General features: G+C 42.3%; 4 protein-coding genes and 1 pseudogene across 6 annotated transcripts in view; 2 read left to right on the top strand and 3 right to left on the bottom strand.

Annotated features, from left to right (window-relative positions):
- Positions 1-12,752: 12,752 nt before the first annotated feature.
- Positions 12,753-18,092, bottom strand: LOC116836518 (palmitoleoyl-protein carboxylesterase notum2-like; annotated as a pseudogene).
- Positions 18,093-39,437: 21,345 nt separating this feature from the next.
- Positions 39,438-51,619, bottom strand: COQ7 (coenzyme Q7, hydroxylase). The gene is made up of 6 exons (XM_032800167.2): positions 51,517-51,619; positions 50,305-50,504; positions 48,724-48,838; positions 48,501-48,640; positions 45,316-45,384; positions 39,438-44,377 (listed from the first exon to the last, which is right to left on the bottom strand). The coding sequence occupies exons 1-6, from the start codon at positions 51,584-51,586 to the stop codon at positions 44,300-44,302; spliced, it is 672 nt and encodes a 223-aa protein (XP_032656058.1). The 5' UTR covers positions 51,587-51,619; the 3' UTR covers positions 39,438-44,299.
- Positions 51,620-51,783: 164 nt separating this feature from the next.
- Positions 51,784-67,836, top strand: LOC116836517 (uncharacterized). 3 transcript variants are annotated; one of them, XM_075069256.1, is made up of 8 exons: positions 51,784-51,867; positions 53,160-53,250; positions 58,693-58,872; positions 59,251-59,300; positions 60,167-60,284; positions 63,116-63,270; positions 65,309-65,385; positions 66,426-67,836. In XM_075069256.1, the coding sequence occupies exons 1-8, from the start codon at positions 51,785-51,787 to the stop codon at positions 67,334-67,336; spliced, it is 1,665 nt and encodes a 554-aa protein (XP_074925357.1). In that variant the 5' UTR covers position 51,784; the 3' UTR covers positions 67,337-67,836. The 3 variants fall into 3 exon arrangements, with proteins under 3 accessions (XP_074925357.1, XP_074925356.1, XP_074925358.1); XM_075069255.1 differs by having other exon boundaries at positions 65,285-65,385; XM_075069257.1 differs by lacking the exon at positions 51,784-51,867 and adding an exon at positions 52,730-52,899 and having other exon boundaries at positions 65,285-65,385.
- A 5,863-nt stretch (positions 67,837-73,699) lies between these two features.
- On the bottom strand, positions 73,700-88,274 carry TMC7 (transmembrane channel like 7). Its single transcript, XM_032800185.2, has 12 exons — positions 87,956-88,274; positions 87,636-87,781; positions 86,587-86,734; positions 84,431-84,604; positions 83,348-83,505; positions 82,312-82,426; positions 81,566-81,663; positions 81,053-81,236; positions 80,024-80,154; positions 78,818-78,973; positions 77,313-77,391; positions 73,700-75,109 (listed from the first exon to the last, which is right to left on the bottom strand). Exons 1-12 carry the CDS (start codon positions 88,091-88,093, stop codon positions 75,050-75,052), a joined length of 1,587 nt encoding a protein of 528 aa, XP_032656076.1. The 5' UTR covers positions 88,094-88,274; the 3' UTR covers positions 73,700-75,049.
- A 33,986-nt stretch (positions 88,275-122,260) lies between these two features.
- Positions 122,261-127,996, top strand: part of TMC5 (transmembrane channel like 5) — a 35,376-nt gene continuing 29,640 nt past the window's right edge. Inside the window, exons 1-4 of the mRNA XM_075069072.1 lie at positions 122,261-122,503; positions 123,302-123,492; positions 124,255-124,362; positions 126,564-126,680. Of these exons, the coding sequence (XP_074925173.1) occupies positions 122,430-122,503; positions 123,302-123,492; positions 124,255-124,362; positions 126,564-126,680 (490 nt within the window). The 5' untranslated portion in view covers positions 122,261-122,429. The remainder of the gene's footprint in view (positions 122,504-123,301; positions 123,493-124,254; positions 124,363-126,563; positions 126,681-127,996) is intronic.

The raw sequence follows: 127,996 nt of genomic DNA, 5'->3' as shown, positions 1-127,996 counted from the left end.
TTAAAAATCTTGTTTCCTGATTGGTCCTCTGGTCAGGTGTTTGGTTCCCTTTGTTAACCCTTTACAGGTAAAAGAAACATTAACCCTTAGCTATCTGTTTATGACAGCTTGAAGTGGGGATTCAAGTGAACTTCTCTAGCCCTTAAAGTTTTAGGTCTGTGAAGATCAGAAGGTGCAGTTTCAAGACCGTAGTAAAACTCTGTCACATATTGACTGATAAACTCAGGAACTGAGTTGGTCTGGATTTTTCACTATGCAGAACAACAATGCTTTTTTGTGCACAGAGTAGTTTCTCTGTTGCTGACTGTTTCTCCTGACTATAGGACTATATATTCTCTAACTTTGGGGAGGGGGGAAGGGGGTTTAGACATTTGACCCTTTCTATATAGGGATTTGAAAACTTGTTAGCATCATTTTAGCAGATAGCGTTTAAATATGGTTCTTGCTAGAAATGTGCTAACTCATTGACAGCTATCAGTTTAGCCAGGAACATCGTCCCCTGGCATATTCCAAGCTGCCTTCTGTTTGTTTACTGAATGTTCAGACTGCTTGCTGAAGTATAAAAAGCTTCTATTTATGGCTCTGCTTTGTGGTTTAATTCCAGAGGGCGAAACTCTTATTGTATTGTTGTGATTTAGCTGCAGTTGAGTGTTGATCTGAGGTCTTTGGCTGCACCGGCAGAGAGGAAAGATGTAGATGTTTAAAAGATGTAGGTGACCAGACATTGAAAATTCAGTAAACAATCAGGAAGTCTCAGGTTAAGAAGTCAGTGGGGAAGGGACTCAAAACACACAAGTACCAAAGAAAAGAAAAACATCAAGAACACCTCCAATGTACTTCTATTTAGTGAAAAAATCATATTTCACAAGGAGAGGCTTATGTTTCCTGACTGGGATACTGTAGCCTGAAACTATGCTTTTTTTAAAGCCTAGGAACACACCCACAAACAATTTTTATAGTATTATAACAAAAAAAATCCCAGTAATGTTACAGTGCAGTATAGTCAAGAGCATGTGGCCTGGCAGTTACGGTACCTTTGATGTCACAGTCCTGATGTCAAAATACGAGCAGTTCTACCACTATTGGCAGGTCTTGAAACCAAACTGGAAATGAAAAAGCATCTATGGGATTTTTCCCCTTCTTGTTTCACTTTTCCTACATTTCTCTACAAAGCAGCATATACAAAACAAACATCTAGGAGAGCAGAGGGATATTCATGTGTAGTGTTTGATAAGAACCTGTTTCACACTGTTTCACATGTTAAATCTTGTGATCACCCTCAAAAATATAAAACACAAGTCCAGAAAACTTGTGAAGCAGTCTACCCACCTCAGCACCTTTCAGATCTTTTTTTTTATCCCATTATTTGTATAATGATATTCCTTTCTCAGTGAGAGTTGTATGCATGCAGCTGACCAGATGACAAGGCAAAAGGCTACCTACAAATATACTGCATGAAACCAAATTCTGCTTTCTCTGAGACACTTTAAGAATAAAAATGCAACATGCAGAGGAGCAAACAAACATGTACGCCTCCTAACTCGAGACTCTGTGCCAAGTTTTTTGCCTGATAAGGCCCTGCTTTTTGGGAAACCCTTCCTGGTCAGCACCTCTTACCAGCACACACCCAGGGCCTAGCAGCCTGCAATGACATCTTGACATGTGGTCCAATAACATCTTAGTTGTCAAAACTCTCCCTCTTCATCCTCCAGCCTCTGACTTCCCTCCCCTGGAGATAACATTTTGGACAGTACTGTAACATTCATGAATTATTAACACTAATTGCATGGTAAATTGACACAGCTCTTTACAAACACATAGTAATAATAATCCATGCTGCTTATTGCCTTGACCCCCTCCCTTCAAACCGCTCCCATTGCACCATGCCCCACAGATAGCAAAACTAATACAGCCCTAGGAAAACAAATGTACCATTGTTTGCATAGTTCCCTTGTCTGAGACTGAGCCTTTTTGGTGCTGTTTTGGATGATCCCACTTGACTGCCAGGCTATTGAGTAACTGGCCAGCTACAGGCCCAGACTTCAGAAGCCTTTGCTCTTTCAAGAGGTAATAAAACAGTTGTACAAAACTTGCACCCTCACATGCAGCACATTTCATCTGGCTTCAGGTTTTGCTAGAGGCCTGAAACCTGGGCAAAGGCTCACCAAGAGGTTTGCAAACAGCGTTTCAAAGCAGCCTGGGCTGACTTTGCATGAGAGGCTGGTCCACAAACCTTTTGCACTAATGGGAACTTTTTGAAAGCCCAAAAGTGGAGAAAATTGCAGCAGCCCAGGCTAGAACTGAACAAGGTCCTGGTTGTCACTGCAGTATCTAGATCAGGGGTAGGCAACCTGCGGCATGTGAGCTGATTTTCAGTGGCACTCACACTGCCTGGGTCCTGGCCACCAGTTCAGGGGGCTCTGCATTTTAATTTAATTTTAAATGAAGCTTCTTAAACATTTTAAAAACTTTATTTACTATACATACAATAATAGTTTAGTTATATATTATCAGGGGCGGCTCCAGGCACCAACGCGCCAAGCGCGTGCCTGGGGCAGCAAGCCACAGGGGGCGCTCTGCCGGTCCCTGCAAGGGTGGCAGGCAGGTTGCCTTTGGCGGCATGCCTGCGGAAGATCCACTGGTCCCGTGGCTTCAGGGGACCTCCCACAGGCTTGCCACCGAATCTGCGGGACCAGGGACCTCCCGCAGGCAAGCTGCCAAAGGCAACCTGCCTGCCGTGTTTGGGGCGGCAAAATACCTAGAGCTGCCCCTGTATACTATAGACTTATAGAAAGAGACCTTCTAAAAATGTTAAAATGTATTACTGGCACACGAAGCCTTGAATTAGAGTGAATAAATGAAGACTTGGCACACCACTTCTGAAAGGTTGACAACTCCTGATCTAGATTGAGGGGAATGGCTGCTGCCTACAAACCAGCCATAAATAAAAGGAATTATGGACCACCCCCAATGGCAGAGAATCCAGGAACAGCAATGAATCCAATAGGGCCCCAAAGCAATGGACCATTTTGGCAAAACACACTCATGCATCCTCAAGAGATGGTATAGACGCTGCCCCAGTGCATTCCTCTACATGCTTCCCTTTACCAAGGACCTCCTGGTCTGTCTCATGCAGCCTGTTCATTCTCACCCAGATCCATCACAGTTAGATGCTGGAAAGGAACTGAGGTGTAGAATCGGGCTCTGATGTATCAGCATACTATAGCCCTAAACATCTCACAGTTCCCTCTAGTGGCATTTTGTGCACATTGAATTGGTGCGAGTGACCAAACAGAGCTCTGGCTATGCCAGATAAGTAAGAGACTTCTGGGAGAATGAGCCACTGCTCAGCACTACCATCTGTGACCTCACCCAGGACCAGAGTAATCTAAGGACCACTCCATCTGCTCCTGCAGGCAACTTAACAATGCCTGATGGTAGATAGTATCAAAATTAGAGTGGCCATAGTGTTTTAAGTAAAAATCTCCATCCTTTTATTTCAGACTGCCACTTTGCCTATCTATTTGAATGGCATCATTTCATGATGTCATTCTGCAGTTATGCCTTGGGGGTTTGTTTTTAATTCATTACTTTATACAGCATGATATCATACATTACCTGAACTACCATTTATCCAAGGATCCTACTTACGTTCTATGCTAGTGGAGAAGAAAATAATCCCTTCACCTCACTTTCAGTACTCAAACTCACGTTGGGGTCTGTTTTACATATACTGTTCTAAAACACAATTACAGTGATGTAACCCGCACCCACTCAGTGAGGTATTCTGTCTCTAGTGGTGACACTGGCATTACCTGCAGCTCCTTGGACCTAGTCCCTCCATAGCCTGTGAGATTCTACTGAGACATACTCACACAACACAAACACTATTCACGACAATGTGAACAAACAGAGCCTGCTATTGGTTCAGATTTGAAGCCTTTCTGTTTTACTAGCTCAATCCATCTCCATCACTGCATCAGATAAGAAGACTTGGTTTACAAGAACAGCAGGTTTGCAGGAGACCATCTCCACACAGCACTCTGTGGCCAGGGTTGAAGAAGGTCAGTGTGTTGACTGGACAGTATCACTTACAGGGGTTTGGGAGTAGAGAAGTTACTTCCATTTTTCTTTTAACCCATTCTCCTGTTTAATAAAGGGTATAGTCTGGGATGAAAGTAACTCACAGGACTTAGCAGTATGGCTGGAGTCCTGGGGAGCTCCCAGCTGCAGAGGTGGCTGGTAGCCCCTGGAGTGAACTAAAGGGCCCAAGGCTCCAGCCACCGTGGTGCTCTGGGCCCTTTAAATGCTGGCCCCAGCCCACCCGCAGCTTGATGGGCGGGATTTAAAGAGTTCCTCCAGGCTTCCTGCAGGAGTGAGAAGTGAGGAGGAGCCCTTTAAATCCTGGCCCCAGCCCGACCGCAGGAGCTGCAGGCCGGGGCCGGGGCCAGGATTTAAAGCGCTCCTCTAAGTTTCCCGCTGCCCAGCCCGGCCACCACGGCCCAAGCCCTTTAAATCCCCACCACAGAAGCCAATGCGGTCCAGCACAACATACTGGCTCTTGCCAATACGCCAGACCGGACCGGATCGGCTTACTTTCACCTCTGGGTATTTCTTACCACCCGCCATAGTCTGTTTGTTCCCTAGCTATCTCTGTGATGCTCCAGATTTCACTGGCCTTATAATGCTTATTCGCAAAGACTCATGCTTGCCCATAACTGGACGTGGATTTATTCTATAAATCATGAGTAACCCACTCCAGTATTTCCTTGGTTTAAAAGCACAGGCTTGATGAGCAATTCATACTCTGATCCCTTGTTCAAAAGTATTCTTACAAACTCCAACACCATGCACAGATGAACAGTGCAAACAACAGCTGGCTCACCTCAAAGCCAGCACTTACTGTTTCACTTTAAATAAACCTTCTAGGAAACTTTACCTGGAAACTCCTCCTCCTACAGAGCTGAATGTGGGATATTAAATAGTTACCTATTGTTGTGCAGGAAGCCCTGCCCACCTGTTTCCAGCTGTCCTAAGCAATGAACTGTATAAAGGAAACAGAAACAGACAATATCTACATTAATAAAAATTGGAAACCATCTTCAAAACCCTGGGCTCTGTGAAATACGATAAGTGTGGCCCTTTTAAAGCTTTAGATGCTGATATCTGGAACAAAGTTAAATGCTGCAGCAGGAGAAGGAAAAAAGCCCTGGGGAGCAAATACACAGCTGTCACAGAGAAAGGCGATTAACAGTAATTGCAAATGGAGGTATTTACTTCAGGGATCATGGAAACTTTTTATGAGAAATATGGAAATGCAATAGTTGATTCAGATCATGGTTATTACTAATACTCAATTTGCAGGCACAGACACTTGTGTCTAACTGAAGATTGGTTGACCATCTGTAATAGGAAATAAAGACATAATATGTAACATTTCGACAAGTCAAAGGAAAAATAGGAAATTTAAAGTTAAAACTAAAACCTTGTCTAAACTAGAACAGGTAAACTGGTTTAACTAGATCAATTTAAAATTAATCTAGTTCAATACAAATGTAGATGCAGTTAAACCAGTTTAACCATTGCTTAAACCAATTGATCTTAGTCCAGCAATTTGCTGATGAAAATTGAAGCAATTTAAATGAAGGTTAAACCAGTTTAAATGCATCTACTTTAGGAGTTTGCATTGTTTAACTAGACTGAGTTTAGTCTCAACTTCCTGCTTTTCCTGGCTTGTTGCCCAACTTCAGCATTACTAGAACATTTAAAAAAAAATAGGAAATCTATGAAAAGCATAAGAATATAAGAATGGCCATACTGGGTCAGACCAAAGGTCCATTCAGCCTGGTCTACTGACAGTGAGTGAACCTAATAGGTAATGATCAAGTGATCTCTCTCCTGCCATCTATCTCCACCGTCTGACAAACAGAGGCTACCGACACCATTCCCAAGCTGATCTGTCAGACAAATAGAATCCGAGTCTCCTCTCACATTGGCCTTACATCAACTCCACTGGCCTCAAGGGAGCTGCACCTGATTTTCATGGGTACAAGTAACAGTCTCAAAGGTTGCCCAGTCTTTTGCGGGGAAGTGATGCTCTTTGGCTGAACACATACATTCACCAGTGACCCTTGTGTACTGACTGACATATCCCCAACTCTCTTGATAGCAACACACATTCCTCCTATACAGATATGCAAATGATTCTCTTCACCTGTCTTGAAGTAATTCAAGTATATCTAAGGCCTAGTCTATGCTAGAAAGCAGGGACATGCACAAGCAGGGGCAAGGGCCCCCCAATAATCGGCAGGGCAAGGAGTGTGCAAAAGTGGTCAAATTTAAATTCCTGCACACACCTTTGATCAGGGCCAGCTTTAGGAAGTGTGGGGTCCAATTCAGTTTCAGTGGGGCCCTGGCAAGGATGACTTAAAAAAAAAAACACGTAAAAAAACACGTGGGGCTTGTATTCACCTGGTGGTGCTCTAAGTCTTTGGTGGCACTTCGGCGGTGGGTGCTTCACTTGCTCCAAGTCTTCAGCAGCATTGAAGGACCCGCTGCCAAAGTGTTGCTGAAGACCCAGAGTAAGTGAAGGACCTGCCACTGAAGTGCCATCGAAGACCCAGAGAGAGTGAAGGACCCGCCGCTGAAGTGCCACTGAAGACCCAAAGCACCACCAGGTGAGTAAAAATTAAAAAGGCGCCTCTAGCTAGGGAAGGGATTCTCACTGGGCACAGTGCCTTCTTAGGTGCAGGGTCCGATTCGTGGGAATTGGTTGAATAGGCCTAAAGCTGGCCCTGCCCTTGATAGAAAGGGTTTGCCGGGATAGTTATACCAGTATAGTTATATTGGCAAAATCTTCTAGTGTAGATGCTTAAACTGACTCCCTGGACAAAATAATCTATACTAACAAAACAGTGCTTTTACCAGTATAACTGCATATGTACCAGGGCTTTTGCTGATATGGAAATGTCAAACAAATCACACGCCAATGGACATTACTGTGCCAGGAACAGTTTTAAGTGAAGCGCTGGTTAAAGGATGAGAGCCGGTGTCTTTGAATGCCATGTGTAGCTGAGAGCACCAGCGGAAGTTTAATGTAGGTGAGGGAAAGGAAGAAGAAGGAAAAAAGCAAGATACTGAAAGATGCTACAGCTGATGAATTAAAGAGTCTAGTTCAGGCCTGTGAGTTGAAATTCAAGGTTACTCCCATCCACACAGGAATATGATTCTCAGCTGAGTAATCCCGCATTGCTCCTATATGCATAGAAACCACTACTCTACTTCTGTGCCGAAATCACAAGTTATTCTTGTGCAAGAGGACCCAGGGATGACAAACACTCATATCCTTTGGGCTAGTTTGTGCTCACAGGACCATGCAGCTGTGCATTAGCCTCCCTTCTGAGAAACGGGGGAACAAGAGTGAAAAGCAGCCCTGAAATGGCTGGGAGGTTTTACTGGAAACTGTTGCCTCGGGCAGCATGAATCCACAGAACACCCATACCCACTCCAAGCCTGTGCGTCTAGGATGCATTTATTTTTCATCACAGCTATTTCTGGCAACACCAACTTCCTTTCAGTAACAATGCTGCTAATGACAGATATATTTTTCTCTCATTGATGTGGTATCAGGGCCCAATCCTATGAGGTACTGTGTGACCTTCACTCAGTCCCTGTGGAGTCTGGAGTCTGAGGCATTACAATCACATGTCAAAGACATTCATCAATGTGTCACAGTCATGAAATCAGTGGGAATGGAGGGCATGTGGTCCCTCACAGGATTGGCCCCTCTGATGTCACAGCTCTCTCATTGTCAGGCGGGATTAGTGGCCTGCCAGAATGGAAAAGAGAGGTTTGAATCTGGGGGCAGGGTTCTGATGACAGTGCTATTATTTGATATTGCAAGTGGTCAAGAATTTGTGATTTCACACAGATTAGAAAATGAATCAATGGCAGAGTTTGGAGTAAAAGCCAAGATTCCTACTTCCCAATCCCTCTGCTCTAACCACCAGATATACTCCTTCCCCTGCCTGAACTGATCCCAGGCTAGTCTTCAGGGAGGATTGGTCTCAGGAGAGTCCCAGTCATCAGGGACTGGCTGCACACACCCACACCCACACCTCTTCTTCTTCTTCTTCCCAAGTATCCACAAGTACAATATTTACTCTAGGGCAGAGGGTCATCATTGTCACCAGCACATGTAAAAATTCAATGCAGGGGCATATTTGTGAATTTATCTCACTCTTTTTGCAAGTCAAACAGCTCTTCAAGGATCATTGTCACCTTAACCACGACAAAAACTGTCTTCCACTTTGAAAAACAAATTCAAGGCGACTAGACAAAAGCCCTGACTCATACCACACAAACTTTGAGATGTGAGTTTTCACTGGTTTCACCAAGACTACAACCTTCTGTTAACGTCTGTCTTAGCTGTAGACATGCATCTGACGAAGTGGATATTCACCCATGAAAGCTCATGCTCTAAAATGTCTGTTAGTGTATAAGGTGCCACAGAATTCTTTGCTGCTTTTACAGATCCAGACTAACATGGCTACGCCTCTGATACTTGTCATCTTGGCTGTAGCAGCGATGGCAGAGCAGCAGTGGGTAACAGCGATAACTGCCTCTCATCTGCCTTGGAGGACACTCTGGTACAGAATTAGAAGCAACTAGGAGAGTGTTGCTCATTAGAATAACCGTCTCTTTTAACTTTGCTTTATATCATTAGACTGGCCATTAGATTTGAGCTGGAGCTTTGTAATAGGCTGCAGCAGCAGACTGAAAGGATGAGACTTCATCAAAATAAAGCACACAAAGTCAGACAGAACACACACTGCGGGAAACAAGCTGTTAGTTTGTAATGCATCATAAGATGACCCCAGTTCTGCTATCATTACTAAAAATTATCATCATAATTCTGGGCCAGATCACTCCCACCCCATGGGAAAATACCAGGGAGGGAGCCTGGGGGAGGGGAGAGGGAGAAATGTCAGGAAATCATGCTCCTCGGGTGTTCTTCAAATTCTTTCATTATGCCCTCAGATCTCAAGGATGCCATGAAATCTATATACCCCATAGGGCCTGCATGAAGGCCCTGTGCTTCCACACTGACTCCTGGCTACCTATGTCTCCATGTCTAATGACACACAAGCAGGACTGGCACTAGGGTTTTGAGCGCCCTAGGCGGATGGCAATTTCGCCGCCCCGCATGCTGGTCCCACGGCTCCAGTGGAGCTGCCGCAGTGGTGCCTGCGGAGGGTCTGGTGTGCCTGCGGGCGGTCCACCAGAGCCGCGCGAGCAGCCGACCTTCCGCAGGCATGACTGTGGCAGCTCCATCCGAGCCTGCTGACCAGCGGACTGCCCACAGGCACCACTGCGGCAGCTCCATGGGAGCTGCCTGCCACCCCCTCCAGCAGCACCCTGACCCAGGGGGCTCCTGGGCTGCCGGCTGCCGTGGCGCACCCTGACCTAGGAGACAACCTGGGCAAAACTTTTAATAAAAAGAAAGAAAAAAAAAGTAAAAGCTGTCTCTGTAATCTAAATGGTAAATATTACAGGGTCTTTCAGCTTATAGACAATGGAGAAAAAGCCTCCTCCAGCAGAAATACAATTTTAAAAATACTTTCAGCCAAATACACATTTAACTCTCTACCAGCCAGATACACAGTTGCAAATACAGAAAACAATTAAAAGACTCTAACTGCCTTTCTACTCAATACTCACTATTCTGAATATATAAGAGACTGTAACAGGAAAATTGGCAAGAAACCTGTTTGCACGTCTAGTCCCTTTCAGGATTTAGAGAGAACAAAGCAAAACCCAAAAAACACAAACAAAGGCTTCCCTCCACCGAGATTTGAAAGTATCTTGTTTCCTGATTGGTCCTCTGGTCAGGTGTTGTTTGTTAACCCTTTCCAGGTGAAAGAGACATTAACCCTTAGCTATCTGTTTATGACAAGCCCTCCTTGCTCCTACGGGCTAGAAATGGCTTCATACGTTATTCAATTACAAATAAACTCACGTTAATACTTGCATAGCGGACTCACAGGAGCATTGAGGGGATAGCAACTTTGGTTATTACATAATAGGGAACCAGCCTCAGATGCTGACAAATCCATGTAAAACCCCAGCCCTCGGCATGGCTCATATATCAAGTTCAGAAGGTGCTAGACAGGAGCAGAGGCATGGGGATGATTCTGAACATAGCAGTGGGACTGGGAAAGCCAGGAAAAGACAAAAGATGGAACAGGACAGTTGGAAACACTCGTTCAGCCAGGTCTAAAGCATCTGGACAGCCCCCAGTGGCGAAAGTGTTCTCCAGTGAGCCCTCATCTGTGTCTGTGTGTGTCTGGTGCTTTGGACAGCATGTAATTTGGACTTTTATGTAACCCCCACCCACCTAGTGCAGTGCTCTGTCCCCCTCTAGCGGTAGCTGGGTCACATACACAGGTTGATGAGCCTCTGCAGCCTATGACGGTGACCACAGCTGGCGGTTTATGCTCAAGCAGTAGCCGCTCATGTTTTTCACATCCAAAAGCCCTAGATCTGATTCCTGCTGTCACTGACCCACCAGGGGGAGTGGTGTTCCCTTTACCTTGCCATGCAGATGGAGACCCAACTTTTCCCATATATGTTTTAAAAAACAATGTAAAGTTATGACTTTCTATTGCCCCTTGGTCTAGTGTGGCTGCTTGCGGGGCCAAGGGGGCAAGGTCTGAGTTATGCTCAACTGTCTCAGAGGCAGCCTGCACTCATGAAAATCCCTGGGGAGAAATCAGCTCCATCACTACAGCCCAGCTGTACCCCAGTGCAGGCGGTCTGCGGTGCTTTTAACATACCCCTTTGGAAATCCCTTGAGTGCCCAGCCTATGCTTTATGCCCATTTTTGTTCCCCAGTGGGAACTTCCACCGCTCTTAGAAACTGTGGTTCTTAACTATATAATAACCTGCAGGATCACACAGCCTTCGGCAAAGCCTTCCATCTAAATGAATCTTTACTGATAATCTGGGTACAAATCAACCCTTTGATGGTTTCTCATAACACCAAACATACCACACTAGAGTACACACCATTAATATCGGCTTCAGTATCAAACTTATAACATCTTATATAGACATAAATAAAGGAGCTCTAAAGAGCCATATGAACACTCATTCCAGTGGGGTAGATAGCATTTAGTTTACATAAGAAACTTTCTCCCATCTGTGAAACTTCACATCACAGTAATGGCTCATGAAATCTGACTGTATAAGTGAGGGCCCGATCCTGCAAGATACTGCACATCCTCAGCTCCTAACTGGAGTCAACAGGAGTTGAAGTCACTGCACTCTCTGTAAAGGGCGTTCAGCAGGATCAGGCCATAGGAAAAAAATGTGAAATAATGTAAGTCAAAAGTGTGAACAGTCTACTGGAATGTGACTGAGCACTTACAATATATAACCGGTGAGTTAACAGCTAGGGAGCAATGCCTCACCAAATAAGTCATTCAATGTTAAGAACAAAACTGAACGATTATAAGAGTCTTCCACAAAGGTTTTAACCATGATCCCACAGATACAAAGCATCCAACTTTAAACAAACACTGGGGTGAAACCAGAGCTTAATTTGTTATGCAAGAGGTGCTGGGGCTCAGGTAGGTTTTTTTACTTTCATAACTGATGCAGCAAGTCCAGAGGTGCTAAGCCTAGAGGTGCCAGAGCTCAGCCCTGTCAAGCCCTGGCACAAATTAAGCACTGGGCAAAACATGCAGAGAGCCAGACCTCACCCCAAGAGCTACACATGGGTTAGCCCACTCCCAGGATTTGGTGCATTAATTTAGGTGGAATAAATGGGCCTAGAAAGTCAAAGGCATTAATGTGACCCTGGCACGTACAACACTAAACAATTAAAAGTAGCTGGGAGGTTTGAGTACCAAAATACAACAGCTTCCCCAGCTCAGAAGGGATGGGGCAGATCTGGTGAAAGGCCAGCAGCAGGGATGGGGGTAGGCCATTATTCCCCCATCATCAAAGCCCCACAGGGAATCTGTGAGCGATCTGATGTATCTGTAAAGAAGTGCCATTCTTCTCAGGAACAAGAAAGAACTGGAGGAACAAAACAACAGGAACCCAGAGCACTGACCAGCTAGAAGAGATGATGCTACAGCAATCAACAGCCATTTGCAAAATGACCACTGTGGGGCTGCAGTTGGTTGGCTTGAACAAATGTAAAGGCGTGCTAGGTAGAAAGGTCTTATTAGAGGGAAATCCTGCACTGGGAAAAGTTAGGAGGGATTCAAAAGTTACTGAGGAAGGAGCTTCAGTAAGCCATGACTTTATCATCGTAGCCTGTGGCTGAGGGCCGGCACAACCCATTAGACGACGTAGGCAGTAGCCTAGAGAGCTAACATTTGTGGGCAGTGACTGCGAAGGCTGGACTTCTGCCTTCTCTGTCAGGGGTGTCATTTCGGCGGTGGAATCTTCTGCCACCTCTGTCAGGGGTGGCATTTCGGGGGCATGACCTTCCGCCGCCTCTGTCAGGGGCGGCATTTCAGGGACGGGACCTTCTGCCACCTAGGGCAGCAAAAAAGCTGGCAGTGCTCCTGCTGTGGCTGCATTCATTTTGTTACAAAGCCCCTTTGTGTTATGAGCCCACATACGCTTATTGTAAGGGAGAGTTTCCGGGGCTAGTCCTGGGAGTATGGTGCCAATAAAGCTGTGCAGTCCAGGAACTGGGGTAGAGGGATAGAATGTCTGACCACCCAACCACACAGAGCTAGGGTAGAGATACAAGGCTTCCATGTGGAAAGCCCTGGTGGCCTGGTGTGCATCAGCCCCACTCTGCTTGGCTTTCTCTGGGTCTGTGGGAGGAGTCTCGTGTTCATTCCACAAGGAGGCAAACCTCCTCCCTTGACTGGGCAACATGGGGGAACTGAGTGAAGCAACTCTGCACAGTCTGAACGGCCCGCTCTCCTGGGCTTTTCTACAGGAGGAATCAATCTGACTGAGAGTAATTCATCCTAATGAGTCAAAGCCCTTGAAAGCTTGGTCAATATTTTGTTCACACTCCTCATTTTTATTAATAGTCTCAGCAGCAGTAAATGGAGCTAAAATGAAAATAGGAAATCAGACTTCCATAAATTATCCTACAAAATGAAGACTCCATTCAGCTAATCCCCAGTAATCTGATGGTATTCAGTCAGAGTGTAAAGGGAAGTGAATGAAGATTGTTCAACAATCATCCTTGTTTGGCCCATCCCTCAAAAAATCCCTAAAGTGTGTAGCAGCCTCCAAACCCTACTGCGACTTATGTAAAATGCAGTGGAGTACAAGTGAAGCTGTGAGTTCACCTGATTGAAACTGCAGCAATAGAAGGTAAGATTGACATAAACATCAGTCTTTACAACCATAACATCCCAATATGTGCCTAAACACTACAGAAACCCTTGACTTTTGCCAACATCAGCATTGTTTGACACTAAGCTACAATTAACCCACATGGATGTCAAGCTTATGCATTAGCCACCATTACTGAGCATTCTCAGTTGACTGGGGCCTGATTTGAGCTCCTGAGCTTTCCTGTGGACAACAAGCCGCATCCTGAATAAAGTCTGCATGAAGTTCACTTCTTGGCCTGTGCCATGGTCATGCAGAACTGAGCAGGTGGGGTAGCAATGGGGCCATAGACAGTTATCAATCAGATGGAAGGGACAACTTCTCATGGGGATCTTTGGGGCTTTTTTGCTGTCTTGAAGGCTCTTCTCCCAGCACTGCAAGGCTTTGGCCAAAGAAATGCCCTCCACTTGAAATTCCAGCCAGTAGCAACAATATAAGAAGAGGAGGAAGATGATTACCAACAAGTGATTAAATTGACAAATAACCCATAGAGATGGGGCTAGCTCAAGAGAGAGACGTCTTATTCTGATTTTCCTTCACTGATTATCATTATATAATTCATATTAGTAGGAATATTAACTTGGGGCCTGATCCTGCAACCACAACTGGGCACAGCACTTAATACCTGAGAGTCCCATTTGGAGTAGTTGAACCTTCATGACCATAAGCACTAACCGAGCTATAAGAATTTGCAGGATTGTAATGCATCAGCACTGATTTGTTTCATTTCGTTCAACAGCAGCAGAAATCCACCTAAGCAATGAGATTCCTGCAGACAACCCACAAAGGGGCAGCAGGCTGAGGGGAGCGCTGACGAGGTGTGTAGCCAGACAATATTTGTTAGACAGAGTCACGCTGAGAACTAACAACATGACCTAATACTCGAAAGATGAACTGACCTTTAATCCCCTTTGGTGACATCTAGTAGGGTAAGGAAATGAAGAAAGCATCTTTGCTCACCTTTCTGTAATCAGCATGTGAGACAGACATGCAGGGGCAAACACAGCTCTATGAAAAAGGGAAACACAGACAAGTGACACAACATACCCTCTGCAGGTCCTAATGAAAACATCCTTTGTATATTTATATAGGACTTTAAAGGGACCAACCCAGTGCAACTGACTTCTGTGAACAGGATTGTGACACCCTTGCTCACAGAGGGCCAGGTTCTCATCTAGTGTACACGGTCAGAGTTCTGTGAAACTCAGACTACATAAGAACATAAGAACGGCCATACTGGGTCAGACCAAAAGTCCATCTGGTCCAGAATCCTGTCTTCTGACAGTGGCCAATGCCAGGTGCTTCAGAGGGAATGAACAGAACAAGTAATCATCAAGTGCACCATCCCCTGTTGCTCATTCCTAGCTTCTGGCAAACAGGCTAGGGACACCATCCCTGCCCATCCTGGCTAATAGCCATTGATGGCTGCCTACCTTGCTGTGACTTGGGCAAAGTTCCACTCCAGATATCACTCGAGCAGTAAGGCACAAACCTAGACAGAGGTAGAAAAGGAAAGGCACATAGTTATGGTCATCAGAAAGTCCCTGAATAGACCGGAAAAACTCCTACTCCTTTCCCACCACATCACCTCCTCAGCATTGGGATTGTCTTGGACAGAGGTTCCCAGCATGCAGTTACAAACAACTGTGAGGGAGTCGCTACCACCTTTCCTTTCCCATGCTGTTAATTGAGAAGAGGGTCTTGGCTAGATCTGAGCTAGATGGCAGGAGGGTCCCTGTACAGAAAAGGCTGAGAACCACTGATCCATGGCTTTGCCCCATGAGTGATGTGAGATTAGGTTACATGAAAGTGAGTCACTACATATCCCCACCCTCCATCTGTGGCAGCTGAGTTCCAACCCTCTTTACTTTAGCACCTCACAGTCCTTTCAAGGAGAGCCACACGGTTACCCGGAGAGTACAGGAGGTGTCACTCGGTGTCATTTGTAATTAACAGTCAGAGGAGTAACTGGCCAGAAGCTGCTGTGAAATGTAAGTGGTAGTACAGCATCTGGGAAGGTCCTTACACTGCATTGGCATTCCACCAGTGAGGGCCCTCCTCCATCTGGGCAGACAAAATGCCTGTCCCTAGAGTCACAGACTCACAACACAAAAGAGACATGTTGTACTGGACACAGTTTCAGAAAACCAGACCAAGACCAGCAGCTTTTCCAGATTCGAGAAGCAGGCATAATCCCTGTAAGGATCTCACCGCTTCCCCTCCTGTCTCACCTTCTTCGCAGGCTGTGACTCACTCATGTCACCCTCTCCCTCTAGAATCACAGAAGCGTAGGGCTGGAAGGGACCTCAACAGGCCATCTAGTCATCCCCCTGTGCTGAGGCAGGACCAAGTATTCCTAGGCCATCCCTCTCATTTCACATTAAGTTCAGGCTCCATCACTCTTCTCAAAACTTCTGCCTATTCCTTATGCTTCTCTCCAGCATTTCTCCTATCTGCTCCCTTTGGCTGCGCACTGACCCGAGCCAGGAAAGCACGTAAGCATGTGTGTAATACCATCACTGTACCTCAACAGATCCACTCACAAGCCTAAAGTGAAGCCCCTGTTGAAGTGTTTTGCCATAGTGCCCAGCAGCTGGCAGGATCAAATCCTTTGTCTCTCTCTTCCACGCAGTTTTCGGCCTTCTTTTATGCCACCTTCCTTGTGCTTGGGACATGCCCATGCCTGACCTGCTGAAAACACACTCCTTTTCCTCGTTCAAATCCTACTTAAAAGCTAACTTCTTTCATGCAGGCTTCTTCAGAGGCCTCCCCACAAGGAGGATTCTTTACCTGCTTCCAATGGAAATCTAGTCCTGATGTATCACAATTATAGGAGTTATATTCTGAAATCACGGCCAGGAACATAAAGCCTGATTTTCCTTTCTGCTCAGAATCAGCATAAACCCAGAGTAACTCCACTCACTTCAACAGAGTCATTCCAGACTTGCACCTGTTTAGCTGAGAGCAGAATCCATCCCCTTGTCTTTTCACAGAACCATATGAAAGAAAGGAATAATACAAAAATTGCGGCAAGTACCTTTCTTTGTTTGAGGCCACTCAGATGAGCTCATTAAGCGACGGATATTTTTATATCAGGTATCACATGTTTCTTTATTATAACAGCACCAGCCACCTGAATGGGAGCAAGAAGATTGTCTTAAAACCTTCATATCACATCTGATTGAATTAAAATTTATTTTTGACTGTATCATTCAGTCAATGTCATCTTTGATTCTTGACACTCTTTATTCTCATCTCACACTGGTGCAAATCAGAAGTAACTGCACTGAAATCACTAGAGTTACACTGATTGATGAATGTGCGTGCAGAATCAAGCCCAACTTGTCTTCACAATACCTTGCTTCATTACTGCATTGTCATTTCTTACTGTACCTTCTAAGAATATGATCCACCTCTTGCTCCCTTTGTGCTCCCTTAAGTAATACCTGCAAATGGTGGAGAAGGAGAGTAAACACAAATCAGACTATTTTTTCCCATTATACTGCTTGTGAAAAGCAGGCAAGTTCTGGCATGATCATTACCCAGCTGTTGTCCCATCATTGCAGGTGATCAGGGGGTTCTTCAGAAAGAAAAGTTTCTTGTCATGTCCTCAGGTGCCTTCTGAGCATGCCAAGGAGTGAGAGAGGCACTTCTGAACTGTGATGCCAAGGCATCTTCCATACGAGGAAGAAATCCCACAAAGACATCATCCTCAGCAGCAGTGTGCTCCAGTTCCCCACTTGGGTTACGACCCTTTCGATTCTGAGCAGGAGTCTTCACGTGAGCTTTGGAATTACATTTGCTTTGAGACACCACTTCCCCCAGAAGCAAAATAGCCACCAACGCCCCTGGGATCTTCATAGTGACTGCCTCCTCCTGACTGAACAGACAAAGAATAAACCCATGGTATAATAAAAGAGCAACACGAAAATCTGAAGAAAGCGAGATTTAAGAAAGACTAAGTTGAGAAGAATTAAACTAGCAAGGAATGGACCTAGCCATGTTCACAGGCATAGACACAGGCATGTTTCTATACTATAGAGATGACACCGCAAAGCTGAAATAGCATCATATACCTTAAAGAATGCTGGTCAGTTGCTGATCTTCAACTGAAGGATTATAACAAGTGCAATATCATAGGGAAGGTAAGTCTCTGATGGCCAAAGAAGCAAGAGCGTGGGTTGGAAGCCCAAGAGGAGTTGTTACCAAGCCAGAAATAATACTTGTGCTCAGATCACAGCTCCCCAGTGAACTTTATATTGTCCTCATATGGAAAATATTTCTAACGCCCAGGTTGGGCAGATAACAGGGGCTGAAGAAACAAATCACACCCCATGCTGAATAAGTTTCAAGATTTCCTTGCAAGCACTTTGATCTTGAAAGTTACATACTTAAAATTTCTATAATTGTATCCCCATTTTCCTTGCTGCTTTTTGGAGGGTGGGGGAGGGTATGATCTGATTATGTAAGCTTTGGCAATTCTCCTCTGTGGGATGATTTTTAGTTGTTTCATGCATAAGAAATGCCAGGGGCTACATTTGAACTTGGTAAAAGCTTTCAACTCGCTGTCTCATCAAACAACCTCAGCATCAGCCTTTCAAATTTTTCAGTAAATACTGTATCTTTCCCCTTGTTCATGTTTTTGTCAGATTTATAGAGTATTGGCGTGGAAATCATAAAATATTGTTCTTAAATATACTAGAGCTAGCTGAATTACTCATTATGAATAAATGATCTGATGAAGTTACTCCCCTTTTTTTAAATGAATCAGTCATGAACAAATTCAGATTTCTGCAAATGTATTTGTTATTTGTAACTATTCATCAAATACTTTGGATGAACAACTTTGAACCAATGGGTTACTTGAGTACTGATCACCTTCAGTATTTGCTAGTCATTTGTTAATTGGGCTGTGTGATTGGTCACCTCTGTGACATGGTATTGCTTCAGCTCCCTGATTGGATGATTGAAAGTTTTAAAACAGAATAATGAATTATAAATAACAAATAATGATGGATTATTTTGTATGCATGTAAATAAAGATATTTGTATGAGGAACAGCCAACCGCCAAAAAATTGTATGAAAAAACCTATTAACAAATAATTCATAATAAAGGACAGGAACACGGTCGAACAACCACTCATAATTTGAATGAAGGTTTGCTAACACAGATTCTATTGAATTCAGTAGAGATACACCAGTGTAAAACTGGAGTGAGATCAGAATCAAGCCATTTGGTCACAGAACTCAGAGAAAAAAAGGACATCAGAACATACCCTAACCTCTGTTTCATTTCATTTTGTAAAATACAGTCTGTGTTCCCTGATCAGGTGGAAGGTCATCAAGACAGAAAAGAGTGTTCAGTGTCACAGACCCAACTGTTTATAAAAATCTACATCATAAGCTAAACTTCTAGTCCAGTATAAATATTTCTTCCTCCCTTCCATTTAGTGAATTGGAAAAAGAAAGAAAAACTCTGTGCTCTTACCCTTAGCTGAGATGGAAAAACTTATCCTCCATGAAGCACGCAGGAAATAACCATCACTGACTGGAGAGGAGATGAACATTGTGAAAGAAAACACAGTATATTTGAAACTAGCAGACATATTTTTCGGATAGTTACAGAGTGACTCATTGGTCCCTAAAGGGAATTATGAGTGCAGCTTGCTCCCCTCACGCATCCATGAAATTCAATGCAGGCCATCCACATCCATCAAAGGGACTTGCTGGTCCAGTGCTGAGATGCTTAGATGGAGTGATCACATCATTTATTTCTCTAGGTTGCTTTTTCCTGAGGATCATCTCTCAGTGGGTGATGTGTCAGATGCCATATGGAGATAGATGGGGTGAAATAGTTCATGAAATTTGACTATCTCCAGAGATGAAGGTTTTCATCTGCCTGCTCTGCAGTTCAGGTGAGCGTACAGCCAGCCAATAGACAGGATCATGGCGAACTTCAACTGCATTTTTAACAATAGCTCTTTTGGCTTCAGTGAAGCTACCCTCTTGCTTAAGTGATGTGACCTGGCAATTGGTCACCAAAAAAGCTAATGAGCCAAGAAGAGACTAAAAGGCTTCAGTGTCTGGAAAGGGGCAAATGTGCCTATTTCATCTATATCTCACCACTGAAGTTCAGCCCAGGTTTGTACCAACCGGAGGGACATTTCTACCTGATGGTTGTTTTGTGGCCTCAGAGAAATGAGTTGTGCTGGGGACGGGTCAGTGCAGGTCTTGTGAACATTACAAAATCCTCCACACAGTTGGCTGCCTTACTGACATCCTCAGCAGAGAAACTAAGGATTCAATAGGTGTGATTACTTCACTACTCACAGAAGTGGTCCCCACAAGGGAAATCTGAACACAAGGCCCCCAAAATCCCCTTCATGTAGCATCACTGATGAGCCGAAGCAATCTCCCCACTTACCTTGTTCCATAAAGTTTATCCCTTTACCTTCAAGTATGTCTATAGCCCCTCCTCTCCAAGGAAAGGTGTCTCTCTCATAGGCAACTTCTGTTGAGTTCTGAGGATCAGATTGATGCCTGGACAGAATATCTTACTTGGCTTCATGCCTGGACATCTCAAAACATGGCCCTTCATTCTCCCAATATGCTAATAAGTCAATGGAATAAGCACTCCATCCATGGGTGCAGGTTTCTCTCCTGGCACAGCAGCCACTTTCCTGAGACTCACTGAGGTTCATAAGTGGAAGTAGTAAGTTAAGGGCTGAACCCAACAGCAACAGGACGTGACCTGGGCTCAGGGCCGGCGCTTCCATTTAGGCGACCTAGGCAGTCACCTAGGGCACCAGGATTTGGGAGGGCAGCAGGCTGCTCCGGTGGACCTCCTGCAGGCGTTTCTATGGAGGGTCTGCTGGTCCCGTGACTCCGGTGGAGCATCCGCAGGCACGCCTGCGGGAGGTCCACCAGAGCCGCGGGACCGGCTTGTGGCAGCGAAATGGCTACAGTCACCCCTGCGCCTAGGGTGCCAAAACCCTGGTGCCGCTCCTGCCTGGGCTGCCCTGTAGATTTACAGCAAGGCTGGTTCTCAGAAATGAAAGGGTGCAGGAGATCCACCAACCCAAACCTGCCCAGCTGTATTTGCATTCTATGTACTTATGAAATGTCCTCCACCTACTGCTCCATTGTCCTTGATTTTGCTGGTTTTATAGTTTCTCATACACAGTATTTCCTTCCTGATCATAACACAAGCAGCATCATTGCATTCCGCATACTGAAACTCAGGGCTTTATACACTGCATACACTGCAGCTGCACTTCATTAACATTAAGGAACAAGGGACAAAGGGAGTTGAGAATCCACCCTAGATCTTTTGATTTGGTTTGATGGCTGCCAGCAAGACATTTTACAACTCTGGTGGCAGAATGCGAACCTTGGCCTTCTAACCAATCACCTCAGCCAAAGGCAGTTGTCTTTTCTCTTTTGTAGAACAAATCACCATGGTTCATTTTCTTTGCATCAGCTTAAGTGTCATTTTAAAAACAAAGTAAAACAATCTCAACAGAAAAGCTCAGTGGATGAAAGAGAAAGCTATGGAACATATGCAAGATGTTAGGCACAATGTCGCACACAGATAATGAGGGAGAAAATGATCGATCCTTAATGCTAGTCATGAGTTTTCACGCCGGTTTACGTGTCTTTTTGTGCCCATGCACTGATACCTGCAAAATGTATTGTTGATGAGATGGGCACTCTCAGCATGTGCTGTGTTTTTCATTTGTTTACACAATAGGACCCTGATGCTGATTGGGGCATCTAGACAAATGATAATAATAAAGAATTAAAACATTTATCAAGTGTGCTCATAATTCAGTATCCCCGGAGCCTGTGCATCCCAGGATCTGCTGGCTGCAGAACTCACCTCTCAGCCAGCTGCAGAATTGCTTGCCAAGTTTGTACCCTAACATGCATTTGGCTCACTAACTTTGCGATGAAAGGCAAGTCTAAACGCTACCACTCCAGATAACCAAGCAAAGGCCCTCCCCCTGGGGCACCATGGCAGCTGGCCTATGAAGACTCCATGAGCTTCTCAGGCTCTGCAGCTGTGGTGGAGATGTCTTGCTCTGTCCAGCTGTGCTGGGGATTACATGCCTGCCTATGTTTTCTGCTTTTCTGGCATAGCCACAGACCCCACCAGACACAGGGATTTTGTGAGGAGCCTGATGTCTGTGGGGTAATGACTTTCAGTCGGCTGGGGGAGGCTTTTAAAAAGAGGCGTGGCCTGACTTAGTTGCTTTCATCCTGGGAAACAGCTTTGTCCTTGTCAGCCAAGGAGAAGCAGAGAGCAGCAAGTGATCCCCTTAGGCTATAGATTTACCTGCTCCCAAACCCAGCAGTAAATAGGGGAGAGAGGCCCTGCCTAGGTCCACTGACAAAGGGGTCCCCCGTCAACAACAGCCCCCTTGCAACCAGGCGCTGAGGAAGGGGAAAGGTGCACATTCAAATTTGACCAAACCAGTCCAGTTCCATGTGTATTGGAGCTAACTGCAGTTAGCAGTGGCTCCAGTCACCAGCGCAGCAAGTGCGTGCCTGGGGAAGTAAGCCACAGGGGGCACCCCGCTGGTCCCTGCTAGGGCAGCAGTCAGGGAGCCTTTGGCGGCTTGCCTGCAGGAGGTCCGCCAGTCCTAAGGATTTGGCAGCAAATCGGCGGTGGGTATGCCGAAGCCACGGGACCGGCAGACCTCCCACAGACAAGCTGCCAAATCCGCAGGACCAGGGGACCTCCCACAGTCGCGCCGCCAAAGGCTGCCTGACTGCCGTGCTTGGGGCAGCAAAAAAACTAGAGCCGCCCCTGACGGCAATACCTCCTGTGAGCTTGCTGCAGGCACTCACCTGCACAGCAGGGGATACCATTGAGCCCTTCTGCTGGGCATGGCTCCAAGTGCTGCTGATGTCTTTGGAGATCACTGCCTTGAATCTTATTAAGCTCTTCACCCTAGGCAGGAGAGTTTGGAGAGGAGGTTTTTCAACAGCCACAATGCATTATTCCAGCCACTCTCTGCTCTAATGTGCTGTCAGATATTAACATCTACAACGTCCCAAATACAAATGGATTTCAAAATATCGAAGTGTTTCAAAGATTGTCTCCTTAAATAGAGAACTCACACTAAAATCACAGCATTAGACAGAGAGAGAGATATGGTCACAAAAGGAGCTGAATAAAGGCTGACCAATGAAAAGGTCTCCTCACAATAAAGGTGGTTAGTCTAATTCACTATTTTCCCATGAGACAACCAATAAAAAGGTTAAAAAATGGTAGTTCTTACATAGTCCTTACTCAAACAATCATCAATGGATATAATAAAATAATCAAAATAGCTAGCTCTTCTATAGAGCTTTCTACCCCCTAGATTGTAAAGGAGATCAGTATCATTAGCTCCATTTCACAGATGGAAAAACTGAGGTACGGGGAGAAATGACTTGCCCAAGGTCACCTAGCAATCTGGGGCAGAGCTAGGAATAGATTCCCTGTCTCCCGAATCCCCAGTCTAGTGCTCTCTCTTGCTCTCTCTCTTCTCCCTCCCTCCCCCTCTTCTCCCACTAAGCCTGGAGAAAAAACTCAGCGTGAAATCCATTCCTGCGCAGAGCGCCTGCATCAGTCCTATGAACCACGTAAGCCCTTCAAATGTAAATCAATGTCATGTCATATCCATCAGTATAATATTTGAACAGGTTCTGGGGAGTTTTCCATTAGAAGGGACCCTGTTTGTCTTCCATGCAGACTCTCCTCTATAGATGGTTGTAACCTGACAATGGTGCACTCTGATCCATAGCTCCTCATCCTTTAGCAGGGGCTCAGGGTCACACTGGAGACGATCACATTTGAACAAATCATTTCTTGAAGCACAAGCACACTCAAGCCAAACCCTTTTTCACACTCTGTCATTCCTTTTGTGGGTGGCTTTTCTGCACTTGTCTTTATCTGTGATCTGTTTATTCGGGTCGGTTATCTATGACCTGTCAGCGAGGCATACTTTTTGAGTTAGGAGCTGGCTTTGCATTTGTTAATGCCTGTCATGCATCAGTTTCCTCTTACAGGCAGTTCTTTATTGGCACGCTGTCACATTCAGCATGAGTGACTGATGCTTTGTGGAGCTGACTGGATCTTAATCCCCTTTGCGTTAGAGCGTTTCATACTACTTTCACCTAGTCCCTACCTGGTTTTGCTACTACATAACACAGAATAGGTCGGGTGACCTTTGGTGTAGTGGTCTGTATGCATTTGTTAGGTTCCTGCCAGCATAAAATCTGGCCCCATTCACTTCTAAATAGGTCTGATGAGGTTGAAATATACAATAACATGTCATGCTCATAATAGACTGTTTACTTGTTATTTTCACTTGCTCCTATAGCACAGGGAGGCATGGGGCTGGTTTAATTTAACAACAAAAACATCTGGCTAAAACATCTGTGTGCACCTGTTTCCTTGCTGATGGCAGCAGTACATTTTTGAGCATAGGTTCAGGAGTTAAGTGATGGCGCTAAACCAGCAGGGGATCCAAACTTTGGGCTCAGTTTACCCCTTGATGTGCACACCCCACTCTAATTGACTGTGCTGACTTAACCCACCACTTTAGCAATGTTTTAGGACCTTATTCAGCCAGACTGACCACTGGCAGCTTCTTCAGGAGTGTTGCCTTTAGTGGGAATTTTGCCTGAGTACAGACCAGAGGATTGGGCCTTTAGTTTGTATTGCAGATTTTGTAAACAGACTGTCACAAATTAAAGTAAACATTTCTTCATGTGATAGAGAGAGAAATGAAGCCCTTAATGCTAAGTCATATCGATGGAATACTTAATACTATCACTTAATAGCTAATCAAGTCAGCCAACCCCTCTACATTCAGCCTGGGATTTTCAAAACAGCCTAAGGTCCAGATTGTGACCCAGCTAGCGTGATGCAAGAGAAGTGTAGAGGAACGCTTTCCCCGGCATCATGGGTAGCTCGTAGGAGGGGAAGCAGACCCCACAAAGTTGCTATATCCCCCCTTGCGCAGGTGAGTGAGAGGGGCTAGAACTTAGAGAGGAAAGGCCAGAGCATTGGCTCCGCCCCACTACTGCACCAGCCAGGCCAGCATCCTGGTGTCAATGTGCACCAAGGAACATATGCTGCACACAGCTCAGTTTACTCCCTCCATGGGCAGCACAACAACATGCTCCCCTTGTTCAGGGCTTGTGCCAAAGCTAAGGTTCAGCCCTAAGGGAATGAGGCTCCCACCTGCACGGAATTTCCGTTGGAGTTAGGTGCTTAATTCCCTTAAGCTCCTTTTGGAAATCCCACCTGAAATCATTATTAAATACGATTATGACATGTATTTATTTACTGGTATTGCAGTAGTGTGCAAAAACCCCAAGACAATTTGGGCACCTGTTGTGCTAGGCTCTGTACACCATAGCGAGAGAAAAACATTGCCTAAAGCATAAATTGTATGAGATGCTTCTGTAGGTTTTATAGATCAATCCACTCTTGTGCTGCCACTTAGGCCAGTGATTGGATAGAAAAATAAAATGTTTAATTCCACTCCGATGTCATGTTTGAAGTGCTGCCAGCTACAAACTTCACACGAGAAACTGCTCTTGGGTGCTGTATATTGTGTTCTGTTTAGGCCCTAGAAATCAACTCATTCACCTCATTTCTAGGTTTGAGCTCCTAAAACCTGAATATCGTAGTAGGCTAATCAATCAGTTTTCTTCTGTCTTTGTATTGTCTGCATGCAAAATTCCCATTTATCTTCCTAAAACTACTGATCTGTTCTTCAGCAGATACTTAACATATCTAAGAAATGAACAAACGGCTGTAAATCCATCATTCCATTTCGCAAATGCAGCCAGAACCCCTTGTTCACAAATGTTCATACAATACCTGAAATAAAGTCACATCATTGTTTCAGTGTTTAGCATAATTGAGTGGTTTATCTTTGAACTGTGCAAATTTGGAGCATAAAACAACAACCACACTCACTACCAAATGCATAAAACATTAAAGAAAATGGTTCTATGTTCACTAAAATGAAGACAGGACTAATTATAATTACACTAACCACAGAAAGGTTAAAGTCTCATACATATATTTGGACAATTCAACAATGCAAACTCTTAGTCCCTCTTGAACTTTAGAATCTGTCTAGAACATGCAAGCAAACAACACAGCCATTCTAAGGTTTCATTAATAGTTACACATCTCTGGATTGCCTTTTGTCAAGTTATTTGAATGATTTACTGGTCCCCCAGCGTAGCTGGATGAGCCTTTTGTTCTGTTCCATCTAGTCTGTTAAAAATGCCATGCATTTGGACAAGGTCATTCAGTGCTCAGTCCTTTGTTCACGAAGGAATTCTTCACCCTTGGGGGATTATAAGTGGCTATTTTTAAATCCAAGACACAATTTTATTGACTTAGCTGGACTTTTACTTAGTTCTTGTTTGGTCTGAGTCTTGTTTCTGCATGTGTTTGTTGCTCTGGAGCAACCCAGAGGGTGCTTGCATTAAGAATGCTCAACAAAATGAAGGGAAGGCTTGACATTCAGGTGAGCATTAAAACAGCACTCAGAATTGCTTGAAGCTGCATGGCAGTGAGTAGCGAGCTGTGGCATCTAACAGGAGCATTCGTCTGCCACGTGCTTTGTTCTGCTGAACATATTGCAATGTGAAACTCAAAGGCTCAGACACTTAGCTGCACCAGAGCTCCCGCAGCACAGTCTAAGGAGGAAGGTGAGAAAAGAGCATGAATGAGCAAAGGCAGCTCCCAACCTTTGCTCTTCCCTGAAGCTGAGGCTTGCTGGGTTCATCATGGCTGATCTAAATTACAGCTGGCTGCAACTGCATGTAAGGGGCCTGTTATAAACATACAGCTAAGTGCTCACCTTGATTACTCTCAAGCCTCCCCAGGAAAGGGGGTAAAGGGGCTTGTGGGGATATTTGGGGGAAACAGAAACTCTAAGTGGTCCTTTCCCTGAATCTTTGTTTACCTCACTTGGTGGTGGCAGCATACTGTCCAAGGGCAAGGAAGAATTTGTGCCTTGGGAAAGTTTTTAACCTAAGCTGGTAGAAATAAGCTTAAGGGGTCTTTCATGTGGGTCCCCACATTTGTACCCTAGACTTCAAAGTGGGGAGGGAACCCTAACAGGGCCATTCTACAGCCAAGGCGCGTCAGAGCAGCACAGAGAGTCTGCAGTAAGTCAGGATCTGGCCCCATAAATCAGCCCAAGTTCACCCAAGATTCACTTGGCAGGTTGTTGAACCTTAGTCAGCCTTTCACCAAAACCTGGGCTGAGTTTTGATTCTGTAATGAAATCTGAAACCCGGCCAGTTCTCTGCTTGTGCCCTGGCCAGATCTAGATTGAATGACTCCAGTTGAAATCTCCACTAGGACCTCTATCGGTGTCAGAGTGATTGATGGTGTGACTACACCAGGCCCAATTCTGCCCTGACTAGCATCCCATTCAAACCCATTGGTTCAAACAGGATTGCATGGGGTATAACTCTGGGCACAAAGTGGCCTTTTTATTATGTGCTGGACTGCTGTCCATATAGGCAGTTACCCTGTGGTGAAGTCAAAGGGAACCATGCACTTGGATCAAAGTTTTGTGAAATAGTACTGTCCGCCATAATCTGTCATTGATTGCACATGGCTCTGTGCACAGTGCCATGTAACGTCATAGATTGCCTTTGTTTCTGCATAGATTCACATATAATCCATCATCAACTGCATGTGATCAAGTCATATGTAATCTGTCATTGATTGCCATGGCTCTGTGTACATTCACATGCAATCTGTTGTAGATTGCACATGGAGTCCAGCAGTTCTTACACAATAATCTTTAACACTATACTTTGGTTTAAATAAAAAGTATATTATGCAGCTGTGGTAGAGATATATGGCATTATTTAAGAGGCACACACATCCAAATGATTAGTATAGATCCTTTCATCCATTTATATGTGAAAAAATCAATTGCTGCAATAACACCTGCACTAATAATTCATTCTGTTCAGTAAAAGTCTTTAAAGTGGTTATAGAAAGAATAAAAGAATACAACCCAGTATAATATCATTACAGCTGTACATGTCCGTCAACATAATCATGTTTGTTTCCCTCAGAAGCTACAGAGCACCTTCTACAGTAAAGCAAATGATTCTTGAAGCCAAGGAAAGCAAAGGAATATGAATTCCATACAAAACTGCACTCAACAGCTGCCTGGCAAAGTAAAAAAGAAACAGAACACATCAATGTTCCTTAGGACAACTCAAATCAAACAGCTGGGAAGCAGAGACAGTTCTAAACATTTCTGCAATGCCAATGTCTTTGCATTTTAACCAGAGGTGAGCACAAGCTGCAAAATTTGGATCCAGGTCCAAAATTTTCCAAAAGATTAAAGGGATTTGGATCCAGGGTGTTGTTCAGCTCATCTCTATCTTTAACAGTTATCAAAGGAAAACAAGCCAACATGTGTCAATCACTTCACTGAAGGCCATTAATGGAGATACGTCCAGGCATATTAACTATATTAACACATTTTCAATTCAGATTGTTTGAATGGTAAATTACCGTATACTGCATATAAGTCTGACACTGGTGGATAAGATCTTAAATGTCAGGTAATTCATGAGTCAGAGAGTTTTGTCTGAGTAAACACTGAGCAAGATCTTCAGGATTTGGCATAATAATACATTATTAATAATAATAATAATTGCCAATCATAGCAAATTTCACCAGATTGTTAGTAGGTTTTTGATATAAATAAATGTTCAGTAGAAACTGGGATGAAATGGCCACATTCATGATTTAATCCCTGGTCTCCAGAGGTGAAAATCTAATGCATTAAGCTTTCCTTCCTTGGTGGCTTTAATGCTACCTTTCCCACACACCAAACAACAGCTCATTGATGTGATTTGCCTTTTTAATTTTTCTGGCCTGCAAAGGCAAAATGTTTTCAAAAGTGAAACAAGTTTTAGCAATAAACCAGGAGGACAAATGTTGTAAAGTGGGTGTGACAAATTTAATCCATTATATAAAATGCTTCTACAGTCACATACCAGACTAAATAATGATATTTACTACGAAAGAAAGAAATAGAGCTTATGTCACAATGCCTCTTAAGAATGTAGAAATGGCATCAAATGCATTATTGACAACAAAAGGGAAAATGTACAGAGGAAAAACTGATTAGTAGATTTCCTTGTCACTAACTGAGTGATATGTAAACTGTGACAAGACACTCACAATTCTCATCTCTTTTATTCCAGTGACAAACAGATATTGCAGAGGAAGAATGAGGCATTGATGGAAAGATATACTGATGGGTTGAAAAGACCTATTACTTTTACAAGATTTTCCAAGAGCAATAATGTAAGAGTACACACTTTTATCCTAATATTTCCATAACCCTTCTATTCATGTAAGACATGAGGTTGACCCTGATGGTTGCTTAAGTAGTCAGCAGTTGTTAGATAGCATGCAGATTGAAAACCTTTCACCTGTTCTGTCTGAAATTCTTCCGATTATATAACAATTCACATGGATGCTCAAGGTTACTCATAAAGCCTTGTTGACACGACAAAATCTTGTTGCAAGTTGCAATCTAAAACCTTCAATAAACATTAGAGGGGTAGCTGTGTTAGTCTGGATCTGTAAAAGCAGCAAAGAATCCTGTGGCACCTTATAGACTAACAGATGTTTTGAAGTATGAGCTTTCGTGGGTGAATACCCACTTCGTCTGATGACATGCATCCGGTGAAGTGGGTGTTCACCCACGAAAGCTCATGCTCCAAAACGTTTGTTAGTCTATAAGGTGCCACAGGATTCTTTGCTGCTCTTGCAATAAACATTATGGTTCATGTAGCATCTGCAGGAGAGGAACATGTTCTGAATTCTGATGAATGAGTAGCTTGTGCACTGTGCTTTTTGTACTTATGACAAGTGATAAGCAAATACAACCAGTGTGCCTGTGAACTAATTCAGCAGGGTTTTTTATTGTTCAAGTCTCAGCTCTCCAACAAAAGAGAATTGCTTTCTGATGCATTATCCCTTTATGCTTGTTATCAGATTATCACATTATTTATAAACAAAATTATGTTTGTCACTTAGTTTTGAAAGATAAAATAAGGCCTCCCTATGTGGCAAACATCCCATAGAGTCTGGTTCTCTCATAAACAGAGCAGAAGGAAGCGACATGACAGTAATCGTATTGTAAAAATTACTTTCAGATCCCACAAAAGCCTGCAAGTCACCTTTCAATATCCTGCCAAGGTGAGAGTACAATAGTGGGGGGAAATTAGTGACATGAGTGTGTGTTGGGGGAGATTTATCCTCATTCATTATTAGTCATTCCATTAGTTTATTTGCACACTTTGGCCAGGGCTGTGACTTGGCTATTCAGGATGCATAAGTGAGCAATATTCTCTCATCTCTACTGTGGTCATTGTAGGTCCTTCAGTTCTCCTTTGACTGTATGAGAAAATATGAGTTGTCTCTAAAGCTGTAAGGTTTGAACACTATTATTGTGCAGTCGAGCTATGGTGCACCAAGTGGAGGAGCCACACAGGGAGGGGTCAGGTCTTGCCTCCAGAGTGTCAGAGGCATAGGGCAGGGGTTGGAGAGCAAGCCCACCATGCATTCACCCTTCAGCTGCTTCTGTCCCACAGGGCTGGGCCAGCTCCCCACCTTGGCCTGCTGACACAGGTCACGCAGTGCAGCTGGGGCCCTCCCTCAACCTTGCCCCACCCCCTTCCTAGCCCTGACTCCACCAGATGACCTTCCTGGAGCTGGGCTCTATGGACCAAAAAGAGGTTGGGACATTGCCCGGGTGGCCCCTCTAGCTCCACAGTCAAAGCTAGCGCAGAAGACTAGGGGTCAGCTCACTCCTCCGGAGTTCTTTTCCAGCTACTCCACTAACTTACTGCATGACCTTGGGCGAGGCATTTAGGCCCTGATTCAGCAAAGCACTTAAGCATATGCTTAACTTTAAGCATGCAAGTTGCCCTACTGAAGTCAATGGAACTACTCCCATGCTTATAGTCAAACATGCAAAGAATCCTGTGGCACCTTATAGACTAACAGGCGTTTTGGCGCATGAGCTTTCGGGGGGGGGGGAATACCCACTTCGTCAGATTGCATTCACCATGAAAGCTCATGCTCAAAACGTCTGTTAGTCTATAAGGTTGCCACAGAATTCTTGCTGCTTTTACAGATCCACTAACACGGCTACCCCTCTGATACTTGATATCAAACGTTGTCATAAACATACAGCTAAGGTAGCATAAAATCCCCTTTACCCTGTAAAAGGTTAATTCCTCTTTTAACTGTAAGGTTAGAAGCTCAGATCACTGGGTGCACCTGCAAAAGACCAATAAGGGAAAATAATCTTTCAATCTGTGGGGGAAGGTTTTTTGTCTGTGTTCTCCAGAGTCAACACAGAACAGAGCAGGGAAAATACATCTCCTAAGCGCATATATAAACTAAGCATTTAATATTGCAGAAATAGTAAGTAATAACAAAGAAATGTGTTAGGTTATCTTTTATTTTAGCTTGTGAATTTTCCCTGTGCTAAGAGGGAGGTTTATCCCTGTTTTTGTAACTTTAAAGTTTTGGCTAGAGGGGAAATCCTCTGTGTTTTTGAATCTTTTGTTATTCTGTAAAGTACTTACCACCCTGATTTTACAGAGGGGATTCTTTTACCTTTTCTTTAATAAAAATTCTTCTTCTAAGAACCCAATTGATTTTTCATTGTTCTTAAGATCCAAGGGTTTGAGTCTGTGTTCACCTGTACCAATTGGTGTAGATATTATTCTCAAGCCTTCCCCAGGAAAGGGGGTGCAGGGCTTGGGGGAATAGGACTCCAAGTGGTCCTTTCCCTGATTCTTTGTCAAAATTACTTGGTGGCGGCAGCATACTGTTTAAGCCAAGGTGGAATTTGCGCCTTGGGGACAGTTTTTAACCTAAGCTGGTAAAAATAAGCTTAGGGGGTCTTTCATGCAGGTCCCCACAGCTGTACCCCAGAGTTCAGAGTGGAGAAGGAACCTTGACACATGTGCTTAAATGTTTTGCTAGATCAAGGTCTTATACACAGTTCTTTGTCCCACTTAACCCATCTGTAAAATAAGGCGAATAATTCCCTTTCCTTCATGGGGAAGTTGTGAGACATAATTAATCCTGGTAATACAGCATTTTGAGATCCTCAGAACAAAGGGGCTATAGAAGTTTGATGCATTAGAACCAGACTGTCTCAACAACTCTGGTGAGGCACTAGTTGTAGCTCTAGCATTAAAGCTGAAGTCTGTTTTGCATTTAATGCATTTGAGCATATGATCATAGCAACATGGTAATTATCTATTTCTGTTCTCATTCCCCTACCAAAAAAATGAAACTGGTGCTGTTCAAATCATAAACCCGGCCACAATATTATGAATAATTGCAGCATAGGCCACACATAACATTTAAAAGACCATGAGATCACATGCTTTTTCTTGCCTCTCAAGTTGGAGCTTTGCTTTGATGATGTAAACACATAGAAAAGCACTTTTTAAGTGCTCTAACAGTGCACAGTATCTGAGAAATTATTTCAGTGCCATGGTTTAGTTCCATGGTCAGATTCTTCGCTCCTAGGGACCCAGTTCTGCAAGCCACTTAAGGATATGCCTGACTTTACACATGTAAACACTCATAATGACTTTAAGGTGGCTTCTCACAAGCTCAGAGTTAGGCACATGCTTACATGCCTTGCTGAGCCCTACATGAGCCTTCCATCAGGAGTTATTGTCTCAAGTGTCTCCGCCTGCTCAGGCGCAGTGAGCAGAAAAGCTTAATTCCGTGACTGCTGACTTTAGGGCAGGAGCTCTGCATGGTGTCATCGTCCCCTTGAGCTCACATTTATAAATAAGGGCTGCAGTGTGACATGAGGAGATAGATTCAGTGCCTGGTCTTTGACACCTTCAGTGACACTTCAATAACAGAAGGTGACCTTTGGTAAACATATGTTAGAGTTGTCTACTATGGATAAACAAGAGCCCGGTGCCAAATACCAAGCAATCCGTGACACCTTCAGTGTGAGGGAATTTGCAGTGGTCTCATGAAAGAGAAAATTACCATTGTGTCTTCAGCACTCAGGAATTGGTCTTAGGAAAGCATCTAGCTTTATTTTAATCTCTCCGGAGCTGTGGGCAGTCTTTGAGACTATTCGTTTTTCACCATGGAAGAGAGGAATTGAAATGTCATTAAGACGGGAGACACATGGTAGGAATTCAATGGAGGCTCGATTTTTTAAAATCCAAAGGAGTTTTGGACGGATTTTAAAGTGTGTTCTGTAAACACAATACAGTGATCCACAGAAGCACAACGAACAACATTATGCAAAAATGCAATATTCTTAAAGAGGAACGAATATTACATGAGCATCTTAAAATGTCCATTAGTTTAATATTTATTTAGTATCAGATTCCGATACCCTTATTCACTTTGAATAACACCTTACTCCACAAAGAGTCAATAGAGCGACTTGCAGAGTAAGGCATTACTTAGTACAACTAAGAGGATCTCACTCTGGCACTCGGTCTTTTAAACTCTGATTTTTTTCCCAAAGCACAGTGAGAATAAATGTGTTCGAATTTAACTGATTTAGCAAAGTCTAAATCCACTGGACAACCAAGTTAGTATAAAAGAAGAATGTGCAGCGAGGTCATTGTTGAAGCACCACATGTGAACTAGGTGGACAAACTGTAGAAAGTCCAAAGAGCAACACAAAACTATTAAAGGTCTAGAAAACATGAGGGAAGATTGAAAAAATTGGGTTTGTTTAGTCTGGAGCAGAGAAGACAGAGGACATGACAACAGTTTTCAAATACATAAAAGGTTGTTACAAGGAGGAGGGGAAAAAAAATGTTCTCATTAACAAGGATAGGACAAGAAGCAATGGACAACAGGACAAGAAGCAACAGTGTTTGGAGTTGGCACTTCTATTATTCAATAGCTGCTTGCTTCTTATAATGATTGTATAGAACTACTTGTGCCCTGGCAGTGACACTTATTTACATGTGGTTAATCGCTATCTTCCATAGAAAAACCCACAGGAAGGGCTAAGGTATAAGAGGAGAACTCTAAGTTTCCCTTGCTTTGTTCCCTCTGTTGAGAGATACTTGGGGGCTGTGGATTTTGAAAGCCGCAGGAACCTTGCCTCTGTGCTGCTACAGGAACTATCCTGCAGCCATAGCTCGTGCTCTGCTAGACCCTTCATCTCTGGCAGCACAGCAGAATACCAGCAGGAGCTGCCCTGCCATTGGCTGAAAAAGAAATAGCAATAGCTGGGGAGAGGAAACACAGATTTATCCAGGAGGAGAATAGGCTTGCTGCCCTGGAGAACAGCCCCTTCCCCTCAACTCTATGCCTGGCCAAGTCCCCAGTCCCCGTCGAGGAGAGAGAATGCACATGCACGCACACACCAAAGGAAGGTGAGGATCCAAGCACAGAGTGTCCCCTCCATGTGCAAATCCACCTCAGCTGATCTGGGCTTCAGTGTTTACTCAGCCACAATGCAGGGAATGCAAATAAAATTAATGGACAATCAAAAACAAGGCACACGCACACCCACATAAATCAATCTGCCACCACCTCCTGTAGCTCATGAGCATGGGAACACTCAGCTTAGAAAACCCTGGGAAACATTTGGCATGTAATAGATTAGGGGTGGCACTTCTCACTTCATTTCAATTGAAATTGCTCCCTACCCATAAATTATTAAGGAGTGTCTCATTGTGCACAAGTGGGGAGTTGGGCATAACAGGAGGTGTGCATTGCCTCCTGGTTTTGTTTAGACAGCTTTCCAGGCAAAGACCTTCTCTTAGTACAGTAGGCCTGGAACTGCAAAGGGATACACATCCAAGAAGTCCCATTAGATATGATGGGCAAAATGCAGTAATAGAGCCCTACACAGCAATATGAAGGATCAAGGCCTTAGACCTCGATCCTGCAAAGCCTCACAAACTTGCTTAACTTCTAAGTATCATTAGCTTCCATGGGAATGCTCATGTGCTTAAATATATGCAGCAGTGTTGTAGCTGTGTCAGACCCAGGATATTAGACAATGCCCCTCTCTTATGCGCTTAAAGTTACATATTGAGCACAAGTGTATGCAGGATCAGGGTCTTAATTTGTAAAATGAAGAGATTTAGTACTACAAATATTAAGTGGTAATTAATTTAAATATTAACAACAATCAGTACTTGAATTTTACCCTGCATATTGACTAAGTCAAAATTATGTCATGTAAGCAGGATTATTGGACATGGATACACACATTTCCTTGCTCTGCTTAGATTTTCCATGCTACCCTTGCTACTAAGACAACACGGGTTCTCTGTTGTAAGATAGTTATAGAAGGTGGAATTTTAAAAAACACCTCAGTGACTTAGAAACACAAATTCTATAGACCTCTACTGGGATTTGTGCTCCTAATTTACTTAGGCACTTTTGAAAAATCCCACCTATCAAGGCTCTTCCAACACCCAGTGGCGTCAATCAATGGATTTTGAATTGGGACAATAGTTCTAAATGCAGAACTCAAAAAATAAAAATCTCTGAAGAGCATTAAATTGACTATCTGGTTGCCTGTGAATACAACTGCTGCTGTAAAGTTGTCAGCACTCTCTGACCCTGACTTCATACTATGGTTCTAATGCACTGCAGAGAAACTGAATTAAAGGCTCCCTTTTGCTGTTTGTTAAATGAACATCCCTCACTTGTCTTTTCTTGGAACTGGTCTCTATTTCTGGCTCCTCCATTTTAGGCATTGTTGTTTACATGAACTGAAAATGGTTGAGGAATTCACGTAGGTTGAATGCCACAGCTCTGAACCTAGTGGCAAGAAATGGTTGGCATACATTTAAAGCTCTCAGTGGCTGCCTTGCAAGGAGTTTGCGACACCATAAAGGGGTGTAAGTAGCGAGGCATGGAGAGATCAGCGAGGCATGCCCGGTGCCTCTGATGGGATGGTACAGCTCCACATGACTTGCATAAGCCCACAAAGCAACCTGTAGCAGAATCAGGATTAAAAAAAACTAAGGGCTTTCTAGGTTCCAATCTGCAGCTCACACTACATCTCCTAGACCAACCCATCATACAGGGAAGTGTGTCCATTGTACATGTACTGCCCTCCACAACTCCTCCCACTAGTATTACAGAAGATGCTATGTCCTAACCTCTTTCCATGCCCCCTTGTCCCACCAGGGAGGTGTTATCAGGGAGTAGTGCCTCCACTCAGGAGAACAATGGAGTTGTGATTATGGCTGGCCATAGTGGGAGGGTATAAGGAAGGGAAAAACTCTTTGCACTCACCTTGTGTGTGTGTGTGTGTGTGTGTGTCTCTCTCTCTCACACCACACACACACACACACACATAATCAGGGGCCAACCACAAATGTGGCCCTTAAATCTCCATTGTGTTTACAAACCTTCCTTTGCCAGGACAGTAGGGGGGCCCTATACAGTTATGGAGGAAACCCCCCCTTCATGCACCTATCTCAGAAAAGCCAACCATGGCAACACACTATTTGGTTAATAATCTGCAACAGGAGCACAGTGGACAGAATCTCATCTCCCAGGAAAAGTGTTTACTAGGAGATAAATTTTTCTCCAACTCTTTATGCACACTGACTCCAAGTTCCAATGTATAAATGTCAGATAAACAGGAGACCCCCTACTCGTCCTAACTGGCCAAGTCAAACACTAGTATCATACAAACAGTTCAGTAAATAAGCAACGAACTATATGGGTCAAATTCTCCTTACATTCTGCCCTGACTTACATCTCACAGGAGGCTAATGGGAGTTTTGCCTATAGTCAGTGTAGAATTTGGTGCTGTAGCACATGATTTTCTAAATACTTTGAGAAAATACGAATACATTCACAAACCGTAAGGCCTAGGCTTGTTACTGTTAAAAACAATGGCAAGACTCCTACTGATTGAGTTACTATGGTGATAAGCATGGGATAAATAAATTAGATCTATCTACATAAGACTGACGGAAGAACAAAAGAAAGATCACAAGAAATATAAATTAGAATGAGAGCAAGATATTCCCTAGGTGAAGCCATGTAACTGTTGCCACCAACAGTACAATAGTATTTTAAATTACAGCTAGGGAGTTTTCATCAAAGAGACCTGCTAGACAAGATTTCTTTCAAGATATTTGTTGGGCACATTTTTGGCCAATTTTGTGCTCAACAAGTTCAAAGATCATTAACAGAGTGAGATACTCATTTTCTATGTATCATAAAAAAAAAAAGTTCTGAGTAGTTTTAATTCCTGTTTGTTAAGTGTTACAAGTTTTGAGTGCTCTTTAGTAACACACAAAAATCGCAGCCATTTATGGAGTGTAATAAACTGAAAATAGGAGGCTGGTCTACGGACAAAAAGCAACAGGCATAGCTTTGCTCAGAGAGTGAGTACCTACAGCTCTGGTTGTATGTGAGCAAACACCACCGTATTTTAAATATTGCACATGGTAAATTCTACCTCAGCTGGTATAAACTTCAGCTCCACTGAGGTCAAGGAAACGAAGATAACTTACACCAGCTGAGAATTCGACCCCTTATACATCATTTTTATCTTAAATGATAAAAATCACAGACATCAAGCTAGTATCTCAAATAACCATGTTATCTTCCCAGTCTTGCATATGACAAGACGTCCTACGGGTCCTGTACATAACGTGTTTGGATTTGCTTCTGAGGAGAAACAAGGCCCAGAAGCTGTTTTAAGTTCTTAAAAATCATCCTTCCTGATACACAATACTCGGCTCAGAATTGCCTGTTTGCTTTCCTCAGCTTGGTCTTCCTCCTGCGGCGTGAACAGCAGTGGCTGCAGGGAGGGCATATTTTGACAGCTTTGGAGCAGGACACATCAGAATACTTGTTACCACAACAGCAACACTGGGGTCTGTATTTAGCTCCCTCACCAGCGGTACTGATCAGGCCCCTGGTTTGTGGCGCACCTTTCAAGAGTGGGGGCCAGATATCCACTCCCAATGAGGATGGTGGAAAGCAGCAAAGGCTGGCAGAAACTGAGCTGGGAGCAGCAGCTAAGCTGCATGAACCCATGCATGCTGTGCAGTCAAGGTTTTGTAAACTATGCCCCTTCTCCCCACTGAAGGATGAGAAACCCTTCCCATTTGAGGGGAGAATGATGATCAGGCCCTAAATTATTATAAGAGTGTTGAGTTGCCTTGTCCTTACGGAAACCATTTGTATTTCAAATGCAAGGGTTTGGATCCCATGGCACATTTGCATAGGTCCTTATCATTTTATTACAAGAGCCAAAGAGGTGTATATTCTGTGACCCAAGAGAGAGCTGAAAGCAGCCACATGAAGTGAAACAGTGGCCAGTCAGCCAAGCTACTTCCTAGAAACAATCCCACTCCATTTTTCAGATGTTTGTGAGGCATCACCACTAATCCAATCTGTTTTGCTCTGTTAAACAAAAGATGAGCCTGATCACAGAGTCCATTTGGGCACAAATGGTGTAACAGGACTACACAACACACAATGAGGGCTTAGAAATCTATTTGCCCTCTACCTGCCGTTGAAGGCTGAACAGCTATCAGAAACTGACTAATGCTAATGGCTGAAAAGCATAAACAGAAGAAAACACCACAGCCTCATGACATTTGTACAATTATCACAAAATCCAAGCTGAGGCACAGATCAAATTAAATGTATCTGAGTACCCCTCTACAGTGTTTCCCTTTGCACCATCCCTAACCTTTTGTACAGCCATGTCACAGTCCCCCACATAGGTTTTTAATAACAAAAGTATAAAAATAGGGTATGGTTCCTCTCACTTACACTAGTGAGAATCAGAAGTCATTCCACTGAAATAAATAGCGATGCACAAGGTGTGAAAATCAGTGTGAAAGAGAGCAGAATCAGGCCCATACTGTTAAATATACTGGTGCAAATGCTCCACTCTAAAGACATGGAAATACGAAATCCTGCTATGGTACATAAAGCAGCAGTTATTCACCTAACACATTACATACACTCTGAGCTATGTTTACTATTCAAACTCACTGCTAGAGAAAAGCTTTTACTGTCTGACAACCTAGACAGGGATGTACTTTAATGCACTGTATTAAACTGAATGTAGTATATTGTTTTCAGCCATTCATGACAGTGTATTTGGTGTGAATTCTTCCACTGTTAGTACAGACATGGGCAAAGAGATTGGCTTTACGCTGAGGATTCCTGTCCTTTGATGTTTCCACCCCTCAGTCAACCCAAATGTGTTTAAAAAAAAGAAGTCCTTTGTCTCTGACATGTTTTTGCTGTAAGGGTGCAGTGTGCAATGTCCTCCGTCCTCAGAAGCCACCCACATCTCAAGCACGACCAGAACACCAGGCTGTCTGTATAATTTAGAAGCAAATTCCATGACTGCTTAATAACACAAACAGGTTCAGAGAATCTCTGTACAAACCTGTTTCTTTGAGATTATCGGTCTTAGAAAAGAATACCACCTATGAAAGCACTACACCATGCCTTGTCTAGCTTTAAGTCCTGAAATAATGGCTGGGGGACCAGGAGATTGTCTGACTTGGGGGAGTTATCACTTTTATATTATTAATAAATAATAATAATAAAATAATAATAATACACTTCTTTGTAAATTCCTAACTTTGATTGTATATTTGCCATTGTTTTCCTGCAGCAATTTATAGGCTTTCAGAATAGAGCATTCAACGCGGTGATCATTTTTAAAAAGTTGTATTTGTTTCTTACGTTGATAAGTAAATGCATATGTTGTGTACTAGAAGTTGCTTGTTCTGGAATTCTTGAGATATTGACAGGTACGTTTTTGGTTTTACATTTTAGTAAATAAACTTTGTAATCTTATTTTATAGTGAATGATCTATGACAAGAGTGATGAAGTCATGCTTAAAATATCTTATTTTGAACAAATAATCTTTAAAAGCAAGGACATTTTGATCAATGTAATAACTAACAGGGTGTCTTATAGTACAGTAGAATTTTACTTCTCCGACATTAGCAACCCTTTAGACACATGGATCAAATCTCACTTTCCAACATTTTATTTTAATCAGTTCCTAACCCAAAACTCTAGGTATATCACAATTTTAAAATAATATTTAATACAACCTTTTACAAGTCTATGGAGAAGCTTATTGACAAGTCCCACCCACACCCAACACAACCCATCACATTAACTTGCCTCTTTCCCAAATGGCCAAGAGAAAAGATGGGTTTTGCAACATGTCCAAATGATTAAAATGTCTGGGTTCTATCAACCAGGAGGCCGTGAATTCTGAAGGTGAGGACACTTCACAACAAATGCCCTGCCAGCCGCCTCCTCTCTTTCAAGACAAGAGGGCTCCAATTCAAGGATCTTCACAGATTGCGCTTGCAGCAGTTTCACTTAGGGAGGCAGGCTGTCCCTTAGGGTAATCACATCGCAAACCATGTAAACCTTCACAGGTTAAAGCCAACGCCTCTAACTCCACCTGGAAGCTTACTGACAGTCAACATAAGTACAGTGTCCTGGTGATGTGTTCGCTGCTACCACATCTAGTAGGTGAGTGGCCATATTCTGCATTAGCTTCAGTAACTAGGATAGTTTCATCATGTAGCCCCAGGTACAGCACCTTACAATAGTCTAATCTTGAGGTGATAAATTTGTGGATAAGCCCAGCAAGGTCAGCACTAGATAAAGAAGGTCACACTCATCTCATCAAGAGCAGATAAAAACCACTACATTTGCCTTAAGCACAGCCACAACATGAGACTTCAAACATTTATGACAATTGCTGAGGCTCAGACCAAGATTCCTGTCACTTGTGCTCTAGCCACTTCCCCTCCTGCTTCACCTCTCACATGTCATTAGTAAACTAAAGTGACCCATGAGGATGAAGCCAGAGGGAAAAGTGTTGTAATGCCATTACCAGTAGCTGAGAGCAAAAGACCATTATGAAATCTTCCCAAGCTGGCAATAGTGATCAGTCAGTTGACCAACGTTCTCCCTCAAAGCTGCCTGGCAGCTCATTTTATTCCATCAATCCTTACAGAGTAAACCATCAAAACAGGATTCTTGCCCCAACAAAACAGTTGGGTGGCTATAATCATGCATCTGTGTAAAAATTATCCAGGTTGTGGTGTATGGTGAATCACTGCAAAGAACACTTTACAGAACAATCTTACATCTTAAAAAATAGAAGGTCTTTTTTTTTTAAATAATTAAAATCTCCTAAACACTTCCATCTAAAATCAACATTCCAAGCTAAAATTATAATCTCTAGTCACCAGCTGAACACCAGACCCAATGTACGCCTGCCTGCCTGCCTGCCAGTAGAGCCAACTACCATACGGCAGCCATGAAAAATGCAGCAATCCCAGCAGCCAGTTCCTATTGACTGATGTGATTACCCATCCCTCACAATGAACAGTGGAGCTTTCAGCTGTGAGGATCAAATTGGAGGTTACTCTTGCAATGATCTTTGAAGATTTGACAAGCAATAAAGAACTCTGCACCTATAAAAGTGACATGACTAGAAGTAAAGAACGATACAGCTTGCTGGAGTACTAACTACCCAATAATATTTAACTTCTTAGCAGCAAAACACCTGTTAGAACTCTCTATGACGACAAAAGGCAGATTTAACCACTACCTATTGGGGAATATCACTGTTTCATGGACTTGCTTATAATGATCATCTAACAGCCAAAAAGGCAATTTCTACCGCTGGTTGGGACTCTTCTATCAGAATGATTTTCCAGTGGAAAAGTCACTTTCTGCTAAATAAAAATTTCCACAAACTGCTGGGAAGCCCGGTCTTGCAGGCTCTCCAGAATTAGACTATTAGCCTACAGGGTTGATGTTTTTATGATGAATGATGCCTATTCATTTCACATGTCCTAAAATCCACATATAAGTGTTCTGCTTTGTGACTTCATAGACATATTAAATACTAATCAGGCTGTAAGGGGAAAAGGATTATAGTGGATTAAGCTAAATCAGAAAAAAGCACTCTTATTCCAGGGCCTCACACCAAAATAATGATTCCACAATACCTATTTCAGTAAATTTCCAAGTATAGGTAAGCCTGAGCTAAGAATCTTAAGAAAAACAACTTGATGGTGTGTGCAATATTCCTGCAGAATGTGCATGTCACATACAGGGTACAATATGGAACATGTCAAGAACACCGATCCAACAGGTCCTGCCAATGAGCAAGTGTTTAAAAAAAGTCCTCTCCCTACTGAGCAGATGAGCACAGGAAGTAAAAGGGAGGCAGAATGAGCTGGTGGATAGAGAATAGAACCAGATCTAGATTCCATTGTAGGCAAACATTTACATCAAATCAATGCATCAACCAGGGCAGAGAACACCATTACCTCAATACTAATGTAAGTCGCATCTGTGCTAGTCACAGCTTCCTGGGGTTCAGCCAAGAAGTCCCTTGGAACAGTTTACTTCCTTGTACTCCCACTCCCCATCAACTCAGTGATTGAGATGAGTCAAAGCCAATGTGTCGAGTGGCTCCAGTGGATGAGTGAAGAGACTAAGGACTGTGACCAAATTATACTTCGTTTAAACAATGTAAATGACTTCAGTGATGTCCATTTCAACTCGAAGTCAATGGAGTTCTACATTAGTTAGCTGAGAACAGAATTTATCTCACTGCCTGTCCAATTAGATGATTTTGTTGTTGCTGTTTATATAAAGACCCATTGTGACCAGTGATAGGGAGCATGCAAAAAGTTTCTATTTGAAATATACTTTTTTTGACCACATTTAAAGGGGGTGGGGGGAAGGTGAGAGGGAAATCATCCCCTTGCAAAAACCTTAAATGCCAAGTTTTAGCTAGGAATGAATTTTTACAGATACGTTACAAGCCCCCTGTAAAAGAGGTTTTACGTTGGTAATGCTAACAACACTTCAACAACAGTGGCATGAGCAGTACCTCTGAGATACTCTGTTTCTCACCTTGTGATTCCCGCCTTTGCAAAGAAGTCATGAAAAAATGCTACTTTCCCAACACTTCTGAGCCAGCTTTTCAAACACTTCACCACCACTGTTCGTTTTGTCTGTAAGAAACAAGGCTTGATATGCTACAACTTTTAACCTTGAACAACAAAAGGAGTCTATTTCTAATCTGGCAAACAAGCTAAATGTCTCCATTCAATGGAAAGGATGAAAACTAGATTAGTGAGCAAGAACAATGTTTAGTGGCAGGTAAGGCTGGAACAGGACACAGTCCCTCCACCCAAAACCCAAATTTTTTGTTTCCATGATTTAAGAGGAAAGACTTTTACATTCCTTTCCATCTTCATACAACACTGTTGATAGAAGTGAAAGCCTATCTCCAACAAACAACCAAAATCAATACGTATCCCAGCTTCAAACTTGCATTTTAACACAAATTTAATAGTGACCTCAAATGATTTTATAGCAATAGGTCAGCACACCTAACTGGCATACATTCCGGAAGTGATTTTGCTTAGACACTGCAGAGGTCACTATGAAAATAATGCAAGCGTTTCAGTCTCTGCCATAAGTAGCATTAAATTGGCCTGCCTCGTTATTAAACTATAAAATGTTAAAAAGGACTCTGTGTGTGTGAGAAAAAACTGTGCCAAATTCCCTTTAAAGTTTTCTTTTTGATCACACCTTCCCTAGGAGGCAGTGACAATGGAAGAATGGGCAGGAGCTTCTTTAGGCAGAAGGAACATTGGACACTACCTGGCCAAGATCCTGTTCATCTCCTTTATTGTGTGAGTAGTCCCCTACTAAACAAGCTGTACCAGTCTCATCTGGAAGTGACGCATGAGGAAATTCACATCCCAATCCTACCTGAGGCCATTAACTGTCTCCATCCCAGAGCTCTAGAAAGGAGTTTTGTAAAATCTGTACTTCTGCTGTACAAACTGGAGGGATCACTCCAGTTTAAGATATACCAACTGCATTATTGCACGGTGTGGTCTGTATTTCTGTGTCATCACCAGGCATTGACAGCATGCACTTCTTGTGAAAGACGCAGTCAGAATTTTGTCTGGTTTATTTCAACTGCTCTCACGCAAGGGTGCTTTTAAGAGGTTTGGGGAACCCTCTTCCCCTGTACTGTGAAAGCGGGCATGTCTCTATCCAATCAATGCCATAGAAGACCTAGGAAGACATAGGATAGGAAGAGCTAAAACTCATGAAACACTGTTGCTAATTACAGCTAGTATCTGTCGTCTTCTGCTTTAAATCAAGTATATAAGGTCGACTTTTTCTCTACACATTCAGAACAAAGGGAATTTTTGACTAAACTTCAGAATTAGGCCAAGAAGAATACAAAGTTGAAAGTCATTACAGGGCTCTATTTCATTGATATAACAGACCTTTATTTGAGACATATGAGGGAAATATTCTTACTAGAACTTGATTTACTTTCCCTGAAAATAAAACTCAGAAAATAATCCGTGCTAAATGTATTGTTTTAAATTAAACTGAAGGTTTAGCTCATTTTTAAAAGTCTGTAGAAATACAGAAGACGAATACTAAAATGTATATACTATTACATAAACACACGCTTTGCTGCCCCCTTGTGAATACTTGCAAAACCAACAGATTTTTTTTGGTTAAAAAACAGCCTTTTAATTTCATTTTAGATTTAGTCAGTAAGAACCCAATTCTACCATCCATACTCACATTGTAAGTATATTACTCCACACGTAGCCCCACTAATTTCAATGAAAATACCTGTTGAGCAAGATACTACTTAGCATAAGTAAGACTGGCAGAATATAAAAAGAAGAAAAAAAAAGTCAGTTACTGTAAAAAATATCTATTAGTTTCACATAATTTCACAAGTGTACTGGTTAAATCTTAATTTAATACCACATAATCTTTTATATTACTGAAAAATAGAGTGCTAAATTCGCTCTGATAAAAATATTGCAGCTTTACATCCAATTTGTAAAGCAGTCTTCAAAAGTGAATAAGCTGGTGCCTATAAAAGAGAAAGATGATAATTAGTCATTGGATGAAGTCTTAATTAAAAAAATAGATTTGTGGTAACAAGGTATGCATTTAATTTTTTTAAAAAAATATTAAATATATAAAGATTTGTTTTCATCTACATTAGAGAAACAATATTGCTTTCTCAGAACAGGAAAAATAGCCTCTTTTCTTTTAATTAAAAAGCTTACCTTGCACTTAAATATATTGAATGTGAGAAAAACATGCCCCTTCCCTCCACATAACAGAACTCTTTCAGGTCCTCCACATAGAGGTGGGAAAACAGTAAAGGGACTATACAGAAATCATGAGGCATTACAAGAAAGAAGAATTTGGTTCAGAGTTTCATCCTAAATCAATATGGTAAACTGTGTTTGGTATATCAGGGTGATATCTGGATTCCCAAGCCTGAAAGGGATAGGATTACTCTGACAAAAGGCTCATTTATTAATCTGATCTTTTAAGAAAAATCAAATTAAGCTACGATTTGAAAAAACAAAAGCAGAGCTGAACTAGTTAGCTAGGAACAAAGAACTAGTTTTAACAGGAGCATAATGTGATTTGAGCATTGGCCTGCTAAACCCAGGGTTGAGAGTCAATCCTTGAGGGGGCCATTTGGGGATTGGTCCTGCTTTGAGCAGGGGGTTGGACTAGATGATCTCCTCAGGTCCCTACCAACCCTAACAATCTATGATTCTATAATGGGATGCTACTCAGTTGCTGGAAAAAAAATTCAGCATCATTTCAGATTCTGGTGAAGGCGCCTTCAGTGTTATCTTATACCTGCCTCCCGAGAAAGAATAAAGAATTATTGCACTGTTATTTTCCCATGCATGCGCTACACTTTCATTTGCACAAAGAGAAGACGAGACCATCACAACCAGATGCATAGCAATGATCAACAGCAATGAATAAATGCTCTATGCCTACCAATTCTGCATTGTGGTTAAGCCCTACATCATGATGCTCCAGCTCCTCATCTCGGAACTTCTTTATTATCTTTTTAAAATAAACGGTAGCAGATTAGTAACAGTTTTCAGCTACACATCAATCATCAAGATGACAAAACTGTACATAAACCACATACTTCTGGCCACATCATCACTTGAGGGCCAATATCCGCGGTCAAGACCTGCAGGAAACTGAATGCTTTTGAAAAATCCCTTCCCCACAATTTCTAGTTAGAAGAACTTATAGCTATGGTGTATGAGGAAACAACTTCTGAAATAAAGAAGCTCATGCTATCTTTTTGGAACTATACAGAAAATAGGGCTGTCAATTAATCGCAGTTAACTGATACGATTAACTCAACGTTTTATCACGATTAAAAAAATTAATCGCTATTAATCGCAGTTTTAATCTCACTGTAAACAATAGAATACCAATTGAAATTTATTAAATATTGTTCATGTTTGTCTACATTTTCATATATATATTGTATTCTGTGTTATAACTGAAATCAAAGTGTATATTATTTTTATTATAAATATTTGCACTATAAAAATGATAAACAAAAGAAATATTTTTCAGTTCACCTCATACAAGTACTGTTGTGCAATCTCTGTCGTGAAAGTGCAACTTCCAAATGTAGATTTTTGTTACATAATTGCACTCAGAAAAAAAAACAATGTAAAACTTCAGAGCCTATAAGTCCACTCAGTCCTACTTCTTGTTCAGCCAATCGCTAAGACAAATAAGTTTGTTTACATTTGCAGGAGTTAATGCTGCCCTCTTCTGATTTACCATGTCACCAGAAAGTGAGAACACGCATTTGCATGGCACTTTTGTAGTTGGCATTGCAAAGTATTTACGAGGCATATACGCTAAACATACATATGCCCGTTCATGCTTCGGCCACCATTCCGGAAGACATGCTTCCATGTTGATTATGCTTGTTAAAAAAATAATGCATTAATAAAATTTGTGACTGAATTCCTTGGGGGAGATTTGTATGTCCCCTGCTCTTATTTTACATGCATTCTGACATATATTTCATGTTATAGCAGTCTCAGATGATGACCCAGCACATGTTGTTCATTTTAAGAACACTTTCACTGCAGATTTGACAAAAGGCAAAGAAGGTACCAGTGTGAGATTTCTAAAGATAGCTACAGCACTTGACCTACGGTTTAAGAAGCTGAAGTGCCTTTCAAAATCTGAGAGGGACAAGGTATGGAGCATGCTTTCAGAAGTCTTAAAAGAGCAACACTCAGATGCGGAAACTACAGAACCCAAAACACCAAAAAAGAAAATCAACCTTCTGCTGGTTGCATCTGACTCGGATGATGAAAATGAACATGCGTCAGTCCACACTCCTTTGGATTGTTATCGAGCAGAACCTGCCATCAGTATGGACGAATGTCTCCTGGAATGGTGGTTGGAGCATGAAGGGACATATGAATCTTCAGCGCATCTGGCATGCAAATATCTTACAACGCTGGCTACAACAGTGCCATGGGAATGCCTGTTTTCATTTTCAGGTGACACTGTGAACAAGAAGCAGGCAACATTATCACCTGCAAATGTAAACAAACTTCTTTGTCTATGCAATTGGCTGAATAAGAAGTAGGACTAAGTGGACTTATAGGCTCTAGCCTAAAGTTTGACATTTTTATTTTTGAATGCAGTTATTTTTTGTATATAATTCTACCTTTGTAAGTTCAACTTGCACGATAAAGAGATTGTACTACAGTACTTGTATTAGGTGAATTGAAAAATACTATTTTTTTACAGTGCAAATACTTGTAATAAAAAATAAATATAAAGTGAGCACTGTACACTTTGTATTGTGTTGCAATTGAAATAAAAATATTTGAAAATGTAGAAAACATCCAAAAATATTTAAATAAATTATAGTCTTTTTTAATTGTGCAAGTCCATGAGGCTCCAGTGGATTCAAGTTTCCCCCATATGGAACAACTTTCAGGATCAGAGCCTAGAAGAGAAAGAACTAGGATTCAAGATATGAGCTGAGTATAAAATGCAAAATTTTCTCCTTTGTGAAGTACAGATTGCAGAAATTATTAAACCAAATATCTTCAAGCAAAACGTGAACTAATGGTGTGAGATTTTTCTATCATACATGACAGTTTTCCTCATATAGGGCTCTGCATAGGCTCCTCTTTTTATATTTGTATAAAACAAATAGACAAATAAAATACACTTTTGCCAAAGACATGCTCAGGGTCTCCAGACATCAAAGTTAGAACATTTTACTCTGCTGGACAATTTGAGTTCTTGATACTCCCTCTATCCTGCTCTTGCATTCAGTGTTATTGTTTTGTCTTGTATTTTTACTGGTACACAAACCAGCTTTTTTTAACATAGTACCTTTGTGCTCACAGCTCATCTCTCACCTAGTCTTGCAGATGCTAAACAACTGAGTTTGGGCTAATTCAAATCCCAGTCTTGGGACTATGAGACTGGGAGCTGGACCAGCCCAACCTTCACCACAGGTCAGCCCATGTATAACTGACTAGGCAGTAGTGGTCAATGAGTTATTACAACTGAGTTCTTAGGCCCTGACCTTATAACAAGCTCCTCACAGGTAGACCTCCTATTGAAATCAACAGGGCTATGCACACGCACAGTTGTCTGCCCATTAGCAGCTCAATTCAGGATTGTGGCCCAAAAGTGTTCAATTTTAAAGAATTAGGAACCACTTCCCTAGTCTAAGTGAAGCTGAGAGATCAGCTGCTCTCAAAGTCTGCAAGGTATCTGGAGTTGCAATGATATTGTCATACCCAGTATAACCAAAACATGCCACATGGTACATTATAACAATTTGTTCATTTTCTTTTTCTCTAGTTCCTCCCATTAAATTAAAATGTTTGGGCACCATAGGCTGCCTCTTCTGTCCCCATCAAAAAAAACAGATCGCAAGTACTAGAAATGGGCTCTGTAGCTGTGGTCTCAGATATTTACATTTAATCCAACAGCTAACTGAAACATAACACTTTTCATTTTGAGTGTTTCACTGCCTTTAGTTTTCTGAACTAGCAGTGAGAAAATAATCTGCTGCAAATCCAAATGCCATATTTATGTCATTTGAAAAATACTGTCTCAATATACTCTTCAGAGAATATGTGAAATATCTTTAAACCACATTCACATACCTGCAATAATTCTTTGTATTTTTCTGGATCCTCCTCCATTAGTGTTCTGATCTGGTTGTTATAATGCTCCGATATGCTCTCTTCCACTGCCACAGTGCAAGCCATTGCACCTTCTTTTCCAAGTAAAGCAGTTCCAGCACCTGTAATTATCAAATAAATTAATTCAAACAAAACATTCCAACCTACAGTATTAATAACAACATCAATAAGACCATGCACTCACCTAAAGCAAACCCTGCAACATTCCAAAAAGGCAATAAAACAGTAGGTCGAACTCTAAATGCAACCATTAACTCATTAAACTTTTTCAGATGGTCCTTTTCTTGATCCCACATTTGCTGCAGCAGAAATAAAATTACAGAAAAAACATAATAGAAAATAAGGCATTAACTATAAATGTAGAGAAAAAATTCAATGGATGTTAACTTCACTCATGTGAATTTTAATTTGATTTTTAAAGGTGATCTATGAAATAAATTACATTGGCTTGTGACTGGTTTTGCTCTGGGATACATAAACAGCGCCTGAAAGGTGCGCAGGTAGGGATGGGTTGTGTGTCTTTTCCCCTCTCTTGCTTGCTTTTACATTAGAAATTCAGGTCCTGTCCAACATAGAAAACTCTATGAGGACTGAAAAATTAGGAAAGGATGACAACAGAAGAAGTAAGAATGAAAGTGGATGAATTAAGAGGAAGAGTATTGGTCAGATTTGTTAAAACTTTACTATTAGGTTTTGTTAAAACCTATTTACAGTCAGTAATTATTTAACATTTTGGGAAAAGGGAATATGAACAGTTATTTCACAGTTTTCCCTCATTCCTTTTTTTCATACAAAATGAGTTTTATTTTACAAGAATCTTGGCACCTATAACATAATGATGAAGCCTTTGTCACACCATTGCAACAACTGCATGTCTATGATTCAGTCAGCAGTTGGGCCCTACCAAATTAATCACCATGAAAAACATGTCATGGACTATGAAATCTGGTCTTTTGTGTGCTTTTACCTATATTATAGGGATTTCACAGGGGAGACCAGCGCTTCTCAAACTGGGAGTCCTGACCCAAAAGGGAGTTGAAGAGGGGCTGCAAGTTTATTTTAGGGGAATTGTGGTATCGCCACCCTTATTTCTGCGCTGCCTTCAGAGCTCCGCAGCTGGAGAGCAGCAGCTGTTGCCTGGGTGCCCACCTCTGAAGGCAGCGCCCTACCAGCAGCAGTGCAGAAGTAAGGATGGTAATATCATATCAGAGCTGGGTGGCTGGAGAGTGGTTGTTGCTGACTGAGGGCCTAGCTCTGCAGGCAGCAGCACAGAAGTAAGGGTGGCAATATCATACCATGTCATCCCTACTTCTGTGCTGCTGCTGCTGCTGGCAGCAGCTCTGCCTTCAGAGCTGGGATCCCAGCCAGCAGCTGCCACTCTCCGCCCACACAATAAGTTTGTAACCCTACCACAATTCCTTTTTGGATCATTTACAACTACAATTACAACACCATGAAATTTCACATTTAAATAGATGAAATCATGAAATTTATGATTTTAAAAATCCTATGACCGTGAAATTGACCAAAATGGACCATGAATTTGGTATGGCCCAACTCATCAGCCAATCCGATCACTATGTTATGTGTCATGCTTATACTTTACCATAGGAAGAGCTTTTGTAAGACCAGTTGTTTTAAAGTAAATATTGCAAACAGTAAATTATAGCCTTGTAATTTATTTTACTGTACTTCAGATAAAGAATATGTCTTTGAGTATATAAGAAGCATAAAGATAAGATGAAGTTAGACCACACATACTAACCTGAATGACTGGCCCTACTGTAGTTCTACCTAGCACAGCCATTTGCCCAGCATAAATACGATTTGCCCCATACTCCCCTGCATGATCCACCCTGATTATGCGATCTATGGCTGGCTTGTTGATGTTGTCCAAGGTCATTCCAGTACTACAAAATCTGAAAGAAGTCTGTTTTGACTGCAAACTCCATTTTCTTTCAGAACCTGTCAAACAGAGATACAACTTATGTGAGCTATAATTCTCTACCACTACTGAAAGTGAGGTCAGTCTTAATAAAATATCCATACAAACACTTAACACAGAGTGCACACACCATTTACTCAATGCTGTACCTATTTACTTACCCCTTTGTGATACATGACTCCAGTGTGATGCGGGGGAAGGGATTCTGATTAGGAATGGAAAAGAGGAACACATGACAGGTGACCTTAGGGTGAAAGTGGGATATCAAAGATTAGCATGAAAGGGGCTCTGATGACCCCAGGAGTGGGGATGAAGCAAGGGGTGATGGATGATCCTGGAACGGGACGGGCTGGTGCGAGATGACCCCAGGGTGGGGATAAGAGAGGGTGGAGATAACTGTAAAACTGCAAGGGCACAGAGTATGACAGGAAGGGTGACCTGATAACAATGGCCATACTGGGTCAGACCAAAAGTCCAGCTAGCCCAGTACCCTGTCTTCTGACAGTGGCCAATGCCAGGTGCCCCAGAGGGAATGAATAGAACAGGTAATCATCAAGTGATCCATTCCCTGTCACACATTCCCAGCTTCTGGCAAATAGAGGCTAGGGACACCATCCCTGCCCATCCTGGCTAATAGCCATTGATGGACCTATGCTCCATGACTTTATCTAGTTCTTTTTTCAACCCTGTTATAGTCTTGGCTTTCACAACATCCTCTGGCAAAGAGTTCCACAGGTTGACCATGCCTTGTATGAAGAAATACTTCCTTTTGTCTGTTTTATACCTGCTGCCTATTAATTTCATTCGGTGACCCCAAGAAGAGGATGGAGCAGTGACCCCAGAGGGCAATAACATATTGGAGGAAGGGGAGACCCCAGGGATGGGAGGGGGCATGGGGGGGCATGACCCCAGAAAGTGGCAGAGATGGAATGACCCGGAACGTGACGCAGCAAGGGGGCACCCCACTTTGGCCATGAAAGGGAAAAGTTGTGACCCCAAGGGGGGTGATCACTGCGCGAAGCCCCCCCATACCTGCCCCGTAGCGGAGACACTGGCAGCCCACGCGCAGCCCCCTCACGGCCGGAGTCACAACTGCCTCCATCGCCCTGACCCGAGCCTGAAACCGCCTCACCTCGGCGCGGAGTGATGACGTATTCAGAAGGCTCGCTCAAATTGACGTATAACCATCCCGCCCCTGTGCCGCTCCGATTGGCTCCTCGGGCTCTATGGTCTCCTTCCCATTGGAGACAAGTACTGTCAGTCACAGGAAAGCGTCCCTATGGCTGCCATGGCAACCAGAATGCGGAACTGTGCTGCCTGCTGCGGGGATATGGCGGGGCGGGTCTCCACCAGGGGCCTTACCCGCTCCGTGGCTCATAGACTGTAAGGGGCGGGGAGGGAGAGAGGAACGCGTGCATATGGGGAGCAGGGTGGCGGGTGCGCTGGTGAGTGGGGCTCCAGGGGGATGATGGGGGTGCAGGAGAGCACCTGGATATGGGATGGGGTGGGGATATGTATATAGGGTGGGAGTGGGAATAGAGCTTTGCGGGTTACAACGTGCATGTGTAACAAAGACAGACCCTGGTCATCATGAACTGAAAACCAACTGCTTGTTAGCTAAGGCTGTAGAGCAAACTCATTAATCTCTTTCTCTAAGTGGTCATGGCACCACTAGATAGGACAGAACACCACTGCCAGAAGGTGTGTGGGTTACCCATGGATGTTGCATGAGTACGAGGGGCACGTGGAGGGAGCATGAGCTTAGGGGTGTATGGTGAGTGCATCGGAATAGGGTGGTGCATGGGATAGGGCGATGAGTGGATATGGGGTTGCCCAGGGATAGATGGGGATGGGATTTCAAGCATATGAGTATGATGGTTGCATTATAGGCATCAGGACAACGTGGTTACTCAGGAATGTGAGGATGCTTGGTTACAGTTGGTGCATGGGCGGTATATGGATATGAGGTATCCGAGAGTGTGTATTTGGATGAACAGTGTATAGGTATGGGGTTTGTGCATGAACATAGAGTACATGGGGGATGTATAGATGAATATGTAAGGGAAGTGCACACGGGTGTTGTGCGTGAGTACAAGGGGGACAAATGAGTGGAAATGTGTGGTTAATGCCTGGTAGAAGACAAACAGTGAGAGGGGTGAACAGAGATGGGGGGAGTAAATGGCTATGGATTAGTGTTAGAAATAGTCAAATTGTCTCTCGTATTGTTCAGTACTTCAGCTCAAAGTAAAATGTTACTGGGTTAACATTTTGCTTAGGGAGCAATTTGAAAAGGGGAACAGAGTATAAGAATCAAATACTACTAGTAACACAGCCTCTCTGTATATACTGTATACAGAGGCTCCTGTTCGTGCAAGCCTAACTTTTTTGTCGGGTGCTGAGGAACACCTTAAGGAAGTGAGTGCTTCTGTCTCTAATAAATAGCACAGACTTCTTTTTTGCTAGAAAACTAGATTTTTGTTTTTAAATGGAATAACTCTTGGGGATGGGGGTGGAAAGATGAACTTAAATTAGAGTTGAAATAGTCGGATAACATGAACTAGATTAACAACTCTAAGAAATAGGCAAGAGATTTACAAGATCCCAAACTCGAAAAAGTTTGCCCATCCCACTTTCTATTTTTCTTTTACTGAAACTGGAAAATATGTTTTGTGTAGAAAATATTACATTGACATTCAAAGAAAAGAAGATAGTTTTGATTTATCAGGAGCTAGCAGGAATGAGGCTGAAAGATCCAGTTTCTATATGGTAAGTATTTTCTGAAATGAATACTGTTTTGAAGGGCTAGAGGCTCCAATCCTGCACCACACTGTGCCTTGATGGATCCCTGAGTCCATGCAGACTCCCACTGAAGTCAACATAAGATGGAACATAATATCAGTGGGGCTCTGTGTAGACACAGGGGTCTGCCTGAGTGAATGTCAGTGCAGGATCAGGATCTGCATGAACTAATGAAGCCCGAGAAATGCTGAAAAAATAAGTCTGACCTAGGCCACGTCTACACTACGCGATAATATCGAATTAGCTAAAATCGGTTTCATAAAACTGATATTATAAATTCGATTTCACGCGGCCACACTAGGCACAGTAATTCGGCGTTGTGCGTCCATGGTCCGAGGCTAGCATCGATTTCTGAAGCATTGCATTGTGGGTAGCTATTCCTAGCTATCCCCATAGTTCCACAGTCTCCCCCGCCCTTGGAATTCTGGGTTGAATCATTGTCGCGGGTGGTTCTGGGTAATGTCGTCAGTCATTCCTTCCTCAGGAAAACAACAGCTAACAATCCTTTCGAGGTCGCCCGTTTTCCCTGGATTGCCTGGCAGATGCCATAGCACGGCAACCATGGAGCCCGTTCAGCTTTTTTTTTTCGGCACCGTATGTGTACTGGATTATGCAGACAGAGCGATACTCACAGCGCTACACAGCAGCATTCATTTTGCTTTTGCATGATAGCAGAGATGGTTACCAGTCGTTCTGTACCGTCTACTGCCAGAGTAAACTGGCAATGAGATGATGTTATCTCTCTCCCTCTGTACTGTCTGCTGCTATCATGAGTGCCCCCTGGCTGAGATCGGCTGGGGGCGCAAAAGCAAAACTGGGAATGACTCCCGAGTCAATCCTTCCTTTATGGTTTCTTAAAAATAGAGTCAGTCCTGCTAGAATAGGGGCAAGGGTACTAGAGGACCAGTGTATCAGAGCACAGCTGCTCCGTGTCAGTATTCACAGGGGGTGCCCCTGCAACAACCTACCTGTTGCTTCCCTCCTCCCCCAACCTCCTGGCTACCGTGGCAGTGTCCCCTCCCATTTGTGTCATGAAGTTATAAAGAATGCAGGAATAAGAAACAGAGACTTGTTAGTGAGATAAAATGAGGGGAGCACATGGCTCCGGGGCTATGACAGTCCAGCAGGACATTAAGCGGTGTGGGAGAGGAGGACCGCATGCTGCTGCTATGACAGTCCAGGCAGTACAGAATCTTTTTTCTTTACACAGGAAAGGGAGGGGGCTGATTGAAGCTCAGCCCCAGTTGCTATGATGAAGACGGTTACTAGCCGTTCTGTCCTATCTACTGGGAGTGACCAGGAATCATTCCTGTTTTTACCCAGGCGCCCCCATATTCAGTTAAAAAGCATTGGAGCCTCAGGTTTCATGAGGACAGTTACCAGTCCTACTGCACCATCTGTGCACCAGAGAGGGGAGAGGAGCAAATACTGCTCTTCACTGCTGCAGCATCGCGTCTACCAGCAGCATTCAGTACATATAGGGTGACATTGAAAGAAGTCAAGAAATGATTTCTTACCTTTTCTTTCACGTGGTGGGCGGGGGGAAAGAAACTGAGGAGCTATTCCCTGAACCACGCCAGACACTGTGTTTGAACCTACAGACATTGGAGCTCAGCCATCGAATGCAAATACTTTTCAGAGACTGCTGTGGACTGTGGGATAGCTGGAGTCCTCAGTACCCTCTCCTTCCATGAGCGTCCATTTGAGTCTCTGGCTTCCGTTACGCTTGTCACTCAGCACTGTGTAGCCTGGAGATTTTTTTAAACGCTTTGGCATTTCATGTTCTGTAACCGAGCTTTGATAGAACAGATTTGTCTCCCCATACAGTGATCAGATCCAGTATCTCCCGTACGGTCCATGCTGGAGCTCTTTTTTGAATTGGAACTGCATCGCCACCCGTGCTGATCAAGCTCCACGCTGGGCAAACAGGAAATGTAATTCAAAAGTTCGCGGGGCTTTTCCTGTTTACCTGCCCGCTGCATTCGAGTTCAGTTTGCTGTCCAGAGCGGTCAGTGGTGCACTGTGGGATACCGCCTGGCTGCCAATAATGTCGATTTCCGTCCACACTAACCCTAATCCGATATGTTTGTATCGATTTTAGGGCTACTCCTCTCGTCTGGGAGTACAGAAATCGATATAAAGTGCTCTTTATATCGATATAAAGAGCGTTGTAGTGTGGACGGGTACAGCGTTAAATCGATTTAATGCTGTTTAAATCGATTTAAACGCGTAGTGTAGACCAGGCCCTAGTTACTGTTGCTATGTTTCTTCCTTTAAAAGCTTATTGAAAGCAACTGAAATTGAGGATCTTTAAGGTTACTAGAAGATGTATGCTTTTCTTTTCTCTTTTGGGTTGTGGTAGTTTATGAGGAAAAAAAAATCTACTACATCATCAAATCCTTCTCCCTGCAAGACCAGAATATAGTCCCTTGCTAGAGGATATACTAGATACTGCAATTGGTGGTTGATTATTTAACTTGTACACCTATGAGGGTACTGAATATTTTATTTAGCCTTAGAAATATTCACAATATTACTGTATAAGCTTAGACTATTATTCTTAGAAAAGAGATGATTAAGGGGGGGATATGATATAGTGGTCTATAAAATCATGAATAGTGTGAAGAAAGTGAACAGGGAAGTGTTAATTATCCATCCATATAACACACAAACCAGGAGTCACCTAATGAAATTTAACAGGCAGCAGGGTTAAATCAAACATAAAAGAACTACTTCATCACCCAATGCACAGTCCACCTATTAAATTTGTTACCAGGGAATGCTGTGAAGGCCAAAAGTATAACTGGTTTCATAAAAGAATAGATATGTTCATGGAGAATAGGTCCATCAGTAGCTATTAGCCAAGATGGCCAGGGATGCAACCTTATGCTCTGGGTGTCCTTAAACCTCTGACTGCCAGAAGCTGGGACTGTATGATAGGGGATAGGTTACTCAATAATTGCCCTGTTCTGTTCATTCCCCCTGAAGCGTCTGGCACTGGTCGCTATCGGATGACTGGATACTGGGTTAGATGGACCATTGGTCTGACCAGTATAGCCATTCTTATGTTCTTATAAAACAAATCCATATAAATATTTAATTCCATGTAAAATCAAATTGAGCATAAAAAGTGGAACCTTCTTATGCACCAATTACCTATTCTTACCTGGTCCAGAGAGTCATGTTTTGAAGTCCTTTTAATACTAAAGATTGGGTTACATGCATCTTAATGACTTCAGTGAAGTTGCAAGGAATCTAAATCTAAGCAGAATTTGAGCTGTAGTATGTATGTATTGTATTCTGAGGAGCAAGCGTATGCTGCTTTTGACTGTACCTTGTAGAAGATATCAGAGATCTGGACAGACTAAATTTCCAGGGTCGTAAATTATCTGCAGATACTGTAGTACCTCATCAAAGCTGTATATATACCTGATATTTCAGCTATCAAGGGATCCGATACGAAATCTGGGGCTAACCAAGGTTCTGATTCAGGAAAGCACCCCGAGCATATGCTTGACTTTAAGCTTGTGTTTAAGTCCCATTGGCATCACTGGAACTTAAACATGTACTTAATAGCTTTCCTTAATCAGACCCAAGTACTGATCCCTACCAGAAGTGGTGCATGCCTTCTTTAACTCACCACTCAGATCATCACAATATTTGTCATGTTTTATTTCCACCAGCACAAAAAGAACATTTGTATCAGAAAATTTCTAGCTCTCCTTAGTATCAGTAACTCTGACCCCATCTGTCTGCCCCAAAGTTGGACACTTCATAATATATTTGCCTTTTCAAAAACAAAGAAACGAACACAAAGTAAATAACTTTTGTGAATAAAAGTTAAGACCAAAATAAAACCAAGACCAAATGGAAGGCATGATATTTGCTGTTCAACAGTCTAAAATTCAGAAATCCCAGGTCTTGTCCACACTAACATTTTTCTTAATATTTTCTGTTGCTAGAAATACCATGGAGTGGTAGCAACAGTGATTAGAATAGACAGGGTAAAGGTTGCTACTGGCATTTGAACCATCATGTCTGAGAGACCTCTCCTGAGCTGGGTAAGACAACACAGTAACCAGTTAAAACACCAGTAGCCAGCCCCCCTCCACACCTCCATTACTATCTCTGATGAAGCTGCACTGCTAATGGAACGGTTGGAAATTTTAAGGAATCCACAATTCCAGATTCGCTTTGGAAACTGCATTCCTTATTGAGAAAGTTTTTTTCCCTTGGGTGGCATCTTATGTTGCAGGTTTGCTAGGTTATATAAAACTTTTCTGAGAGTCCTTAAACAAAGAGAACAACTAATCATCATAGTTTGCCAGTTTGTAAATTGATGCTACTTAGAGACCTGGTAAGTTGGAAGAACAGGTTTTTCACTGTTTTTTATTTTAATTAGGACGTGTACTTTGCACACTGAATTACTTGTTAGTTTGTCACACCCTCTCTGCTGCACAATGAGGAAATCTCTAACAAGCCAGAGGAAAAATGTATAAATTTTCCTGTGAAAATGTATAGAAATTCTTTTGTAGGGTGACATTTATTTTCCCACTGCTGCATAGAAATTTACATGCACATTCTGTGTTAATGTGAATTACCTGTATTAATCTCCCATCTGCTATGCAGTAACACAAAGACAGACACAGATCTTGCAAACTCTTACATTCATGGGCATGAATAAGTGCACAATTACTTCCACTGAGGGCAACAGAATGACTTGCCGATATAAAGTTACTGACATGTGAAAGTGTTTGTTTGCAGGACTGGACCCTAGGTAATGCCAGAGGACAGTGATATGATGACTCAAGCACGAGTGCAAATAGGACTTTGGAATTCTATTGCCAGTTCTGCCATTGACTTAGTGTTTTGCCCTTGGGAAAGTCAATGAATGAATGCTTGTATAATATTTTTTAATTCTTAGATGAAAAGCTGCTAAGTAGAATCTATCTAATATTTTATGCATCATATCATCAACATGCTTTCTATACTAAGGTTCAACAAGAGCCTTTATTGTACTGCTGATTTTTTTTTTTTTGAATAGAGCAATCCTTAGTGAGTAGTTTTAGTACGAATTTTTATGGTTTACCTGTCCTGCAAACACAAGTGTACAGTTTGCGTGACGGTTCAGGGGAGCATCCATGTTCAGAAAATAAGAAGCATATGTGTGTAAATATAAGGGACTGAGGTATGTAGGGCTTAAGCATGTACACACTGTTAAGCATGTTATTAAGTAATTTCCTGAATCAGGAGTTTGGTGATTAAGGTATGCATTTTTGTGTGTTACTGTACCATGTAAAATGAATGTCTTTCTTAAATAAGTAATTATCTACATGGATTAAGATTGACTTTCCTTCTGTAAATATCCATATTTTACCCATAATTTTCTACCATTTTTATTTATTACAGCATCCTGGAAGCTTTGCTGAACAAAAATATGATCAGTGTCTCAAGCATAATTTTACAGATTGTAAATTCGAAGCATCTCTTCGAATGTATACAGGAAATTCTGAAGAATGTGAAAGAAAATTACAGAGCAGCCCAGAAAGACAACAGGAAATTAAGATAATCAAAAAGAAAATGGCACAAGTAACACTTAATGTTCTTCTTTATACATATAAAGGATTTTCCTGTTCAAATACAAACATAGAAGTTTAATTTTTGCTTTTAATTTTCCCCTTCTATCAGACTTGTATGTCATTAAAGTACTTTAAGGTTGCATCTAGCTGCTATGAAGATAGGCCTGCTAAAATCACTACAACAAAAAGTAATGTTATGAACAAGCAGAAAAGCAATTTGATAAAGAAAGTTCCTGTTTTAATATTTTAGAAAAAAACCTGAAAATAATTAGGAGAGACATGAGCTATTTTGCTGCTTTACTAAAGTCTCTCTGAAGAAGATAACAATTACAGTCAGAGTTGCATTAAATAAATGCAATAATATGTTTGTTTGTTTTTGTTTTTGAAGGATGTTGTAACTGACAGACCTTTCCCGGTCTTAGTAAGGAGTACAAAAAGGTAATGTATAAATCACTGTAAATTCTACTAGGCATTTGTCTTGGCCAGCCCTCATACATTAGGAGTGCAATATACTGCTACACTGCAGACCCAGGTATGACTCATAAGCCATTGAAGCTTGAGTTATGGGAGTAACTGTAGCTTAAGAAAGTCAGGTTGATGAGTTTCCAGATGGAGTAGAAGTGCCACTGACTTATCTTTGCTGGAAGAGGAATATTGTAGTGGTGGCTGTGGGGAGGTTTGAGAAGTGTGTGTATGAAGGAATGGTGAGCATAGAATAACTGGGTGGGAGAAAATCTGAAAATTGCATGGAAGAGCCTTTAGGCTGGCATTGTTCTATGGAGCATAATTCACTCGTGAACCTAAATCCTGATAAACAGCCACAAGCAGGAAGGGTGCTGGCAATCTCTGTGTAAAAGGACAGGAAGAGGAGACATGGATCATCATGTATAGAAATACAAAACAGACCTCTCTCCATAAAGATCAAATCAAGTGCTGGACTCTCCCTATTCTTTTCCCAACAGAAACATAAATGTAAAAATAATCTCTAAAACCGTAGCACGGTTTATAACTTCAGGTAAAATAATCGTTTCCATGACTGCAATTTAGTTAATAAAACAGAAACTATTGAGAAGCTAGTTTATTTTATACCACAGCTTTAAAATGTCCACATACAAACCTTTGCATAACAGCTCATAGAATAATGTAGTACATTTCACCATATTCACAGCAGTCTGCCTATTTTGAAATCATGGCAATTTATTTACAATCCTGACATTCCCAAACACGTGGTATATTATATGCTATTGATATATATATAATTTTCTTTCAACATGGATTAAAATATATTCTTCATGTTTAATTAGAACAAAGAAGTTGCACAGCTTCCCTTCCAGACTATCTCAATTTCCTCCTTCCCCATACACATCACAAGAAGAAGTCATGAGGCTCATTTCATCAGTTTCAAAGCTAATTGTTGCAGCGGTAAGTAATGCAGGTCATGCTACTTTGATCATTAAAGAGGTAACAGAACATTTTTGACAGTTGCACTTTAACAACAAGTTCCCCATAAATTGCAATGATAAAGGATCAAATTTTGCACTCTGACTGTAAATCCACAGTAATTGCTTTGATTTTAATAGTTATTGTGGATATACAACCATGTTACTGAGAGCAGAATTTAGCCAAAGGCTTTTGCTGCTCCATAAAATCATATCAGACCACCTCCAGTTGAAAATACCCATGACCTTCTGCTCTCTACAGTGAAACAGACTAATTGGACAGGGGCCATCCCGTCAAGGGGAAAAAGGCATGGTCAGCTTGCATCAGAATGAAGAAATCCCCCAAAAACTTTAATATACACAGCTGCTCAGGCAGAGACTCTTTTATAGTAAATAAACCTCACCTTCCCTGATCCTCAGCTTATTTAAAAAACACTATACGATTATATCAATTCTTTTGTCTCTGTACAGTCTTTATTTCAAATAAAGTCAAGGACAACATACTGGGTTCTACATTTATACTACAACAAAAGCAAAACCACTTTTCAAACATAAGATTTGATAAAAGCCTGTTTAAACGAATCTGAGTTTTTCAGTTGACTTAACGGATTCTGGATCAGGCCAATAAGTATGAATTTAAGTATCGAAATAAGTGACCTGATTTTCAGAGGTCCTGACATTTGAAGCCAGCACCTCATCAATCAATTCATTAATTTCATCCCTACGTGAAACTTGTGACCATAACACATCAAACAGACTGACCAATGTAGAACATTTTGTATATATGTAGCAGGTCACTTGCTAGGATTAGTTTATCTCAATCATTTCCCAGCCACTGCGGTGGCCTCAGGCATTGGTGCACCATGGTCCCTCTCTGCCTGTGACACATAGACTTACAGGACTGGAAGGATGATCAATAGGTCAGATAGTCCAGTCCCCTGCACTCCAGGCAGGACTAAGTAATAACTAGACTACTCCAAACAGGTGTTTGTCTAACCTGCTCTTAAAAACCTCCAGTGACGGAGATTCCACAGCCTCCCTAGGTAGTTTGTTCCAGTGCTTAACTACCTTGACATTTAGGAAGTTTTTTGTAATGTCCAACCTAAACCTTCCTTGCTACAATCTAAGCCCATTGCTTCTTGTCCTATCCTCAGAGTTTAAGGAGAACAATTTTTCTCCCTCCTCCTTGTAACAGCCTTTTATGTACTTGAAAACTATTATTATGTTCCCCGTCAGTCTTCTCTTCTGCAAACTGAAAAAAAAAATTTTTTTTTCAGTCTTCCTTCATAGGTCACGTTTTCTAGACCTTTCCATCATTTTTGTTGCTCTCCTCTGGACTTTCTCCAATTTGTCCACATCTTTCCTGAAAAGTGGCTCCCAGAACTGGACACAATACCCCAGTTGAGGCCTTATCAGCATGGAGTAGAGCGGAAGAATTACTTCTTGTGTCTTGCTTACAACACTCCTGCTGATACATCCTAGAATGATGTTCACTTTTTTTTCAACAGTGTTATACTGTTGATTCACATTTAGTTGGTGATCCACTATGACCCCCAGATCCCTTTCCACACTACTCTTTCCTAGGCAGTCATTTCCATTTTGTACGTGTGCAATTGATTGTTCCTTCCTAAGTGAAGTACTTTGCATTTGTCCTTATTGAATTTCATCCTGTTTACTGCAGACCATTTCTCCAGTTTTTCCAGATCATTTTGAATTTTAATCCTACCCTCCAAAGCACTTGCAACCCCTCCCAGCTTGGTATCCTCCGCAGACTTTATAAGTGTACTCTCTATGCCATTATCTAAATCATTGATGAAGATACTGAACAGAATCAGCCCTAGAACTGATCCCTACAGGACCCCATGTGATATGCCCTTCCAGCTTCACTGTGAACCACTGACAACTATCTGGGAACTGTTTTCCAAGCAGTTATGAACCCACCTTATAGTAGCTCCTTCTAAGCTATGTTTCCCTAATTTGTTTACAAGAAGGTAATGTGAGACAGTATCAAAAGCCTTACTAAAGTCAAGATATACAACACCTACCACTTTCCCCCTACCCACAAGGCTTGTTACCCTGTTAAAAAAGGGTATTAGGTTTGTTTGACATGATTTGTTCTTGACAAATCCATGTTGACTGTTATTTATCACCTTTATTATCTTCTAGTTGTTTGCAAATTGACTGATTATTTGCTCTATTAATTCCCTGGGTTGTCTTTATTCTCTGAATAGTCTAGTCTCCTATGGTCTGTATTACACTGGTCTAATTTCAGTTGTTGGGTTTAGTGCGCGGATGGGTGGTGGTGGCCTGTGATATACAGGCAATCAGACTAGATGATACAGTGGTCCCTTCTGGCCTTAAACTCTGTCTCTATGACACTTTGCAGTACTGTGACAGTGTAAAGTGGCCTTAAAATGTGAGTGAGTGTAAATTATCTGCACCCACTTCAAAGGAGAATCAAGCTTGGAATGTTAGTGTGTGGACCTGAGCACATGTCTGGGAGCCAGGATTTCCTCAGTTCTAATCCTGGCAGTGACACAGATTCCTGCTAAGACATTAAGCAAGACATACTCTCTCTCTGCTTCTACAAGTGCCCCCTTGTGAAAGTGAGAATAATGCTGCCCTTTCTCACAAGAATACTGTGAGGATTAAATAGATAACATGCAAGCCTTGAAAGAGTAAAAGTGGTTAAAACTATTATTGCTCATGCTGACTACAAAATTAATGGAGAAATGTTTATGAACTAATAGCTTACCTGTAGCAAACTCAATTTGTAAAGATTTCTGTTAATATAATTACACATCTTCTTCTCAGACTTGTGAAATCTCTTCGGAGGAAATAAAGACAGACTGTGCCTCACCCCAAAAGAGGAAAGAAGCTAAAAATATTCAGAGATTGGACCATTACTACAAGCAGTGTGCACCTCGTCCTGTGATCTCTCCAGATCCCCATGAATATGAAGCTAAGAGGTGTGAAAAAAATTCAGACAGATTTTCAGCAGCACATCTGAATGAAATTATGATAGCCTGTAATTTTATACTCTCTACCTTTTTTATGCTGTTTTAAACATTTACAGCACTTACAAATTTCCAGTCTGATCCTCTAAAATGTCTTTATAGCTTTCTGATTTTTAAAGTTAGCTGAACCTTTTCTGTTAAATTACCCTATTTGTGTTATCAGACTTATTGACATTTGTCCCACCCAAACTTTATCAAAACAATAAGAGGAAATATGTTTGGAGTATTTAATCCACAAGATAGCCTATAAATTATAAAGAGGCCAGCTGTAGAAAGGCAGCATTACTGAGAGAGACTTCTCACAATCATAAGTCTTTCCAAGCATGGTAGATCATGTCAAATGTAATGTGGAGGACTGGTCTCACTGAAAGTTTTAGAGGCCCAGATTTTTTATATGAATTGTATGTAAGAGAGAATCTTTATATAGTCCCCACCATCTCCCATTTGAAACTAGGTAACTTCTACATTAGTGCATCTCATGTTTCAGAGAAGCTTTTATTAACAGAAGTTTCAAACGCTCAGTGTCTGACCCTAGGCAAAAGCAAAACAGATCTTTCCTCTTTCTAAAAGATTGTCTGACATTCTAACTTCAGATCACAAATACCAAAATAATAAATCACGCCCTGAGGCAGTGACCACATGTTGATCAAATCCTTGTGGTAGCACACAGCACAATGGTGCACTTTAATTTACAGCAAGTCATGCAGACAAAACGGAGGAACCTAGGCACCAGAAACAGGGTTTTGATGAACTGTTTGCTGTGAATGCAATTGTGGCTTTAACTGTTGCATTACAAGATTTTAGGTTTTATTGTGCTGGGGGATGTCAACTGAAAAAATTCGGCATGGGATTAGATACCAATAAGTGTTTTAAAAGAGCTTGCTCAAGTTTTGTAGGCCTTATATTTTGCATACCTTGGTATTTTAGTAGTAACTGTCCACCTATTTCCATTTCTTTTAAAAATGGTCATTATTGGTTTGATTTTCCTTTCATTTTGACCAATTGTGAACTAATGTAAATCCATGGATTTCCTTGAAACTAGGCCTGTTTTACACTGGGATAAAGATAGGAGAATCAGGCTGTGTAACATTAAATAATTGATATTAAACAAGTTATACTTAATGTAGGTCCTATCCATACATGGAATAAAGCTGTGCATGCCTGCTGTGATCTCATATGCTATATGAGTGGATATGTTTATACAGTAGTTGGGATGTACAGAGATCACTGAGATTATTAAATTATTCAGTGAATCAGAAGGACATTTACTATCATAGAACAGTTAAACCTAGTTTATCAAAATCCTGATTATCTAGGGAAAAATTAAAAAGGACCTTTCCCATGATGTAAAGAGTCCCTCACTGTCCAAATGCCCATTTACTGAAATACTCTCAGGTCCCCAAATAATTTGGCTAAATCGTATTTGTATGCAACTTGTGGTATGTGGCGTCTAACCCAAGTCCTATATTAGAATTCACTCTCTTTTCTCTTTGGCAGTGGCAGAGAGATGCTCGATTGGGCCTGATCAATTCAGCAATCACTGCTTTTCATTCTATTGTGATTCCTAGTTATATTTAGAAACCAAAGTCAGTCTAGTCTGATTGCATAAAAACAAAATCCTTACAAATAAATGAGCTTTTGATTTAGGAAAACAAGTTTCTAAGCTTGCCCTTCTGAATTAAGGGAGTTATCGTTCCTTTCCAGAGATTGATAAATAATTAACATGCCAAATTGCTTATTTTTGTTATGATGTGTATTATAACTATCATGCAAAGCAGTAAAAGACTTTTCTGTAAGTCATTGATTGAGAGTCAGTATACAATACTGTATGAGGAGACACAATCTGATGCAGAGAATAGGTACATTAGAAAAGACAGAAAAAATAATGAACAAGACTATAAATCTCATTAAGTATGACAAGTCGTCTTGATTTTGTTTTGAAACAGTTATTTTATACTTCTCACAGCATTGATGTATTCTGTTTTAAAAGTACACGGGAAACGAACAAATTAGAAGAATCAAATGCTGACTTTATCCAAGAAAATTCAAGGAATGATTATGGGAAAAGTAAGTTACATTCTTAATATACTTTTCGATCCTTTTCACCGTGTCTTAGAAAACAGCTGTTGCCTGCAATGAAAAATCTCTTAAAGAATAACCAAGTAAGCATGGCTAATTCCTGGATTGTTAGCAGGCTAAATTATTGTAGCAGTTGGTCTTCTTAGAAGGTACTGAAATTGTTTCTAAACACAATTGCAAGTTTGAAAATGATTAAGTTACATTTTCCAGGTATTCTTTTGACACCTTTACTGTTAAAACAATAACACTGGAGGTGCAGAATCCATCTCAGATAAGCAGGAGAGGAAATTAACATTTTTTATTTTGGGGGGTATCTGCACAGAAGCTGGGAGTGTGCTTCCCAATGCAGGTAAACAAGCTAGCTCTGCTTGAGTTAGTGTGCTACAAAGCAGCAATGTGGCCATGGTGGCATGGGCAGAAACTCGGGCTAGTTACTGGAGTACAATCCTGTGCAACTCCCGGGTATGTATTCAGGTAGCTAGCCCCAGCCTTTGCCGCTGTGGCCATACTGCTATTTTTAGGATTTTAGCTCAACCAGAGCCAGTGTGCGTCTGACTACCCACACTGGGAAGTGCCATCCCAGCTGCTGTGTAGATATAACCTTTGTTGCTAAACTTCTAACAGACTCACACACACCTTGGTCTAACATCATATTATCCCAAGTATATATTGCAAGAGATTCTTTTCTTGTTCTGTTCCTTCCTAATATGTGCTCTGCTTCTTTGTACTGCTCCCTTTTCTGATTCATTCTTTTACATCGTATTTTCTTCAAATCTCTTCTGAAAGTTCATTCTCGTCTTGATTTCTCTCTGACAAACACTTTGTCCTTTCTTGTCATGACTTCTAATTATCTACTTTGCAACTTGTCCTTTTCCCTCTTGACTTTTCCATTCACTTTTAGTAGACTATATTTGTTTGATCCATTTTATTGTCGTGTTTTAAAATAATAGTAAAGTGCCAGGGGACGCGGGATTTTTTTGTTAAATATATATTAAAATTAGTCATTAAAAATATGGTGTCTATTTTAGATACGAACAAAGACAAGAAAGAAAAAAACAGTAGAAATGTAAATGGACCAGTCAGAGTTGAGAGATCATCTAATATTTCCAGTAACTCATCTAAACATACGAGTGTACTTTCTAAAACTTCTACAAGAGCAAGTGATTTAAATTCATTGTACTTAAGTATCATATCTCCTTATGCACAACGAACTGACAGAAGTAAAGCTTCTAAAAAAAATGTGCTTAATGAAGGAGTGTCCTCTGCCTTGTGCAGCTCTTCAGTGATGTCTGAATGCCAAGATACAGAGCCAAATACTGGCTGTATATCAGGCGTGACAAGTTTTGCTCATTCTCAGAAAAATAAATGCATCTCTAGGTGGCTCTATAAGTCATCTGAATTCAAAAGGCAAAAGTCAGCCCAGGTGCCTAGTAGAAAGCATTCAGGCTTCAGAGGTAGTAAGTCTAGCAAGCTTTCACAAGGAAGGCCAATGGAGAACTCCAGGAATGTACCACTACATCAAAAAGAAAGAAAAAATAGTGAAGGAAATAGGGAATTAAATGAGAAAATAATTCATAATGTTTCCACAAATGCACAGACCCCAATCATAAATGAAAACACGGAAGAACAAACAGCTTCTGTTGTGGCTCTTAAACATGGCATTTACCACAGCCGAAATAACACAAGTAACAGCCTTCATCAGAGACCTCAAAGTAACCAGCACGAAAAAAAGAAGAAAGATTTGTGTAAATTAGCTACAGGAAAAAATACTGAATCCCATAAGGTCCATTTCCAAGGTCCATTGCAGTTTTCCAGAAATACTGAACAGAAATGTAGCTGTGTAAACTTGAATAGTTGTAACATAACAAGTGACTATGGAATTCAAACCATTGCTTCAGAAAGTAAACCTTTAGGGACTGTGACATCTTCCAGAGAATGAAAATGAAGAACACCTTTCTAGGGTCGCACTTGGAGCACCTTCCTTTTTACATCAAGTTTTCCTGGAAATGGAGCAAGATGCATCACCTACTTCAACTGCATCTGAGCAAAAAGATCTGGACAGCAGTTTAGAAAACAAAAGTATACAACAATTATCTAACCAGCTTTTCATCCTTAATCAATCCACAGGAGACGACAAGGTTCAGGATACTATCAGTAATGTACAGACAAGTGACAGTATTTTAACAGACTCATGTGATTGGCAAATGGCACACATCCCACAGAAGGTTCAGTGTTGTTGCACCTGTGCAGAAGAACAAACTAACTTTAAATCTGAAACATCTGATGAAGAACAAGACAGTTTCTCAGATTCATCTGTGACAGTAACAAGTATTTTAGGTGCATTAGAAAACCAACAGTCAGAAGAGGAGTTCACTGTATCATCTGTATCTGATAGCCTGAGTCTTGGATCATTATATGACGTACATGAACAGATGGTAAGAGCTTGGTGAAATGATGTTATTAATGTAGCAAAACTCTTGAGTGCTTTTTTAAGTAGACAACAGTTTCTGTTTCTGTTTGAAACCCCCTTTAAAGAAAAAGTTGTAAATTGGCTGCTTATATCATATTAGACCAAACGTGACGTGTAAAATTAACAGCCTGGATGTAAAAATAGCCTTTAAACATCTTTGGAAATACTTAAATTAGTGAGGGATTCAGAAAAAGAGTTTCTCACACTACAAACTCTATAGCCTTAATTCACCACCAATACATCCGAGGGTCAGATGACACAGTAGTAAAAACCCCTGAGTCCCAGCCGCATAACAGCTTTCACTGTTGCTGCCACTGGTAGTGAATTCTGGCTACAAGGTTTCCTACTATACACACACCATCATGGAGACGGGGAAAATCTCAAATAGCAACATAATTCAGCCTGAGTGGCAGACTGCTCCAAGGGTTTAGGATTGGCATAACAGAGGTGTCACCATTCAGGACACGAGCTTAATTGGCAAATCATATGTGTCAAAGATTGACCAGCACCTGCCCTAATTAGTGCTCTTAGCATAAAATCCACCCAGAAAAATTGGAGGAAGTGCTCACACAGAGCAGCTTTTTAGACCTCACTCGTGCTCTGAATGGCAGATACTGTTAGCTGAAATTGTATCTCCTATCCAAAGAAACCAGTAACTTTATGTGGTCCCATGCACTTCTGTTGACATAGTTCAGTGAAATAATATTGCATTGGCACCATAGTGCATCTAGAGGACTTATGAACTGATGTATTAAAGTAGAGGGAATATATGAGCTAAAAGGTGTTCAAATAACTCAGTCACTGTTCAACATTAAACGGGTTCAGGGTTTGGTATACAGAGACCTCAGCCTGCTTTGTACCGTGGCATATACACCATTAAAAATCCTTTCAACCTTTTATTAAAGATAATAGCAAAGGAAGAAAAGCAGTTAAAGCATTTGAAATGTAAAATATTAAATAAGGCTTTTGTGTTAACAACATTTCTTGTTCCCTTTCTCTTTAGCTGGAGAACGGTTTAGAAGGAAACCCTCCCTTTTTCACAGTCTCTTAGATGGTATTACAGATGGTAAAAACTGTCCTTTTGCATAAAAGAGAAGTTTTTAGTCGTGATGAGCTGAAGCTGCTTTTGTCAAAATCTGATCCCATTTCATCCCACGTGGGTGTTTGGGATTTAGCTGGAGCCAGTAGAGGTAGCGAAGGTGTCTGAGTCTCACTCTTTGGCCCAGTCTGGTCTGCCATTCCCTCAGTTTGCTTCATCCTCCGTATAGGCATTATCTCGGTCTTGTCTGGGCTGAGTCTCAGGCCCGGTGTACACTAGGGGGTGGGAAAATCGATCTAAGTTACGCAACTTTAGCTATGTGAATTAGATGTATTTAGATCTACTTACTGCAGTGTCTTCACTGTAGCAAGTCAACAGGAGAGCGCTTAGCAGTCAATTTATCACGTCTAGGCTAGACACAATAGATCCACCCCTGCTGTATCGATCACTGCCCGTCAATCCAGCAGGTAATGTAGACAAGTCTTAAGTCTGCTCAGCTCATATCGATGCATCAGTCTCTGTCAGGCAGTGCTATGATGCATTAAATCTATGTCACTGATTTTCATGCAGTTCTACAGATGAAGAAGGGAGAGCAAATATGGATCATGCACTTAAGAGTGTCAGTACCAGTCAAGTACTGAATTTCTGCCATTTTCCACATTACGTTAGTACATAACTTATCAGGTCAGTAGTAAACTGTTAGAATAAAAAATGCTTAAAATCAAACTTAAGATGCCAGAGCCAAAACAGATACCATATACAAATATTATGGTGTTCCCTTCTCTGAGTTAGTAGGTATGTAATGGTATCTGTTGCTTTAAAGCATCACTCATTGCACTAGTTAAGTCATAATATTTCTCACTTTCGTGACAAAAAACATGACTTTGAGTTCTCACAAACAAATCATGTTCTTGATTTACCCAGTCAGCTGCTACCAAACAAGCCTCCATACATCTAATGGCTAGTGTAGTGGATTATGGGATTTTTAAATGTCTTTAAACCATTAAATATTACTACATTAAAAAAACAATTATTGAAAAATAAAGGATATTTGGCCTCTCAACTTCCTATAACTTCTTAATTATCACAGTGGGTAATATACTGGTCTCATTCAAGTCAGTGAAGTTTTGCCTTTGATTTCAACGGGGCCAGCATTTCTCCCTACATGTCATGACCTTTCCTTTTGTAAACTACTTATGATTCTTCTCACTTTTTGCCGTCACACACAACCAACCTCAGTTATGTTTAATTACTCTGTTTTGTTGCAAAACTTCATTAAGGAATTTTGATAGAGCGCCCATGTGCCTGTTGTGACCAGAATCAAGCCCTATGTTAATTTAAGCTGTAATGAATAATTGATTATGCTTTTAAAATTAGATAAAGTGCACCACATACAGCTATGCTGATTTCTACTGAATTAAGTTACATATTGCCAGCTAAATTAGGACAACTGCACATCATGCCAACTCCTTTTGAAAGCTATTGTGATGATGTGCAACTAAAGACCCAGTCATGCAAGATGAGACATGTGAGGAAACCTCTGCACCCATGCAGAGCTTCACTGACTTCACCAGGGCTTTGTGCAGGTTTAATGGTCTGCGTGCTTAGCTCAGCTTACAGGACTGGGGCGTCTAAATAGTATTTACTTTAAAAGTGTAATATTTGTGACACACACACCTGCACAAAGTGTTACATCTGAGGGAATTTTGCACCAAAAAACTGAAAATTCTGTGCATTTTATTTGTCAACAAATAAATGTGGAGGCTCAAGCATGGGAGCAGGGACCACAGGGCACTGGCTGCATCGAGGTGGGAGATCACCCTGCAGACCCCCCACGACACAGACTCGACGGTGGGGCTGCACCCACCCTAACAAAGGCCAGGCCCTGCCCCTCTGCACCAGGCAGGCTCAGCCTGGCAGAAGCCAAGCGTGGAGGGGCTTAGTGTGGGGAGATCCAGGAGCAGGGTGAGAGGGTTGTGTGTGGGGTAACCTGGGTGCAGGCAGCTCATTGGAGGATCTGGATGCACAAAGGCTCATGGGGGGTGTTTCTGGGTGCAGGGGCAATGGGATTCTGCAAGGGTGTCCAGTGGAAGGTGGTTGGCGCTTGATGGGGGGGTCTGTGTGCTGGGGGAGTGGGGCTTGGTGGCGTGGGGATCCAGGTGCAGCTGGTTGCAGGGGCTTTTCAGCAGGGCTTTGGAGCAGAGCAGCTCCAGAGCAGTGGAGCTGCAGATTTTTGCCTGGAGCCGGAGCACAGCTCCAAAGTCCTGCTTGTCAGGATGGTCCAGGTGCAGGAAGGATGGGGCATTCGATGGGCCTACTTAAACAGGAGAGCCCCAGCTGCTGCTGCCACAACCACCACCAGGGGACACCACATGCCAGGCTCCATTCTCCTTCTCTTCCCTCTCCCCTCTCTTCCCCCTCTCCATTGTCCCCGCCTCATCCTCTCCCCCTTCCTCTCCCCACTGTCCCCTGCCTCTCTCCCCTCAATACCACATCTTTCTCCCCCATTGCCTCTTCCTCCCACCTCTGCCATGCACCACCACAGGCTCTCACCCTTGTACACAAAACAGGAAGGCTCCCAACACACACAAGAGGAGCAACCAGCACGAGGACCCAGGAGGTGGCATCCAACTGCAGAGTCAGAAGCCAGAGCTGAACCCTCCTTCAGTCAGGCAGCTCTGCGCTCACAGGAATGAGCAGTGGCAGTGGCATCTGACCCCCTGTGCTACCCCCATCTCACCTCTGTTTGGGGGAGCAAAGCCTCCCCAAACTACGCCTGCCAGAAACCACGTGGGCACATGACCATTCATGCAGATTCTCTTTGCTTCCCTATCATTTTCCGCTGAGAAGCAAAAGAATCTGCAGAGGGACCTGAATTCTGTGCCTGCACAGAATTCCCCCAGGAGTAAGTGTATGCAAAAAATCAAAGTGGCACCATGATTGGGTCTGCTCCTGTGAGTCTTTCATGCACAGAACTCCCATTGATTTCACTGAGAGTTCTACATTCAGAGAGCTGCATGATTAGGCCCACAGAGCCTGAGCTTGCAAAGACTTATATATGTGCTTAACTTTACTACCATGACTACGCGTACTAGCATATTTAACTTTGGGCATTGAATTGTCCCCTGCCTTTAGTGGGACAGCTCACATTGGGAAAGCTAAGCATGTCTTTGCAGGACTGTGGTCACAATTATTCATTTTTACCTTTTGTGAAATACACGTTCTTTCGATGAAATTTCCTGTTTTGAAAGAAAATTACTGTCAATTATATTACTAGTAAGTATTGTGTTGGCCTGTAAATTACTGTAAATTTACTGTCTCTCTGATAATCAGTATATTAAAAAGCCCAATATATTTGTCATTTATATATATTTGTCATTTATAATAAATATATAAAAATATAAATATATAATAAAAATATTTCCTACCAGTCAACTCCAAGGAAAGACTTATTTTTATACCACTGTGGGAAAGGGGTCCAGGAGTCAGATAGGATATTTCCTAGAACCACATGAAGTGGAGATAAAATAGAAAGACACAAATGCTCTTAATTCCCTTCCAAGACAGTTACTTCGTTCTCAACTGAGTATAAATATGATGCTTTTTTTTAAAAAATTTTTAGAACAGATGTTAAAGCTGTTGCTCATTGTCAATTCAGTTAGCTCTAGACAATGAGGCTTCAGCAGTGCAGATGGACTTCCCTGTAGATGCTAATGATGCCTATGGAAGCCAGCCCAATGGAAGTGACACAATAACATCATGTTGCCTTAAATGTGACCCAGATTTTCAAACTTGTTAGCACTAAAAGCCAAGCATTTAGTAAGAGTGTGTATCCTAAGTGAGATTCACTGAACACAAGAGTAATCCAGATCCAATTAGGCCCTGGGCCTGAAGTCTGTGGTAAAACTCACATTGCCTTTATTTGTACAGGATCAATCCTTCTGTTAGTTTCTTCAGAGCTGAAACTGACTTGGAAATGGTGATATTCAATTCTTGTAACATTTTAACATGCTTTGACTCATGCGATTCTTTTCCCCCAAAAGTGCACAAACATTTAAATGTGGTAAAGATTTTATTTTTAGCTTTAGATTTAAAGCAGATTTGACAAGTAAGCTTTGTGCTTAAGTTTTGCAGCCTTATTAGTATAATTCTGAAATGGTGAAAAAGAGCAATTCCTTATGACAAGAAGAGGTAGTATTTAATATAAGCCTAAGCAGTTTAAAGAAGCATTTTGTGAACCCAACTTATTTTCACTGTTACTTTATCATAGAAAAACAGCATTTTAAACAAGTTTTAGTAATTAAGTCTTTTAAAAAATAACTTTAAATACCATGGCGCAGTTGATTATAAAACTAATAATTTACTTTGCATCAGGACAAAACCTACTGTTACATGAATTTTGGGGCGGGGGGGGATTTCATAACTGATCCCATCTGAGACCATCAGTCTTATACTCAGGTGCCTTAACCCCTCCACAGCCTGGCTACATTGCTATTTTTAGCATGCTAGTTTGATCAGAACTATCTTGGATAGGTCTCCCCGGGAGGTAAAATTTACAATGTCTAACTCCAATGCAGACATACCCTCAGATCCTGTGTTGAGTCTGCAGAGCCAGCTATTAGGGAATTTTTTTTTTTTTAATTACTTCACAAAATACATAGCATATTCATTTTCTTCAAAGGAAAGTATATTTTAAAAGCTTAAGAAATAAAGGAACGGGATCTCAGCTGGTGTAAATTGGCCTTGAAATGTTCAATAAAATTACCTGTTTTTAAAAATGTTCATACACTAGATAAGATTCAAAGTTGTTTAATGCATGTTAGTTTTTTAAAAATGAAACATTCCAAGATATACAGTCAAAGATCAGGAACTCTCATATTAAAGATTAACAGTACATCAGAGGCTTGCATAAATACTTATTGCTATTGTGTAATATGTTCCAAATTATCCTCTACAGAGTTCAAGTAACATACGCATACATACATACAATGCACTATAGAAAACTCTAAGCAATGGAAGCACATTCTTCAAATAATGAAATCTGGTAGAGTATTTGGAAATTACTCTTTCATAAAAATATAGTTCTTGTTTAAAAAAAAAAAAGTAGTGCATTTAAGACATACTGGCATATAAGAGTATAAATGTTTCCAAATGTTGTATTGCAAAGTTGCTGCTTATTTGCTTTAAAATATGTATACCTGAGAGTTAAGCCAGAAAGGCACTAAAATATTCAAAACTTGTTCAGAACAAAATTTGAGTAACAGTACATTGAAGGCATAAAATCAGGGCCAAATCCCCAGCTGGTTAAACTGGCTTAGCTCCATTTACTTCAGTTTCACTACACTGATTTACACCAACTGAGGATCTATCCCCAGTGGGTTTTTCCCCAGTGTCTGTTCAAAATTCCTTTCTTTCTATTTTGCTTCTGAAACTCTTACGGCCAAATTTCCAGTGTACCATAGACAAGACGGACCATAATACCTGTTTCAGACAAAAGCTCTAAGTCTACATATTTAAAATACTGAGGAAATCTACTTAAATGAATACAGATTTTATTTGTTCCTTCCCAATGTGCTAATTCAGCATAGCAACCTAGATGCCTCCAACACTTCAGTTTTAAAAGAGAAGTTAGTTGGAAAAGTGTAAAACTAGCAATTCCTATTCTCCCCTGACCCCCTCTACTCCCACAACATAATTTATAAAATGATATTTCAAATAGTTTCTGGGCAAAGACACTTCACAGTCAAAGTTTCAGCTCAGAGCACTTTTTAGAGCAATCTAAACCTCCCTGAAAATAGGCATTTAATGTAAACACTGACAATCTTAAACCCTAGCAGCATAAATAGTCCTACCAGAGAGTTTCTGTGCAGAGTTAATATGGTGCAAACAGGTTAAGGTCACAATCCTGAAAACATGTGCACATTCTTAACTTTAAGCACAAGTAGTCCCATTGAAGCTGTAGGATTACTTGTGTTCTTAAAGTTAAGCGTGCACAAAATTGTTTGAAAGATCAGGATCCTAGTTAGTGATTCAGTTTTCAAGGTCCTACAGATTGTTATGTTTGTTCCTGCTGTATCCAGTGGTTCTGTAAAGTCTCAAAAAGTCAAAACCCATCTCACACATAATTTCCTTTTGGAGGTTTTTCAACTACATCTCTGAGCTTCCGTTATCTTTCTGATTAGGAACTGTTTGTCACGACTCTCCTAAAAAGACAGTTAAAATAAAAAACACAATAAATATATTTGAAAATGACATTCTGTTTCTCCAATCTATCTATACGTATAAGTCACATTCACCACTTCTTCTCTAGGAAAAAAGGTGGCTTACCACTACATGGTATAACCCTAGTAAAGACAAGGCAATTGTAATTTTAATATGAGTGAGCACTGTTTCCTTTTCAAAAGCACATATGTGACTTAGGAGCACAAATCCTATTGACTTTCAATGACACGTGTGCTCCTCAATCACTGAGGGGCTTTTGAAAATTCCACCCCCAATATACATTAACACACATGCCCTTCTCAGATACAATCAAAGTTTAAATACCAAAAGCTGGAGTCCATCCTTAGATACACACGCAGGGGCATGCACTACAAAGTGTGATAGTCATTGACTGAAGCTCTGCTTGCACTCTTCGAGAGAAAACCTTGCTCCAATCAGGATAATGCTAATTTCCAAAGAGTGTGTTACTACAGGTATGTGTGGATGCTATGTTCACGCATGCAAATCCCCAAAGCTCTGGGAAAGGTTTGTATTCTATGTGGAATGTCTGAGCCCTACTCATCAGTAGTTTCTCAGAAGTTAGTTATTTTAAAACTATTCCTAGTGGAACAGGGCCCAATTTCATCCTATTGTAATACAGACACATAATAATAATAACTAATAATATATAGGCATGTGGAGCTGTATTAGTAAACACAGATTTGGAAACTCTGCTCAGAGTCAGATATCACAGTATTTTTTTTGCATACATAGTACTTGCAAAGAGCAGTGATATAAAATAGAATGGAATATGTATATAGGGTAATCAGATTTATTCTCTGCTGGTGGCTAAGAAACAGTCTTAGCAAGAACGTTAATAAAATCCCCAAAGGAAATAGTCTGCCTAAGATGGGGTCAGTCACTTGACACCTCCTGGTTTTTCTGTCTAAATTACAGTTTTCAGAGGTTAAGAATTGAAGATCAGAAGGGGTCATTAGATCATCTAGTCTGATATACTGTATCACATGGGCCATAGAATTTCACCCAGTTACCCCCATATTGCACACAACACCCTGTGTCCGAGTAAAGCATCTCTTCCACAAAGCCATTCAGGCTTGATTTGAAGACATAAAGAGATGTTAAATTTAGAGGGGGAGTTGCCTTATTTCTAATAAAGTCTGTCTAGCTTCAGATTCTAGCAATTGGTTCTTATTACTCCTTTAAACTCTTGCAAGATTAAAGAGCCCTTTAGTACCTTGTATTTTCTCCCCGTGAAGGTTCTTATACACTCTTGTTCCCATTATACCTGGCTACAGGACCAGTGCTAGGGTCTTGAGCGCCCTAGGCGGACGGCAATTTCGCCGCTCCACGCACTGGTCCCACGGCTCCAGTGGAGCTGCTGCAGTGGTGCCTGCGGAGGGTCCGGTGTGCCTGCGGGCGGTCCACCAGAGCTGCGCGAACAGCCGACTGTCCGCAGACACGACTGTGGCAGCTCCATCCAAGCCACGGACCAGCGGACCGCCCGCAGACACCACCTCGGCAGCTCCACAGGAGCTGCCTGCCTCCCCCTCTGGCAGCGCCCTGACCCAGGGGACACCCTGGGCTGCCAGCTGCCGTGGCGGCGCCCTGACCCAGGGTCAGAGTGCCTCCGCGGCAGCCGGAAGCCTGGGGTTTCCCTGGGCCAGGGGACCCCTTGGGGCTGCCTCCTGCCCTGACCCAGGGGACACCCTGGGCTGCTGGCTGCCGCGGCGGCGCCCTGACCCAGGGGACACCCTGGGCTGCCAGCTGCCACGGCGGCGCCCGGACCCAGGGTCAGAGCCCCTCCACGGCAGCCAGCAGCCCGGGATTTCCCTGGGCCAGGGGACACCCTGGGCTGCCGGCTGCCGCGGCGGTGCCCTGACCCAGGGGACACCCTGGGCTGCCAGCTGCCGCCGGCAGCTCAGACTCCCTCTCTGTCCTAGCAGCAGGGCTGCTCAACCATTTAAAAAAAAATTGGGGGGGCTCTTTTTGGCACCCCCAAATCTCAGCGCCCTAGGTAACCACCTAAATGATTGCACTGGCCCTGCCTGGCTATAGAAAAGAGAAATAAAAGGGAGCAAGAAAACTGCTGGTTTCTTTGCATACTTGATTTCTAGTGCAACACAACTGAAAAACTTGAGGGGGGGCGTGGGGGGGTAGAAATGAAGACATTGTATGAGATCTTACCATAACCAATTGTTCCCTGAGCTGATCAACGACCCGTTTATGTGCTCCAGCCAAGGCAATGAAATAGAACATAATGAGGCTGCAAACAGGCAATTTGTATAATGTTACCATCATACACAGAGAACTATTCAGAAAAACAGAGAGCTACAGTGTACACCAAACTAAGCCGGGGGTGCTGGAACAATGTGTATAGTGGGGGTGCTGAGAGCCAGCGGACCAAATTGTAAACCCTGGATAGAATGGAAACTACTTCAGTCAACAGCACCCCTCGTTTCAGCGCCTATGAACTAAGCATTATGATGGAAAACCCGAACTACTGAAGACTCAACATACAGCTGGGATGGGTAGGGGACAGCCATGACTGAAGCAGCCTGGGGCAAGAGAGCTGTTGAGGGATTTCTCCTGTCAGCAGGAAGAGGCACTCGGGGTGCATGGAAGGTGGGGCCTCTTGACGCTGTTCTGGTCTGTAGTGCTTCCCTCCGGTCTCTACACTTTTATGTGGTTAGAGGGCCTCTGTACCCTCCGTGGACTATCAGCACCTTTCGTGCCCTGAGGGGCTCTCCCTAAGAAGCTGAGTTTAAATAAGTAGTTCTCTAATTTCCCTCTTCTCCATTTTTTAGCCCTTGATCTGTAGTCACATCAATTGCATATTAATTCCTGTGGGTTTACTACAGGATACTGCCCTTGTAAATGACTCAGAATGAGATTCACTCCATGAAAGGAGCAAAGGAGGTAGCAGAAAACTGGATGCTGAAACTGCTTGCCTGTCTGAGAACTGAAATGGTTTTTCTTCCAAATTAAAAAATTTATGGTAACCACCTACTAGCAAACATGTCATAGGGCGTTAGTTACCATGTATTAAAAACATTCTGTGAGTATTAAGGACATAAAAAACAAGACTTGAAGTCTTGGGAGTATAAAACTGCAGACCCAATTCAGGAAAGCACTTACGCATGTGCTTAAAATTAAACCTTCAAGAATCAGGGCCTGGGATGAACATTCAAATGTACTTGGTGGTTTTAACAAGTGCACAAGTTATACAGAACCCCAGTGCACAAGCCTCTCAAGATCAATGAAACAGTGACATAAAATTAAACTCTACCCTATGGACTGGCTTATCTGGAGACCAAGTAGCAACCTTGGGACTTCGGTTTCCTAAACTGGAAGGCCAGATGCATTACACAGGTGCAATTCTAGGGGGGAAACTGCCCTCTGCTTACAACATGCCAGTTTGCAGAATGGCTAGGAGCTGTTTTGGGAAGAGAGATAGGAAGCTGCGATGTTGGTCATCTGGACAACTAGGAGACGAGAGAAGAATGCAGTTAATGAAAAGAGACAAAAGCTGAAGGTTTTAATACAAGATCTGAAGCCTTCCATCTCCCTGGGCAAAGAAAATTGGGTATAAAAAATGTTCCACATCTGTTTAATTAACAGAGAACTAAATCATACAACCACATGGAGGACAACAAAACTTAAAGGGCACCACCAAACTCAGCAACACTCACCAGATAGCCATAAAGAAAGGCACTGCAAATGCTTCTGAAGCGATACCATTAAGGACCTTCTGCAGAGCTGTTGGAAACCCTCGTATTGTATGTGGAACAACATCCCATGAACTGTTAAAATTAACGAATGGCCCACATGCTTTAGAGGAGCGGATGCTATTGAAAAAGCAACATAAAAGAGATGTCACATAGAAAGAGACAACAAGGCAACAGGGGATTCCATTCTTATTTGTTTCCATAAGTCAAAGTGCCCTTGTTTATATTAAAATTAGTTATTTTAAAACAAAAAAAAGTTACTAGTGCACAAGTAATTAATTACTTTTTAATTCTATGCAGGTATATTTTCTTCTAACTTTTATTTCCAGAATGGTTGGTGACAGGATGGTCTGGTGCTTTGTGGGGTGTATATGTTCAGAGAGGTTTCTGTGGTCTAGAAAACTCATTATGTTGCATGTGGTACGATTGAGTGAGTGAATGTACTACAAATGCAGTATGAAAGATCATCTTGTCTTCCCCCTTACACATCTTTCTTCCGTCAGCTTTATTGATTTCTATGCAGCAACATTTTTCTGTCAAGTTCCTTTCTCACTTCCTTTTCATGATCAAATGAGCATTAAAGAGTGCTGACACCGGTTGGATTGTCTCAACAAGAAGTCAGAAAAGCCAGGGATAATTGCCCTGGTTTAATCCTGAAAGGCCAGTGAAGCTTCTTGAGGAAAGCAGCGTCTGCAGCACCTGCAGCCAATCAGAACCAGACAAGAGCCAGAACATTTTTTAAAAAGCTCTCATGAGGTTTGGGAGAAAGGGGTGTAATTCAAACACTAGAAGCTACCAGCCTCCTGAACCCAAGTTCTGGCGCAGTTAGTTAATTTTCCTGAGTTGAGGCTAAACCTTGGAGGACTGAAGGCCAGGCTGGAGAACCTGAATTTTGACTTTGGGGTATTTGTGTTTGAAACGTTTGGGTGCATGTCCTTTCCCAGCACAGGGGAGGACAAATTAAACTTTTACTCCTCTCCTTCTCGCCCCCTCTCCCCTCAAGGGACGGAGGGGGGGGGGGCGGGAGAGAGAACACGCGAGCAAGCAACCGTGACTTTTTTTATGAAAGCCAGACCCACCACTTGAGGCATCCCTACTCGAGTTAAAAAAAAAAATCCCTTTACATTAAAGCAAAATAATAAACTTTATAAATATTAAACCATTATTTACCGTGTCATGCTGAGTCCCAAAGGAATAAAAGCCAATATAAGCCCAATCAACAGCACCGCCAGGAAGAAGAAATTAGAGCTTGATGCTCTGACAGATTTCTTTGAAGGTCTACATGTATGCATCAAACTTATCTGGAGAAGAAGAAGGGGGTGGGTGCAGGAGGGAGAAACAGATCTTGACCATTTGTTTTTCCAGTAAGTCAATGTCTACCCTAGCCTAGCCCATCCCCCTCAATCCTGCTCCCTTTGACAGCAATAAGCTCCCTGAAGCTCAGGTCAGAATGTTTTATATTTCTGAAGAAGCCAAATACCAGCCACCATCTTGGGTTTGCATCTCCTCAAGAGGAATCACCTATAGATGCTTTTAGAGCCTTGGCCCCGATCCAGCCACAGATCCCTATGACTGCGTACAGGCCAACTGACTGCAATGGAGTCCTGCCTGTGTGGAGTATATTGCAGGATCGGGGCCTTAGGTTTTAATTCCAAAAATCCCAACAAGTCACATAAATCTCTGCAAAATATTAAAATGCCAGCAGGGATTTGCTGCTCAAAAGGAATGAATCCAAGCTGGTCTGGTCAGATTTCACAACTTCTGAGACAAAAGGCCTATAGAACTGACACTTCTTAAACAAAGTCTCGGATTTCCATTGGGTTGATTGAACTGAATATATGCCCACTTGGCAAAATCCTTTCCTTGCTCTGAAGTCTCATTTTGGAAAATAAACCACGGGCAAGAAGGTGTAAATTAACTGCATCACGAAACAACAGTTTCTTATAAAATGGACAAATTAACTGATGAGCACGACATTAAATAGTCATCTGCCAGATCATGTCAAAGTTAAATATCTACTTTTTTTAAACAAAAAAATCACTATAAAACCACCCCAAAGAGGACACGTTATTTCATTTCAAGTACGCTGCACCCTTAGTTTTTGATTTTTTTTAAATCAATACAATTTCTATCTTCTGCAAGTACAAAAGTCACAGAGAAGTAAACTATTTACTTCCACTTACCACAAACCTTCATTACCTTTTTAATGTAAAAGACGATAAAATATTTTATAGTTGCTATAGCAGGAAGAAGTGGTGAATAAAAGGTTCCAATCCAGCAGATTGTCTGCCCATAAACTATTTCCAGTACATTTTCAGGAATTTGAAATTTCTGCAGCCCACACCACTGAATCGGTTTACAAGAGCAATAGGTAACTAACAACCTAAAAAACAAAACAAAACACTAGGTCTCAAGCAGTGAGACTGAACTGAACTTCACAACCTTTTAATATATAGTCAGAGTAATGAGAAAAGTAACATTAAAAAAAGTAGACAAAACTTGTAACACAATGACATCTGAAGAAACCGAATTCCATTGGCAGGCAAGTGTGCAACTGAGCAGGTATTTTATTTAGCTATTTGTTAATTTTATAATTGGTCTTATTTTAAAATGGAAGAGCTGGTGAGAAAAGCAGAGAAACAGGAGTAATGGTAAAAGGGAACATCTTAGCATGTTCAGCAAAAAGCATGTTCAATGGGAGCCAATACTCACTTTCTAGGAAAATCAACAAACACTGCCACTGCAAAAATTATTATGAAATCAAAAATCATCAGCTTATACATCTCCTGCCCAACTCGAGATTCCCAGCACTGAAAAAGAGAGGGAAAACAGGATTAGAAGAACAAACAGCAACTACAGAAATTTGTCAGAAAACACAACTAACTTCAAAATCACTGCCATAATAGTGAACTCCTAGCAATGTTTCCAATGTTTTTTTATTAATTATTATTGCCCTATAACCCATAAACATTTTAAAGGGCCAGACCTTGGTCCCATTGGTATCAAATGCAATAATGCTGTTGGGTCTGAGCCTTAGCTGGTGTTAATGTTCATAGCTCCAATGAGACAGATCTACACCAGCTGAGGATCTGTTCCACTGGCTCCAGTGGAATCGCAATGTTGCCCTAAAAGGAAAACAAGCCATACACAGATTTAAGAACTTCACTAATTTACACTGAGCACTAATATGTAGTACTAACTCTCTCCCCCCCACAACCCTGCACAGCAACCCAAGTCCTGATTCACAGCCCACAACTACAGAGGGGGCAGACGATTGTCAGCTCCCAGTAGATGCAGGAGATATATAGCAACGAAAACTAATGCCTCTCTTGGAAGACGTTAAAGATAAGCATGTCTCAAAGTGAACATCAATTCTGAGTCCCTGACACGCAAGCAAAGCATGTACAAAGGTATCTTTATTTGGTCGTTCCGATTGATTAAACACAAAATCTGCTTACTGGGTAGAGTTCGTAATTGTATCCACAGGCCTTACACTTTTCATTAGCACATACGATTCGATTCCCCAGTGAAAACAAGAGAACACCAATGTTGGCCAGCCGCACAAAGACACACCTGGAGAAATGACAAAACCCCATGCTCTAACCCCTCAGAAAAGTCACAAGTGTAGAGCCTGATGCAACTGGCAATGGGAATCTATTAAGTGTAACAGGGTGTTGGATCAGGCCCTTAATACAAAGGCATTTCACAAAGCTTTAACTGAAGAATAAGCCAATGAGTTAACATAGGTTTTATTTCAGTTTCAATAATATTAAGCTTATTTGACTCTTCCCCACTTTAGATCACAGTAGGTCAGTGTTTTGCTTATGTTATGTCCTAGAGCACAGTCATTTCAAATGTAGGCTTTGGGACAGCCACCGTCCTAAGGCTGCCACTCCCTAACTGTTTCAGGTCACCAACTCCCAGCTCTTTGCGTGCTTATCCTGCAGTATCTTTTGGCATAAAATACTTAACTTCCACTTTGTGCTGGGCCTTGTGCTGCTCTAGCTCTACTAATGCAAGACTGTAACATAAGTGAAGCTGATGACTGCACCCTCTGTTGCTGTCCTGTGGAACAGCTGCTGTACAGAGGGACAGTGTGAACATTTCTCCTGCACTACTAAGAATTGTGCCAAGACTGTATCTCTGTCCTACCACCCATTTATATTAGAGTGAGCCCCAGAACCAACCCTGCCACAGACCACCCAGCTGGGGGGGCGAAGATGAGGAAATGATGACATTGTTCTTACATCCATAGACACAGTCATGGATTGTTTCCAGAAACGAAAAAATGCAGTCACAGAAGTCCTGCTATCTCTGCTATCCTGGGCCTTCCCAAGGAAGCCAGGTTGGCTGCTGTGGGGAGCAACAATATAGCTGCTCCCTGATTTGGGATGTTGCTGCTTGGGACCATTTTAACCTATGAAAAGAGCACCCATGTGCCACCATGATCAGCGCATTAGAAAAGCTTGTGACGATAATAATAAACACACTTACCGCATAAGCGTTAACCTGATCTCAAAGGCTGGTGAATACTCTTCAAATCTGATGATATATGAAAAAAACAGAGGCGCTATAAAGTTGGCCAGGGTGATCACTATAGAAGGCAAGTATTGCACGAAGAGATTACCCTCAAACGTCATCTTGCTGCTGACCTACGTTGGATGAGAGGTGAGGAGTGTAACACACACAAAAACTTCTCTGTTCCTGTTTTCTGCTCAGGCTTCCCATTGGCCTCAGCTGTCCAGAACTCTGGCATCATCTTTCACTCTAATCTCTCTTTCTCCACCCACATCTCCAGGGACTACAAATTTGCCTACTGGCACCTCTGCACCGCTGTCAATACACAGCATTGCCTTGTCCCCATCCCTTCCCAAATGTGCATCCAAGCCATCATCCCTGCGTACTTGGAACACTATGACTGCTCCCCCAAGGCCTCCCTAAGTCCAAGTACATGCAGAATGCCACTGCCAGCTTTTATACTGATGCATAAAAAGCACAGCTGTGTCTCAGCTCTTTCCCTTCCCCTGCCTCACACGACTCCCCTGGCTTCCCAATCATTTTAGGATCCTGAACTCCTTGGGTGAAATCTTGGCCCTAATGAAGACAAAGGCAAAACTCCTGCCAGGATTTCACCCTTTGTATTTAAAACCTGTCATGGCTTTTTGTCTATACGGTCCCTCTTTCCCTCCTCTTCCCATTTGTCAAGCACTGGCCTTCTCTCTGTCGTGTCAAAAGAAAATCTGGCCACTGTTGGTCCAAGAACCTTTTTCTTCTCCATGGAGTGCCTACCCCTGGAACAACTTTCCTGTGTCTCCCCACATTAGTAACTGTCTCATTTGAAGACATCGCTTTTCTCTCTTGCATATACCTCTTGATTCCACTCCACATTTGCTGCCAACTAATCAATGAACTGAAGAGTGCTTCGGGATCCCCTTTGTATGGAAGATGCTATGCAAGAGAATGTTTCATCAGACCAAACCACTCCATTCCTTTGCAATTCTTCACCTTATTTGCCAAGCATACTTTGGTCATCAGCACACTGCCAGGATTTATTCTCATGTCCTGTCTAAGACTTACATTGGAAATATTTTCTTGTGAGTAGATGGTTGCTCTATAGATAGAGTAAAAGCATCCTGACAAAAGTCCAAGAACAAAGATATTTAAAAATATTCTTAGACAGTAGATCCGCAGCTTTTCTTCTGTTGTCCTGCAAGCTTTTTTTTGCCTTAGTCTTTCTTCCTCCAAGTCTGTCTATAAATCAAAGAAAATTCATATTGAAATGTACAGTCCTCTGATGCAGAGGGAAATGTGTCATCAGCACCTGGAACATCTGATTAAGACAAAGAGATGTATCTTGTTCTTGAGGTGCACACATTTGTAGCCTGATCCAAAACTTATTGAAGAAGTTTTTCCATTGACTTCAATGGGTTCTAAACAGGTCTATATCCCAATGTAAATCCCCTAACCCCGTGTTTTTCATTCTTTTCAGGTTGGCAACCCCTTCTTCAAAGTCAAAAATCTTTGCGACCATTTTACATTTACTATAGGAGTAAAATATGTACCAGTGACAACAAGGATAAGCCTATATAGTCTACTTCTGTGTGGGTTTCAAGAGGTTGACAAGAATACTTGACTTTTAAAAGTCAGGCTGTGAGGAGAGTGAGGGAATGAAATTCTTTGCTTTAGATTGCAATAACATTTTCAATGCCATGTGACCCCAGATGGGGGTCAGAACCCAATGGATGTAAAACACTCATCTACACCATCTCATCAGATAATTAAATGGTAAGCTCTTTGGGGCAAGGAGCTGAGTTTTTAATTTGTTCTATGAAAACCCCTGGCAAACTTTTGGGCACTGCAAAAACAGAGTAATAATCTTAACACCGTTAATATCAATGGGAGTTATGTACTCATGTACTGACTATAAAAGATAACTCACCCTAACAAAGGCATTTTCATTTATACTTGATGTAATATATTAAACCTCAAAGGGAATTTAAGGCAGATAACCTTAGTGAAGTTCACTTTCCATCCCCAGAACAAGTATGGCAGTCACACATCATCCCATTATTGCACATCAAGGATGATCTGAAAGGGCCACCTCTAAGGGAGATGTTAATCCAGCCTCCAGACTCATTCAGCATGAGACCCAGGACATGGGAAGCAAGGGAGGGGCTGCTTCTGTTCACACTGTGTGCTCTGCTTGACTTACGGAATAATGGTAATATGCACGGACACGTTATGTTGCACCCCTATGTATTTGTGACTAGAATCAAGACTTTCATTGGAAATGACATCACCACTAGGATGAAGGAAGCTTTGATTTGTGACTTGAGTGGCAGCCATCTTATTTTCTCCACACTGGAATAAAACTAACTGAGGCCCTGGATTTATGGTAACATATTAATCTGGTCTTAAAAGAGACGAAAAACGTGGGTGTTCTATTTTGTGATGTATAGACAAACAATAGCTATTGTTTAATGGCATTACACACATACTGTCTCAGTATTCAAAATGGATAAGAAAAAGGAGGAGTAAGGCGATAAGTGGTAGATTTCTCTCCAAAGGTCACTTTACCACACAAATAGCAGCAAATGTGTGTGGAGAAAAGGCAGGATAATACTGATTTTAATCAGAAATGCCTTATAGTCCCCAGCTGTCTGTAGAAAACCTCTTCTACTGTTGAGAACCTATTTGGAGGTTTGAATCCTATTTTCTGCACATGTGCATGTGTCACTGAAACACCTGATTGAAAACAGCAGTGGTTTATTTTTTTTTAAAAGCAGCAATGTCGCAGTTGGCAAATAAACTGTAAGGTGAACTGCTGCTGCTCTTTATTCTGACCAAGCAGCTTCCTACGATGCTGCAAACTTTCAACCCCACAATCAATAGCTTTCCTGTTGGGATAAGTAGAGACTAGCATAGGAAGAATGACTGGAATGTGAGCAAGAAGATGACAAGAGAAGCATGGGCTGGATGGGGGAAGGCCCTGAACCTCAGTACTGATCCTGCCAGCATTGCAACAGACCCCTATGTAGTCCGGAAGAGCATGCAATAGGATGTGGGATCACACACACACTCACACACTCTCTCTCTCTCTCAATGTGTGCATGCTTCTTTAAATCTTCCTAGCCCTATCCCAATTATCTGCAAAGCTATGCACATGTCTTATTACCCACTCTGAAGTCCAGCAAGGGGAAATAGTATACAAAAGAAAAAACAAAAACACTTACTTCTAGTTCATATTTTAAACTACTATGTTTTAGCCGTGAAGCATTCGGGTCTGTAATGCAGAAGTCCCAGCCTGCAAAGATTTTGTTGCAGTAGCTCTGAAATGGATCTTCCTCCCGTACAAAGCTTTGTTTAAATCCTTCCACAGACCTAATAAAACATATTGTAGACCCTTGTTAATTCATTAACAGTCTTACCAAAAACTTGAGCAACCACGATTTCTACATTTTTTCTTTCTGCCCTTTCAAAATCTATATAGCAGAAAGCAAAATCTCTACTAGTTGACACACATCAATCAGCACAAGCATCTGTTACCACTTTTTTCATCCAAGCTCTCTCAGTAAGGCCTAAGATAAGAAAAAAAAAATCAGCTTGAAGTCACTGTAACCCATGAAAACTAAGGTTTTGTGTAGTTCACAAATGGATTTCAGAGTCCCCTCAACTCTTAGCAACCACATATACTTCCAGAAATACACAAACTCTGGTTACATAGTGTCCATGCAGTCTTCTGTTTTGCCAGTTTTCTTCCCTCTCCAACTCACACTACCTCTGCACAAAAATGTATTTCAACTTTATTAAAAATATTAAAAATTCTTAGCTCCCAATGCATCATATTAAAAAAAAAAATCCTAACAGCTCAAGACCACACAGATAAGGACTTAAGACATCATTATCATGACCTCCATACCAGGGCTTGTAAGACCATAAATCCAGAAGCTAGATTTATTCAGCATAGTCAATATTCAGCTTTATTCGTTCACTTGGGTCTGCATCACAGACCTAAAGTTTTTGCTTCAGCCCACATCAAAGGCTGAATGATCCCCTGGAAAGCAGCCAATAGAATGATTTTTTTTATTTCACTTCCTCTGTATCAATACATTTTTGGAAGAAGAAAACACCATGAGTTCTCAGAAGGGATTTAGCTGACGCTACACCATTTCCATATCAATGGAAGTCCAAGAATAATTCACTGTTTTTCCTATATACTGGGATAGAAAGTGAACTGTACAATATCAAGCCATAAATAGAAGATACCAAAAGTTGTCTTTACCTTTTCACTATCCAGATAAGACTTAATGAGAGATACACAAGTGTAGTCAGCAAGTATGCAAGTGGTAGATTGTATTTAATGGCACTGAAATGTACCATATCTATTCTGTAATATCCATAAAATAGACTCGTCATTTCAAGGAAACCCTGTGACAGGATGAAATGCACATAACAGTATTAATCACTCAGATAGTAAACATGGTTTTGCAAACAGCAATGAAACAAAGATTTCTATATAGTGCCCCAAACAAGCTGCAACAAGTTTGTGGTTCCCAAGTTTTTGCACAGTGTGAACCGTGTTTTGTTAGAGAGATTACCTACCTCATGGACGCACTTCCCCTTCCACTCACAACACAGCCCACTGGCAGCTTCATGTAAGTCATTGCGCAGATGTAATATTTTTAAAGCTTCTTTCAGTGCAAAATAGCAGCTGGCAATGAGGATGAGTGACTGCAGCATGTGACCAGCCAGGTCTCCTGACCCACCAGCAAGCAGCTGCTTGTTGCATACAAAGATTACAACTTTATCTCCACTGATGTATATGCAGCATCATTCTCAAAACTGATGTGAAAAATTATTCTCCTAGCAAAACCGCTTTGTATTTTACATGTGTTAACTTTGGATTTAGAAAAGTAAAACAATTCAATCTAAATACTCACAGTGCCAGAGAGCAGATCTATTATGTAAGTATAGAAGTAAATGAGTCCTTTAGTACCACTAATTGTATAAACTGTGCATTGCGGCTCTGCAAAAGGAAGACAGAATAAAAGTCACTGGGAAAGTAGTAATTTTCCACTTTACCATAAGACAATGGTAGTTCAAACATAACTTCTACAGTCAAACACTTATCTCCCCTTTAAAATGCTTGACATAAACAATAGTGGACTATTGTAAGGATGTTTACCTATGTCTTTTGGAGGAACTTTAACATAGCTACTGTTGAAAACTCCATACTGAGAAATGGTGCTTGGAAGTGTTATAAAACTGAACATCAGAACAAAGATTATAAAATTTAACAGGACCAGGAAACGCAGGAAGGAGAAATAGGACTTGATACCAGTGCCAAACTTCCCTGGGAACAGAAAAGAAAATGTCACCAATCATAATGAAAAAAATCACTGTGAATATAAAACAACATTAAAGGCAAAGGGTCCTGAATCTGATCTCAGTTACATATGGGGAAATCTGGAGGCATGCCACTGAAGCTAGTATTGTTACTCTAGATTTACAATGATGTAAATTAAATGAGAATCCGACTCAGTGTCTCTTTTCCACTAGTTTTCATCTGACACATTTCTATTGATCTGTCAGGAAATTTATAAATATTAGTATATATATATTTAAAAGGCTGACTAGAGATGTTACTCTATACCTTTAACTATTAACTGTGTCCACACAATACAGCAACCCGCAAAAAAAAGGGACAAACACAGATTCCCCTTTCAATTTGATCTCAAATCTAAGTACCTTTAAGGGAATCTAAACTGGTGTCATTTACACATTCTTCTGGGTCAGTCAATATAAAATTACATTAATTTAGAAAAAAGAACAGGAGTGCTTGTGGCACAGGTTTTTTTTTCTCCTGCTGATGATAGCTCATCTCAATTGATTGGCCTCTTACAGTTGGTATGTGTACTTCCACATTTATACATGCAGAGAACATGAAAAGATCTCCTGTTTGCGTGTTCCATTCTATGTATCCGAAGAAGTGAGCTGTAGCCCACGAAAGCTTATGCTGAAATAAATTTGTTAGTCTCTAAGATGTCACAAGTACTCCTGTTCTTTTTGCGAATACAGACTAACACGGCTGCTACTCTGAAACCTGTCATTAATTTAGACTCTCTCCCATTCAGACTCACACCCACTTACTGCGGTGCCATTTACATTCCCTTACATATCACTTCTGAACATGCTCTTGAGTCTGAGTGAGCATGTGGAAATCTAATTTAGCCTAATTTAGTTCCAGGGAGCTATCTGGAAGTGCAAATAGGTTAGGGGGAACTTTAACTTATCCCAATTACTTGCATTTCCTAGTACAACCCTAACACCTCTCTCTTCCAGTCTCTTAGCCTGTAATTTACTCCCTCAAACTCAATGCGCCAAATTTAAAGGTAACATGTGAGGGAAAGGTGCACAATAAATGACAGTAAGGGTTTGCAAGACTGAGGCAGGATAACTTATACCCAGGAGGGCCAGCAGAAGGTGAAAGTTGCACCAGCTTAGACTCCTGTAAGGTGCAAATGTTTGAATGGGCATGGAGTTAAGACTAAGAAACCTTATCAGGGCAGTGAATGGACATTTGCACTGATGTCGACTGTGCCATGGTGTACCTATTCTGTAGACTTCAGTCTCTGGGACGTGCAAACATTTTCTGAGCAAAACACACACATACACAGATCTACATACTAACAATACCGCACACTTAATAGCAAGATAAAACAGAAAATGGAAGTATAAAAGGGGTAATACCCTCAATGCTATGAATGTCATTTCTCCAAAGTTCCAAGTAAGACGACAGCTCCTTGGTTTCATCTAGGAATTTTTTCCATGATTTATTCCTGGTCTGCTTCAACTGATCCCAACCAGATAAATGTTTTACATTAGCCTCCTGGATGTCCCTAGTAAAAATATAAATTAAAATGAACTCTCAGTCATAGGGACAGTTTTTTGGGTCGTGGGTAGAGTGTGTACACACACACACACACACACACACGGCCTGGCACTACAATACAAATAAAGAATAGTAATGTACACAGGTTGGCCCACTTAAGCTATATGGGAACAAGTCAGGTTTCAACCAATGGCTCCGGTACTGTACCCTTCATTTAAAATATAAAAGAAAAATGGCTAATAAATCTCTCCTGTTCAGCTTCAGAATAATTTGTCTCCCTTACTGTAAACTAAAAATGGGACAATCCAATGACAACTAGTGCCACCTTGTGAGACAGGGCAAGTAACTGGAGTAGGAACATTCCAACGGTTCAGCAACCTCACTTCTTCATCTTTCTCATCATTAATACCACTTGGGGCCTGTCTACATTGGGGATATTTTAACCACTTTTAAAACTGGTTAGAGCCACAGTACAGACACATTATTAAACAATTTAAGACAGCTTATCCTGTTTTTACTAAACTGGTTTCAAAATAGTTCTGCAAAACCAGGTTAGAACACCTGGGGTACATCTACACTTCAAGCCTGAGGTCTAAATTTCAGCTCAGTGAGACATACCCATGCTAGCTCTGATTGACTAGGGTGCTAAAAGCGGAGTGAAGCCATGGCAGCATGAGGGGCTAACTGTCCTGAGTACACGCCTAGAGTCTTGGACAGGATCATACTCAGGACAGCTAGTCCCTCCCACTGCCATGGCTACATACTATTATATGATCTGACCTATCTTAAATCAGAGTCAGTAAAAATGGGTCAGGCCACTTTATATTGTTTAATAATTGGTATACATTGTGTGTCTGACCAGTCTTAAAAGCAGTTTAGCTGAAACAGTTTTCCTAACGCAGACAGTATCAGGGCTGCCATCTGTAGAAAAGACTGCATATTCGTAATTCATCTTCTAGGACTGCATTCTTCTCAAAACAATTTTAAATGAACAGCGAAATGAAAGAGCCATGAAGGAGGAATCATTTCCCAGGGCTGCCATTTGAAGACAGCAGTTCTCTTCTGGCACCAATATTTTTAAATTTTCAGTTATGCTTGATTTAGTGACCAAGTGAGCTGGTACAGGCGGTTAATAATTCAGAGAGTCAAGTGATTTCTTTCTTATTGTCAGTAAAAGATAACATTCTCTCCTCCCCAAAGCTATTTTTGCCATATTAGCGGTGAGGAGTGGAAGTAAATTTATTAAAAATGCACAAAAAAAAGGAGCTTTTCAAAAAATACTTACCAAAGGAAGATAGCTTCCCTTGGTAAAATCTAAGAAAGTATAAGGCCAGTTGTGTTTTTTAAAACCTCTCACCTCCAGCTCTGCCAAGAATGTAGTTGGTTGGACATTAAAACCCCCTTTAAAAAAAAGGGGGGGAATATAGGGATCTGTTAATTCCACAACACACAGCCACATGTAACTGCCATTTACATTAGCAAAAAAGGAACACTCCCTTTAACTGGTTATATTTGATAACAAAAAGCTCTGCGCCAATCAATCGCATTTACTTTGGGACTATTCATCATTGGACAAGGTTTATTTCCACCCAATATTTTGAAGTTGTCAAATCAGCATTTTCCAACAGAAAACTGTTAAGAACATAAGAACGGCCGTACCGGGTCAGACCAAAGGTCCATCTAGCCCAGTATCTGTCTACCGACAGTGGCCAATGCCAGGTGCCCCAGAGGGAGTGAACCTAACAGGCAATGATCAAGTGATTCTCTCCTGCTATCCATCTCACATCCTCGATGAACAGAGGCTAGGGACACAATTCTTTAACCCCGGCTAAATAACCATTATGGACTTAGCCAACCATGATTCTAACCAGGTTCTCCTTTGAACAATTGTTATAGTCCCACCTTCCAACCTCCTCAGGTAAGGAGTTCCCAACAAGTTGATGTGCGCTGTGTAAAACACTATCTTTTATTTGTTTTAAACCTGCTACCATATTAATTCATTTGGTGATCCCTAATTCTGTATATGGGAAAATAAATATCTTTTCCTTATCCACTTTCCTCCACATCACTCATGATTTTTATATACCCGTCTACACTATATCCCCCCTTAAGTCTCTCTCTTCCAAGCCTGAAGACCTAGCCTCTTTAATTCTTTCCTCGTATGGGACCTCTCCAAAACCCCTATTCATATTAGTTGCCCTTTTCTGAACCCTTTTCTAGTGCCTAGAATATCTTTTGTGAGGTGAGGAGACCACATCTGTACACAGTATCGAGATGTGGACGGTACCATGGATTTATATAAGGGCTATAATATATTCTCAGTCTTATTCTCTATCCCCTTTCTAATGATTCCTAACATCCTGTTTGCTTTTTTGACCGCCTCTGTGCACTGCGTGGACATCTTCAGAGAACTATCTACGATGATGCCAAGATTTTTTTCCTGACTCGTAGCTAAATAAGCCCCCATCACATTGTATGTATAGTTGGGGTTATTTTTTCCAATGTGCATTACTTTACATTTATCCACATTAAATTTCATTTGCCATTTTGTTGCCCAATCACTTTGTGAGATCTTATTCTTAGTTTTAGTATAAATTATCTCAGTGCTGTTACGTTGATGTATAGCGCGAGTCTTTGGTGAATGTAACAGGCCAGCATATACATTGTCTCCTTGGAGACAGTGAATTTAATTCTGTGTGTGTCTAGTGAGAGGGACTGACCACTCTGGGTAACTCGGGAGCTGGGATGCACTGATTGTTACCTGCAAGGCAAGGTTAAGACTAGCAGAGTCTTGAGGAGTTTGCTGGTGAAGTGAACAGACTGATGTGGCTCGCAGCGGACACATAGTCTAAGCTCCAGCAAAGCTCACTCTTGCTAAGGCAGAGGTGTTACACTGTGGCTTATGGTTCTGAGAGCCTTGAGGAGAGCGTCACACATGCCCTTTTCTCCTTGACCCAGGCTCTCCTGCAGAGGCCTACCTACTCCCTATAGAATTACACTCTACAGGTCATGTACCTTGGAGTCAAAGTGGACCTCTCTGCTCCCTTCTACTTCCTGGGCTGCTCCCCACAGGATTACACTCTGCAGGCGAGCCACCTGAGAGAGTCATATCTAAACTAGGTCCTGTCTAGGGACTCCTGCAGGGACCTTCCTACTCCCAGTAGTTCTCGCTGGTCTTTGTGAGGATCAGGGATCAATCAGCTGATCTCTGGTCTCCCAGCCTCAGCTGGGAAGCAGCTTATTAGTCACAGATTGGATGAGCGCACAACTCCCCTTAATGGCCAGCCATCTGGTGACAGTGCTTTACAAGCACATGACAAAAAAGTGGTCCTTGACCTAAAGAGTTTACAAACTGCATAGAAAGACAAGAGACGGTAGAGGTGAGGAGACACACAAGAAAACAAGAAATGATTACAAACAGCACGACAAGCAGTGTCACTGCCCACCAGCTGCCAAGCTTTTTGTAGGCTTCATCACAGAGCAGAGTCTGAGGAAGAGTTTGAAGGAAGACAATAAGGTGGCTTTTCAGATGTTTATGAAGAGCTCTATCCATGAGCACAGGGGGCAGCATGTGAGAAAGCACAAAGGGGCTTATTAGACATTGTGATAAAGTGGCAATTAAGACTGATACTGTTGGCAGAGCAGAGTGGAGTAAACATTTCAACAGTAATATATGGAGATATACCTATCTCACAGAATTGGAAGGGACCTAAAAGGTCATCCAGTCCAGCTCCCTGGTTTCACTAGCAGGACCAAGTACTGATTTTGCCCCAGATCCCTAAGTGGCCCCCTCAAGGACTGAGCTCACAACCTTGGTTTTAGCAGGCTAATGCTCAAACCACTGAGCTATCCCTCTTCCCAACTATGCATAAGAGATGATAGGCAGAATGGAGATAAGCCATGAAGGGCCTTAAGAATGTAGAACAGTTTTTGTGTTTGATGAGATGGAGCAGGGGGAACCAGACTTAGCAGTCATGATAGTTCACCTGCTCTTTGATTCACCCACCCCCCCTTCTTTAATTCCCTGCAATTATTCCTCACCTCAGGCCAGAATGAAGTCATTGGGACTTTTCTTGTGAAAAACTGCTCACCAGTGTAAGCCAGGAGTTCACAATTAGACCCATAATGATCTTTGAAAATTTCTATTTGATAGAATGGATCTTAATATACTACATTTTGGCAAAAAAAATTTTTTAAAAAGGCTGGACAGCTCCTTTTTGATGCAATATTTGGCACGGTGCAAGAATCTAGGAAGTGGACTTGCATCTTATACCATTTCAGCTTTCCCTGGTATGTACACTGCACAGATTTAGAAAAAGGTAACATTAAAAAAAAAAATAATGGTCTACTGATCCAACCTTAGTTTTCTCTTCTCCGGAATATTTAATGCATATTCTCTTATTGATCGAACCACAGCCTCACTCTTCACTCCTGCTCTTTTTATAAGATTTCTTTTCTCTGCAGCAGGGGATCTCGCAAAGCCATGATTGTTTTGCCGTCTATCTTGTGTTCCTCCAGCAGAAGTTCTCCGCCTTAAAATGGACTGATAACTAGGCAATTCTTGCAGAAAGGTAACAGATGGTGATGTATTATTTGCATCAGGAAGGAAGACTTCTGCCAAAAAAAAAAAAAAAAAAGAGGAAGCAAATTAACTTAAGTGTAAAATATAGTCAAAATACAACTGATACCACCAGGGTAGGGAATGTACAATAACCACAGGGAGAAAGCTCTGCTGTGAATTGCAAAAATCCTTTCAGCATCATGAGGGTGGAAAGGGGTTCAATGGATGCTCTAGGCCAGGGGTCGGCAACCTTTCAGAAGTGCTGTGCTGAGTCTTCATTTATGCACTCTAATTTAAGGTTTCCTGTGCCAGTAATACATTTTAATGTTTTTAGAAAGTCTCTTTCTATAAGTCTATAACATCTAACTAAACTATTGTTGTATGTAAAGTAAATAAGGTTTTTAAAATGTTTAAGAAGCTTCATTTAAAATTAAATTAAAATGCAGAGCCCCCCCAGACTGGTGGCCACGACCCAGGCAGTGCAAGTGCCACTAAAAATCAGCTTGCGTGCTGCCTTTGGCACGCATGGCCATAGTCCTAACTCCTGCTTAGGCAGTGTGGCAAATTGCCGGTACTGTTATGCTGGTCCACGCTTTCTCTTCTTTGGGAATGGTCAGGGTCCATTGCTTGCCTCTGAATTGATATTTTAATTACCCACTAGTCCTTGAGGAGGAGAGTGGAAGAGGAGGGACCTGGCCCGCCTCTTCCCAGCCAACCAGGGCCCTGAGGTTTGTGTGAAGCCCACTTTAACTAGCGGTTCCTTCCCCTGGGCTACTTCCCTCTCCTGCCCTTCAGCTTGTGAAGGGGCTTCTAGCCCTCCTTCTACATAAGCCAGTTGCCCCTTATCTAGGGGTTTTTTGGATTTCTCAGCTCGCCGCACTCCTCCAAACTTTCCTTCTGGTCTCTCTTCAAAACTGTTCTCTGTTCCAACTCCCACACCACCTGACTGAAGCAGGTGGTTTTTATCACATGACTGACTGCTGGTACTCCAATTGGCTTCAGGTGCTCTAGTTAATCTATAGCAAACCTTCCTCCTCTTGCAGGGAATAAGGCTCCCTGCTAACACTCTCCTGCTGCATCACTGCAGTCAAAGTACAGCTGGCACAAGGAGTTTGAAAAAAGCAAGTATGCTACAAATCATGCTACAGCCCTGCAAAGTCCAACTCCACAGCAAGATTCAGCAGCATAATTTGGTCCAATCTACACTTCAAGACCAAACTGTATTTTAACCACATCAGGACCTACTGGTCTATAGCCTATAGATATAGGCATCTGCTAGGTAAGGCATAAGTGTAAGTTAAGGAAGTAACAAAATGAGCCTGGAAACCTCATCACCTGTAAGACAATAGCTTAGCAAAACTAATTGAGGCATAAGGCCCAAAAAGCCGTAGCATAAGCAGCTAACTAGGAGTCTCCCTAGACCATAAGATATCACAAGCTAGAATGTTGTCATAAACAAATATGATTAAATTGCTGACAGGAACACAGGATGCCAGCTGATATCGGCTGTAGATATTTTAAATTAGGAACATCAGCAGATGTCTGACCACATGGTAACTAACTGACATATACTCTGATAAGCTTGAGGTAAAAGGCCTAGTAACCTATGGGAGAAGCGCACCCCAGGGTGAGGAAACAGATGAGGAAAAGAGGCTGAAACCCCTACTGGGTATGCATTAGGCATAGAGGGAGTCAGCATAACACAAAATAAAAGATGTATCCTAGCCTGCATGCTGGAGCAGATGCCAGGGTGATGACCACTGGTGGTGGTGGTGATAAGGAGGAGGATGTGAGTGATGACTAGTACTTTGGGTTTTTACATGAGGGATGGTCTGCATATACAAATGAACTAGATCCCAAACATCTGGATCATTTTGTATTACTTCTATCTACTTTACTGGGTTGGAGTGTTTGTGATTTTGTTAATTATGCTAATAAAACTATTGCATATTAAAAAGGCAAGTGTGAGTGTCTCTTCCACGCACATAAGGCTTCTCAACTAATAACTCTGGTTCTGATCTTGAGACGGTACCTTGCCAAAGCACCAAATGTTAAATTAGGGATTCTAATCAATCAGTCAACAGACCAGGCAACAGTATTGTACTTGACTACAACATGGTAGCTTCCCATAAAGTAGAAGCTGTGCCAGATATGGCAATTTCCTGCAATATCCTTAAAAACCCTAGTGTATCTATTGCAAAGTTTATGTATCATGGACTAGGATTATATGCAACATCTCTAGGGGGGAGATGAGATGCAAAGCCTGGAAATTCAAAGGACTAACTTAAAATGGTACTAGACAAGAGTGGGCTTTTGAGATAATAAATGTGAAGTGGATTTCTTGGGCATATCAAGGGAGAAGTTAATGCAATCTCCCCACCTCTGGTAATGCAAAAATCCAGCCCTCTGAAGCTATGCCCTAAGGGGAGGGTGATTGTCTGCTGATTACCTGCTCTTGGAGGCTGGAGATCACTACCCTGAGCTGAATACAGAAACAGGATGATCTGCCCAGTCCGGATTCTGATTGAGACAGCTATGAATTTGTAAGCCTGGGGAAAAGCCAGTTGTGGGTTTTGAAGGACTGACACCTGGGGGAGGGGGAAAGGGTGATCTCAGGTAAGCTTTTTTGCATGCATTTATTGTTGTATTATGTTTTCTCTGTACTGTTTTCACCTTAAGAATAATGGTGCTTGCTTAGAATGAGCTGTGTGGTAACTTTCAACCGTTAGCTATTAATATGTTCATAGTCACCGGAGAGGAAGGAGACTGCAGATACTGGCTTGCTTTGGCAGTCTGGTTTCCTTGGGATATGAAACTGTAGGGCAAGGGATCATGAAATCTAGAAATAACCCTGGCAAGAGGAGGAGAGATGCAGGTCTCTGCCCAGAGAGGTGACAGCTGAGAGCCAGAAACATTTAAGTAGGTGCCATTGGTAGACTAGAGAGGGAATATAGGCGCAATTGCCCTGAATGGTGACATCCGGGACTGTCCACTCTTTCTTGAGGTTAAATTCTGCTCTCAGATTTACATGTGCAACTTTCACAGCAAACAACAGACAATTACAGCTTCTTGAACACTCCCTTTTACTCAAAGTTTCCATAAATATTCACCATGGCGAAGAGGCACCGGCACAGTCCTAGTGAAAGAAGTAAAGGACCTGGCTCTTCCTTGCCTCCTGCAGTCCTTCACAACCGTGCAACACCAGGGGGTGTAAAACACTCCCATGCTGATTAATTAGTGCTTGTAAAGCAGCACCGCAGAACCTAGGAGCCCCACTCCTGGCCCAGGGCCCCGCGGTGCTAGGCGCTGCACAAACGCACCCTCTGCTGCAGTTGACACCCACTTCCCACGGGGGTACAGGCGGGAGGAGCCCCAGCCCCACAGTGTTGCCCTGAATAACCCTTCTCCTCCCGCCTGACTGGCTCGGAGTCTCCCTGTTTTCAGGCTGCGTAAATGAAGAACCCGAAGCGTAAGAGACCGGAGCCGAGAGGCCGCCCGGAGCCAGCGTTAACCGGCCCACGCGTGTCCCAGCCCGGCTCTCAGCCCAGCCCGTCAGGCTCCGCGTCCGCCAGGGAGCGCGCGGCCCGAGCTGTTCCCACGGCCAAGCACAACCCGGGCCCTGCGGCGCCGCCTGCCCCAGCCCGAGCCCCAGCCCCGCGCCCGAGCCGCGCGGTGTTCGCAAGCTGGCTCCGCAAGCCAGCCTGCGAGCGAGCCGGGCTCCGGTGTTCCTCTCTCCAGCGCCGCAGACGGGCATCTGCTCCACCCCCTCGGGCACCTGGCGACAGGGCCCTTCCGCTCGGCCTGGCTCCCGTTCCCCCACCCACCAACCGGCTCGATCCCGTTCATCATCGCTCCCGCCGGGCGTCCGCCGGGTCCCGGCCCCAGGGGCTCGCTCATGTGCTTGCCCGCGTTAGCCGCGCACGGAGAGCGGAGCCGCGGCCCGGGCGAGTGGTATCCATTTCCGGGCGTCACGGGCCAGTGAGACGGCTGCGCAGCCGAGCGGATATGTGCAGTCAGATGCGGAGGGAGGCCCGTCCCCCGCGCCCTCAGCGGGCACTTGTTGTCTAGGCTTGCATCGGGCTTGCCAGGGCCCGCAAGCATGGCCCCTTCTACAGGCCAGAGGAGGGGGGGGGGGGGCGGGAGGGGGGGGGGGTGGCTGGAAAATAGGTACTGTCAGCCTAGGGCCCCTCGAGACAGGACAAAAGGAAATAAAGCGAGTGCCTAGGCTTGCGTTTCCCCACCCCTGGCGCTGCGGGTCTCTAGTTGCGGTTTGCGCCAGCTCGAGGACGTCCTGCCGCACAGCGGTCTGTCTGTCGTTCTGCACCGACAGAGGGGGCGTTGCCGGTAGGTTGTCTGTCTCTGTCTCGCACAGACCGAGGGGCGTGCTAGCCCGGTAGGTTCTGTCGTGTCTGTCTTGTCTAAAGACGAGTGGGGGTGCTGCCCGCCACAGCGTGTACTGTTCTGTCTGTCTCGCAAACAAGACATCGAGGGGCTTGCTGCCCTACAGCGTGTGTCTGTCTGCACAGACCGAGGGGTGGCTGCCGCGCTAGCGTGTGTCGTCTGTCTGCAGAGACCTAGCGGGGGTGCAGCCCGCACAGCGTGCGTCTGATCTGTTGCACCAGACCGAGGGAGGCTGTCTGTCTGCGAGGATCCTAGGGGGTTGCTGCCGCACCAGCGTGGCGTCTTCTGTCTGCAAGACGTGTGCCGCGTAGGGTGGTCTGTCTGTCTATTGCAGAGACCGTAGGGGGGTGCTTGCCCGCACAGGCGGTGCGACTCGTGTTGTTGCACAGATCGTGCTGCACCTGCAGATAGGGTATGTCTGTCTGTCTGCCAGAGAACCTAGGGGTGCTGCACCGCCGCACAGCGTGCGTCTGTCTGTCTGCACAGACCGAGGGGCGTGCTGCCCGGGTAGCGTGTCTGTCTGTCTGCACAGATCGAGGGGCGTGCTGCCCCTACAGCGTGTGTCTGTCTGCACAGACCGAGGGGGGTGCTGCCCGCACAGCGTGCGTCTGTCTGTCTGCACAGATCGAGGGGCTTGCTGCCCGCACAGCGTGTGTCTGTCTGCACAGATCGAGGGGCGTGCTGCCCCCGTAGCGTGTCTGTCTGTCTGCACAGATCGCGGGGCGTGCTGCCCGCACAGCGTGTGTCTGTCTGCACAGACCGAGGGGCGTGCTGCCCGCGTAGGGTGTCTGTCTGTCTGCAGAGACCTAGGGGGGTGCTGCCCGCACAGCGTGCGTCTGTCTGTCTGCACAGACGTGCTGCCCGCGTAGGGTGTCTGTCTGTCTGCAGAGACCTAGGGGGGTGCTGCCTGCACAGCGTGTGTCTGTCTGTCTGCACACATCGAGGGGTGTGCTGCCCGCGTAGCGTGTCTGTCTGTCTGCAAAGCCCGAGGGGCGTGCTGCCCGCACAGCGTGTGTCTGTCCGTCTTTACAGACCGAGGGGCGTGCTCCCCGTACAGTGTGTCTGTCTGTCTGCACAGATGGAGGGCCCCGTGCTGCCCCCAACAGCGTGTCTGTCTGCACAGATCGAGGGGCTGCTGCCTGCACAGCGTGTGTCTGTCTGCACAGACCCAGGAGGGTGTTGCCCCGCAGCATTTCAGTCTGTACAGCCTGAGGGGCATCCTTCTCATACAGTGTGTGTCTGTCTGTACAGACTGAGGGGGGTGCTCATGCTGCCCAGTGTATGTCTGCCTGGTACAGTCTGAGAGGTGTCCTGCGCATACAGTGTCTGTCTGTCTGTATAGCCCGAGGGGTGTCCTGCCCAGCAGTGTGTCTGTCTGTCTGTACAGCCTGAGGGGCGTCCTGCCCATACAGTGTGTGTCTGTCTGTACAGACTGTGGGGGATGCTCATGCTGCCCAGTAAGTGCTGTCTGTACAGCCTGAGAGGTGTCCTGCCCATACAGTGTCTGTCTGTCTGTACAGACTGAGAGGTGCCCTGCCCAATTATGAAATTCAAAACCATGTGAAAAATCAGGCTGGACTGAATTACTTCAGACCCAGAGAAAGTTCCCTCTCACCTGCAGTGCCTTGCGTACTTGGAAAAGGTCACAAGGAAATCCCATAGTCACTGGAGCAGCAAATTTCCCAGCAAATTCCTATTCATTGTGCCCAACATAACCTTCCTGTTTAACAGACTAGGATCTGGCACCCTTCCTTATCTTGGGATCTAAGAGTTTTGTTAGGAGTTTAGCTGGAAGTGGGGATGGGTGGGAAAACAAAGTTATATGAGTCAAAACTGAGGCTCTAATGTGGACCTCTGAGACTCTTAAGGGAGCTCAGAGTGGAGGCTTTTGAAAGAAGGGAGAGGGATTAGATCTTGGCCCTTATTTCCCTTGTCCCAGAGGTCAGTAATGCCTAAATAGTCAGGGTAGCACTGTCTAGTGCTAGTGGAGGAATCTTTTGGAGGAATCTTGCCTGTGTCATGAGATACTCAGCTTCCAGCATTTCATCTCCAGCTCTCTTTTTTTTTCCTCTTTCCTTCTGAGAATTTGGGTCTCTCTGCTGGGTATTTTCTCCTCCAAAGACAAAGCCAGCTCATGGTAGCTCACATAAGGGACAGTTAGGATGGATAGTGGGCCTTCAGACCCTAAAACCCATCAGAGCAGGGAGTTAGAAGTCAGCAGAGTGGAGTGACCTGACCTGCCAGAAATCCAGGGAACAACAAAGTGATAGTTGGCCCCAGGTAGCTAGCTCACTAGGGCTGCCAGCTGGACACGGCTGGAATAAACTCACTGACTCAAGCTTTGGAACATGAGTAGCTTTTCTCTGATGAGTTTTTATTAATGATTTTTGTCTTATAGGGAAATAAGGACAGTGTACCTTTAAAAAGGTGGTTTCTGGGATCTACCTAAGGTATTAAAATCCCCAGTAATAGCCAATGAAATTACATCATCCAGAGAACACATTTGTGAGGAGGGCCCAGAAAGCCTCTGGAAGGGGCTTGACCCAGCTGATTCAAGGAGTAGGTAAACCTGAGTAGAGAATCTTAAGCACTGTAAGGAATTGATTATTTTGTTACTGTTCATTTAATTTATTTTACTGGACAAAATAGCTTGTTTTAAGAAGATTGCTCCTAATAGTGAAGGATACCTGGACATGTATAAACTGTACCAGTGCACTAACTTTTAACAGTATAAGGAAAGAAAAAATGACTAAACTCTAGTAAATTATCTTGACTCCAGAATTGTTCTAAATTAACCTGGACACTGAAAAGTATTCAGGGATAATTGCAAACTTTTGTCTTTGAAACCTTTTTGTATGTTTGTATAACAGCAACAACCCCACAGACTGTATTTTAAAATATTAATCTGATGTAATAACTTCCTTCTTGTTCAGCTGTGAATTTATAAAGAATATCTAGTATTTTATAGGCCCTAGCAAATGCTTGTGATCACTGTCTCAGTAAGGGTGTGCTGTACCTGATCTATTTATGCTTTTATCAGGGTTTCTTCCCCGCTCTGAACTCTAGGGTATAGATGTGGGGATCCGCCTGAAAGCCCCCTAAACTTATTTCTACCAGCTTAGGTTAAAACTGGTATGCTGCCACCACCAAATGATTTAACAAGAAACGGAGACAGGACCACTTAGAGTTCCTCTTCCCCTAAAATACCCCCCCGCCCCCAAGCCTCCCTGGGTCTTTGGACAATGGAAAACTCAGTCCAGTTCTTAAAAGAAGGATTTTATTAAAAAGGAAATGTAAAATCATCTCTGTAAAATCAGGATGGAAAATAACTTTACAGGGTAATCAGATTCAAAAAGAGCTCTAGCCTTAGTTTCAAAGTTACAACAAAAAAGGGATAAACTTCCCTCTAGCACAGGTAAAATTCACAAGTTGCTAGAGGGAGGTTTATCCCTGTTTTGTTGTAACTTGCCTGGCTGTTACTTACAAGTTTGAAATATGAGAGACTTGTTCAGAAAGATACGGAGAACATGGATTGATGTCTGGTCCCTCTTAGTCCCAAGAGGGAACACTACCAAAAAAAAGAGCACAAACAAAAGCCTTTCCCCCCACTCCCCAAGATTTGAAAGTATCTTGTCCCCTTATTAGTCCTTTGGGTCAGGTGTCAGCCAGATTACCTGATCTTCTTAACCCTTTACAGATAAAAGGATTTTGGTGCCTCTGGCCAGGAGGGATTTTATAGTATTGTATACAGGAGGGTTGTTACCCTTCCCTTTATAGTTATGACTGCAAAGAAGCAGATAGTATAAACATGAAACTAAAAATAGGCCAAACAGATTTTTAATGTTTTCAGTGTATTGATCTTAGGTTTTGTAAAACTTATTCTTGCAAACCTCAAATTCTAGGTCAAATTTCATCAAACAATGAGTCCTTAATTCTGCAATTTACTCTCCTCAGGTGGACCCTTTAAAGTATTCTCCTGCAGAGTTATAATGGAAACAGTGCAGCCTTGGGTTTAAATAAAAGTATCTGTCTGTGAAACTGAGTAAAAACTTTATAAAACAGAAGTGAGACAGTTTTTCTGTCTCAGTTGATGGAAAGGTACAAGGAAACAAACCTTGAAAATAATATTTGATCTTTTAGCTTTAATATAAACCAGAGTTGGTAGCAGAGGTAAGGAAATGTTTATATTATGTTTGACCTGAAAGTTTTCCTTTAATCCTGTGCTCAGCTTTGCACAGAGGACTTATTTTCTGGAACACTTCATAATTACATTTATGAAAGTTAGCTAGAAGAGGAAAAGAAAAATACTGTATATTAATTTAAAGTAAAATGAAACTTGTGCTAAATCCTGCCATATCATTTGTGAAAGAGATTCTAATCAGAGAATTTCTAATTGTACTGACTGCATTCTAATAGCTAAACACACTTTTCTGATTGATTCTCTGTAGCAGACATGAGTGAGTTACCACTGGGTAATGCTATAGGCTTTCAGGATGATGAGGTGGTAATGAAACACAGATGGAAAGAGAAACTTCATAGATCTTCCACTTGTGATTGGTTACCTCAGCAGTACCAAATACATGTTTTCAACTTGCTTTATGAACACTAATTAATCTTCAAGCTACTCTATGAAGTAGATAAGGCAATCATTTTTCCCCATGTCTAAAATGTGGATAACAGATAGAGACGTTGACTCAGCTAGGTGAAAAAGTATGTGGACATCCTAATGTAGTCAAAGCAAGTTGTAGCTTTAACACATTACCTGGTTGAGAGAAACATGTTAATGCCTCTGCCCTAAGAAAAAGAGTGGATTTTAAGTGGCCGAAGGCCTCAAAATGACTGTCAGAGCTGAGCTTCTGACTAGATTTCCCAAAGGGCAGTTCTCTTCCTCCTCTTGGAGCTTTTTAAAGTGCATTGCACACTTATGTGTTTTCACAGATGGAAACTTCTGCATGGAAACTGTGTGTGTGTAATTACAACAGCGTGGCTCTTTGGCCCCCTCTTATGGTAGGACAGTAAACTTCTGAGAATCTGCCTAGTGGCTCTGAGCTAACAAAGCTGCATTGTAGCTTAAGTGAGGCTCCTGCATTGAGATCTTGAGATCCTGGGTTTGATTTCTGCTGTTGACAGCACATCACCTTTCAGATGATGAACTGTGGATAATTTCCAATCCATTTCAGGAAGTTTGAAATCACATAGAATGAAGCTTCATATTGGTATTGTTGAAAAACGGTTTCACTGCTATTGCCCAGCTCTTGTCCTAACTCCATAATATATACACTAGAGGCTACTTGTGCCACAGTTACCTAATCATTCATTTTTACTGTGGTAGTGGCTAGGAACCAAGCAAGAATGAATGCCCATTGTGTTATGCATTGAGCAAACATGGAATAAGAGATGGTACCCGCCCTGAAGAGCCTACAGTCTAAATAATGATACTTCTAATTACATCTTTATCATAAAGAATTTCTTTCTATACATGTTACTTTTCGTAGCACTAAGAACAATTTCCTGAATGGAAGAAACAGTGCAACTGCTACTTAAAAACACCATCCTTCTGAACTTCCCAGAAAAGCATAACCTTCCATATGACACAAAATTATCAGGTTAATGTCCCTTTAAAATCATTCTTTAAATTATAGAGTTGGTTGAAAAGGAACACGTTTTAGTGGAAAATTGTCCCTTTTTATTGGAAAACATAGAAATTTTAAATGTTTTGTCCAGCTCTATACAATTATCACAGCAGCCTTAGAATCATAGAATATCAGGGTTGGAAAGGACCTCAGGAGGTCATCTAGTCCAACCCCCTGCTCAGAGCAGGACCAATCCCCAGAGAGGATTCTGCCAAGTGGGGCTATAGGAGAAAAGCCATGCATCTGAAATCACTTTAAATGATACTCCATGGATACATAGGCTCCAAAAGCAGAGGTGATCTCACTTTTTCCACATTATTGGTACGACACACTTTTATCCAATGGCTCAAGTAAAGAGAAGTTTGAACAACTGCTGACCATAAACTCTCCTGTTACAGTGTGCTTTGTCATCACAGGGCTGAATCTCCATCCAGCAGCAGCTACCAGATTGCAGGGGACATTCTTTCTCTAGTGGTTCTTTCACAATACAACATTGAAAAAAAATCAAATTCTTTCAAGTGAACTTCTCAACATAGGTCAGTCCTTCATCCTTTTTTCATTCAGTCCCACTACTCCCTTGCTTTAGCGTGTAGTTTGGTCAGTGTGAGAGCAGTTCCTAATCTGGTGGTACAACATAGCTTCAGGCTAGTGCTTTACAATCATGCTAAGAATGTGACCTTAAGAAAGGTGTATTTTTATGGCATAACTCTAAAATTTCATTTAAAAACAGTATATTTAATAAGGGCATCTAATGCAACATAAACACACCTTAGCCATCTCAGAAGCTTGTAAAAGCACCAACAGGTTGGTAACTAGCCAAAATAAACCTCTGCCATCAGAACAAAGCTTCAGTAACCCTTTAGAACTGCATGTCACAGAATTTATCATGTATGTCAGGCAACCCTGTACTGACTATTCAAGGTTGCTAGTTATTCTTTCACCCAAATATTTATAGAAGTCACAGTTTTCCAGTTGAGCAAAGAGCTTTACTCTTCCTTAGACTTTCAAAAGGTACTTGTAAAAATTCTCCTGTCCTCTTGTTAAAAGGGTACCTCATGCCATGCTAACAGAAAGATCTAATGGCTAGGATAATACACATACTTAATAACAGAATGTTTAAGAACAGAGATGGTGTTGTCTAGTGGATAGGACACTGAACATGGTTCAGGGAACCTGGGTTCTATTCCTGGCTCTGTTTCTGACTTTGGACAAGTTGTTTCCACTTTCTCTACCTTTTGCGTCTATTTTGACTGTCAGCTTTTTGGGGGAAGGCTCTGTTTACGATGTGTGTGTACAGACCCAGCTCACTGCAGCCCTGATCTCAGCTGAGCCTCTACCACTGCCATTACACAAATAAAATGAAGAACAGAACCAGCACTAAATTCTACAGGTAGGAGCCATTATTCCAAAGTAACTTTGCTGTCTGTATCTGAGTAAGCTAGAGTCTTGCAGTCAAATGTTATTGGATCATTCATTTCAAGTAAAATATGTATTTTATTCTAATTCTTTATTGAATGTTTTCAGACTCATTAATGTTCAAATCTATTTATATTAACAAACAGAATTGAATCAAATACAAGTAGCTGATGCATCATAAAAGGTGTGTTAAATAAACTGACCTGTAATTTTAATCTGTTTAGAAACATAACATTTTCAAATCCTTGGCAGCTTAGATGAAAAGTTTTTGATGTTATTAAAAAAAAAAAAACAGCTAAAGAAGACACCTCTCAACCTACTTTGCCCCACTTCTCAGAGTTTATGTTTGTGGATTTGAGTCTTAAAGGAAGAAAGGGGAAAATTTGCCCTCACTGTCTTATTTAGCTCAGCCATCCAAATGACAACCCTGTTATAATGCACTTGTATATGGCAGAATTTATTAAACTGACTCTTTTGGGTCCTGATCTTACTCTAAGGTTACCAACTTTCTAATTGCCCCCCTGCCCTACCCGTTCCCCGAGGCCCCACCCCTGCCCCACCCGTTCACTGAGGTCCTGCCCCTTGCTTACTCCATCCCCCGTCCCTCTGTTGTTTGCTTATTTTCACAGGCTGGGGCAGGGGTTGGGATGCGAGAGTGGGTGAGGGCTTCAGCATGGGCCAGGGATGAGGGATTTGAGGTGCAGGAGCAGGCTCAGGGCTACAGGTTGTGGCGCAGTAAGGGTTTCGGGATGCCAGATCTGGGTGACACCTCAGGTGGCTCCTTGCAAGTGGGAACATGTCCCTTGGCTCCTATGTGGAGGCATGGCCAGGTGGCTCTGTGTGCTGCCTCCACCTGCAGGTGCTGCCCCTGCAGCTCCATTGGTCACAGTTCGCAGCCAATGGGAGCAGCGGAGCCAGAACTTGGGTCACGGCAGGGGCAGTGCATGGAGCCCCCCTGCTGTTAACTTCTTCTAGGAACAGCAGGGACATGTTGCTGCTTCCAGGGAGCCATGCAAAGCCAGGTAGAGAGCCTGCCAGCCCCATGCCAACTGGATTTTTAATGTCCTGGTCAGCAGTGCTGACTGGAGCCTCCAAGGTTCCTTTCTGACCTGGCGTTCTGGTCAGAAACTGGACACCTGGCAACCCTAAGACTCATTCCTATATAAGTCAGTGGCAATGCTCCTGTTGACGTCAGTGGGTGAGGAATGGTGGATAGAACACATTCATGAGCAGACAGAACTTGAATGAAGAGACAATTTTTTCAAGGCAATAACTAATTCTACACTTTTTTGTAAAGCCCGTAGGACCTGAATGACCTATTTTTGTGCCTGTCATGCTTTTTGCCATGCGTACAGAAATGTTTTTCAGAACTTCCAGAGTTCTTTTCTTAATTCTGATCCAGACTCACTGTATGACCTTTAGGCATACAATGTTCAGTAAAGTTATGCAAGTGTGTAAGTCTTTGCAGTTTAGTAATGAGTTAATGGCATTCTTAAGAGATATTTCAAAGGAAGAGAGAAAATAAGTCATAGCAGAGGGAGAATTGTACTATTATCCCCAATCTGCAGTGAGCTTCTTTCAGGCACAGCTGCATCCCTGCAGCATGGGACCTCTGTTTAGCTAAACTTAATCAGTTTTTTAATTGAATACTATGGAAAGCACCCTGGGAACAGGCACCTAACAGAAGCACTTTTTTGTATAATGTTATACTTCAAACTATATGAATGTTTCAGAAGTCTCCATGAAATAGAGAACATACTTGGCATCGAGCACTGGCCCTTCAGCTGCAGAATCAGCCAGCACACCTTCAGATGGCGAGAAAAGAGAACCCCACTGTGATGTTATGAGTATAATATAATATCTCATTGAAAGGTGACAGGGCCAGAAAGAGTTAATTAACTCACCTCACCAACTGACCTGATCCACGGGTGAACCTTAAGAAATGGTTAGGAAGATATGTAACTGAATAGAGCTTTGAAATGCAAGTCTGCATTGTTAGAGGTAGAAGGGGAGGTGTTTGCTCAGGTCTTGTGATGTAAGCAAACAAGTCTTGTCTATTGCTATAGTTTTAATTCAAAGATCAAAAAAGGAATATTAACATTTAAGATGATACTTGAGTGAAATAGTATTATTGTCTATGTGTCTCTTTGAAGGTTGTGGTAACCTGTATCTGAACTGTTTAATGGATAAATTACTCTGTGCTAATTGCCAGGATGTTTGGGAGAAGGAGTTAAGCCTATTGTTTTTCTCAGGCCGAAAGGCTGCTGGAAATGTATAAGAAGCCTGGACACGATCCTTCTTCATCTCAGATCTGCTTTGGGTTTCAAGAGGGGAAACCTTAAGCACACAAGATTTGAGATCCCCAGTCATTGACTGGAGCCACCCTGAATATGGACATTGGACTATAACCTATGGACTATTTCTAAAAGGACTTTTGGCAACTACAAGCTCACCTCTACTATGTATCTGAACCTCAAGAACTGAATTCAAGTCTGTATTTGTATTGATCTTTTAACCAACACTCTCTCTCTTTTCTTTTCTAATAAATTTTAGCTTAGTTAATAAGAATTGGCTATAGCATGTATTTGGGTAAGATCTAAGTTATAATTTGAACCTGGGTATGTGGCTGATCCTTTGGGATTGGAAGAACCTTTTCTTTTATATGATGAAGTAAGATTTTCAGGAATCATCATCATATGTTTAACAAGTGTGTCTGGACGGAGGCCTGAGGCTGGGTACTTTAAGGGAACTGCGTTGTTTAAACTTCTGAGTAACCAGTGAGGTACTATAGAAGCTGTTTTGTGCTGGCTTGTTAAATCTAAGTAGTGAAATAACCGCCAGCGTTTGGGATTTGTCTGCCCTGTTTTGTTTGCAGTTCACCCTGATTGAGTGACCTCAGCTGGCTCCCACGGGCAGCACCGTCACACCCACCACTGCAGAAAACAAAATACAGCCAAGATAAACCCCAGTGCCAAGCATTACAAAGTGGGCCCAGCACCAAGACTCAGAGGTCTGGTCTTCAGGATAAAGGGTGTGTTCGAACATGTATTAACTACTAAATACCCCGTCTGTATAGTGGCTTGGAGATGCTTCCCAGCACCTAGATAGACAGGCCCTGGCTCCATAGCAGCTGTGTGTGGCCATGGCCACATTGGCAGTGGTTATGTCTAGCCTAGAGGTGGGCAAACTATGGCCCAAGGGCTGCATCTGGCCCTTCAGACATTTTAATCCAGCCCTCGAGCCTCCACCGAGGAGTGGGGTCAGGGCAGGCCGGGTGCAAGGATATTTTGGGTCCTAGGTGAAACTTCCACCTTGCACTCCCCCCTCCTTCCAGAGCATCGCTATTATAAACTTTAAAAAAATGAATACTGCATATGTGGAATTGTTCATTAGAATTACTACAAGGGGGTCAGAGGAGATGATCACAACAGTCCCTTCTGGCCCAGGGAAACCAATGAGCAAGGAGGATGCTGACAATGCCCCCAGCTCACAGGGTCTCTAAACGTTCCCAGGCTCTGAGTACTTTGCCCTATGGGGGGGACCCAAGAGCAAGGAGAGCAGAGCCAGGCTTTCCCAGGGAGCAGGTGAGGATCTCTCTGGGTTCAGGGCTGGCTTCCTGCATTGGCATAGTGCCACCGGGGGGGTGTCAGTGTTTGGAAGTGGCACCTGCGCCAGCCCTTTCCCCTCCGTCGCCCTACAGGGTTTAGTTTCACTTTCCCTGGCCCCAGGAGGCAGCTGCGCCCGGCCCCAGGTGCAGCGCATTGGAGGGCGAAGCTCACCTGAGCTCAGGACTATGTCCAGCCTCCCCCAATGGCTCCGTCCCTCAGCTGCGCTGGTCACTGCACCCGGATGGCTGTCTCCTCCTTGCTCCGCCGCAGGCTCCCACTGACCATCCTGTGCAGCGCCCCTCACTGCAGGGGTGGGTTTGTTATGGAGGCCTCACTCCCCTCCCTTCCCCACTCAGCTGACTCCCGTGATGCTGGACACTGCTTTTTGGTGCCCTCAAATCTTGGTGCCCTAGGCAGACACCTAGTTTGCCTAGTGGTTACACCGGCCCTAGGTCAGGGTCTTGCCCCACGCTGCTGCTCCAGCCAGGGAGTGGGGTCAGGGGCTTGCCCCACTCTGCATGGCTCCCAGAAATAGTGGCATGTCCCCCCTCTGGCTCCTACGCATAGGGGCAGCCAAGGGGCTCTGCATGCTGCCCCTGCCCCAAGTGCCATCCCTGCAGCTCCCATTGGCCAGGAACTGCAGCCAATGGGAGCTGCAGGGGCAGTGCCTGGAGACAGGGCAGCATGCTGAGCTGCCTAGCCATAGCTCCATGTAGGAGCTGGAAGGGGGACATGCAGCTGTTTCTGGGAGCTGCATGAGGTAAGTGCTGCCTGCAGTCTGCACTTCTGACCCCCTTCTCCACACCAGCCCTAGCCGAGATCTCCCTCCTACCCTCTGAACTCCTTGGTCCCAGTCCAAAGTACCTTCCTGCACCCCCAACCCCTTATCTCCAGCTCCACCCTAGAGCCCGCACCCCCAGCCGGAGCCCTCACTCCTCCCGCACCCCAGCCCCCAATTCTGTGAGCATTCATGGCCTGCCATACAATTTTTACACCCAAATGTGGCTATCGGGCCAAAAAGTTTGCCCACCCCGGTCTAGCCCCAGACTACAGACCCTGCTGCCCCCTTGCAAGGTACCCACCAAGCACGTGGGCACCTATATGTTAAAACAGCAACAGCCCCGTCCACACTAGGGTTCCAGCCCGTGTTAGAATCCCCCCTTCCCCTCGCTAAGCTCGTTTTTGGGGGGAGTTACTGATCGCGCCCTAAGCTGGGCCGGGCGGCTCCGCGGGAAGGGCTGAGCGCCCCTCCCTGGGCGAGAAGCACAAGTCCCCGCGGCAGGGGCCAGGGCGCCCGGCTGCAGAGCGCAGCCACCCACTCGAGGGCAGCTTCGGGTGTCCCGAGCAAAGCGCACGCCTGCTCCGAACACCGCCCGGCAACCAGCGGAGCGATTCACCCGCCTCCCCGCCCCCGGGAGGTGCGAGCGGCTAGCGAGTCCCGCTGGATTTCCGGGAGTAGCGGCTCTGCAGGTCCGGGAGAAGCGCGCTTTGCTCTGCCCAGCCAGCCAGGGGGCTCGGATCCCCGCTGTGACTGGGCCGGCGGCGGCTCCATCCCGCCCTCTGCGCGGTGCAGGGCTGCAGTCCGGAGAGCGAGTCCCAGCCCACCTCCTGAGTAAGTTACAGAAGCTTCTCTTGGCCTCCCTCCTCCGCGCTCTTCCCCCAACGCCCCTCAGCTTACTCCGGCGAGGCATCCTGTATTAATGTACCGCAGGTGCATCCCCTCTGGGGATAGGTGGCGGCAGCAGAGTTTGGCTCTGATCTTACTGTCTCGAGGAAGGAGACCCGCCCTAGAACTCTTGGGTGAAAGCTCGGTCCAAGCTGTTAGCTTTAGACTCTGTCATTCCAGTTCATGCCACATCAAGGCAACCATCTAAACGCTGCTTTGCTGATCTTTGGACCTGTTGACCCATGAGGAAGTGAAAGGAATAAATTGGGTTGATGGGGAAAGTTCTATCAATGATAGGGAAATGTTATTGAAGAAGAGCAGGTTTATAGCTGTTCAGCAACAATCAGTAAAGTTTACCAGGATCTCAAGACCAAGTAGGAATCTGAGCACTATGGTTGTTGTGGATAGGTGATTTCTGTTGCTATTTTCAGTGGTTTAGAAGTTCATTATATTTTACACTCTCTCTCCCTCTCTATATGTCTAGAGAGGGAGGGACAGCAGAAAGTTAGAAGTCAATGTACACCAGGATATTTTACAAGTCAAATAATATGGAATAGTACTGAGCTTCATATGAAAATGTACCTAAGTGCTATAAAGTTCATTCTCTAGCTCACAGCAAAATGTAAACCCATGCAAAATATAATTATAAAAAATTGGATTAAGTCCTCCATGAAACAGGTAGGACAGATTATCTGAATGTTAAATTTAAAAAGCTAACACTGGCTTCTAAACCTTGATATTAACTTAGCTGGACCAAAAAACCTCTGTATCCTATACACTCAGTGAAATGTTCTGCCTCTTTTAGACTAGGAGCTAACATGGAAATGTAGATCCGTGCAGGTGCTGTGTGCTGTTAGTAGCCTGCTGTACAGGAGGTCAGACTAGATCAGGGACTCTCAAATTTCATTCCACTGCAATCCCCTTCTGACAATAAAAATTACTACACGAGTCGGGGAAGGGGGACTGAAGCCCAATCCCCACTGCCATGAGCATGAGGGCGAAAGCTGAAGCCCCCGGGGCGGAGGGCAAAGCCGGGAGGGATCCAAAGCCAGAGCTTGAGGGCTTCAGCCCTGAGAGGGCAAAAGCCAAAGCCTGAGCCCTGCCACCCAGGACTGAAGCCCTGGGCAGCGGGGCTTGGGCTTTGGTTTCAGCCCCAGGCTCCAGCAAGACTAACACCAGCCCCGGCGACCCTATTAAAATGGGGTCATGGCCCACTTTGGGGTCCTGACCCACAGTTTAAGAACTACTGGACTAGATGATCATCTGGTGATCCCTTCTGACCTTAAACTCTATGATTCTGTTAATGACACGAAAGGTCTCCAGGGCAATGACTCTACTGACGTTTGATCCTGCTTGTATTGGAGTCAGTAGCAAGACTGCAGTTGGAGCAGGACTGGGTCCTTGCTGAATGAGCTGCAGCAATTTTCATCCCCACTCTAGATGTTAACTCCTGTTCATTCATTTTAAAATAGTCGCTTCTTGCCAGAGGATGTTGTAAAAGACGAGATTGTAACAGGTTTAAAAAAAGAACTCAATACATTCCTGAAGGGTAGATCCATCAATGGTTATTAGCCAGGATGGGCAAGGATGGTGTCCCTGGCCTCTGTTTGCCAGAAGCTGGGAATGGGCGACATGGGCTGGATCTCTTGATGATTATTTGTTCTGTTCATTCCCTCTGGGGCACTTGCTATTGGCCACTGTTGGAACACAGGATACTGGGCTAGATGGACCTTTGGTCTGACCCAGTATGTTCTTACATTTTTAAGGGACAGAGTCTGATACCCTTACTGCAGTATAGTAGCAGTTGACTTCAGTTAGTTCCCCTGACTTCAGTGGGACTACTTGTAGAGTGAGATACCATTCAATGGGTACAGAAATCTAGCCCCTAGTTACAGGTTAATGTAGAGCAGTGTTTCTCATCTGGTCCCCCCCAGGAGGTCAGAAGGCACTGAGTTTTATTACAGTAGATAGCAAAGAATATCTTGCTTTTACACACTCTTTACCCTTCAAGGTCAGTGCTCTCTATCAGCCTTGCACACGTACAAAAATTAGGTAGGCTTCTGATTATCAATGATACCTTTTTAAAAAAAATGTTTTACTTTTGCTATAAATATAAGGGGAGTGTGCAATTTGTTGACTTTGAATAAGGGGTCACCAACCAGAGAAGGCTGAGAGACACGTAAGTAGAGGATCAAATCAAAACACTCAGACTTTGATGGAAACGCTTTGGCTGCTTTAGTCTGAGAGACCTTGATTCACTGGAATAGCACCTGTTCGTTTGCCAAAATTCATTAGCCACTGCAGCCCTGTAGTTTGACAATGACATATTTGTTACTGCAATGTGAACATCCTATACAGTGCAATCTGACGTAATTTGTACAGAAACTTATCCTTTGCCCAGAAAGGGATTGTTAATCAAATTACCCTTGGTAGTATGATATTACAGTTACTGTACTGGACCTACAGAGCTAAAAGCACAAGCAGTTCCACCTTGAGCTATGTAGCTACATCTTTCTAGCTGGGGCTGTATCAGATTTGTATCCTCTGTGGACTGGGTACAGAGAGGAATGGGTAATGCACTCACCAATGTGTTACACTGTATTTTCAGTACTCATATCTGCTTTTAAAAAGCAATTACATTTTGTTGTCTGAGAACTGGATACAAGGAAGTGGACAGAAATAGCTATGACAAATGGATAGTTTTTCTGTTACAAAACATAGTTTTCTATGTACTGAAATCACTTCTGAACACATTCATTACAACATATTGGTGTGTGTATGTGTGTGTTTCCCCACTGGAGTCTGATGTTTTAATTTTGAAAGTAAATGAACTCCCAGAGGTAGCCACACAGTAGTGAGGTTACATAATTCTAAAAAGGAGGTTGGGAAAGGTATCTTTTGAAGCTTGAAGACAGTAAATGTCTTTACCATTCTTATAAAACTATAACTTCTTTAATTTACATTGGTCTTTTCAATTGGATTAGTTGATGAGGCTCTTGAAACTGATACATCTCATTAAATTATAATCTGAAACTGGCAACAAAATTGGTTAGGTTTACCTTACCAGTGCAGAATAAAGAAGTTGATACAAAACAAAAGGAACCATTCTATTAAAATTAAACATACAATAGTTAAGACTTTTTACCATATTGTTGTACTATGATGTATCTTTCCGTGTATAGTTATCATTCCAAACTTTCATTTTCTTTTGTCCAAACACAGTTTTTTCTAACAACAGTATTCTGTTGACTGTAGCTGTCAGTGCTGGCTAGTGGAAAGTAGGAGTTGCAAGATTACTATTTATTTTTAAATGCAGACTCAGTTCTGTTCTGCTTCATAGAATGCATCAGTGCATAGTTTGGAATGGACTCTTACTTACATGTGATCCTAGATATAACCGTGATGGGTGCCTTGGAAATAATCATAACTGGTTTGATCTAATTATGGGCTGAATAAAGCCTTCTGAGTTCTATAAGTAGGGGCACAGCACAAGATTCAACTGATCTTCCTTGTGATTCTTTAGCAGAAATCTCTCTCCTTGCAGGATTCACAATTTCTTACTCATACAAATCTTTCTTTTTCTATCTGATGCATCACCCTACCTTTCTGTTTGGCTATTTCTAATGTTAATAGTTATAACATTTTAGGACCCCTTTTTCCCAGTCAGAGGAAGTTTGCACAGAATGATGTAGCCTTTTATTTTATTTAAAGTGAATTCTGTAATGTGATGTTACACCACTGTGAGTTTGGCTCTGGCAGCTACAGTTTCAAGCTTAACAGAGTGAAAGTCACCTCTGCTACTTTCTTTGAGTGAGTCTCTAGGAGCACACAAAGACCAAGGGTAGTGACCGCACATACATTCACCAGTACAAAGTCTAGTCTATTTTACAAGTTTTATGAAAGTTACAATGAAAATTATGATTACCCAAGCGCATAGAAATTCTATATAGACCTATGCACAAGTTGCAAATATAGTTATACTCACATCCTTAGCAATAGTGTTAGGGTCTGATGGGTCTCCCATGGCTTGATCATCAGTAGAGGGAGGGTTCCTGCTGGAGTCTCCCATAGGGAGCTCAATTTTCCTGTTCTGGGCATCCCCTTTTTATAATGTCATTCTGTCTATACCTACATTCTGCGCATGTCCATAAAAGTGTCAACGCTTTTTTCTCTTATCGGTTTGTGTCCCCTAGAAACTTAAGAGACCCCAATTTTCTATAGGCTGTGTAAGTTCCTTTGTTTTCATTAGCACTGACACAGAACCTAAATCCTGTGGTTAAGACACATGTCTAAGACAGATGCGCCTTTAAACTATTTTTATGATCTAATATTAATCTTCTGGGTAATTTTGCGCAATATTACCACTTGGAACCTCTTTTCCCATAATCTTAAAGTATCGGGTTATTTTCTGGTCACTTATGTCATCATTTCTTGTTTCCAAAGCCTAACATAGCTAAGCTAAAGTCTTGCAGGCATCAACCTACAAGTTCTTGTATTTCAGCTTGTCTTATTCATGTCTAATACTTGGTTCCACTCAATGCTGATCAATCTTATTCTTTTATAATCCTACAAATTCATTCTACTTAACATACAATGAATATATATGATAACATCACACAATAAATGGATAATAAACTAAAATAATTGGCTACAATGGGTTGAGTTTTTGTAGATGGCTTATACAATAGAATCTCATAGTTACGAACACCTCAGAAATGGAGGTTGTTCATAACTCTGAAATGTTTGCAACTCTGAACAAAACATTATGGTTGTTCTTTCAAAAGTTTACAACTGCACATTGGCTTAATACAGCTTTGAAACTTTAGTATGCAAAAGAAAAATTATGCTTTTAACCATCTTAATTTAAATGAAACAAGCACAGAAACAGTTCCCTTACCTTGTCAAAAAAATTTTTTAATTATTTTTTCAGTAGTTTACATTTAACACAGTACTGTGCTGTATTTGCTTTTTTGTTTGGTCTCTGCTGCTGCTTCATTGCCTACTTCCAGTTCCAAATGAGGTGTGTGGTTGACTGGTCAGGTCATACTCTGGTGTTCGTAACTCTGAGGTTCTACTGGAGTTTCTTTTAAAGATGTTAGGGAAGAAAAATAGCAGGTGTCACATGCTGGGGTCCACAGAGGATAAATCTACAGAGAATAATAGTCAGAACTGGTTTAGTGGAGTTATTCCTTTGGCTTAAGTCACACAGGCCTTTGTCTTGATGCTGAAGGTCCCAGGCATCCCCTGAAAAATCATTCTGTTCCCATCAAATCAGTAAACATTACTGCTGTATATTTATGTTTAATAAAAGCAAAAAATAATGGGTTGCATGGACTCTGCTCTTGATCAAAGTATACCAAAAATTTGATATTTGCATACAGAGAAGTTACTTTTCAATGCCATTCTGCAATATTGATACTGGGGATATTACTACCCAATGCAGGGCAAAGTAAGCATGGCATAGCATGGCAGCTAGCCAGAGTTCAAAATGGAAGAAGGGGATAAACAGTCCACAGTATAGGGGCGGTTAACCATTTTACTGTCAGTCCTCAATCAGTAATAGAGTACGGAATAGACCTTAGCTCTGGACATGAAGAGGAAAAAGCACATGCATTCCAGGGCTTTGCAAAATCTTCAAGAATTACTGCAAGAACCTCAAAATTAGGTAGTGTCATGCCACTATCGGGCTGCATTGGGTTCTAGTCTGGTGAGTTGGAATAGATCATATGGTATATATTTGATTAGCTGGGCCTGTCTCATGTCATGTGACCAAGGAATCAGGCCATCTCAGTAGGAGCCCTTGCTAGCTGATTGGTCAAAGAGGTTGTGTTGTGCTTGAGCTGTGATCCAGTAGCCTTCTGTAATTGCCCCAGTTCAGGCCTGAAAATGCAAGGTGCAGCACCCTTGGGCTATTGGGTCCTTTCCAGAGAGCACCCCACTCTGCAAAGCCCATTTGAATCAAATTTGGGTCCACTTATCTGGAGTGGCTGAAGTATGAGTTATGACAGTGCCTTAAAAACACGCACGTGTGCATAGGTGCACACATCCTTGTGGAATGGCAAGGAAAAGACCATCTGCACTATTGCTACTTTCCAGTTTCAAATTCAGTATTACAATGATGGTTAACTCAACAGTCTCAAAACAATGAGGGAAACAACATTAACGCATGAGATATAACTCTCATGTTCTATACTCTATGCTGCACCACCTCCAGGAGTCTCTTCTCAGACTGTGTGTGTGGTAGGTGAAGTCTGGGTAGACATGGCAAGAAGTAGTGGTACAATGTCTGAATCTTGCTTACTATGCTTATGAAAACCTAACCATTTGCACTGTGCTTGATCTATGAAGACTGGCAGGGTGGGAGAGAAAAAAGTGGCCATTTAAAATCAGTCAGCTGGCTGCACTGACTTGCTCCTGCCAGTTTGGAAACATTTTAAGTCAAAAATTAAAGCATCAAGGAAGCAAGATACAGTTTAAAAAAGAGAAATCTGTTTCTAGAAGAATCTCTAGTTTCTAGACAACTGAAAATGACTTTGAAATGTAAGTTTAGCCGTAAGAATTATAAATGTGTAGAGGCTTTACTTTTTGGGATGGGGAGTCTACATGTGTGGGGGCAGAATAGGGGAAGAATATTGTGATCTTCATGAAATTTAGTAAATTATTTGTGTATGTTGCTTATATCCACCCCCGTTCAACAAATAATTCTAAATACCCTGTTTTAGTCCTGTAGAAGTCAATAGGTCTTAATCATATGCTTAAGGTTAACCACATTTATGCGCTTTTCTGAATAAGGCTTGGCTGCTGAACTGTGCTGAAATCTGGACTCACTTTCCCTCTCAAGACACTTATCTCTCACTTATCACAATCAAATTGATTGCCACTAAAACTAGCTGTCCTTCGTTGTGAAGTCACTGGATCTTTCATAACATAAACAATTCAGGCTTTATCTGTCTTGAAACAAAGGTCTAGTGTAATAGTGAAAATGACCTCAAGGTCTCAGATACACCTGACAGTGTAAATAAAACCAGATCCTGAAGGAAAGTCAAGTCACAGCATGTGTTGCCATGGACCTAGTCCTCCACCCACTTGCGTAATTGATAAAGTTCCCACAGACATCTGTGGTCCATGAATCAGCCTTTTTTCATGGTTATCTTGCATAAACTTCAGCTTAAGTGCTTACCAGAGCCTGGCTTCCTCTTAGAGTTTTATCTCATAGGGTCTGACTGGTTTTGTCCCTAGTTATTTTGCTTCAGAGAGAGAGACTCCATTAGATATCACTGTGTTGGATAAAATAGGACTTGCCTGATCTGGTGAGTCAGCAGAAGAGCAGTGTAGAATCCTAGAACCTGATACCCTGTCACAATATTAATCTCTTTTAATATCAAGTTCGGACTGACAAACTAATTAAAATGTGCTAGTCATGAGAGATCTTTCCACATGGAACTGAGTAGAGTATATTAAACAGGAAAGTAATCCATAAGATAAAAACTCAGAGGGTGACAATAAAGAGAGAACGAGTCGGGCCTTATATAAACTAAAGGCTACTTGTAGGAAAGAATGTAGTTTAATCTGCTATATCAAATATTAGTGGTTCTTGGATGACTGACATTGCTTTTGTGGTTGGTTATTAAGTAAAATATACTGTAGTACTTCCTTATTGTTCAAACTACTATTGTTGACTTAAAAAAAAAAGATCTCCAAGTTAGTGTCTAGATTGGCTTCTTTTTTTAACTTCAGGATTTGTATAACTACAATCTGACATTGTTAGGAGTATAATGGCAGCACTTGGTCATGTCTTAACTAATTTGTTTGAAACTTGATAAGACTGGATGTGCATGTTTACTAACACCTTACTGTGTGATTAACATTCTACCTGAGGATTAGTGTCTACAGAACGAAATCCCCATATCTTCAGAACTAGGTCCTGGAACTGCCTTACTATATGTGTTTTAGAGGGAGGGAGGAAAATATGTCTATTCTTTTGTATCTTGGCCCAGAAAAAATGAGCCTGTTGCCTACAAAAGGCTCTGAGGTTCCTGAACTTTGTAACCCCAGAGGCTATTTACTGATCAAAAGGAAAGTGCCCACTCCCTAATGGCTGTCTATCCATCTTATATGGTCCACATTACCATAGTATGTGAACATCCCCCAGCCTTTAATGTATTTAGCCTTGCAACAGGTCTATGAGGTAAGAAATTGCTGTTATCCCCATTTTACTAATGAAACACAAGTGACTTTCTGACCATCAAATAGGGAGGCTGGTGGAGAAAGGACTTGAACTCAGGTTTCTTGAGTCCTAGGCTAGGGTCCTAATCTCTGGACCAGCCTTCCTCTCTGTAAAGCTGAAACTTCCTGAGTGACTCAGTAATGCCCCTTAATCTCCCCCGCCACTTCCTTCCCCTTCCTTTCCCTCCCCTCCCCTCTCCCAAACAGTAGTTGTTCTCCTGTGAAGATTCATTCAATCAGAGAAGAATTTTCGAAGTTAGACTAGTGTAAAAATATTTAGCTCCTGCTGACTGAGAGACCAAATCAGAGATCAAAGAGAAGGAAGGCGTCACATGGCCTGACAATGACTCCACACTTCCTCTCTAATGAACCTTGGTGAAAAGGCAATGGCCTGGGCCCCATTCCACACCAGCTCCTCCTGGAAATTCATGGAGAGATCTTGGTACTAGTTGCACTAGCAGAACCTGAAGAGAATGGAATGGAGAGCTGTGGGGCATGGGACCTACATTTATGAGTTTGTCTCTCAGGGTTGCTCTGCAAGTCCTCATGGCTGAGCTTTATTTTTTAGGGGGAGCAAGAAGAAGAGGTGGTATGTGGGTTTTTGTGTCTGGCTGACCTTTTCCCATGGGGAGTTAGGCTTGCTGTGAAGGAATCTTTTGTTGCCTTTCCAAGAACACTGTGTATGTCTCAGAAGTAGAGCTGGTCAAAAATTTTCCAACAGCACAGTCTTTCGTTGAAAAACGCTGATTTGGTTCGCCCAAATCAAATTCTAAAATAAAATATTCTTCCTGTGAAAAATTACTAATTTTTGACTTTTTGTCCTGAAATGAAAACAAAGGTGTTCCCATCCCCACAATTTTTAAGTTTTTTTATGCAAGGGAAATTCTGTTTTCCAGCCAGCTCTGCTCAGAAGGCTGTGACTATACTGTAAACCTGGCAATTCTTTTAAACCCTATGTTTTTAAGTTGGGTGTGGGGTGAATTTGCTAATTACTAAAAAACTGGTAGACTATTTTTTTTATCTAGCACACACCAGTTCTTTAAAAAATTACTTATCAAGTGTTGTCAAAGAAAAATTCTCACTATTGTATTAATAACTGGGATTCAATCTTTCCTCAAGCAAAACCCCCATTTTGTCTGCTGCCAAGAGGAAGGATTCGGTTCTGGATTTGATATGTATAAATATGTACACTTGCATAACTGATTAATTTGATCAGCTGATTACTGGCTTAATATGTTACTTTGAGGCTCTTGCAATCTTTGGTCTATCTTCGTATGTGTGGGATTGTTACCGGAACAACATGAAAAGTTTAGCATTAAGTGCTTATGTTTATAGTCTCTTGTGGGCAAATATCAGATTCCAGTCAGTAATTGTTTGCAAAGTGGGATGGGCAACTTCAGAATATTTTTAAATTGCTTAATATAGTTTTTGTTGCCAGGTACTTGAAGGCATTCATCTGGATATAGCGGTGTGACTTGATCATGATATAATACACAATACTAAAACATGATATAATATATTATACTACAGTTGTCTTTTGTACTCATTTATTTTCACATAAACATGGATATTTTTGTGGGATGTTGGGCCTTTACTCTATGTTTCTATTATTCAATGAGTATACTCCCTCCCCTCAGGGTTGACCTCGACTAGCTACAAACAAAAACTACAGTGTCTTGTCTCATTAGGATTGTACAGTGAGGTAGCTATCTTGATGTAAAAACCTACCTTTTTTAAAGCAGTGAAAACATAACCAGCTATACTTAACCACCTCTCTACAAGACTCTTCAGATCTCCAGATGAAAATCTCTATAGCTGTGTCAATTGCAGGAGTTGGGCTCCGGTTTGAAATCAGTGAAATGTACCTAAAGAGAAACAGGATCAGTCTGGCCAGGTCTACACGACACGCGAAAATCGATTTTAGATACGCAATTTCAGCTACGAGAATAGCGTAGCTGAAATCGATTATCTAAAATCGATCTACTCACCCGTCTTCACCGCGCGGAATCGATGTGCACGGCTCGCCATGTCGATTCCGGAAACTCCGTTGGTTTGGTGGAGTTTCGGAATCGATGTAAGCGCGCTCAGGGATCGATATATCGCGTCTAGATGAGACGCGATATATCGATCCCCGAGCAATCGATTGTAACGCGCCGATACGGCGCGTCGTATAGACGTGGCCTCTGTAATCAGGGATCATTGGTTTGTTACATATCTTCTTAAAAAAAATGGTTTCTGTGTTGTCAAAATGTTGGGGAAAACTTTTTACACAAAATCTTCATGCTCAAGTCTAGTGCTTTAATTTTAGATAAGGGCTTGTATTTCTACATAGTGAAATTTGCTATCTTTGTAACTACCAGTAAATAAATGTTGTCCAGAGGGTAAATAGGACCCAGATGATGCTATACGCACTTGAGACTGTCCTCCATGTATACAGATCTTATTCTTATTGCTTTATTCATCATTACTCTAGGAAGAATAAAGCCATTTTTTGTCTTGTTCAGATGCTGACACCTATTCTTTTTGTTCCTTGCTACAAGGCAGAAAATCTATTGGATCTAATTTTTGTCTTTTATTAGATTCAGAATGAATCACCCACTAATATAATACTGAAACAATAAAGACTTCAGGTAAAGAAGATTTCTCCCCCACAATCAAGGAATCAGATTCATCATGACTTATCACTATAATGAAGCCTTTGAAAACCCAGACTATCACTACTCAGAGACATTGGAGATTGACAGAAGGTAAGTTTGAGTGATCATTTATAAAAGTTCTGAACTACAGTACTGTTGATAATAAATGAAATTGAATATTTAGAACTCATGGGAGTGATGGGGATGGAACTTGTTACCAGTTCTATTTTTGCCATTCATTTGAATCACTCCTTAGTTCTTGTCTGAGAATGTTTGTGGAGTCTGTCTTTTGCAGTGTAGTTTTAGCCATGTAGGTCCCAGGGATCTGAGAGAGACAAGTTAGGAGAGGTAATCTCTTTTACTGGACCAACTTCTATTGGTGGAAGGTACAGATCAAAACTTGTACCTTGCACCAACAATAGTTGGTTCAGTCATACCTCAACTACTCTGTCTATATTTTTACATTTCTACATTTGTCATAGTGGCTCTGTTATTATTTTACACTTTAAATTAATATGTCCCAGGATTTATAGTTGCAGGAACCAGGGATTTGTTGGTTTCATTGATTTTTCAGCAAATGTGCCGCTAAAAAGTTTGCTGCACGCTTGGAGCCCTATTTTACAAATGCTTATGCATATACTTACTTTGAGTGGTCCTCCCACTGACTTCAGTGAGGCTGAAGTTTTAGTCTCTTTAATTCAGTTCATGATTGGCGTTTACGTCAGAGCTTTGATTCTAAGGACTATATATTATGAAAATGTTTTAAAATGTGGTAAAGTAAGATGATACGTAACTTATTTATGTCAAAAAATTGTTGGAATACTGCACATCTAGAAACAAAGGTAAATAGATATATCTTACCTTTTTGGTCACTGATAATCCCTCCTTTTTGTTTGTTTGCTCACACAGTAGAGAAAGAAATTCATCCTTTCTCCAAAACCTTCATGATTCCTCCCTGGATGATGACTCCTTGTACGATTCCTATGAAGGTGGAAGAGGACAAAGAAACAAGGATTATCACATGGCCTCAATGCAGACTGGCTTCCGATACAGCCACAGCGCATCGAGGCCCAACACAAATCCATATGGAAATCCACATAGTATGTAATTCCACATACCAAAATCCTATGTATAATAGACGGTATTTTGGGGGTCCGTTCCTGAGGTTGATCCAAATACCTGCTCAGTTTGATTTCTAAAGGAGCTCTACATTCAAGGCAGGATCAGGCCAGAGCGTGTTTTATAGAAGGGTCCCTCTTAGGAAACTAAAATGTAACATCTATGTGGGCAAAATGAGAGGGAGGAAAACCCTTAGTTTTTTTTTAAAAAGAACATTTTAGCAAGGATTATTTCCATCCTGTCACTCCAGAGTTTTATTTTTCCTTATGCTGTGCTTGGGAGGGGGAAAAACAGAATGTTAACATTAGTTACCTATATTTTAAAAAGTGATTAGTGGGTTCTGGGTGCTTTCTTTTCTGGGTGCCCAACTTGAGATGCCTTAATGAGGCACATTTTTTGTTTTTGTTTTTTCGGAGCACTTTCTGAAAATCAGGTACCTTTATGATGTCTTATGTTGAGCCTCCAAAAATTGAGACACCCACAATCACTAGCCACTCTTGAAAATGTAGGATCATTAAGTTTGCCTTTCAGTAGTCTGCGGCATGGTGTAACTATACTATACAATATAATAATTGATTTTAAATGGATGTACAGTATTAGAACGAGGGACGAGAATAATTCTAGGATCTATCGTGCTATGCACAGTAGCACTGAGTTTATTACTATATCAACAAACCCAATCTTCCGTGAACAGTTTTAAACATTTCTTTGTGGCTTAATGCTTCTGTTTTTCCCTCTAACAGCTAATCCTTCATTTGAGTATGAGCCAGAATTTGCATACACATCTCCCTCCACCTTTCATGCCGGGGATGGTCCTTACGTACGCAGAGCTTCTGGTATGTCTGATGGAGGTAAGGCTTAAGGTGCAAAGATGGAATGGCCAATCAGAATGTTGAAATTTTAATCTCCAAAGGAGGTTGACAGCTTTCTTAGGCCTAAACTAACCAGACTTTATCCTTTGATAAGATATTTCATACTAGTGAATGTGGAAGGCTCTTTATTTAGTTCAGGTGGCTGATTGTCCAGGAGTCCTCACTGAATCCTAGTCACTATTAAATATCAAAATATTTCTTGACAACACTACTTCATTGTACCAGAGCTTCCCGGAACCTCCTGATTGGACTACCATCTCATTGCAATGAAAGTAGGGGTGGTTGGGAATTTTTTGATGAATTGTTTCTTTATCAAAAAATGCCAGTTTATCTAAACTGAGACTGCCAATGAAAGAGGTTTTGATTTGGAATCTCCCAACTTGAAAAAAAAAAGTTTTAGTGGGGAAAATGTCAAAATGTCTTGACATTTTAAAAACAAAAATATCAGACTTTCCAATTCAGTTACTATTCACTTTTAAAACCTTTTAGTTTAATTTCAGATGGGATGGGGAAGGGCTGAAACTGAAACAAAAAGTTTTGATTTTTTTTTTTTTTGGTTTGTGAATATTTTTGAGATATTGACTGAGAAGAAATTTTGAACTCTCAAAAATGTATGTGTGGGACATGCAAACTGTTCCCTCCCCTCACTCCCCAAGTTGTAAATGAAGAGTATGGTCTGAAACAGTCACCTATTTGAACATGAATTCTCTATAAGCAGCTGTACCCTTGTAAATTACTTGTGAAGTTATTCAGGGGGTTGTGGGGCCAAATTCTTTGCTACAGTGCTTCCACTGATGTCAGTAGATTTACACCAGCATAGAATTTGGCCCATCATGTGTGAAGTATAGTGCTTAGTAGTGCCTAAAGGGGTGGGGCCTTGGGCAAAGGGGGAGGGGAGAGGGGCAAGCCTCCCCCATGATGCGTTCACCCACCACCCATGCAATCAACCGATATGTCCTTTGGGACTGGAATAGTGTGGTTTAGGGTTGAATCTTTGAATAGATACTGGAACACAGAGGTCTTAAAATGATGGTATTAGTGACAATTTATTGTCTGTGCCCTGCATAACAGACTATATTGTAGATCCATCAGGTTTCAGCATCCTGTAATCCTTTGCACTGTGACATATTTGGTAACTGTTTGCTGCTTCTAGAATTCCTATAATGAAGAATTCTCTCCTAGAGTTGTTGCCTAGATACACTGGAAAAACACCTCTCTTAGCTATCCTTAAGCAACTTTAACCTTTTAGGAACATGTAAATGGATCTGGTTAACATCTTTGGGGGGGAAATTGGAGTCTTACTGGAAAGTAACAATTATATTGCTTCATGGAAATGACCTGTTTCAAAATTCCACATTATAGAACAGAGAGAGATGGAGAGAAACTTAATAAATTTTTCCTTAAGGCTTTTTATGCTTGGGAAATAGATACCCAGAGCAATCAACTGAAGGAGAAACATCCAGACATTGAGAGTCTGGGGTGTACTTCAGAAAAAAGACAAACACATTTTCCTTTGTCTCATCCTTTTAAATGGATACAAAGAAAACTGGCTCTGAGTACAAATGCTGCTATCCCCATTGTTTATTCAAACCTGAAGGGAGAAATTGCTGAAGACCCACAAAGGGAGCATTTGTTAGCAGACATTTTAGACTTCCCTGGACTTCTAACTCCAGAAAGCCTAAATGCAGATGGGGAATGCAGCTCTGATCTGCCTGCATCTTCTTCCCAAGTGGCTGTGAGTAACCAGAAAATGGTGTTTGTAAACTTTTCTCACTCTTCAGCTTCAACAGAGGAAGGTATAAGCATCCAATGAATGAAGAAATGTCAGTGTTTTTGAATATTGGGATAGGGGTAAGATGTGTTGAACTCTGATAAGAAAATGGGAGCCTATCTCTTTGGGCCAGATTCAGATACCCTTTCTTATGCTGAATAGTACGTTATTCCAGCAATAATCTCATTGAAGTCAGTGCGAGTACTTGTGTAGTAGGGTTTACCCTGCATGTATCCCAGTCTGGCCCATAAAGTTCAGTTTTCAAGTCTGAAAAATTACACATCAGATGTGGGAGGATGGGTATACTTTACTTAGCTGGACTATGTGGAAAGTGAATGCGTAATGAACAGGACTGGCTAAGCAAATTGGCATTACATTTCTTAGTTCACTAAAAATGTGTCTTGTTCAGGTAGCTTCAGTCAGAGCTACCACAGAAGACAAGCTGACCTGGTCTACAGGATGCCTTCCAGCTTTCTCAAACTAGACTCAAATGCAGAAACATATGACAAAGACAAATATAAACATGGTAAGGTACTTGGAGAAATGGTGGGGAATTTACCTATATTCTTATCCCAGAAAAATATGGAAGGCCTGATAGCCAATATAGAACCACAAAAGAACTTGAAACAACTTGCTACAAATGGCATTCTCTACACTAGAGAAACTCAGCTGTGAAACAGTAGGAGTGTTGAGGATTGGGCTTGCTAAATACATTAGCAAGAGTTGGATGTAAAAGCCTGACATGCTTATGTTTTGCAATATTTGGCCTTGTCTTCACTAGGAAATAAGATGTATATTTGACATGTTAACTAACGTGTTCATTAATTGCGCTAAAATCCTACCTAGATAAGGCAATTTGTAGTTCTAACGTGTTAACTGATTGCGGTGAACCTTAAGCTCCCCACAAGATTTTATTGTGCCTGGCTAACATGGGTTAAAATGATAACTGTTTAATCTACACTAGAATTTTAATGTGTTAATTAACATGCAACCTGACGTGTTTTTAAACTACACCGTTTTTCCTAGTGTAGACATAGCTTTTATGCCCCTAGCCAGGGGCAGCTCCAGGTACCAGCACGCCAAGCGCATGCCTGGGGCACCAAGCCATGGAGGGTGCTCTGCCAGTCGCTGTGAGGCCGGCAAGTAGGTTGCCTTCAGTGGCATGCCTGCGGAGGGTCTGCTGGTCCCGCGGCTTCGGCGGACCTCCCACAGGCATGCCGCCGAATCCGCGGGACCGGGGACCTCCTGCAGGCAAGCTGCCGAAGGCTGCCTGACTGCCGCCCTCGCAGGTCCCAGGCACATGCTTGGAGAGTTTCCCTATGCCAGGGTATTTGCAGATGGATTACGGCCCCTTTGCTTCACTTCGGCTACAGCCTCTTGCCCAGAAAATTAACACATTTCTTGTAAAGATGATATGAAGTCATGTTCTGAGAAACCATGTTATATGTATATAAATTACATGGTTTTATAGATCTCCTGTCATCTCTGAACACATCTTTATATAAAAAAAAATGAACACTCTGGAAAAGCACAGTTTGCAGGAAGGATTTAGGAAGCCAATATTACATCCAAGTCACTCATTTAACATTTGGTTATTTTCTCAACTATCAGGGCTGCAGCCGTAATTATTTTCTTGTTAAAAAAGCTAAAGGAACTCCACGGTGATCCACTAAGCAGCCAAAACGTTCTTAAAAATTGTGAAAAGCATGAAATCCTCTATAATCCATGACAGTATGACAAATAGCTAAGCTTAGTGATTGATGACAGCCAGCCAAGCACAATACACTTTCCCCCTCAGATACAAAGACATCATTCTACAGGTAATTCAAAATGATGCAATCA

Source organism: Chelonoidis abingdonii, chromosome 9, assembly GCF_003597395.2.
Source record: "Chelonoidis abingdonii isolate Lonesome George chromosome 9, CheloAbing_2.0, whole genome shotgun sequence".
NCBI lineage: Eukaryota > Metazoa > Chordata > Testudines > Testudinidae > Chelonoidis > Chelonoidis abingdonii.
Note: the sequence above shows the minus strand (reverse complement) of the source record. Positions and strands in the feature narration are given on the sequence as shown.

Excerpts from the sequence above, each read along its gene's own strand:
- COQ7 (XM_032800167.2), bottom strand. The coding sequence starts at position 51,586 with ATGGAGGCAGTTGTGACTCCGGCCGTGAGGGGGCTGCGCGTGGGCTGC. Across the intron at positions 50,505-51,516 it reads GTGTCTCCGCTACGGGGCAG|GTTCTGAAAGAAAATGGAGT; the intron begins GTATGGGGGGGC and ends TCTGTTTGACAG. Across the intron at positions 44,378-45,315 it reads TTAACCACAATGCAGAATTG|GCACCAGCTTATTCACTTTT; the intron begins GTAGGCATAGAG and ends TCTCTTTTATAG.
- LOC116836517 (XM_075069255.1), top strand. The coding sequence starts at position 51,785 with ATGCGGAACTGTGCTGCCTGCTGCGGGGATATGGCGGGGCGGGTCTCC. Across the intron at positions 51,868-53,159 it reads CGCTCCGTGGCTCATAGACT|AAAATATTACATTGACATTC; the intron begins GTAAGGGGCGGG and ends TGTTTTGTGTAG. Across the intron at positions 65,386-66,425 it reads AAGGAATGATTATGGGAAAA|ATACGAACAAAGACAAGAAA; the intron begins GTAAGTTACATT and ends TGTCTATTTTAG.
- TMC7 (XM_032800185.2), bottom strand. The coding sequence starts at position 88,093 with ATGCTGCAGTCACTCATCCTCATTGCCAGCTGCTATTTTGCACTGAAA. Across the intron at positions 82,427-83,347 it reads ATCAGGTTAACGCTTATGCG|GTGTGTCTTTGTGCGGCTGG; the intron begins GTAAGTGTGTTT and ends TCATTTCTCCAG. Across the intron at positions 78,974-80,023 it reads TTGGGACTCAGCATGACACG|CATCCGCTCCTCTAAAGCAT; the intron begins GTAAATAATGGT and ends CTTTTTCAATAG.